Source organism: Oncorhynchus masou, chromosome 1, assembly GCF_036934945.1.
Source record: "Oncorhynchus masou masou isolate Uvic2021 chromosome 1, UVic_Omas_1.1, whole genome shotgun sequence".
In the NCBI taxonomy this organism is placed as follows: Eukaryota; Metazoa; Chordata; class Actinopteri; order Salmoniformes; family Salmonidae; genus Oncorhynchus; species Oncorhynchus masou.
In genome coordinates this window covers 70,684,168-70,828,346 of record NC_088212.1, presented here as the reverse complement: position 1 = coordinate 70,828,346, position 144,179 = coordinate 70,684,168, and the positions used below count along the sequence as shown (strand labels likewise).

The 144,179-nt window shown below is 43.2% G+C and overlaps 4 protein-coding genes and 1 long non-coding RNA gene across 8 annotated transcripts in view; 4 read left to right on the top strand and 1 right to left on the bottom strand.

Moving 5' to 3' along the window:
* The window catches only part of LOC135549982 (genetic suppressor element 1-like), a 446,019-nt gene extending 443,153 nt beyond the window's left edge, over window positions 1–2,866 (top strand). The window contains 2 exon segments of the mRNA XM_064980399.1: window positions 464–567; window positions 1,061–2,866. Of these exon segments, the coding sequence (XP_064836471.1) occupies window positions 464–567; window positions 1,061–1,201 (245 nt within the window). The 3' untranslated portion in view covers window positions 1,202–2,866.
* A 29,208-nt stretch (window positions 2,867–32,074) lies between these two features.
* On the bottom strand, window positions 32,075–34,586 carry LOC135549961 (ER membrane protein complex subunit 8-like). Its single transcript, XM_064980369.1, has 5 exons — window positions 34,074–34,586; window positions 33,712–33,788; window positions 33,547–33,616; window positions 33,349–33,443; window positions 32,075–32,890 (listed from the first exon to the last, which is right to left on the bottom strand). The coding sequence occupies exons 1-5, from the start codon at window positions 34,290–34,292 to the stop codon at window positions 32,731–32,733; spliced, it is 621 nt and encodes a 206-aa protein (XP_064836441.1). The 5' UTR covers window positions 34,293–34,586; the 3' UTR covers window positions 32,075–32,730.
* Window positions 34,587–36,270: 1,684 nt separating this feature from the next.
* LOC135549946 (cytochrome c oxidase subunit 4 isoform 1, mitochondrial) lies at window positions 36,271–49,347 on the top strand. The gene is made up of 5 exons (XM_064980352.1): window positions 36,271–36,362; window positions 44,860–44,936; window positions 45,294–45,458; window positions 47,701–47,832; window positions 49,029–49,347. Exons 2-5 carry the CDS (start codon window positions 44,861–44,863, stop codon window positions 49,163–49,165), a joined length of 510 nt encoding a protein of 169 aa, XP_064836424.1. The 5' UTR covers window positions 36,271–36,362; window position 44,860; the 3' UTR covers window positions 49,166–49,347.
* Window positions 49,348–49,815: 468 nt separating this feature from the next.
* LOC135549926 (interferon regulatory factor 8-like) lies at window positions 49,816–102,914 on the top strand. 4 transcript variants are annotated; one of them, XM_064980331.1, is made up of 14 exons: window positions 49,816–50,104; window positions 54,254–54,287; window positions 55,074–55,156; window positions 55,744–55,793; window positions 67,547–67,639; window positions 67,735–67,906; window positions 97,256–97,429; window positions 98,141–98,324; window positions 99,122–99,222; window positions 99,460–99,568; window positions 100,199–100,246; window positions 100,359–100,763; window positions 100,956–101,071; window positions 101,569–102,914. In XM_064980331.1, the coding sequence occupies exons 1-14, from the start codon at window positions 50,084–50,086 to the stop codon at window positions 101,764–101,766; spliced, it is 1,788 nt and encodes a 595-aa protein (XP_064836403.1). In that variant the 5' UTR covers window positions 49,816–50,083; the 3' UTR covers window positions 101,767–102,914. The 4 variants fall into 4 exon arrangements, with proteins under 4 accessions (XP_064836403.1, XP_064836405.1, XP_064836412.1 ...); XM_064980333.1 differs by having other exon boundaries at window positions 99,119–99,213; XM_064980340.1 differs by having other exon boundaries at window positions 49,817–50,104; window positions 67,565–67,639; window positions 99,119–99,222.
* LOC135549955 (uncharacterized) lies at window positions 73,149–86,877 on the top strand. The gene is made up of 4 exons (XR_010457047.1): window positions 73,149–73,329; window positions 73,589–73,753; window positions 73,920–74,000; window positions 86,788–86,877. It is a non-coding gene; the product is annotated as an uncharacterized LOC135549955 (long non-coding RNA).
* Window positions 102,915–144,179: the final 41,265 nt, after the last annotated feature.

Here is a 144,179-nt window from a genome sequence, read left to right as displayed (position 1 = left end):
GAATGATTCATGTATGGTTGAAATCTGGAGACCAATGAACATTTATGACTTTGGTTAAGAGTAGTTGTAGCGTATTCCCAACACTAGAGGGTAGTATTTATCCTTTTCTACTCCTCTCTGTTGGTCCAACAAATAGGATGTAAACAGTCAAACATACATACACACACTATCTGTAATGAGTTGTGTTGTGAGTTGTGTGCTGTATGCTGCTTGCCTGTGGCAGTATGGTCTGTTGTAGCTCAAGCTGTGTGCTGTTCTCTGATTATTGGTACATGGGGAGACAGACAGGCAGGGAGTGTTAGCGTGGATGCTAATGAGAACCCAGGTCACATCCCTCAGGCTCATCGTTATTATCTTCTCCTTCCTCTCTCCCTCTCCTCCTCTGCCTCCATCCTCTCCTCCTCCTTCTCCACTCCCCTCCTTCTCTTCCCCTGCCTTCCCCTGTCCTCCCTTCATCTTCCAGAGCAAGGTGTGGAGCGCCAGGTGCTGCAGAGCCAGTGTCGGAGACTGGAGAACCAGCACTACAACCTGAGCCTGACAGCAGAGCAGCTCTCCCACAGCATGGGGGTAAGACCCTGTCTGCTACATCTATCATCACTGAGCTTCCTTTAAATCGTTTGGAGAAAATATTATTTCTATTTTAATCAGCTATGTTCAATTGTAGTCTTCATACTGTACAATAATATTAAATAATGCCACAGAATTCTAAGTAAATGTGTGTGTGTGTGTGTGTGTGTGTGTGTGTGTGTGTGTGTGTGTGTGTGTGTGTGTGTGTGTGTGTGTGTGTGTGTGTGTGTGTGTGTGTGTGTGTGTGTGTGTGTGTGTGTGTGTGCGTGTGTGGGAGTGTGTGGGAGGCTGCAGGCTGCCATCTGCAGGCAGCATGTGGTAAATCCACAGGTTTAGCGTTTTTGTTACTTTCTCTTTATTGAGTTGTAAAATTTTGTTAATGTGGTTTTATTGACTCTACTCCTCCTCCCTCTCTCGCTCTCCCTTTCTCTCTCTCTCTCTCTCTCTCTCTCTCTCTCTCTCTCTCTCTCTCTCCCTTCTTCTCTCTTTATAGGAGTTGATGTCTCAGAGACAGAAGCTGGCGGTAGAGAGGGAGAAGTTACAGGCCGAGTTGGAGCACTTCAGGAAGTGTCTGACGCTGCCGCAGCCCCACTGGGCCAGGGGAGGTCACTATAAGGGTTACCCCCCCAGGTGACAGCTCCACTGACCCCCAGGCCCGGCCCCCTCCCTCCCCGCCCAAACAGAGTTTATTTTTATGACCCAGCCTGGATCTGGACCCAGATGGACAGCTCCACAGGAGAGAGGGATGGACAGGTCCACAGGAGAGAGGGATGGACAGCTCCACAGGAGAGAGGGATGGACAGGTCCACAGGAGAGAGGGATGGACAGCTCCACAGGAGAGAGGGATGGACAGGTCCACAGGAGAGAGGGATGGACAGGTCCACATGAGAGAGGGATGGACAGCTCCACAGGAGAGAGGGATGGACAGCTCCACAGGAGAGAGGGATGGACAGGTCCACAGGAGAGAGGGATGGACAGGTCCACAGGAGAGAGGGATGGACAGCTCCACAGGAGAGAGGGATGGACAGGTCCACAGGAGAGAGGGATGGACAGCTCCACAGGAGAGAGGGATGGACAGGTCCACAGGAGAGAGGGATGGACAGCTCCACAGGAGAGAGGGATGGACAGCTCCACAGGAGAGAGGGATAAAGGATTAACTGATAGATGGATGGGGCAGCAGGGCCAAGCAGTGAAGCACTGACTGGGGCTGCTGCCAGCCTGCCAGGGATGGTGCCACCAGCCAGTGGTCTGTGCTGACCCTGGGGTCAGAGGCTGCAACAGGCACGACACACATGGGGCAAAGCTCTAGGACGGTATGGTCAACACACACACAAACATACAAAGAGGCACACACTCACACCACTCTCTTCAGCAGGCACCAGTTACTCGCTTACATTGCTGTCCCAGACCCATCCTAGGCTCCCCTCACAGCCACGCCCACACAGACAATCCTGCAATCGGAGAGCAGCTCAGCCCTGGAATGGGTGTGGTCACCTGACAGAGCGCCATCTACCACCAATCCAATGCCCCTACCTCTGGCCAATCGGACAGAACTGACCCTCCCAGCATCTCTCCTGGTGGCAGGTCAGGCCAGCTTTCAAACTTGAAATGCACTTAAAGAGAAAGACCTGAAGAACTACCTGGTGGTACTGTGTTACGACAAAGAACTGTTCAAATTAGGGAAGAACTTACAAAATGCACATTTTGGCATGAATAAAGGAAATGTTTTATTTCGAGATGAGAATAAGAATTTAAAAGGTGCTTCAGCCTTGTATTGTAAATACTATTATGACGAAAAATAATTTTGTATGTTTTTATTACTTTAATCATTGTTCTTTTAAGAAGATGAAAATAAGCCTGCCATTTGTTTTATATGTTCATGCTTTTTTGGGTGAAACAGAAAGCTTTGCTTTTAGTGTTTGTTCTGCTTCTGGTCAGGACTGCCCTGTTCAGAGGTGTAGATTGAAGGAGAAAAGGAGAGAGAGAACATGCTCCTCTTCTCATCTTCCCCTTTGACCAGGCCATGTGTGCTGCCGTAGCAGCAGCCTGAGCTCCAGCCACAGCCCTCCCTCCCCTGGCCTCCAGGCCCCGTAAGGCTCACTGAGATGGGGGTAAGACCTAACTCCAGGCCCCACAGGCCTCCCAGATCCATGCACTCCATCAGAACACCAGCCCCACACAGAACCCCTCCTGTCAGGAACAGCATGTTTTACCAATCCTCTGTGTGAGTAGTTACCCATGGGAAAGAGTGAGTGACAGCTACAGTTACAATGTCATCCTTTATTTCTTTATTTCTCTCTCTCCCCTCTCTCTCTCTCTCCTCTCTCTCTCACACATATATATATATATATATATATATATATATATATATATATATATATATATATATATATATATATTCCCCTTCAACCCTAGTCCAGGGATGAGCCCTTAGTAGAACTGTTGTCTGATAACTAGACCCATCTCTCTGGGCCTTATCATTAAGCACAAGGGACACAACACCCATTATAATGAGACATTCATATCATCACTAAACCCAGAAAGAGGAAACAATGCAGACAGTACCATGTGACAATGCACCGAGGGAGATCTTGTGAGATTCTTCTCCTTTGTGTTTGCCATAAAAGGAAATAGTGCCAAAAAGTAGCCCTCCCTCTCACAAAATATCATGAGGCTTTTTTAAACCTCAAAATAGAGTAATTAAGCTCACTCCCTGAATTTAACTGGCCAACCCACTTATTATAAATGTCAAAGCCCTTGCCAACAATTGGATAATGGACAATTTTTTTCTCCACTTGAGGGCCCTTAAATCCAAAGTCAATGAAAGGTTCTCTTTTGCCAAGTATATGAATCATTGTCCTGCTCTGCACTGTGCATCTATAGTGTGTGTTTTCATGCCTACATCAGTCCACCTCGCTGCTGGCCATAGCTGTCTCCTGTGCCTCAGTAACCCTGTTCCCCAGTCTCTCTATTCCCCTACCTTCCTTCTGTGGGAGTGTCTGGCCGGTAGTTTTGTAAAATAAAACGTTTAGCCTTACAAGAGGACCTCCGGCAGCATAGATCGCAATGCAGCGTGGGTATTGTAGTGCTCAGTCAGACTTGACAAGGCTTTGAGTATGTAGTCCTAAAGGGGTTCTGTTTGAACCCCAGTCTGATGCTGTGGATGTGAGATGACAGGGAGGGGAGGGTGGCTGCAGGTCTGGTCCCTACATCCCTCTTTGTTCCACTCCTGGTGAGCTTTCAGAGGAACACCTAGTTAGGGAGGCGGAAGCATGTTTACAGACCAGAGCAGAGCTACAATAGGAGCACCACCTGTCAATCAGACAGCAAGCGCTACCACTGAGTTAAGCAGCCAATGAGTTAGCGGGAGGACCCTAGGCCTTTCCCCAGAGCCTCATTACTCTACCATGCACACGCAATAGCCCCCTGACTCTATGGAGGATGTCTAGACTCTAGATGCTGTGAAACTCTGATTTTAAAATGTACTTGTTTGAATTAATTGTAATGTAATATATTATTTGTTGAATGTAGTAATTAGGTATTTATGAATATATTGCTGTAATTTCAGACAAAAAATAAAATAAAATATTTGAAAAATGTACTTGAATAGTCAAGTCTTCTCTTGGCACCATTTCTTCCTGCAGGTTCACCATCTATTTTCAGTGTCTGAGTAAAATTCGAACATTGATGTTTGTTTAAGAGTGAGAGTGAGAGTGCATCTGATAAGAGATGGGGGTTATCAATTAAGTGTTTCTACTACATTGGATTTACCATCTGTTTATTATGAGGCAGGCAAAAACTGACATAGACACATATAGTGAAATCATCAAATCAAATGTCAAAACTTAATTATGTGATTACTGATCATAATATGTGATGGTTATAATGATAGTTAGAACATACATGTGATGGTTATAATGATAGTTAGAACATATATGTGATGGTTATAATGATAGAACATACATGTGATGGTTATAATGATAGTTAGAACATATATGTGATGGTTATAATGATAGTTAGAACATACATGTGATGGTTATTATGATAGTTAGAACATACATGTGATGGTTATAATGATATAACATACATGTGATGGTTATAATGATAGTTAGAGCATACATGTGATGGTTATAATGATAGAACATACATGTGACGGTTATAATGATAGTTAGAACATACATGTGATGGTTATAATGATAGTTAGAACATATATGTGATGGTTATAATGATAGTTAGAACATACATGTGATGGTTATAATGATAGAACATACATGTGACGGTTATAATGATAGTTAGAACATACATGTGATGGTTATAATGATAGTTAGAACATATATGTGATGGTTATAATGATAGTTAGAACATATATGTGATGGTTATAATGATAGTTAGAACATACATGTGATGGTTATAATGATATAACATACATGTGATGGTTATAATGATAGTTAGAACATACATGTGATGGTTATAATGATAGTTAGAACATACATGTGATGTTATAATGATATAACATACATGTGATGGTTATAATGATAGTTAGAACATACATGTGATGGTTATAATGATACTTAGAACATACATGTGATGTTTATAATGATAGTTAGAACATACATGTGATGTTTATAATGATAGTTAGAACATACATGTGATGGTCATAATGATAGTTAGAACATACATGTGATGGTTATAATGATAGAACATACATGTGATGGTTATAATGATAGTTAGAACATATATGTGATGGTTATGATGATAGAACATACATGTGATGGTTATAATAATAGAACATACATGTGATGTTTATAATGATAGAACATACATGTGATGGTTATAATGATAGTTAGAACATACATGTGATGGTTATAATGATAGTTAGAACATACATGTGATGGTTATGATGATAGAACATACATGTGATGGTTATAATGATAGAACATACATGTGATGGTTATAATGATAGGTAGAACATACATGTGATGGTTATAATGATAGTTAGAACATACATGTGATGGTTATAATGATAAAACATACATGTGATGGTTATACATTACATTTTACATTTAAGTCATTTAGCAGACGCTCTTATCCAGAGCGACTTACAAATTGGTGAATTCACCTTCTGACATCCAGTGGAACAGCCACTTTACAATAGTGCATCTAAATCATTAAGGGGGGGGGTGGTGAGAAGGATTACTTATCCTATCCTAGGTATTCCTTGAAGAGGTGGGGTTTCAGGTGTCTCCGGAAGGTGGTGATTGACTCCGCTGTCCTGGCGTCGTGAGGGAGTTTGTTCCACCATTGGGGGGCCAGAGCAGCGAACAGTTTTGACTGGGCTGAGCGGGAACTGTACTTCCTCAATGGTAGGGAGGCGAGCAGGCCAGAGGTGGATGAACGCAGTGCCCTTGCTTGGGTGTAGGGCCTGATCAGAGCCTGGAGGTACTGCGGTGCCGTTCCCCTCACAGCTCCGTAGGCAAGCACCATGGTCTTGTAGCGGATGCGAGCTTCAACTGGAAGCCAGTGGAGAGAGCGGAGGAGCGGGGTGACGTGAGAGAACTTGGGAAGGTTGAACACCAGACGGGCTGCGGCGTTCTGGATGAGTTGTAGGGGTTTAATGGCACAGGCAGGGAGCCCAGCCAACAGCGAGTTGCAGTAATCCAGACGGGAGATGACAAGTGCCTGGATTAGGACCTGCGCCGCTTCCTGTGTGAGGCAGGGTCGTACTCTGCGGATGTTGTAGAGCATGAACCTACAGGAACGGGCCACCGCCATGATGTTGGTTGAGAACGACAGGGTGTTGTCCAGGATCACGCCAAGGTTCTTAGCGCTCTGGGAGGAGGACACAATGGAGTTGTCAACCGTGATGGCGAGATCATGGAACGGGCAGTCCTTCCCCGGGAGGAAGAGCAGCTCCGTCTTGCCGAGGTTCAGCTTGAGGTGGTGATCCGTCATCCACACTGATATGTCTGCCAGACATGCAGAGATGCGATTCGCCACCTGGTCATCAGAAGGGGGATAGGAGAGGATTAATTGTGTGTCGTCTGCATAGCAATGATAGGAGAGACCATGTGAGGCTATGACAGAGCCAAGTGACTTGGTGTATAGCGAGAATAGGAGAGGGCCTAGAACAGAGCCCTGGGGGACACCAGTGGTGAGAGCGCGTGGCGAGGAGACAGATTCTCGCCACGCCACCTGGTAGGAGCGACCTGTCAGGTAGGACGCAATCCAAGCGTGGGCCGCGCCGGAGATGCCCAACTCGGAGAGGGTGGAGAGGAGGATCTGATGGTTCACAGTATCGAAGGCAGCCGATAGGTCTAGAAGGATGAGAGCAGAGGAGAGAGAGTTAGCTTTAGCAGTGCGGAGCGCCTCCGTGATGCAGAGAAGAGCAGTCTCAGTTGAATGACTAGTCTTGAAACCTGACTGATTTGGATCAAGAAGGTCATTCTGAGAGAGATAGCGGGAGAGCTGGCCAAGGACGGCACGTTCAAGAGTTTTGGAGAGAAAAGAAAGAAGGGATACTGGTCTGTAGTTGTTGACATCGGAGGGATCGAGTGTAGGTTTTTTCAGAAGGGGTGCAACTCTCGCTCTCTTGAAGACGGAAGGGACGTAGCCAGCGGTCAGGGATGAGTTGATGAGCGAGGTGAGGTAAGGGAGAAGGTCCCCGGAAATGGTCTGGAGAAGAGAGGAGGGGATAGGGTCGAGCGGGCAGGTTGTTGGGCGGCCGGCCGTCACAAGAAGCGAGATTTCATCTGGAGAGAGAGGGGAGAAAGAGGTCAGAGCACAGGGTAGGGCAGTGTGAGCAGAACCAGCGGTGTCGTTTGACTTAGCAAACGAGGATCGGATGTCGTCGACCTTCTTTTCAAAATGGTTGACGAAGTCATCTGCAGAGAGGGAGGAGGGGGGGGAGGAGGATTCAGGAGGGAGGAGAAGGTGGCAAAGAGCTTCCTAGGGTTAGAGGCAGATGCTTGGAATTTAGAGTGGTAGAAAGTGGCTTTAGCAGCAGAGACAGAGGAGGAAAATGTAGAGAGGAGGGAGTGAAAGGATGCCAGGTCCGCAGGGAGGCGAGTTTTCCTCCATTTCCGCTCGGCTGCCCGGAGCTCTGTTCTGTGAGCTCGCAATGAGTCATCGAGCCACGGAGCGGGAGGGGAGGACCGAGCCGGCCTGGAGGATAGGGGACATAGAGAGTCAAAGGATGCAGAAAGGGAAGAGAGGAGGGTTGAGGAGGCAGAATCAGGAGAAAGGTTGGAGAAGGTATGAGCAGAGGGAAGAGATGATAGGATGGAAGAGGAAAGAGTAGCGGGGGAGAGAGAGCGAAGGTTGGGACGGCGCGATACCATCCGAGTAGGGGCAGTGTGGGAAGTGTTGGATGAGAGCGAGAGGGAAAAGGATACAAGGTAGTGGTCGGAGACTTGGAGGGGAGTTGCAGTGAGGTTAGTGGAAGAACAGCATCTAGTAAAGATGAGGTCGAGCGTATTGCCTGCCTTGTGAGTAGGGGGGAAGGTGAGAGGGTGAGGTCAAAAGAGGAGAGGAGTGGAAAGAAGGAGGCAGAGAGGAATGAGTCAAAGGTAGACGTGGGGAGGTTAAAGTCGCCCAGGACTGTGAGAGGTGAGCCGTCCTCAGGAAAGGAGCTTATCAAGGCATCAAGCTCATTGATGAACTCTCCGAGGGAACCTGGAGGGCGATAAATGATAAGGATGTTAAGCTTGAAAGGGCTGGTAACTGTGACAGCATGGAATTCAAAGGAGGCGATAGATAGATGGGTAAGGGGAGAGAGAGAGAATGACCACTTGGGAGAGATGAGGATCCCGGTGCCACCACCCCGCTGACCAGAAGCTCTCGGGTGTGCGAGAACACGTGGGCGGACGAAGAGAGAGCAGTAGGAGTAGCAGTGTTATCTGTGGTGATCCATGTTTCCGTCAGTGCCAGGAAGTCGAGGGACTGGAGGGAGGCATAGGCTGAGATGAACTCTGCCTTGTTGGCCGCAGATCGGCAGTTCCAGAGGCTACCGGAGACCAGGAACTCCACGTGGGTCGTGCGCGCTGGGACCACCAGATTAGGGTGGCCGCGGCCACGCGGTGTGGAGCGTTTGTATGGTCTGTGCAGAGAGGAGAGAACAGGGATAGATAGACACATAGTTAACAGGGTACAGAAGAGGCTACGCTAATGCAAAGGAGATTGGAATGACAAGTGGACTACACGTCTCGAATGTTCAGAAAGTTAAGCTTACGTAGCAAGAATCTTATTGACTAAAATGATTGAAATGATACAGTACTGCTGGAGTAGGCTAGCTGGTAGTGGCTGCGATGTTGACACTACACTAATCAAGTCGTTCCGTCGAGTGTAATAGTTTCTACAGTGCTGCTATTCGGGGGCTAGCTGGCTAGCTAGCAGGTTAATTGCGTTACGTTACTTTAAAAGAACGACAATAGCTGGCTAGCTAACCTAGAAAATCGCTCTAGGCTACACAATTGTCTTAGATACAAAGACGGCTATGTTATAATGATAGTTAGAACATACATGTGATGGTTATAATGATATAACATATATGTGATGGTTATAATGATAGTTAGAACATACATGTGATGGTTATGATGATAGAACATACATGTGATGGTTATAATGATAGAACATACATGTGATGGTTATAATGATAGAACATACATGTGATGGTTATAATGATAGTTAGAGCATACATGTGATGGTTATAATGGTAGAACATACATGTGATGGTTATAATGATAGTTAGAACATACATGTGATGACTATAATGATATAACATACATGTGATGGTTATTATGATAGTTAGAACATACATGTGCTGGTTATAATGATAGAACATACTTGTGATGGTTATAAAATGACAGTGTAGGTACATATTGTTACAGTACTTAACCACAAGTGTTACCATTACATAGCATATCATTCTATAGTTTTATAAAATGGTTAGTTCTGGCCTGGCATTATGATTAGTTCAAACTAAAAGGTGTTTTCCATTCATGCTATATGCCTGCCCAGGGGCTGTGACAGGCCCTGCGTTAGGTGCAGCCTTTCAATATCCCATTTAGCAGACGCTTTTGTCCAAAGCGACTTACAAGTCGGCTGGGGCCACTACTTTTACATATGGGTGGCCCCAGCGGGAATCGAACCCACGACGCTTGGCGTTGCAAGCGCCATGCTCTACCGACTGAGCCACACAGGACCCAGATGGGACATTAAACAGATGTCCTGACTGTGGTCATTAAAATTCCATGGCACTTATTGTAACTGTAAGTGATTTAACCTTTGTTTCATGAATAACTTATTATACCCGTCAATTTCTAATTGTTTTATACTGTATTTCACTCCTCACCTCTACACCATTAAAGCTGATGTCTGGTGAGTATTCTGGCACAAATGGTTGCACCCATAGTTGTGTACGACTAGAGATTGGGGCGGCAGGGTAGCCTAGTGGTTAGAGCGTTGGACTAGTAACCGGAAGGTTGTGAGTTCAAACCCCCGAGCCGACAAGGTACAAATCTGTCGTTCTGCCCCTGAACAGGCAGTTAACCCACTGTTCCCAGGCTGTCATTGAAAAATAAGAATGTGTTCTTAACTGACTTGCCTGGTTAAATAAAGGTAAAAATTAACTTGTAAGTCGCTCTGGATAAGAGCGTCTGCTAAATGACTTAAATGTAAATGTAAAATGATTCATCCAGGTCATTTAGCAACATTACGTTACAACTCTGGTTGTTTTGCTCTGCTCTCTGCCGGACTCCTCTTATCCTGTTGGTTCTCATACCCCCTCACTTTCTTTCTGTATTCTCGGACCTTACCAGCTGCCTTACACAGGCTCCAAAATGCATCATTATTTTCCACAGGAAGTTCTTTACACTTGTCCTCAAATTTCTCATCTGGACAAGTCAACAGTTCCATCAATAATCGTCTTGTTTTACCAAAACTTCCTTGGCCCTTCAGTTCACTCTTTATCTCACCATGGATGTATGCACTTGTTGCCCAAACTCTAGGATTAAAATGTGATTGAGCAGTTGTCAAGCCATCCTTATTTATTTTACACCTTGCTGGAACAGAGGTAATTATGGGATTGTCAGCGGTAAAGAATGCTGTGAATTTTTCACGCTCCTTAACTTTTTTGATAAGTTTTGGCGACTCCATTGTTTTGCCTTTTCCAAGAAAGCTCTCTGTTAGTGTGTCCTCCCCCTTTAGGAGTAAAACACAGAAGTTGGGCTCTGGATAGTATGTGCCTAGAGCAAAGTGATTTGCTGTCTCAACTCGAATCGCTTTGTCAACCTGGCTTGACCTCTTAAAAGACCCGTCCGGAAACTCATAGCCTGTTGACATCACCGTTGGGGGGATGCCAGAGTGAGTGTTAGAGTGCTTTCTGACTATCTCTAAATAAGAGCTGTACACATGGTTAAAGCTTACAGTATCAGCGTCAATAAAACTGAAATAGATCAGAGCGTCAGGATCCTCTCCTCTCAACTCTCTAACAAGCTGTTTAGTTTCTTCATGATCTTTTAGATATTCTCTGATATCCGTATATGGTATACCTTTTATTTTATTTTTACTGTCTCCATATTTAATGTCACCATTGAGTCCCCAGGTAAATGAAATCTAAACTTCAATACCGTATTCTCCTTCATGTTCATCAGCATTGTCAGCTGCTGCCTGAGCGCAGGAGAATCTTTGCCATTGAGGCCAATGATGATGGCCACATCTTTCAGGTGCTCCTCATCTTCCTCCTTAAATCCTGTATCCTCCAACAACTTCAGTAACCTTTGAACCTGTGACTGGATTTGGTCCAGTAGTCGGTTGTTGTCAGGTAGTGGGACCCACATGGGCACATTGATCAGAAACTTGATCTTTTGATCCTGGTTCTGCTTCTGGGTTTGTCAGGAGAAACAACAAAAACAAACCATGTAAGGTTAAAAAATGATAATACTTTTGGTTAAAGGTGTCACGACTCCTCTTCCTGTTCGTGTGGCGCTCGGTGGTCGTCGTCGCCGGCCTACTAGCTGCCACTGATTCTTTCCTCCCCCTCCTTATGTGTTTATTGATTACACCTGTTTCGAGTTTGTTGTAATTATTGGGCTTTATTAGTCAGCCGGCCCGCCCGTTTCTTTGTTCCCTGTGTCTGGGGCATTTTTGTTGTGAGCACCCAGTGTTTAGTGGGGTGGCCGTGGTTCACCATGTGCATTAAAAGAGCACTATATTGAACTCTCTGTTTTCCTGCGTCTGACTTCACACTCACGACACCCAGTACCTTACAAAAGGTCACTGTTAGAAATGTGCAGTATCCCTTGGAGAGGACTGATTTAAACTCTGAAGATCATTGACCTCTCACTGTATTTCATATATTTGATCCCTGATGTTTTTCTATTACAATGACACTGTTGTTGGCTCACCTGACTGGACCCCTGGTTGAGCTCGTTCCTTCCATCTTGGTCCCCTCTTTTATCCTTCATCTTATTAGGCCCTGGCTGCCCTGGTTGTGGGGTGTTGTTCGACCTCTTGGCACCAGTGGGCACCATTTGCAGCTCAGTATTCTCCGATCTGCAGAACAAAACGGAAATAAATCATGGTTAAAAAAAAAATTATAACAAGTTATAACATAGCTACCAGTAATAGGAAAACATACTTTGAGAGGACTGTGTCACCCCCATCACCCAAATATTTCCTCCAAAACATCCTTCATGAGTCATTTTCTCCCTACCGTATTATGCGTTCGCTGGTGTCTGGGTTGTTGACATAAGACTGTCTGATGGGCTGCTTCATAATAGAGTCTGAGGGGAGAAACAGGCTATTCAGGGACAGAGCATTTTGGGAAAGAGGTAGAGTTAGTTAGATTGAATGTGTAGTGATAAACCATTCTCTTCTAACCTTGTGTTACATTACTAGCTGGGCTGCCTACAGGTTCATCAGATGCCATCCCCAAACAGCAGGAGAACATTGAGGAGCGTGGCTGGGTTACCGGAACCGTCATAGGAGACGTCTCTGGGGATCTTTCTTCTGATCTTTCTCTTGATCTTTCTCTCTGTTGTCTGTTGTTACCCTCCATGATGTCTCAGACAGACCTACTGTATGAGAGCACAAGACTCAGAGGAGGAAAGGATCTATTTCAAATCAAATGATATGTGCAATACATCTCCATTTCATAATTCTTCTTAATTTGCTAAATAATTGTAAATAGTAATATTTTTTTGCACTGTCCTGTTACCGAGAATGGATTCTCATTTCATTACTGGCTATTGACATTTTATAAATCCAACCATACTTCATTGATACTTGAATGTTGATAGAGAATATACTAGAGCTTAGCATAGCATACTACATTTGATGAAGATATCGATCAACGCATTCACTATTTCCTTGTTTCTTAGTGAAACAAAATAATTCAGATGAAGGTTTTTCCTAATGCCTCTAAAGACGGAGATGAGATTAGGCCTATCTAAAAATACATATCTGTTGATGTTCTCAGCAATCTACCCCAGTAGTTTCACTGTGGGACTTGTGTTGTGTTGCAGGTCACCAACATTCCTCCACCATGTTGAATATTTCATTAGAGACCCATCTTCCTTTTCGGATATGTTCACAAGAAAACACCTGCATCACTGCTGTGGTTTGTTATTTATTGTACAGCATGAGGAAGCATTGTTGTGAGCACATTTTGGATAACTATGGTTCCAAATATTATTTGTGGAACTAAAAAAGTTGACTATCATTTGGGGGTGATATACTAATACTTTATTTTAATACGGACAGCAATAAGGGACTACTTAAATTTTTTTTAAATTAAACATTTTTAAATACAGATATCAGAAAGGGATTATTTTCAGAAACAATTAGATTGGCAACCTTTCACTAATGGCAGATTAGTTGAACTAGTGTAAATTAACAAACCAATCAACCGATCAGATTTTACTCCTTGAACAGCACAAATAAGAATTTGTTCTTAACTGACTTGCCTAGTTAAATAAAGGTAAAAATTAAAAAATATATATTTAAAAAATACAGACATCATGATATGTACAGTGCATTCAGAAAGCATTCAGACCACTTCACTTTTCCACATTCTGTTACATTACAGCCTTATTCTAAAATGGATTAAATACAGAAATATTCTCATCAATCTACACACAATACCACATAATGACAAGGCGAAAATGTATTAAATATAAAAAACAGACATACCTTATTTACTTAAGCATCCAGACCCTTTGCTCGAAATTGAGCTCAGGTGCATCCTGTTTCCAATGATCATCCTTGAGATGTTTCCACAACTTGATTGGATTCCACTTGTGGTAAATTCAATTGATTGGACATGATTTGGAAAGACACACGACTGTCTATATAAGGTCCCACAGTTGGCAGTGCATGTCAGAGCAATAACCAAGCCATGAGGTCAAAGTAATTGTCCGTAGAGCTCCGAGACAGGATTTTGTCGAGGCACAGATTTAGGGAAGAGTACCAATACATTTCTGCAGCATTGAAGGTCCCCAAGAACAGTGGTCTCCATCATACTTCAATTACAGAAGTTTGGAAGCACCAAGACCCTTCCTAGAGCTGGCCGCCTGGCCAAATGGAGCAATCGGGGGAGAAGGGTCTTGGTCAGGGAGGTGACCAAGATCCCGATGGTCACTCTGACAGAACTCCAGAGTTCCTCTGTGGAAATAGGAGAACCTTCCAGAAGGGAAACCATCTCTGCGGCACTCCACTAATCAGGCCTTTATGGTAGAGTGGCCAGATGTAAGCCACTCATCAGTAAAAGGCACATGACAGCCTGCTTGGAGTTTGACCAAAAGGCACCTAAAGGACTCTCAGACCAGATTCTCTGGTCTGATGAAACCAAAATCGAACTCTTGGCCAGAATGCCAAGCGTCACATCTGGAGGAAACCTAGCACCATACCTACGGTGAAGCATGGTGGTGGCGGCATCATGCTGCGGGGAAGTTTTTCAGCAGCAGGGACTGGGATACTAGTCCGAATCGAGGGGAAAATGAACGGAGCAAAGTACATAGAGATCCTTGATGAAAACCTGCTCAAGAGCGCTCAGGACCTCAAACTGGGCCGAAGGTTCACCTTCCAACAGGACAACGGCCCTGAACACACAGCCAAAACAAGGCAGGAGTGGCTTCGGCACAAGTCTCTGAATGTCCTTGAGGCCCAGCCAGAGCCCGGACTTGAACCCTTTCTTACATCTCTGGAGAGACCTGAAAATAGCTGTGCAGCAACGCTCCCCATCCAACCCAACGGAACTTGAGAGGATCTGTAGAGAAGAATGGGAAACTCCCCAAATACAGGTGTGCCAAGCTTGAAGCGTCATACTCAAGAAGACTTGAGGCGGCGGTTTAACAAAGTACTGAGTAAACGGTCTGAGTACATATGTAAATGTGATATTTCCGTTATTTATTTTTAATACATTTGCACACAAAAAAACAACTGTTTTTGCTTTGTCATTATGGGGTATTATTCTAAAATGGATTAAATGGGTTTTTTCTCTCATCAATCTACACACAGTAAAAAAATGTTTTTATCAATTTAGAATAAGGATGTAATGTAACAAAATGTGGAAAAGTCAAGGGGTCTGAATACTTTCTGAATGCACTGTATCTGTTTTTCCATTTAGAAATAAAAGCATTTTATGTATCTAGCCCCTCTTATGAAACTACTATATTTTAGTTATAACATTTTCATGAATCTTCAAAAAATGTTAGAATTTTTCCACTTTGTCATTACAGAATGTTTAGTGTAGCTCATTGACAAAAAAATGGCAATCAAATCCATTTTAATCCCACTTTGTAACGCAATCAAATTTGAATAAATCCAAGGGGGTTATAGACTTTCTAGAGGCACTGTATATCCAAAATTTTAAATGTAGTTTCACTGTCAAAATTCACAGTGCTTGACTTGTGTAGGAGCTCACCAGAGCTGAGTACCGGCACTTAACATTTTCTACTGCTTGAGCTCAAATACAAATAAGTTTCAAACATACACATCATACCAACTTTAAAGGGATATTTTCATCAAATACAAATTAACATTATTTTCCACCTACTGGTACCTTGGCTGTTGTCGATTCAACAAGGCAGTGTTTAGATATTCCCGTAGATACTTAGTCTTATATTTAGTTTTGTTAATATTACTGTTAACACTTATGCCGCTGTAAAAACACTAACATTTTATTAACATTGCATTTTCCCCATTGCATAGCAAGGTAGTTGAGTTGATCATTTACAGTAAAGGTAATTTAAAGGCAATTTACACTTGAGTCTTGTACTGAATCCCCACCCTAGTCCTTTAGTGTCAATAGAATTACATAACAAAAATACTTTGCTAAGTTGTCATATAGGCCTATATTCCCTGTTTCTGATAGTCAATCCTGTCAATTTAGACAAATACATAAATATACAATAAAACTTGAAACAAAGTCTTACCCACTAATCGTCTTCTGATCACTCCACTGTCTTCACATGACTTTTTTAAATGTATGCTTCAATGAGTGGTCCTTTGAGGCAGAAGCTCTGTATGTGAGCTGTGAAGTTATCTGCATATTCTGCTCCTTTTGTAATAGGTGGAGGGAAGCATCTGAGAGGGAGAGGCATACTGTATAGCCTTCCCTGCAGTCATCTGTCATGGTAATTTCCTGTATTACTAAATAAGGAGAGTTTACAAACCACACACAAGTCATAGTTATACTTAAACTTTATATTTTAATAATATGAGCTTCACCATAGCCCTGTGACTCTCAGATCAATTCAGTGTCTACAAATAAATTCTGAGAGTCCTTACAATAGAATACTTCATCTTTTATAGCCAAGATACACCCTTCTCAACTCAGAATGATGAACCACAGATCTTAGAAACTTCACAAAGGGCCCTTTACTTGAAAGAGGAGTATCCCATAGCCAGATAGCATTAGCTATAAATTATCGTTCAGTTTGCTCTCTAAGACGAGGTTCTACTTCTCGTTCATTGTACTTCCTATTACGAAAACATTACCTCATCCAATGGCATATATCAATTGTCCATTCTAGATACTCCCATCTCAAATTACAACCCACCCCTGGACAAGCTCCCTGAGAGGAGTGAGCCTCTAGGTCATATACTATGAAAGACAAGTTTCAACATCAGAGGGGACATATAATGGTTCCAGACACTGCCATACTCCTCCCCCCAATGGGAAAAGGAGGGAGTGACTGGAGTACAGGCATTGTGGAGCCCTTCACATGGTTTAACAGATATTCACTCACATATGAAGACAAGCCTGACCTCTCCCCTCTCTGGGCCCCAAGTGACTTTTTCCACATAAGCATATTAGGAAAGAAAATAAAACATCTTATTTATCAATATTACCTAACTAATTCTGATTCAGCTGCGACACATCTCATGTTCATTTTTGGAAAACAGAATATAGCAAGTTGGTGGCCATGAATCATGTCAAGATAAACTTTATGATACACACACACACACACACAATAATGTGTTACACAGTAGCCTGTCTTCATATGTAACTGTAGTACATGCATTTGTGGAAAGAATTACAGTAAAGTGTGACTGGTTATTTTAATGAATACATTTAGTTTTGATGAGGCAGTAGTGTAGGCCTACAGATATCTCTATAGCCAGGTTTGGCACACCCTGACCTGTTTCACCTGTCTTTGTGCTGGAACCATACTATACTTTCTGAACAGAAACGTCATCAGAGTTTCAGAACATTCAGGGCTCTGCCCTGAAAACCTGGGGCTGACTCACCGCGAGGGGGAAGGGTGAAGTAATATGACCTTTATAATAAAGCATTACATGAGGGGAGGTTATCGCATATAGCCATAATGGTCCAAGAAGCATAGCAATAATGGCCCGGAAGCATAGCCAGAATGGCCCGGAAGCGTAGCCATAATGGCCCGGAAGCGTAGCCAGAATGGCCCCGGAAGCATAGCCACAATGGTCTCGTCCGGGATGGTCCCGGATACATAGTCATTGCTATGCTTCTGGGACCATTCAGGCTACCCACTTAAATATTAACCCCTATATAGGCTATAATCTGACAATAGTGCCTAATAGAAATTAATGGTAAATAATATTGTGTCATTTTGGAGTCACTTTCATTGTAAATAAGAATAGAATATGATTCTGAACATTTCTATATTAATGTGGATGCTACTATGATTATGGACAATCATGAATGAATTGTGAATAAATATGAGTGAGAAAGCTACAGAGGCATACATATCATGATCAGAGGTTAGCATGTTTTGAGGGTATGATCTTTGACCCTCTAACTTTTTCACTCATCATTATTCACGATTAATTCATGATTATCCGTATTCATGGTAGCTTCCACATTACCATAGAAGTGTTCAGAAACATATTATATTCTTATTTACAATAAATGTAACTTTACAATAAAAGTGATATTATTTACCATTCATTTCTATTGAGCACAACATCTGAAACAAATACATCCAACAAGTTAATAGTCACAAGCTTGATGTAGTCATTGTGTGCTAGGAATATGGGACCAAATACTACATTTAAAACACTATAAGGGCCCCATGCAGACTTTCCTACTCACGCCTTTTCTACGCACTTCTCAGTAGTTGGTATTCAGACATATCCCCTAAAACACTCCCACTTGCTGGCCAACAGATTTTCTTGTTGCGTTTTCATTCAATAGGATTTTAATTTATCTAAAGCTATTCCTTTAAATTGGTGTACCTCTTAAACTGACAGTCCCTGAAATCAGGCATTAGAATTACTTCAAAAAATGTGTATATGTTTACATTACTGATACTGTAATTTAATTATGCCAATGTGTTTTCATTAATTGAAAACCCTTAATCTATTTTATGAGAATTTGTAAGATTCTTGTTTGCATAAAATAGACGGAGACCAGCCATTTCAATAATAGGTTACAGAATTGATTCTCGGAGCGCGCTGCCACTTTACCATGAGCAACAGTTTATATACAATAACACGACGTAATTTCATTGCTTAACAGAATCTCCTCCTCTCGACCGGGACAAAGTGAGGTTAATAGTTCATTCTAACTTACTAACACACACACAGGTCACACAACATAACTGAATTAACTTTTGACCCCCCAACATTATCGATCACCACTTAGCTGACAGTTCTAATTAACAGAAAGCCTAGGAATGCACTCACTTCCTTATCTAAAAACCCCAGAGCTCAGTTTCGTCGGTTCAACCGTAGGTTAACTACCTTATCTGTTTACTTAATCCACAACCCATTATTTTCTTCCTAATTGGAATGGTGTTCATTAACCTTAATTACTCCTTGTCCATGTCTCACAATCCCTTCTTATGAACTCATATTGATAATCAGATATAATAAAACAGAGTTTAAGTTTTACTTAGTTACAGTTCTATTTAAAACGATTTGTTCAGTCATTTAATCATAGTTTTCCCAACAATTACTTATTTTATTGATTTCCCTCCGTTTTATAAGTGAGGAGACAGACCTCCCTCTTGTGGTCGGCTGCATCATCACATCAATTTATATTCATTCACTGCGAAAAAAAAGGTGTAAAGTACTTTAACAACAAATTAGTATTTACAATGACGGCTTATCAAAAGGCAAAAGGCCTCCTGCTGGGATGGGGGCTGGGATTAAAAATAAAAAAATATATAAATATAGGACAAAACACACATCACGACAAGAGAGACAACAAAACACTCCATAAAGAGAGACCTAAGACAACAACATAACATGGCGGCAACACATGACAACACAGCATGGTAGCGACACAACATGACAACAACATGGTAGCAACACAACATGGTAGCAGCACAAAACATGATACAAACATTATTGGGAAAAGTCAACAGCACAAAAGACAAGAAGATAGAGACAACAATACATCACAAAGCAGCCACAACTCTCAGTAAGAGTGTCCATGATTGAGTCTTTGAATGAAGAGATTGAGAAAACTGTCCATTTTGAGTGTTTGTTGCAGCTCGTTCCAGTCGCTAGCTGCAGTGAACTGAAAAGAGGAGTGACCCAGGGATGTGTGTGCTTTGGAGACCTTTACAGAATGTGACTGCCAGAACGGGTGTTGTATGTGGAGGATGAGGGCTGCAGTAGATATCTCAGATAGGGGGGAGTGAGGTCTAAGAGTGTTTTATAAATAAGCATCAACCAGTGGGTCTTGCGATGGGTATACAGAAATGACCAGTTTACATTATAGAGTATAGAGTGCAGTGATGTGTCCTATAAGGAGCATTGGGGGCAAATCTGATGGCCGAATGGTAAAAAACATCTAGCCGCTCGAGAGCACCCTTACCTGCCGATCCATAAATTATGTCTCCGTAATCTAGCATAGGTAGGATGGTCATCTGAATCAGGGTTAGTTTGGCAGCTGGGGTGAAAGAGGAGCAATTACGATAGAGGAAACCAAGCCTAGATTTAACTTTAGCCATACTCCCAAGCACTTGTATGAGGTGACTACCTCAAGCTCTAAACCCTCAGAGGTAGTAATCACACCCGTGGGGAGAGGGGCATTCTTCTTACCAAACCACATTACCTTTGTTTTGGAGGTGTTCCGAACAAGGTTAAGGGTAGAGAAAGCTTGTTAACACAAACTCCGGGGAGGGGCCAGCTGAGTATAATACTGTATCATCTGCATATAAATGGATGAGAGAGCTTCCTACTGCCTGAGATACGTTGTTGATGTAAATTGAGAAGAGCATGGGGCCTAGGATCGAGCCTTGAGGTACTCCCTTGGTGACAGGCAGTGGCTGAGATAGCAGATTCTCTGACTTTATACACTGCACTCTCCTCAGAGACACCAATACTCCTTAGCCGGCTCACAAGAATGGAATGATCTACCGTATAAAAAGCTTTGGCGAAGTCAAAAAATTGCAGCACAACATTGCTTATAATCAAGGGCAATGGTAACATCATTGGGGACCTTTAAGGTTGCAGTGACACATCCATAACCTGAGCGGAAACCAGATTGCATACCAGAGAGAATACTATAGACGTCAAGAAAGCCAGTCAGTTGATTATTGACCAATTTTTCCAACACTTTTGATAAAAAGAGAAAAATAGAAATAGGTCAGTTAGAATCAGCTTGATCTCCCCCTTTAAATAAAGGACAATCCGTGACTGCCTTCCAAGCAATGGGAACCTCCCCAGAAAGGAGAGACAGGTTAAAAAGGTCGGAGATAGACTTGGCGATGATAAGGGCAGCAACATTAAAGAAGAAGGTCTAAACCATCTGACCCAGATGTTTTTGGGGGGTCAAGTTTCAGGAGCTCCTTTAGCACCTTGGACTCAGTGAGAAACTGCATGGAGAAACTTTGTAGATGGGCAGGGGGAAAAGAGGGAGAACCATCGGGGATAGACGCATTAGAAGGGGTGGGAGATGAGGAAATGTTGGACGGGCAAGGAGGCATGGTGGAGTCAAATAGGACTCCTGACTTAATGAAGTGTTATTCAAAGAGCTCAGCCATGTACTTCTTGTCAATACCAACCACATCATCAACATTAAGGGACATGGGCAGCTGTGAGGAGGAGGGTTTATTCTCCAGGTCTTTAATCGTTTTCCAGAACTTACATTTACATTTACATTTAAGTCATTTAGCAGACGCTCTTATCCAGAGCGACTTACAAATTGGTGAATTCACCTTCTGACATCCAGTGGAACAGCCACTTTACAATAGTGCATCTAAATCATTAAGGGGGGGTGAGAAGGATTACTTATCCTATCCTAGGTATTCCTTGAAGAGGTGGGGTTTCAGGTGTCTCCGGAAGGTGGTGATTGACTCCGCTGTCCTGGCGTCGTGAGGGAGTTTGTTCCACCATTGGGGGGCCAGAGCAGCGAACAGTTTTGACTGGGCTGAGCGGGAACTGTACTTCCTCAATGGTAGGGAGGCGAGCAGGCCAGAGGTGGATGAACGCAGTGCCCTTGCTTGGGTGTAGGGCCTGATCAGAGCCTGGAGGTACTGCGGTGCCGTTCCCCTCACAGCTCCGTAGGCAAGCACCATGGTCTTGTAGCGGATGCGAGCTTCAACTGGAAGCCAGTGGAGAGAGCGGAGGAGCGGGGTGACGTGAGAGAACTTGGGAAGGTTGAACACCAGACGGGCTGCGGCGTTCTGGATGAGTTGTAGAACGTCTTGGGGTTATACCCACAGAGAGAGAATTGTTCCTTAAAGTAACTAACTTTGGCCTTCCGGATAGCCTGAGTGCACTTATTTCTCATTTGCCTGAACGAGAGCCAGTCAGCCTGATTTATTTTTTCACCTTTATTTAACCAGGTAGGCCAGGTGAGAGCAAGTTCTCATTTACAACTGTGACCTGGCCAATATAAAGCAAAGCAGTGTGACACAAACAACAACACAGAGTTACACATGGAATAAAGAAACCTACAGTCAATAACACAATAGAAAAAGTCTATATACAGTGTGATTATAACATGCTGACCAGTCAAGGACACATCGCGTGCGCGAGCATTGCAAAATGCATTTTGAAATCCATGTTATTCAATTATTGCACCCACACTGCTCATGCGCGCCAAAGAGCATCTGCATTGCCAAAGGCCAAAATAGAACTCCTGTCTATTTCTGACGCAGATCGCCCTGCTAGTCCTGCCTCTCCCATCTCCTCATTGGTTACACCCACATGCTATCTCCTCATTGGTTATACCCATGTGAGTGATTCAAAGACGAACTATTTTGCCAGTTGTTGTGGTAATACTATGAAAGTGTAGAAAATTCAAAGAAATTTCAAAGATGAAAAAGCCTGGAAGGAGGAGAGATGACTAGAAATTATTCTGTTGACCATTTTATGTGTGGATTAATTGTCGGAGTAGAGGGCCTTGTGCATTTCAGGTAAAATAACAACTCATTGTTTATATCTCAGGACAAATTAGCTAGCGACAGCAAGCTAGCTAAATAGGACAAATTAGCTAGCAAGTGCAGGCTAACTATCTAAATTGCCATACATGTTTAATGCTTTTCGACCTGTCCCCAAATGAATGCCATTGGTTCAGAGTTTGTTTTGATATTTTAACCTGTGTCGTAATTGCATTTTGTGTAGGGGGACAAAATACATTTATGCACGATGGCGCACACGCGCAGCCAGTTTGGGTTCCGTGTAACATTGACATTATTGTTAACAGCATTAAAACCTGATGGGGCTATGGGAAATACTGCCCCCTTTGGATGAATTGTGTGCCCAAAGTAAACTAAAACAAAAACTGTCAAAAATTGCTAATATATGCATATAATACACTATGAACCATATTCCTTTTCCTATCGCTTCCTCAAGGTGTCAACAGTCTTCAGACATAGTTTCAGCCTTTTATTTTCAAAAATTAGCCAGAACGATGAGTCACATGAGTTTTGCTCACGCAACAGAGTCTGGATAGCTATTGCTTTTCCCTCTCCTACTGTGAAAGACATTTGCGGTTGATATATTATCCATTATATATTTTAAAAACAACCTGAGGATTGATTATAAAAAACGTTTGACATGTTTCTGTGGAAATTATGGAAACTATTTGGAATTTTTGTCTGCGTTGTCATGACCGCTCTTTCCTGTGGATTTCTGAACATAACGTGCCAAACAAACGGAGGTATTTTGGATATACAAATAATCTTTATGGAACAAAAGGAACATTTGTTGTGTAACTGGGAGTCTCATGAGTGAAAACAACCGAAGATCATCAAAGGTAAACGATTAATTTGATTGCTTTTCTGATTTTCGTGACCAAGCTACCTGATGCTAAGTGTACTTAATGTTTTGTCGTGCGATCAATAAACTTACACAAACGCTTGGATTGCTTTCGCTTCAAAGCATAATTTCAAAATCTGACACGACAGGTGGATTAACAAAAGGCTAAGCTGTGTTTTCCTATATTGCACTTGTGATGTTATGAATATAAATATTTTTAGTAATATTTATTGTATGTAGCGCTATGCTATTCAGCGGTTGTTGATGACTCTTATCCTGTTAGTGGGATTGCAGCCATAACTTAATATGAACCATTTTCCCCAAACTATTTTCAGTCTGAATAGAACACCATATAATCCTTTTAAATTGTAAAAAAAATACTAAGAGAATGTAGCAAAACTAACCACAATTAAGACCAAAAATCGGGGGGGGGGGGGAGCCATCTAACTAGTTAGCTACACTCCAGGCTCCCATGTGTTTCCATCAGATCCATGGGGATGGGACATGGCTAACTAGCTAACGTTACTGCACCACTGATCTGTATTTACGGACTAGAACTGGACCTGGGCCGCAGCCTCTCCTCTCCAAAGCAAGATGGAGCAGACTTAGGCCCAGCTATATTAAAAATTTGCACCAGCTGCAAAGTAAAATAACGGAATCACAGAATCCAGACATTAAAACAGAATTCAACAAAATTCAAAAATGCATTGAACTTAGTAGGGAATGTTATAGAACATTAATTAGCCCAAGTTTATCATAAGGCATGAACAGAATGCATCAGTGATTTGTATTTCCTGTAACTTTTCTATTAAAAAAGGATTTTTTTTGTGAAAACCTGAAAAAATGTGAAACCTGAAAAACAAAATGAAAATTTGAATAAAATCGGATGGAATCAGGCAAAAAATATACTTCCTATGACATCGGGTGCTGTAGGTGTCATGGAAGACAGGTAGTTTGCCCCCTGGTGAGGCATTGTGCAGACTCTGGAGAGCATTGCGATTGAGGGCGGTGCAGTTGCCGTACCAGGTTGTGATACAGCTCGACAGGATGCTCTCCATTGTGCATCTGTAAAAGTTTGTCAGGGTTTTGGGTGACAAGCCAGATTTCTTCAGACTCCTGAGGTTGAAGAGACACTGTTGCGCCTTCTTCACCACACTGTCTGTGTGGGTGGACCATTTCTGTCTGTCTGTGTTGTGTACGCCGAGGAACTTATAACTTTCCACTGTCTCCACTGCTGTCCCTTCGATGTGGATAAAGGGATGCTCCCTCTGCTGTTTGCTGAAGTCCACGATCATCTCCTTTGTTTTGTTGACGTTGAGTGTGCGGTTGTTTTACTGACACCACACTCTGAGTGCACTCACCTCCTCCTTAATGGCTGTCTCGTTGTTGTTGGTAATCAAGCCCACTACTGTTGTGTCATCTGCAAACTTGATGATTGAGTTGGAGGTGCGCATGGTCACGCAGTCTAAGGGTGAACAAGGAGTACAGACGGGGGCTGAGCACGCACCCTTGTGGGGCCCCAGTGTTGAGGATCAGCGAAGTGGAGATGTTGTTTCCTACCTTCACCACCTGGAGGCGACCCATCAGAAAGTCCAGGACCCAATTGCACAGGGTGGGGTTGAGACCCAGGGCCTCCAGCTTGATGATGAGCTTGGAGGGTACTATGTTGTTGAATGCTGAGCTGTAGGTATTCCTCTTGTCCAGATGGTACAGGGCAGTGAGCAGTGCGATGGCAATTGCGTCGTCTGTGGACCTGTTGTGGCAGTATGCAAACTGAAGTGGGTCTAGGGTGGCCGGTAACCTGGAGGTGATACGATCCTTGACCAGTCTCTTAAAGCAGTTCATGATGACAGAAGTGCGTGCTAGGGATGTTGTCTGGGCCAGCAGCCTTGCGAGGGTTAACACGTTTAAATGTTTTACTCACGTCGGCCACTGTACCAGCATTCCGCTTGTTTGATTGCCTTGCGGCGGGAATAACTACACTGTTTATATTCAGCCATATTCCCCAACCTCTTTCCATGGTTAAATGCGGTGGTTTGCGCTTTCAGTTTGTGCGAGTGCCGTCATCCATCCACGGTTTCTGGTTAGGGTAGGTTTTAATAGTCACAGTGGGTACATCTCCAATGCACTTCTTTATAAACTCGCTCACAGAGTCCGCGTATAGGTCAATGTTGTTTTCTGAGGCTGACTGGGACATATTCCAGTCCGGGTGATCAAAACAATCTTGAAGCATGGCTTCCGATTGGTCAGACCAGTGTTGAATGTTTCTAGTAACTGGTACATCCTGTTTTGAGTTTCTGCCTATAAGACGGTAGGAACAATATGGCATCGTGGTCAGATTTGCCGAAGGGAGGGCGGGGGATGACTTTGTGTGCATCGCGGAAGTTAGAGTAGCAGTGATCCAGTGTATTACCCCTGTGTGTAGTGTATTCAATATGCTGATAGAATTTAGGTAGCCTTGTTCTCAAATTCGCTTTTTTTTAAATCACCAGCTACAATAATCAGGATATATGGTTTCCAGTTTACATAGAATCCAGTGAAGTTCCTTTAGAGCTGTCTTGGTGTCTGCTTGAGGGGGAATGTACACAACTGTGACTATAACTGATGAGAATTCTCTTGGGGGGTAAAATGGCCGACATTTGATTGTAAGGAATTCTAAGTCAGGTGAGCAGAAGGACTTGAGTTCCTTTGTGTTGTTATAATTACACCATGAGTTGTTAATCATGAAGCATACCCTCCCGTCCTTCCTCTTCCCAGAGAGGTGTTTATATCTGTCTGCGTGATGCATGGAGAAGCCCGGTGGCCGGACCGATTCCGACAACATATCCCGAGAGAGCCATGTTTCCGTGAAAAAGAGAATGTTTCAATCTCTGATGTCTCTCTGGAAGGCAACCCTTGCTTGAATTTCATCTACCGTGTCAAGAGACTGGACATTGGCGAGTAGTATACTCGGGAGCGGTGGTCGGTGTGCACGTCTACGGAGCCTGACCAGGAGGCTGCTCAATCTGCCCCTTCTGTGGCGCCGTTGTTTTGGGTCGGCTTCTGGGATTAGATCCATTGTCCTGGGTGGTGGTCCAAACAGAGGATCCGCTTTCGGGAAAGTTGTATTCCTGGTCGTAATATTGACGTCGCTCTCCAATAGTTCTTCCAGGCTGTATGTAATAAGACATATGTCAGAGGAGAAATTGCAAGATTATGTTAATACTTTTATTACATGAAATGGTTGTTTTATTCAACATAATAGAGTATTTTGTTAACTATTCTGTGTGTGTTCTACTGAGGATGGGCCTCTGGGAGATAACACTGACAGGAGATTTACAATGTCTTTTGGGTGATAAAACCTAAAGAGCATTCCAGAGCATGAGTTAATGTTTCTGTCCTATACCGTACCAGGGAGAGATGGTTCCAGTTTGGAGTCGGAGGGCCAGACACTGGTCTCTATACAGTGAAAACTGTTGACACAGCAGATACTGTCTGCTATGTATAATAGGTATCTTTCATACAGATCTGAACCTTGTGACCCATTCCATATATATGTTGATCGTCATGTAGGTTGAAAGGGATGTATCTTGGCTATAAAAGAACTTTGTACTTTTGTCTTGGCGCTTTCAACGAATCATCAAAGAGACGGTGAATTGTTGACAAGCCATCGCTATTGCAAAGCTCTCACTATTAAAGATTTGCCTTAAGTATAATTCTGACTTGTGTGATAAGTTTGTCTCTCCTCTTTTGATAGTAAAGAAATGAACCACCACACATAAGATTTCCTGGGGTAGCAATGTGAGAAGTAATACATAAAAAAACTAAATACTGAATAGTTTCCTAAGAACTCGAAGTGAGGCGACCATCTCTGTCAGTGCCATCTTGCAACTTTGAGGTTTGAGGTGGAGATCAAAGGAATGCAGGTGTGGTGGAGGTGTGTCTAAAGATACTCTGTATTCTACACTGTTTTTTAAAACGCAATTCCCTCATAATTCCACCCCCATTATGCATGACAAAACTAATAAGGTAGAGCAACTTGTTGGTTCCAAGTGGAACAGCATCTACTTTATTTTTTTCTGACAGAAATAATACCATTCTCAATGCACTGTAATTTACAACTTGATAAGAGCTAGGTAAATGAGTAATCTGTTTGGATAATGGGAATGTAATTATAAATGACAATTGTTTAGAATCTCTTACCTTATGATTGCTGGAGACAGAATGAAGTTTATGAAATGCTGGCAGAGATGACATTTGGAGACCCAAGTTATAGGCTTCTGTAACCAAGCACAAATGACAATGTAGTGCCAAACCTACCAAGTTGATTTATGATTTCTAGAATGTTGTAATTATATATTTGTCTAATCTTCAAATATTTTATAGATTGAACATTTGAATATGGCAACATTCAGGATGAATCAAACCACTGTATTTTTTATTCACCAATATATTTAGTATGTAAAGGCTCTCTTAACATATTTTTTATGATTATTTATGAATACTTTCCTAACACTAAATAATATACAATATTAGAACAAAAATGTTATTGACAAATTGGGGTTGAAAAAGAGATGAAAATGTGTGTATTGACATGGCTTTCTTTCATTGATCCCTAATATTCTGAACCGTTCTGTCCATACATTCTGTTAAGTCTCTAAAATTCAAATTAAAGTTGAGCTGACAGCCATTTGCACTGTTTTGCTATGTCTGTAGTCAATAATCTAGCAAGAGGGCAATGTTTTAATAATCTTGCCATGACCTTTGACTTACCTGGAATTGTTTATTTTATGTCTGAAGAAAAAAACACTTTTCAACCCACATGATCTAGTACACAGCAAAAGTATAATAAAACATACATATTTTTTTTGGGGGGGGGGAATAAAGTATTTCTGTCTGTAATAAAGCCCCTTTGTGCTGAAAAAAAGAATACCGGTTGGCTGGGCATGGCTCACAAGTGGGTGGGCCTATGCCCTCCAAGGCCCACCCAATGCTGCACCCCTGCCCAATCATGTGAAATCCATAGTATATTTAGATCCACCTGCTCTAGATAAATTCAGTGATTGCTTTGCCATGTCTGCTATGAAGCAGTCCAGCTGGATACATGTTTTACTAAGGACTGCTCCATTGACATGACGCAGTCAGTAAGTAAAAGTGAAGATAACTTCATAGAAAATTACTCAGGAAGAGTGAAAGTCACCCAGTAAAATACTACTTCAGTAAAAGTCTAAATGTATTTGGTTTTAAATATACTTAAGTATCAAAAGTAGATGTAATTGCTAAAACATACTTAAGTATTGAAAGTAAAAGTATAAATCATTTCAAATTCCCTATATTAAACAAACCAGATGGCACGATTTGTTTTATTTATTTACGGATAACCAGGAGCACACTCCAACACAGACATCATTTACAAACAAAGCATTTGTGTTTAGTGAGTCTGCCAGTTCAGAGGCAGTAGGGATGTCCAGGGATGTTCTCTTGATAAGTGCGTGAACTGGACCATTTTCCTGTCATACGAGCCATTCAAAATGTAACGAGTACTTTTGAGTTTCAGGGAAAGTGTGTAGAGTAAAAAAGTACATTATTTTCTTTAGGAATGTAGTGAAGTAAAAGTACAAGTTGTCAAAAATATAAATAGTAAAGTAAAGTACAGATAACCCCAAAAACGACTTAAGTAGTACTTTAAAGTATTTTTACTTAACTGACTTGCCTAGTTAAATAAAGGTTAAATAAAATACAAATAATTAAATACAAAAAAAATGTTGTGCTATAATGGCAAATGACTTTATTCCTTTTTGTCTACAGATATGCTCTATAATTCCCTCATAATTCCACAGCCTTTATACCCTAGGAAACCATGAATAAGGTCAAGTGAACCTGCCCTTTCCTAGTGGAAAAAGCATATACTTAATTTTTTCCCCATAGAAATTACAGCATTCTCCATGCACTGTAATTCATCAACTGATAAGAGCTATTGTTAATATCTAGGTAAATGAGTAATCCGTTTGGTGAAAGGGATGGTAACTAGACATAGCAATTTTTTAAATATGATTTTCCCTTATGATCCCTGGAGACTAATGTGAAACCAGTCATGTGGAAGCAAACAGAAAATCATATAAACACTAACAGTTAAATAGGCTACAAATAGCTGTGCCGTTATTCAGAATTGCAATTGTGTGCCTTCACAATTTAAGTGGATGAAATTTGGAGACCCAAGCTATATGCTTCTGTCGCCTCTTCACTGTTGATGTTGAGACTGGTGTTTTGCGGGTACTATTTAATGAAGCTGCCAGATGAGGACTTGTGAGGCGTCTTTTTCTCAAACTCAAACCTCTTGCTCAGTTGTTTACCAGGGCCTCCCACTCCTCTTTCTATTCTGGTTAGAGACAGTTTGCGCTGTTCTGTGAGTGAGGGGAATTGTACACAGCGTTGTACGAGATCTTCAGGTTCTTGGCAATTTCTCACAGGGAATAACCTTCATTTCTCAGAACAAGAATAGACTGACGAGTTTCAAAAGAAAGTTACATGTTTATGGCCATTTCGAGCCTGTAATCGAACCCACAAATGCTGATGTTCCAGATACTCAACTAGTCTAAAGGCCAGTTTTATTGCTTCTTTAATCAGAACAACAGTTTTCAGCTGTGCTAACATAATTGAAAAAGGGTTTTCTAATGATCAATTAGACTTTTAAAATTATAAACTTGGATAAGCTAACACAACGTGCCATTGGAACATAGGAGTGATGGTTGCTGATAATGGGCCTCTGTACGCCTATGAAGATATTCCATAAAATATATTAAGTTTCCAGCTACAATAGTCATTTACAAAATTAATAATGTCTACACTTTATTTCTTATTGTTTGATGCTATTTTAATGGACAAAAAAAGTGCTTTTGTTTCAAAAACAAAGACATTTCGAAGTGACCCCAAACTTTTGAACGGTAGTGTATATACCTGGGCTTTTCTCCATTTTATTTTACAATTTGTACCATGTTAAATATTGGCTAATATCAGGACCCACCATCAGTAATACCCACATACATTTATAACTGTCACGTTAGTGTTCGTTCTCTTCAATTTGTAGCTGACATTTTGCATCATTCCGTTTACCTGTCTTTCCTGTCACGCCTGTGTAGTTATTCCTGAGGGTCGCTAGCATTAGTGGATCATGTAAAGGTAATGTTGTGCAATAGTGTGGGACATGTAGCCTATTTGAATAATTATGGAACTCAGACCCCACATACACATTGTCATACAGTTCCATGATTGGTGAGGTTACGGGTAGATTAATAGAACTGTTGTTCAATCCTTATTATCCGCTTTTTTCCACCTTCCAATATTTAATGGTTTGAACTCGAATTTGACAACCTTCAGGATGAATCAACCTGCTCTCCAAACCTGTTTTTTTTAATGACTCATACATACTTTCTTAACCCTAAAATGTATCTCAAATATCAGTGCATTTTATAGTCTACCAGTTGGTGCTGAAACAGAGATGAATATCCATATATTTAGATATCTTTCTTTCATTGATCCTATATTCTGAGCCCTGTCTCGCTATGTTTCCTAGTCTGTCTACAAAAATCTAATTAAAGGCACACCATATTTAAAGGGATGGCTTAAGATAAATGTACTATAAATCCTATTGAATGAAAACTCTGTTGGCCAGCAAGTGAGAATGTTTTTAACGTTGAATTCAATGTAATCAGCTCATGTAAGGGAACCACCTCAAATGTTCTACTGCTTGAGCTCCTGTTCCGCTTATAAAATATTAGCTCTAAAGTATTGTGGAGCTCCTGCACCTAAATGTAAATAGTAGCGGCACCAAAAATGAGAACCGACACCTATTTCAATCCTAGCTCTGGATAATTTAGACTACTAACTACTGAGAAGTACTTAGGAAAGGTGTGTGTAAGAAAGGCGTACATTTCCTGTCGGAATTGGGCCCTATGGTAGTAGTTCCATCATATTCTCTGATAGGTTATGGAAAGTTCTTTGGGGTAGGGACTCTTTCAGGAATCATTTTTTTACCACAGCATTTGTCATGGCCCCTTACTTCTACCAGAGATGGTTTAGAATAAACTGTTCTATACCGTCCCAGCTTCTATATCTTGTCTTGATGGACCCTCAGATGGGAATGTATTTTCTGGACTCCCAAGTGGCACAGCTGTCTAAGACATTGCATTGCAGTGCTTGAGGCATCATTACCGACCCAGGTTCGATCCCAGGCTGTGTCACAACCAGCTGTGGACCGGGTGTCCCATAAGGTGGCGCACAATTGTCCGGGTTCTGGGAGGGTTTGGCTGGGGAGGTTTTACTTGGTTCATTACACTCTAGCGACTCCTTGTGGTGGGCCAGGTGCCTGCGGTTGTCAGTTGAATGGTGTTTTCTCCAACACATTGGTTAAGCAGGCGGGTGTTAAGAAGCGCAGTTTGGCGGGTCATGTTACGGAGGACACATGACTCGACCTTTGCCTCTCCCAAGCCAGTTGGGGAGTTGCAGCAATGAGACAAGATTGAAAAAGGGTGTGCTGTCTCAACTCAAAGTGATGGAACACTGCTTCCTAAATTGAACACCCAACTCATTCAGATCTATGGATTCATCAAGTATGTAGGGCAGCGCTAGAGTAAGGGAGTGCTTTTAGAAAAAGCCATACAAAACATGCACAACATCTGAAAAGTTACATTTTATTTGTACATTCAGTCCAAATGTTTTTTTCAAAAAGGTTTAATATATCAAAACCTCAAATTATTTTATTTAGGCTTTTATATCTTAATCCAACCCAAAATATATAATTCATGAATCAACAATAATAATATGGACATTTAGCAAATGCTTTAATCCCAAGTGACTTACTTTATTTGCTGAAATAAATAAACTGTAAAGAATAATCAGATCATCCTTTAACAAATAAATACTAAGCTATCTCTTATAAGAACAGGAGTGAAACAGTTCTGAGAATATAGACATTAAGGTAGTGAAATAAAAAACATAACATCTCTTGTTGATTACAATTCTGTAATATGTCAATAAATCAAATCTCAGAACAATAATTTGTCTATCATCTCTGAAACACTACTATTTCTAAAGAACCTAGAATAAAGTATTCAATATAAGTCTAAATAAATGATATTCATGTTTCCCTACCATTTCAGAATTTCGCATACATCTTCATTAACTATTAGCATAAAAAAATCGTACTCAAAAAATGAGAAAGAAAATTAACACGTTGCATTGAATGACACCTAGGTGTTGATCACCTTGATCCTCCCTACTACGGGAACAAAGATCCCAATGGTACCTGTGTCCTGCTAGCCCATGAAAATAGACTGACCAGTGCTCTGAAAGCTCTCTTCCCTGTGAGAGCAATTCACTGGGAACAAAGCCTTAGCATTCAGCATTCCTGCACTACAGTAGTATTAGCACGTCCAACGCCGTTTTGGCCGCAATGTCTTTGTCTGGTGCAGTGCAGTCACTCAGCTGGGAGGCTTAGCACAGGTGCAGGACAGACTTGTTGATCTCAGGGTTGGTCCAGTCATTCCTGAGGTCGTCTAGGTGATTGTCGAAGTCGATCAGGCTCTCGTAGGACCTGCCCTCCAGCAGAGCCGACGTGATCTTCTGAGCCTCACACCAGTCCTCAAAGCTGTCCCTGGAACACACACAAACCAACACTCCAGAACCTCAGCTCCACATTCGGGAATCACAAATCAAATCGTATTTGTTACATGCACCGAATATAACTGGTGTAAACTTCACCTTGAAATGCTTGCTAACTAACCCTTCCCAATAATGCAGTTTAAAAATAAAATAGTAACACAAGAGGAATAAAATACACAAGAATGGAGCTATATACAGGGAGTACAAGTACCAGATCAATGTGCAGGGGTATGAGGTATTTGAGGTAGATATGTACATGAAGGCAGGGTAAAGTAACTAGGCATCAGGATAGATAAGAGTAAAATAAATATCTACCACACTGGGTTCTATTTCACTAACAGATATTGGCATAGTATACCATGTCGTTGCAAATCTTTTTGGATAAATGGCTGTTCAGTAGCTGTGATATCTATCCCACATGACATATTTGGTCAGCTCAGGAACACTTACACATTACAGTCCCTGCATTTCCACTTGTTTTCATGGTGGTCATAGATGGCTAATATGGGCTCATAGCAGCCCATGGTGAATCTGGTGCTGTCCACCTGAGGAACACAACATTATTAGAGATACAGTGGTCAGTGTAGATCTTATGTGTGAATTCAGTAATGTGGCAGTTCTGATACTGGACAGCTAATAGAGGATTACCATAATCATTGCTGCTTCGCTGAAGTTCTCTGCAATCCTGGCCCCAACTTTTTCAGCAACCTGGTTAGGTCTGTGGGAGTCAAAAGAAGACAGAGTACATTGTGTATCATATCAACACAAGTCTCCACAGAGCTTGAAAGGGATCCTGTATCAAAATCTTGTTACCTGAAGTCCTTTGTGCGCTCGTTGGCCTGGTAATACCCAGCTATGGCATATTTGTTCTCTTTACACCACGTGTCAATCTGGATGTGGGGAAAGAAAAAATATATTCGCTTGTTTGACTAGCTGACTAAACTCAACACCATTGTGAAGGACGTTTCTGATAAACTTCACCAATGTACAAGTTGAAACATCAGAAACTTCTTTCACCATGATGTTGAGTTTAGCTTGACAAGTCAGCAGGACTGACAGCTGTTAATGCACTTCTACTTCAACAGGCCCAGTAACTTGCAGTGGTGAACATGCAGTGGTGTTCATTTTTGAAATATGACATGTGAATAGAAGATGAAGACGATCAATTCACTCACCAATGTAAGTGCCACTTCCAGCATAGGTGCCAATGCAAGTGTGCCGTGGAATAGTGGTATACAATCCACACAGAGGATTGGAGTGGAGTGGCTGTCTTTTTTCTTCTCCTTCTGTTTCTCAGCAACCAGTAATCCGTTCACGGCGCAATGGGGATATTTAGCAGCATGCAAAAGCATCTTGCAATAAGCCTGAGTTGTCAATTTAATACTCATTCTCATGTCGAGATAAACACTAAACTAGCTAATTGTACAAGGATGGTCTGGAGACTGCTAGCTTGACAGCTAGCCAACGGATATCATACCCGATACAACATAGAGACAGTGACCGCTCTGCTAGGTTGACTACGGTAATCGAGTCTCTTATAACTAGCTACCTACATAAAGGTAACTTTTCGTGAATGTTACAGTGCATTAATGTTGTATGTTGGTCACGACGTTAACGTTATATCCTACTACAAATGAACGCTGCTTGGCTTCTTTCTGGTGGTTTGCACCGGCACCATATTACACACACCGCTGTGAAATAGGCAAGAATAACTAAGTACTTCCGGGTCACGGATTTTTGGAATAATTCATAATAAAAATCCAGCCCTGTAGAATGAATAACTTGGGCGAAAATTATGGAAAATGTGCACAATTATCGATACATTGTATACTACTTATCATACAAGGAATAATTAAAAGTAATTATATACGACATGTAATTTATTTGTTGACGTTTGTTTTTTAAAGCCCAAATGGTCATCAAGTGAGTACTCATTTATTGCACATTATAAAAGTATCTGTACATTGTGTCACAGTAAAAGGGGATTCCACTCTACTCAGGAGCACTTCTAGTTTACAAATCCAGAGTTTACACCCAGAGCATCACTGCTGATTTTGTGGACTTTAAAGAGTGGCCCATCAATTTAAATCCAATGTCCAATATGAAAAATCTGTTTTATTTAAGTTGATGGGCCACCCTATAAGGCCCAACCAAATGAGCAGCGACACTCCTCTGGGTGTAAACTCTATGGATTTGGAAACTTTGAGTGCTCCTAAGTAGAAAAGATTGTGTACTAAAGAAAAACATACTGAACAGTGTTCAATATGAATGGGTTAATTAAGAATGGTATTTACAAGTGTTTTCAAAAGTTGATTATTATAATTATTATATTAATATTGTTATTACTATTAGTATCTATAGTAGCATTATAAACCATGTTTTGTTACTGTTCTTACCATGATAACTATTTAGTCATCACTAGTTTTGTCACAATCTCTTCATTCAAAGACTCTTACTGACAGTGGTGGCTGCTTTAAGTGATGTATCTACCTTCTTGCTGTTGTCTGTGCCCAATAATGTTTGTACCCTGTTTTGTGCTGCTGCCATGTTTTTATCATGTTGTGTTGCTACTGTAACAGTAGAATTTTAAACCGTTCTCTCAGCCATACCCGGGCGCGAACCAGGGACCCTCTGCACACATCAACAACAGTCACCCTCGAAGCATCGTTACCCATCGCTCCGTTACACTACCATGCTATGTTGTTGTCTTAGGTCTCTCTTTATGTAGTGTTTTGTTGTCTGTCTTCTTGTAACGTGTATTTTGTCCTATATTTTTAAATGTAATTTATTTTTAATCCCAGCACCCGTGACCAGCAGGAGGCCTTTTGTATTTTGGTAGGCCGTCATTGCAAATAAGAATTGGCTCTTAACTGATTTGCCTAGTTAAATAAAGGTTAAATAAAATTAATTTGAATGCTATAATATTATTTGTGCTATAATGGCGATTAACTGTATTGCTTTTTCACAAAATTCGAAGTCTGCTAACATGTCCTCATAAAATGTTACGAATTTCGACCATTTGTATAACTTTTCACCATCTTCATTGCGAAACTTTTATTGTAAAGTAAAATCACTGAGGTCACGGCCTTGTTCTTGCTAGGTCTTGCTTATTCTTGCTGGCGTGACGAAGGTAGCGCACACCAGGGATGAATCCCACACCATATGGCAGGCCACAAACACCATTTTGGTTCATCTCAGGGCACACCGCGTGACAGGAAGAATGCCAATGCTGCGCAACATGGTAGCAAATGAACACTAGTTTTCTACGTTAATTTCGTAAAAGTTCGAATTCAATTGCACAGCTAAATGAATCACCACATACACATTATTTTACAAATATATTTTAATATGTATATAATAGTGTGACTACATTTGCACCGACCACAGTTTCCCTCACCAGCTACGTATTTCCGGTTAATCACACTTCCTTTATGGTGTTTGGTGCGTCGGCGAAAGGAGAAAAAGTAAGAGATGGCGGGTGAATTTGCTAAATTATTAGACGTTTGATATTCAGCTATCGTAGAACATATCTATATATATTAATTAAGACAAACATGCTACATGTCTGGTGTGTTATCTGAAATTGATTTGTCAATGTTTCCGAACGAGTCGAGTGAAGAGATTGACATTGACATTGAAAAGAGGCAGACAAGACAAGGGGCAAATATGCAATGGTTGGCTAGGCTAGCATCCTAGCTAACGTTAGTTAAGGTGCACTTTTCCTGTATGTAGTATAATGTTTTGTGGGTATTCCTCCTCATAGTCATTTGTAATGTTACCGTGGAGGTTAGTCCGGAGCAGGAATATTACACAAGGAATTACATGTTGGGTGTCTGCTATGTATTTGACCTTGTGTCAGTTAGCGATGATTAGCATCGTCAGCTTGCGTGTGAGCCTTCCTGCTACTAACGTTTGAACCAATGATGTGTATAAACCCCGGATGCCTGACGGGGCGCTGTATTGAGATCACTGTGTAGTCATCTTGGTGGTACTCAATTGTAAAACAGATTTTTGGATGCAATAGAAATGCATTTATTAATTTCGCCATTCGTTTTTGACACGTTAATTCTATTAGACACCTTCATGCGTACGTTTACATTGAGAGCGAAGCAAACAATTTCCTAATATTATATTTGTTTAGTACTAATGTTACTGTCCAACAACAAATATACTTAAATACATAACATTTTGTCTCTCAATGACCAATACATAGGTTGCAGTCCAAACACTTAAAAGGCACACTATTCCCTCAGCCCTCAAATATCAAGTGAACACTTTCAATGGCCTATCATGATGTCTGACGAGTATACACTTGCAGGGTGAGGAAGGAATGATTTTTAAATTGGGATTTTTTTCTTCTTCTGTACGGCTATTAAGACTATACAAATGGTAACAGCTCTATCAAATTGATATATGGCACCTCACCTAGATTTGAGTTAAAGAGAGGAATTAGAAAAGGTTGTCTTATCTCACGTACCTGTTTTTATTAATCACCCAACTTCATACAAATTCTTTCAATAATAGTCCTGTACAAGGTATTTCCATAGCTGGTAAATAAATTATTATAAGCCAGCTGGCTGACAATAATACACCTTTTCTGAAAGATGCTAACCAAATTCCCATATCGATCAATGTGATACAATCCTTTTCCAAAGCTTCTGGTCTATATCTTAACATAAATAAATGTGAACTCATGGCTGTCAGATTGTGTGACACCTTCATGTTATGGTATTCCAGTAAAAGATGAACTTACATATTTAGGCATAAACATTACAAAGGATCAGAAGTCGAGGCTTACTAAATTTTAAGCTTCTTGTTTAAAAAAACAGAAGAAGCTTAATCAATGGCTACAGAGGGACGTATCTTTAAAAGGAAGTGTCCTAATAACCAAGGCTGAAGGTATCTCTAGACAAGCATATGACGCTCTATCTCGACGGTAAAATAAGCAAGGAGATAGACCAGATGCTTTTCAACTTTGTGGAGAAACCATACCCATTAAATTAGGAAAACTGTTGTAATGAACACTTATGAGAATGGTGGGCTGAATTTTTGACTTTACTACCTTAAATAATAATTTTAAGATCATTTGGATAAAACAATTCCTAAGAAGTTCTATGTGGAATTGTATTCCTCATCATGTCTTCTCTTCTTTTGGTGGCCATAACTTCATGTTGGTTTGCAATTATAATATTGACAAAGTTCCAGTGAAACTTTAAGGAAAACATCAACTCAAATTGTTCCTTTTGTAATGACCACCCAGAAACAGTGTTGCATCTTTTTTTGGTATTGTATTCATGTAAGAAAACTGTGGAAAGACATAAGTAGATCTATAATTGACACATTTATGAAGATCTTACACTATTGTGGAGAGATGTACTGCTTGGGTTCTTTACCTATGATAGAAATAAGCTGAAACATTTTTATGTAATTAATTTCATCATTTTTTTGGCCAAGTTTCATATTCACAAATGGAAATTTACAAGCAAACACCACGTTCTATTACCTTACAAAAATAAATTGAACTGTATTTTAACAAAATTAAAATACAAAAAAGCTGTATTGTACCCCCTAGCTCAATTGTCCTTTTGTATATTATTGATATTTACTTTTCTTTCCACAAGTACTTCCTGTATTGATTTGTTGTTCATAAAAAATAAAATGATTTTTTATTTTATTTAATATTTTTATTTTATTAACAACAAATCAATACATAAAGCACATGAGGGAACACAAGCATACATAGATTAAACAATGGACAATCGAGCTAGGGGGTACAATATCACATTACAATTACACAAGGACCTTAAGGGACATGCCTATACTTACAATTCTAACAGCTTTTTTGTTAGTAGAGCATATAACCGTCTTAAAACAGTTACATTTCTTTTTGTAGGGTACGAAAACAAATTTTCGGGCAAGGGTGGTCCATTTAAAAATCATTATTTATGATTGTATTTGGTGAATAATGATTTTTAAATGTACCGCCCTTGCCCGAAAATTCGTCACTCGTTCATCCTGCGATGATTGTTTTCAGCCACCGGTAGTTTGTGGGTGCTTTATATGCGCTTTATATGTCAATTATGATTGCATGTTCACTTATATTAACTATATAATTTTATATACGCCTACTGTATGGTAGCTAGCAAATTAATTAGCTAACTAATGTTAGCCTGCCTAGCTGGAACTTCTGATAAAGGAACATTTCTACAATTTCCAAAAGCTAACCAAACAAAAACATCATTACTTTTACGAGACGTGTTTGTGCCGTCATGTGCATTAGTAGCACAATTTCTAACCTTTTTACAATCATTTTTACTTACACTTGTATGTTCACTTCTCCATTCATGTTTTTAAGTTTTGGCTGACTTTTCTTAGCGGAGGGGCTTACGTTGCGGTTGTACATCCGCTAAGAAAAGTCCGCCAAAAATGAATAACCAATGGAGAAGTTAACATACAAGTGTAAGTAAAAATGATTGTAAAAAGGTTAGAAATTGTGCTACTACTGCACAAACACGTCACATAAAAGTGCATATCTTTTTGTTTGGTTAGCTTTTGGAAATTGCCAGCTACATTTACATTTAAGTCATTTAGCAGACGCTCTTATCCAGAGCGACTTACAAATTGGTGAATTCACCTTCTGACATCAGTGGAACAGCCACTTTACAATAGTTCATTTAAGGGGGGGGGGGGGTGAGAAGGATTGCTTTATCCTATCCTAGGTATTCCTTGAAGAGGTGGGGTTTCAGGTGTCTCCGGAAGGTGGTGATTGACTCCGCTGTCCTGGCGTCGTGAGGGAGTTTGTTCCACCATTGGGGGGCCAGAGCAGCGAACAGTTTTGACTGGGCTGAGCGGGAACTGTACTTCCTCAGTGGTAGGGGGGCGAGCAGGCCAGAGGTGGATGAACGCAGTGCCCTTGTTTGGGTGTAGGGCCTGATCAGAGCCTGGAGGTACTGGGGTGCCGTTCCCCTCACAGCTCCGTAGGCAAGCACCATGGTCTTGTAGCGGATGCGAGCTTCAACTGGAAGCCAGTGGAGAGAGCGGAGGAGCGGGGTGACGTGAGAGAACTTGGGAAGGTTGAACACCAGACGGGCTGCGGCGTTCTGGATGAGTTGTAGGGGTTTAATGGCACAGGCAGGGAGCCCAGCCAACAGCGAGTTGCAGTAATCCAGACGGGAGATGACAAGTGCCTGGATTAGGACCTGCGCCGCTTCCTGTGTGAGGCAGGGTCGTACTCTGCGGATGTTGTAGAGCATGAACCTACAGGAACGGGCCACCGCCTTGATGTTAGTTGAGAACGACAGGGTGTTGTCCAGGATCACGCCAAGGTTCTTAGCGCTCTGGGAGGAGGACACAATGGAGTTGTCAACCGTGATGGCGAGATCATGGAACGGGCAGTCCTTCCCCGGGAGGAAGAGCAGCTCCGTCTTGCCGAGGTTCAGCTTGAGGTGGTGATCCGTCATCCACACTGATATGTCTGCCAGACATGCAGAGATGCGATTCGCCACCTGGTCATCAGAAGGGGGAAAGGAGAAGATTAATTGTGTGTCGTCTGCATAGCAATGATAGGAGAGACCATGTGAGGTTATGACAGAGCCAAGTGACTTGGTGTATAGCGAGAATAGGAGAGGGCCTAGAACAGAGCCCTGGGGGACACCAGTGGTGAGAGCGCGTGGCGAGGAGACAGATTCTCGCCACGCCACCTGGTAGGAGCGACCTGTCAGGTAGGACGCAATCCAAGCGTGGGCCGCACCGGAGATGCCCAACTCGGAGAGGGTGGAGAGGAGGATCTGATGGTTCACAGTGTCGAAGGCAGCCGATAGGTCTAGAAGGATGAGAGCAGAGGAGAGAGAGTTAGCTTTAGCAGTGCGGAGCGCCTCCGTGATACAGAGAAGAGCAGTCTCAGTTGAATGACTAGTCTTGAAACCTGACTGATTTGGATCAAGAAGGTCATTCTGAGAGATAGCGGGAGAGCTGGCCAAGGACGGCACGTTCAAGAGTTTTGGAGAGAAAAGAAAGAAGGGATACTGGTCTGTAGTTGTTGACATCGGAGGGATCGAGTGTAGGTTTTTTCAGAAGGGGTGCAACTCTCGCTCTCTTGTAGAAGGGACGTAGCCAGCGGTCAGGGATGAGTTGATGAGCGAGGTGAGGTAAGGGAGAAGGTCTCCGGAAATGGTCTGGAGAAGAGAGGAGGGGATAGGGTCAAGCGGGCAGGTTGTTGGGCGGCCGGCCGTCACAAGAAGCGAGATTTCATCTGGAGAGAGAGGGGAGAAAGAGGTCAGAGCACAGGGTAGGGCAGTGTGATCAGAACCAGCGGTGTCGTTTGACTTAGCAAACGAGGATCGGATGTCGTCGACCTTCTTTTCAAAATGGTTGACGAAGTCATCTGCAGAGAGGGAGGAGGGGGGGGGGAGGAGGATTCAGGAGGGAGGAGAAGGTGGCAAAGAGCTTCCTAGGGTTAGAGGCAGATGCTTGGAATTTAGAGTGGAAGAAAGTGGCTTTAGCAGCAGAGACAGAGGAGGAAAATGTAGAGAGGAGGGAGTGAAAGGATGCCAGGTCCGCAGGGAGGCGAGGGAGGCGAGTTTTCCTCCATTTCCGCTCGGCTGCCCGGAGCACTGTTCTGTGAGCTCGCAATGAGTCGTCGAGCCACGGAGCGGGAGGGGAGGACCGAGCCGGCCTGGAGGATAGGGGACATAGAGAGTCAAAGGATGCAGAAAGGGAAGAGAGGAGGGTTGAGGAGGCAGAATCAGGAGATAGGTTGGAGAAGGTATGAGCAGAGGGAAGAGATGATAGGATGGAAGAGGAGAGAGTAGCGGGGGAGAGAGAGCGAAGGTTGGGACGGCGCGATACCATCCGAGTAGGGGCAGTGTGGGAAGTGTTGGATGAGAGCGAGAGGGAAAAGGATACAAGGTAGTGGTCGGAGACTTGGAGGGGAGTTGCAATGAGGTTAGTGGAAGAACAGCATCTAGTAAAGATGAGGTCGAGCGTATTGCCTGCCTTGTGAGTAGGGGGGGAAGGTGATAGGGTGAGGTCGAAAGAGGAGAGGAGTGGAAAGAAGGAGGCAGAGAGGAATGAGTCAAAGGTAGACGTGGGGAGGTTAAAGTCGCCCAGGACTGTGAGAGGTGAGCCGTCCTCAGGAAAGGAGCTTATCAAGGCATCAAGCTCATTGATGAATTCTCCGAGGGAACCTGGAGGGCGATAAATAATAAGGATGTTAAGCTTGAAAGGGCTGGTAACTGTGACAGCATGGAATTCAAAGGAGGCGATAGACAGATGGGTAAGGGGAGAAAGAGAGAATGACCACTTGGGAGAGATGAGGATCCCGGTGCCACCACCCCGCTGACCAGAAGCTCTCGGGGTGTGCGAGAACACGTTTGCGGACGAAGAGGGAGCAGTAGGAGTAGCAGTGTTGTCTGTGGTGATCCATGTTTCCGTCAGTGCCAAGAAGTCGAGGGACTGGAGGGAGGCATAGCCTGAGATGAACTCTGCCTTGTTGGCCGCAGATCGGCAGTTCCAGAGGCTACCGGAGACCTGGAACTCCACGTGGGTCGTGCGCGCTGGGACCACCAGATTAGGGTGGCCGCGGCCACGCGGTGTGGAGCGTTTGTATGGTCTGTGCAGAGAGGAGAGAACAGGGATAGATAGACACATAGTTGACAGGCTACAGAAGAGGCTACGCTAATGCAAAGGAGATTGGAATGACAAGTGGACTACACTTATCGAATGTTCAGAACGTTAAGCTTACGTAGCAAGAATCTTATTGGCTAAAATGATTGAAATGATACAGTACTGCTGGAGTAGGCTAGCTGGCAGTGGCTACGTTGTTGACACTACACTAATCAAGTCGTTCCGTCGAGTGTAATAGTTTCTACAGTGCTGCTATTCGGGGGCTAGCTGGCTAGCTAGCAGTGTTGATTACGTAACGTTACGTTAAAAGAACGACAATAGCTGGCTAGCTAACCTAGAAAATCGCTCCAGACTACACAATTGTCTTAGATACAAAGACGGCTATGTAGCTAGCTAGCTACGATCAAACAAATCAAACCGTTGTACTGTAATGAAGTGAAATGAAAATGTGATACTACCTGTGGAGCGAGGCGGAATGTTGACCGGGTTGTTGAAGTTCAAATCGGAAGACGTTGGCTAGCTGTTGGCTAGCTAGCTAGCAGTAACTCCTACGTTAAGGACGACAAGTAGCTGGCTAGCTAACCTCGGTAAATTAAGATAATCACTCTAAGTCTACACACTCTAAACTACACAATTACCTTGGATACGAAGACAGCAAAGACAACTATGTATCTAGCTAACACTACACTAATCGAGTCGTTGAGTGTAATAGTTTCTACAGTGCTAGTGGACGTTAGCTAGCTGCTGGGCAGATACGTTAGGACGACGAAATACGATAATTACGCAATTATCTTTGATACAAAGACTGCTATGTAGCTAGCTAAGAAGAAGTTGCTAAGATTAGACAAATCAAACCGTTGTACTATAATGAAATGTAATGAAAATGTAATGAAAAGTTATACTACCTGCGGACCGAAGCGTAAATGCGACCGCTCGCTCCAACCCGGAACCGGAAGTACTTGCTAGGCAAGCTAACGTTAGTTAGCTAATTAATTTGCTAGCTACCATACAGTAGGTGTGTATGAGTACTTATATAGTTAATATAAGTAGACATACTCATAATTGACTAGTGCATATAAAGCTACCGGTGGCTGAAAACACAATCATTGCAGGATGAACGAGTGACGATATCCGGGCAAAGGTGGTCGATTTAAAAATCATTCCTTGCCCTGCAAGTGTATACTCGTCGGACATCATGATACGTCTCCACTTAATATTTGAGGGGATAGTGTGTGTCTTTTACATCTGCGTTGCTTGCTGTGTGGGGTTTTAAGCTTGGTTTCTATATAGCACTTTGACATCGGCTGATGTAAAAAGGGCTTTATAAATACATTTGATTTGAAGTGTTTGGACTGCAGCCATAGAATCAGCAATACGTCATTGGTTTAAACCAGTACCTGGGCTTGATGTGATGATCAGATCCCTCAATTCAAAGTCCCATTAGCCAGTTCTGCAAATGTTATGTCAAAATGTTCGGTACTCAACAATATATGTAGTTTCATAGAGAAACTATTGTCATTACTGTCGTTACACATGGTTTGTACTTCCAAAAAAGGTCAAAGTAAAATAACTTTTGTTTACCTTTTTTTGAAAGTGCGTGCCATGCATAACATCAGTAATAACGATAGTAGTTCTGCGAAACTACATTTTGATGAGTCCAGAATGCATTTTGACATAACATTTGCAGAGCCGGCTAATGGGACTTTGAACTGAAGGATCCTGGGCGTCGGAGGAAATCTCATCATATTCATCCCCTCCACAAACCCAGGTCCCAGTTCAGTTTACGTTTGCCTAGTTTGAATATAACTCAATATTTTCAACATAGACGCTCGCCATCTATTAGCCTGTTTGTTACCATTGAAACGTCCTTTGCAGATGGATGGCTAAATCGAAATATGGCAAGCTATATTTAGTTTGCTAGGCAACTTTTTAGCATAGACATTTTAGCTGGGTAACTTTATCTAGGTTAACGTAGCCAGCTAGTTGTTCCTCTTTTTTGACAGTTCTGTTAACTAGATTTTATTTGTTACAAAAACTGGTTGCTAGTTATGTGTGCTTGAGCAGTGACCATAACTAGTTGCTAAATGTCAGATTAGGGATGTGTGCAGTTTCATAAATTCTTGTTGAACAGTTGCTATTTTTCTATAAATTTAATTGACTAAGAATAAAACTAACCACACTATTTTACAAAGATCTAATGGCTAGCCTAAGGCTATAGTTTCATGTCATCAGAATAACTTCTTTGTGATTCGTTGGTCAGTAATGTTTTGTTACAGTAGTAACTAGCTATATTCATTTTTCATCAAGGGTTTTCTCATGCATGTTATTTTCTTTCAGAATGCTGGCCACCAGAGCCCTTAGCCTTGTTGGCAAACGTGCCATTTCCACATCAATCTGTGTACGTGGGGGACATGGTGAGTGACTGTTGGCAGCACACACCACATACTTGACCTTCATGGTATGGACCTTTAAAACAATCCTCTGTACCTACCACTAAAACGTTGGCACACAAACAAATGTAAACAATGGATAAAATACACCACCACCAGCATGGTTTGGAGATGTACAGTAATCAGACAATACCAGCTTATTGTAGAATAAGATATTTAAGTTTTTTTAGGTAAACTGAAAAGGCAGTTATGCGGCTCCCAAAGGCACACAGTATGTATTCGCGTATTCACATATTTGCTATGCAGGTCCCATGCAGGTTTGAATACATGTATTGGTTGTGTGTGTCAGTCCTATGTAGTAACATGGTGAGTTTCCTGCAGGTGTTGCCAAGGTAGACGACTACGCTCTCCCAGCCTACTTTGACAGGCGGGAGAACCCCCTCCCAGACGTCCAGTTTGTGACAGAGCTGAGTGCAGTGCAGAAGTCCTTAAAGGAGAAGGAGAAGGGCTCCTGGGCCACACTCTCCAATGAGGAGAAGATTGCATGTAAGTGGTTTTTACCTTTGTTGTTGAATACTTGACATTTGTCAGTTTTGTTGCTTACTCAAAACAAGACAAGTATTGTTTGCCTATCTGTTCTGTTAATAGGGATATTTTTTTTAACCAGGTAGGCTAGTTGAGAACAAGTTCTCATTTGCAACTGCGACCTGGCCAAGATAAAGCATAGCAGTGTGACACAGACAACAACACAGAGTTACACGATTCACCAATACGCGTCAGTCCCCGGTTCAAATGTTTAAGATGTGAGTGCATCTGTCCGTGGGAGCACAAACCGATCCTATGTAGCATGCATCGGTAAGAACCAATGAAAATGTTACAAATCGCCAGTTCACTAATGTTTATTATGCTATTTTTGTTGCCTTATTCTGAAAATACCTAATTTGTTTGAATTGATGCGTCCTCTCCTTCAGCCTATCAAACTTCTTTTCATGTATCTGCATGTGATATTGATCTACAAGTCAGATAACTGTGCAGTGCAGGAGACGCAGCTGCTCGCGCCAACGAGAGCTAGGGCTACCATATCCCTGTTCTAATATTCGTAGGCAACATCTGCACAGCACCTTCAGCATTACGATGTTTTTAAACTGGCTTTCGCAATATTAAATAGGTTTTATTGAGGGACAACCGATGTCATTTAGCTAGGCTTCCGTCCAATTGGTGACAGATTGTCATGCGAATATTCTCAAATCTGCATAAAAACAATATGCACATTTTCTTAAATTTTTACATTAAATTGACTTGTTGAGGATTAAAGGCGGTTCAATTCCCATGTACCGAATAGAAAATACAAGTTAAGTGGGTTTCCACTGCATCTCTACTGATGGTTTTCTCACAAAAAATGTTGCGTTATATAGCACGTGTGCCCACTCTGGTATTGGCACGTGCGCTGTAGCCATCAGGTCACAGACACAGTGTGGGTATAGCCTACATTAGATTATTATGGACAAAAGAAGGATTATTCTTGGTACGGCAGCCAAGAGTCAACGATCATGTCACCAGAATAAGACCTTTTATTTATTGGAAAAGAGCATCACGCTCATCACCTGCACTTTCACCACCCTGTGAAGTTCATCAGAACTTATTTCACCTGTATCCTAATAAACTGCTAGTTTTCCTAATGTGGGAGGATCACACGTCATCGCGTGACTCCAAGTTTACTTCGATATGATGGTTATTATATCAATATTTGTTCATTAAAGCGTTTTCACTGACATGTCAAGCATAATTAGTTTACAGACACTAAAGGATCCCACCTTGTCTAGCGTGTTTTGTTGACATTTGGAAAGTTTACTGACAAATTTTCCATCAGGAATTGCATACATTTTTTGGGGTTCCAACAGGTACTTTACTTGCATTAACAGGTTGGATGGAAACCTGGTTTGTGTTACCAAATGCGCTGTATAAAATAATTTTACTGGTGGAGCTCTGTGGGCTACCGGAGTGGACATAACTCACATCTTGCTGATTGCACATCTAACTGCTGATTTGGGTTTTTTCGATTGCCAGGTTCACCGTACAAAATATTTTTGTTAGTTCTGTTTGGATTTGGTCATTTTTACATGAACAGGGTAAAGGTGTAATTTCATAACAAGGACCGCAATCATTTTCTCCAGCCGCACTGGTCAGAATGGGAGAATAGATCACCTCTGGTTCCAAATGGTCAAAACCATTCACTTTTGAGGCAGGTAAAATCCAAAGCTGTGTTTATATTAATTGGCTATGTATGTCAAAGCTAATTTCTTAAGATAAATATATACATTTTACTAGCTCAATGTATATGACAAGTTATAGCAGTGTGGGGACAAAACATAAATTGCGCCCCTAATCTGCTAGTGGTAGATGCTCAGTCTGCCCTATGGATCAACTCACACATTACATTACACACACACACGGCAGAAATACTTTTCTATCATACAGCAACGACAAGCCATGGTTCATTCGCTCAGAGAAGTCAGCTCAGACAGATCCAACTCAGCTCCTGAGCTCCATCACTATCAGATATTAATTTAGAATGGAAAATTAATGCGTTCATGCCATCATTGTTAATCGCATTGATTCATTCCACTAATTAAATTGAATTGCGTCAAATCGTTTCAAACTAAAAATATCATTCCTGTATCGGAGCCCATGTATCTAGATGCATATTGAATCGTGCTTGTAAGGAGAGAGGCTAGGCTGTGTTAAATTGTTATTTAACCAAGGTCTTGCATTTTCTCTTTACCAACAGTGTACCGTATTAGCTTCAAGCAGAGCTTCGCAGAGATGAACGAGGGCACAAAGGAGTGGAAATCGGTTATCGCAGGAATGTTCTTCTTTATTGGCATGACAGGACTGGTTGTCCTATGGCAGAGGAAGTTTGGTATGTCTTCTAATAAGAAAAGGAATGGGAACATTTATTGTGGAGGGAGTCTGTGATCATTCATTCAGTTGTAATATCCTGAAAAAATATCAATGCAACAATTTCAAAGATATGACTGAGTTACAGTTCAAATAAGGAAATTAGTCAATTGAAATAAATAACTTGGGCCCTAATCTATGGATTTCGCATGACTGGGTAGGGGTGCAGCCATGGGTGGGCCTTGGAGGGCATAGGCCCACTCACTGGGGACCCAGGCCCAGCCAATCAGAATGAGTTTTTCCCAAGAAAAGAGCTTTATTCCAGACAGAATTACTCCTCAGCATCCCCACCCACCCTCAGACGATCCTGCAGGTGAAGAAGCCGCATGTGAAGGTCCTGGGCTGGCGTGGTAACACATGGTCTGTGGTTGTGAGGCCGGTTGGACGTACTGACAAATTCTCGAAAACAACGTTGGAGGCAGCTTATGGTGGATAAATTAACATTCCATTCTCTAGCAACAGCTCTGTTGGACCTTCCTACAGTCAGCATGCCAATTGCAGGCTCCCTCAACTTGAGACATCTGTGGCATTATGTTGTGACACAACTGCGCATTTTAGTGGCCTTTTATTGTCCCCCAGCAAAAGGTGCACCTGTTTAATGATCATGCTCTTTGATCAGCTTCTTGATATGCCACACCTGTCGGGTGGAGGGATGATCTTGGCAAAGGAGAAATACTCACTAATAGGGCTGTTAACAAATTTATGCACAAGATTTGAGCAAAAAAATATTTTTGTACAACATTTCTGGGATATTTTATTTCAGCTCATGAAACATGGAACCAAACTTTTTACATGCTGTGTTTATATTTTTGTTTGGTGTACATTGAGGTTCATGGTTTTTCCACCCACCTGTTAAAAGCCATAAGTCAGCATTCTTTCTCAATGAGATAGATATACAAGATGTTATTTATGACATAACTCAAATATTGTATTTGGCCATCAGTGCCCCTTCAAATAAATAGGTTACGTGTCTTCTCTCCTATTGTATTGCCTCAACCATAATTGTTATAACAGACAAGCAACCAGGTTGCTTTTGTAAAACAATGTTCTCCTTAATGATTACCTTGGTAGATAAATGTTCAATACAGACTATTAAAGAATATATGTTCATGGGTGAATTTTGAGGCAGAGCCTAACAAGCTGTCTGTCTCGCTGCAGTGTACGGACCTGTCCCCCCCACCTTTGAGTCAGAATGGAAAGAGAAGGAGGTGCAGAGGATGCTGGACATGAGGATCAACCCGGTGGAGGGCTTCTCAGCCAAATGGGACTATGAGAACAAGGAATGGAAGAAGTAAACCAACCATCCAGAGGACCACATTACATACCATGACACCAACAAACGTACAAACATACCAATTACTTGTCTGTATTTATCTATTGTCCACATTACCTCAGTCAATACGTTTTGGAAGGTCTCTTCCTCTTAAGGTCATCATGTATTATAGAGCAAAATAAAAGTTCCTATGTTTACCCAATAGTATGTCTCCCCTTTGCTGTTATATCTACCATGTGGTGGAGGGTTAAATGCCACTGGAGGAGTAGGCCCTACATGTCAATAATATGTAGGGCTTACTAGTACACGGAACAGCATAAACAGCATAGGTGTGATATATATCCACATCCATGGATTTTCCCTATTTTGAAACCTGGCAAGCCTTTTCCCGCCTCTTATCTAATTGTGTGAATATCGTACTAGCACCATGTTTTTAGTTGACATTTTTAAGGAAACCACGCTGTAGTCCTGGATTAGGCTATGGCAGGCATGTGGGGGTTTACATGAATTAAAAAGCATAGGCTATTCGATACTTCAAATGCATTTATTTAGGACATAGTACAAATAAGTAGTACTGGATGAATTGATGATAATCCTTAACGGGTCTAATGTCACGAAACCCGCGCGGACTGGGCTGCATTACGATCCCATGTACCAATGATATCTTTTCTAGGGGGAAACCCGGAAGAGGATTATGGAGCGAAGGTTATACAGAGCAACATTATGGCGATTGTCTTGTGAAGCAATGTAGACAAAGCGGTTAAAATACACCCATGTTGTTGAACTACAGGGGAGCAAAGTGGTCTCACAAGTGACGGACCGACCATTTCGCAATCACTCGCACCCCTTCGTGTTATTTTCCAATATTTTACGTTGTTGCATTGAGACGTAAATACTCAGCTGTATTTTAAATACTTCATTTTTGTCGTCTGCGAGAGACATGGGAAATGGAATGAACAAGGTAGGGGCCTTTGTGTTATTGTTATTAATGTATATTTTCTGTTCAATGGCTTGATTGTTATTTTGTAGCAAGGCACTTCCTCAGAGGGGCGTAAACGTTGCACATAGATATGCGCGGAATATATGATGTCATGGTATTTACATCAGTCATCTACATGTCTATCTGCAACACTGAACGTCCATATAGTCCCCTGAATAAAACCAAAGGGTAGGCTACTCATCACACACTGTCACTTAATAAAATAACGTGAAAACTCATACAGGTTTGGGTTTTGGGTATCAAATGGAGAAAAACACATAGACCTACTATTTTGACTGTTTTAAAGCCCTTATTGTTATCTGTCAATAGTTGGGTGTTTAAATGTTTTGTATATACAGTACCAGTCAAAGTTTGAACACGTATTCATTCAAGGGCTTTTCTTTATTTTAATAGTGAAGACACCAAAACTGAAATAACACATGGAATCATGTAGTAATTAAAAAAGTGTTAAACAAATCTAAATATTTTAAATTCTTCAAAGTAGTCACCCTTTGCCTTGATGACAGCTTTATACACTCTTGGCATTCGCTCAATCAGCTTCATGAGGTAGTCACCTGGAATGCATTTCAATTAACAGGTGTGCCTTGTTAATTTGTGGAATTTCTTTCCTTAATGCGTTTGTGCCAATCAGTTGTGTTGTGACAAGGTAGGGGTGGTATACAGAAGATAGCCCTATTTGGCAAATGACCAAGTCCATATTATGGCAGGAACAGCTTAAATAAGCAAAGAGAAACGACAATCCATCATTACTTTAAGACATGAAGGTCAGTCAATGCAGAACATTTTATAAGTGCAGTCTCAAAAACCATCAAGCCCTGTGATGAAACTGGCCCTTGTGAAGACCGCCACAGGAAAGGAAGACCCAGAGTTACCTCTGCTGCAGAGGATAAGTTCATTAGAGTTACGAGCCTCCAGATAAATGGTTCACAGAGTTCAAGTAACAGACACATCTCAACATCCACTGTTCAGAGGAGACTGTGTTGAATCAGGCCCTCATGGTCGAATTGCTGCAAAGAAACCACTACTCAAGGACACCAATAATAAGAAGATAATTGCTTGGTCAAGAAACTCAAGCAATGGACATTGGACCTGTGGAAATCTTTTCCTTTGGTCTGATGAGTCCAAATTTGAGATTTTTGTTTCCAACCGCTGTGTCTTTGTGAGACAGAGTAGGTGAATGGATAATCTCTGCATGTGTGGTTCCCACAATGATGCATGGAGGAGGAGGTGTGATGGTGTGGGAGTGCTTTGCTGGTGTCATTGTCAGTGATTTATTTAGAAATCAAGGCACACTTAACCAGCATGGCTACCACAGCATTCTGCAGTGATACGCCATTACATCTGGTTTACACTTAGTGGGGCTATCGTTTGTTTTTCAACAGGACAATGACCCAACACACCTCCAGGCTGTGTAAGGGCTATTTGACCAATAATTAGAGTGATGGAGTGCTGCATTAGATGACCTGGCCTCCACAATCACCCAACCTCAACCCAATTGATATGGTTTGGGATGAGTTGGACCTCAGAGTGAAGGAAAAGCAGCCAACAAGTACTTAGTGTAACTTTAGACCGTCCCTTCGCCCATACCCGGGCGCGAACCAGGGACCCTCTGCACACATCAACAACTGACACCCACGAAGCATCATTACCCATCGCTCCACAAAAGCCGCGACCCTTGCAGAGCAAGGGGAACTAGCACTTCAAGGTCTCAGAGCAAGTGACGTCACCGATTGAAACGCTATTTAGCACGCACCGCTAACTAAGCTAGCCGTTTCACATCCGTTACATTAGCATATGTGGGAATTCCTTCAAGACTGTTGGAAAAGCATTCCAGGTGAAGCTGGTTGAGAGAATGCCAAGAGTGTGCAAAGGATGGCTACTTTGAAGAATCTAAAATCAAAAATATGTTTTTTTAAACACTTTTTTTGGTTACTACATGATTCCATATGTGTTACTACATAGTTTTGATGTCTTCACTATTATTCTACGATGTAGAAAATACACTGCTCAAAAAAATAAAGGGAACACTTAAACAACACAATGTAACTCCAAGTCAATCACACTTCTGTGAAATCAAACTGTCCACTTAGGAAGCAACACTGATTGACAATAAATTGCACATGCTGTTGCGCAAATGGAATAGACAACAGGTGAAAATTATAGGCAATTAGCAAGACACCCCCAATAAAGGAGTGGTTCTGCAGGTGATAACCACAGACCACTTCTCAGTTCCTATGCTTCCTGGCTGATGTTTTGGTCACTTTTGAATGCTGGCAGTGCTTTCACTCTAGTGGAAGCATGAGACGTAGTCTACAACCCACACAAGTGGCTCAGGTAGTGCAGCTCATCCAGGATGGCACATCAATGCGAGCTGTGGCAAGAAGGTTTGCTGTGTCTGTCAGCGTAGTGTCCAGAGCATGGAGGCGCTACCAGGAGACAGGCCAGTACATCAGGAGATGTGGAGGAGGCTGTAGAAGGGCAACAACCCAGCAGCAGGACCGCTACCTCCGCCTTTGTGCAAGGAGGAGCAGGAGGAGCACTGCCAGAGCCCTGCAAAATGACCTCCAGCAGACCACAAATGTGCATGTGTCTGCTCAAATGGTCAGAAACAGACTCCATGAGGGTGGTATGAGGGCCCGACGTCCACAGGTGGGGGTTGTGCTTACAGCCCAACACCGTGCAGGATGTTTGGCATTTGCCAGAGAACACCAAGATTGGCAAATTTGCCACTGGCGCCCTGTGCTCTTCACAGATGAAAGCAGGTTCACACTGAGCAAATGTGACAGACATGATAGTCTGGAGACACCGTGGAGAACGATCTGCTGCCTGCAACATCCTGCAGCATGACCGGTTTGGCGGTGGGTCAGTCATGGTGTGGGGTGGCATTTCTTTGGGGGGGCCTCCATGTGCTCGCCAGAGGTAGCCTGACTGCCATTAGGTACCGAGATGAGATCCTCAGACCCCTTGTGAGAATATATGCTGGTGCGGTTGGCCCTGGGTTCCTCCTAATGCAAGACAATGCTAGACCTCATGTGGCTGGAGTGTGTCAGCAGTTCCTGCAAGAGGAAGGCATTGATGCTATGGACTGGCCCGCCCATTCCCCAGACCTGAATCCAATTAAGCACATCTGGGACATCATGTCTTGCTCCATCCTCCAACGCCACGTTGCACCACAGACTGTCCAGGAGTTGGCGGATGCTTCAGTCCAGGTCTGGGAGGAGATCCCTCAGGAGACCATCCGCCACCTCATCAGGAGCATGCGCAGGCGTTGTCGAGAGGTCATACAGGCACGTGGAGGCCACACACACTACTGAGCCTCATTTTGACTTGTTTTAAGGACATTACATCAAAGTTGGATCAGCCTGGTTTTCCACTTTAATTTTGAGTGTGACTCCAAATCCAGACCTCCATGGGTTGATAAATTTGATTTCAATTGATAATTTTTGTGTGATTTTGTTGTCAGCACATTCAACTATGTAAAGAAAAAAATATTTTATAAGAATATTTCATTCATTCAGATCTAGGATGTGTTATTTTAGTGTTCCCTTTATTTTTTTGAGCAGTGTAGTACAAATAAAGAAAAATCCTGGAATGAGTAGGTGTGTCCAAACTTTTGACTGGTACTGTATATATTACACGTCTTCGTGTCCCGTTAACGGTGATGGGAGTGTCCAGAAGCACCTCTGGGCACCACTGTAATTCCACCCTGACTGAAGCTCTAAGCTTTTCTGAATTTCAGAGGACACTAACATCATAGGCAGGCATATACTTTTTATTTTGACGTCTTAAATAATGCAGGAGTCTTGTAATGATCGGATCGCTACAGCTTTATTGCACAGCTTTGTGTCAACATGGCCTTAACCATCAGAGTTGATTCAGTGCTCCTCACTCCCAGTCATGCCAGGCAATACTATTTATTACAGACCCTATAAGGCTTGATTTAGCTATGAAAATGGTTCCTGTTTGTTTTCTAAATTGGGAAAATACTGTTTGACCAAACTGGGCACCTGTACGTCCTACGACCATAGATAAGGAGCATCACTAAGGTTAAGGCCATGCTCATTGTGAATATCTAACTAGCGAAATGTCTCTCTGTTTTCCTATTTGCAGGTTGTCGATGGGCTCTACCTGGGAAAGATCAGAGGTGAGAACAGGATTCTGTTGAAATCCATTCAGTTGTTTTTTTATTTTGCACAGTCAGGCATCCCACCCAAGAGACAACACTCACTAATTCCCTAGGTGAGGCACCAGCAGCAGCTTGCTTGAATCCAGGGCAGCTTTCAAAGAGACAGGCATTTTCTTCTGTTATTGATGCACACAAGCTTTACTTTCTCTGTCCTTCTGTTGTTATAATGTTGTTGATACGTTACCTGTAAGGTACGGTCAAATCTTACAAGGGAAGAGCTAACAAGAATATCTAGTGAGTGGACTATAGTTATGTATAGATGAAAATAGAGTAGCAGAAGGTTATACGTGTACTGTAGCTCAATGAACTAAGGCATGGCCTGAATTAAGGCTTCTGCATGCATCATACTGTATCCATCAGTAGAATATGGCACATTTACTCCCTCTGGTAGTGTTGGTGATTTATCTGCTCCTCAGCCAAGGGGGTTTCTGCCCTACCAGCTTAATGTGACATCTACCCTGCTATAATTTTAGCCATACTGATGATGGCTTCACTAGATGGTCCAAGTACTGCTCACACACTGAAAATAGCTTTAAGTGTCAAGGCCAAATGATTGCTACCCAAATTACAGCCACACAGTCACAGATGCTGCTTCTGTTCAAGCCACTCCTGGGTTTTAAACACTTCAAATGATGCATTTCCTCTCTCTCCTTATGGCATTGCTTTGTCTACTGAGGGTCTCATAGAAATTCACTGAGAAGAATCACTGATCAACATTTTCTCCCTCCCTTCGTCTTTTGCCAGACTCGGAGAACAGAGAAAGTTTGTCCCACAACAACATCACCCACATCCTGTCTGTGTATAACAATGCTAAACCGGTGCTGGAGGTGAGTGGAGCTCATACTCAGTCAGTGAATATGGGATGTTGTCTCAAATTCTAGAGAGACGTCTAATAACTTTTTGGGTCAGTATTCAGTTCCTTGATTTGATTCATGGGAATTGTGTCGTGTAATGAAATCCATACAGTATGACGTAATTTTGTAGAAGTGTAAAACAGATTTTGTAGTAAATAGTTGAAGCCTGCTGGGGGTAGTGTTGTCTCAGTTTAATACATACCAGTGACATTGGGCTGAAGAACTTCAGACAAAGCTTTAACTATTCAATAAAGCACTTCACTCTTGAAGCATCATATTTTAGTTTTATTTTACCTATGTGGTTCATTTATAAAACTCAGTTGAGTATGTGTATGTATTTACTTGACTCCAAAAGCAATGTGCAGTTGATTACCACACACCTTATCTACTAATTACTGTTTCAAACAATAGAAAACATTACAAGAATGCTAATTGGCAGAAAGTGAATTATATACCACTGATAAACTGTACTGTGACCACATGTAGATGGTATGTGTTGTGTGCAGAACAAAACTGACCCTTGTGTTGTGTTTGTACTCCTATCTGTTTACCTCTCACAGGACATGACCTACCTGTGTATCCACGCAGCTGATGTGTCTAGCCAGAACCTGTGAGTTACCTTACACAAACACCATTCATTGTCAAACAAATCCACCAACACAAGCCACTCCGTTGTGTACCATCGTCAGAGGTCCCTCTTTTCTTCCTGTGAACAAGACATGACTCGTGTCATATTGTTTCAACAACATCAGTTGAACGTAACTCTTCAGTTTGTGTCTCCAGGGTGACACGCAGGCAGGAAAAGTAGATTTGTCACTTTGTCTTTGAAACGACTGAAATAAGCCTGGAAGTCTTTTAAAGGTTCATACAGTATGTATCAGGTAGAGATAAACAAGGTACCTACATTATCAAGTCAGAGACCAAAACAGTAAAAAAAAACACTAAGACCTGATAATCTAAAGGACTCTGAGAGAAAGACATCTCAGTTTGACTTGTCTGGCTTTGCTATCAGAGCAGGAAAGAGTGTGGAGATGGTGCAGTATTTTAAATGGCTGTAGTTTTATATAGGCCCCATCACCACTGTGTGAAATGAGCTAGATAGACTGCTGCTTCACGTGTGTTATCAAGTCCCCCTCTGTCGTTATAGCAGCAGACCAAAACATTTACTTCTCTGTCTCTAAGCTGCTCTCATGTTTGGTGGGTCTCCATTGGCATACTACCATTTAGTATAAATACTGTTATAAAAGAAGTTGCAGAAATGTAACAGTTGAAAATAAAGAATAATCAGGGGTTGGAACCGAAATCATTTGCCAATCATTTCGTTCTGAACAGAACCACTATTTATTTTGTTCCGTTCCACTGTTCCGACCAGCAAAATGAAGTTCTGAACCGGTTCGAATCGCAAAAAAGTACCAGTTTATATCGTTCCTTTCTGTTTCTTTTTTAACCTGTGAAATCTTCCTTTTTTTACATTTTGCTCATTATATTACTTCACCAATCAGTACAGATAGAGGAGGCAAGCTAGTTGTTTACATGCATGATGGACAGACAAGTGTAGCCTATTGCGCAAGATGTGACTGAAATGTTAGGAGTGGGGAGACAACGAGAGTGGGTTAAGGAGCAGGCTTAAAGCACTAGGCATCTTGTTATGATATGAATTAGGTCCACAGAGTTATACAGTAACTATGCCTATAATATTCTTAACTAGCATTGAAAAAGTTAATACATTTTTCTTTAGCTAATGAAAAATATCTCTCGTCAGTACAGTAGCCTATGCTTCGGAAGGGGAAGAGGCAGGTAATTAAACAGGCACACCGGCAAAGATTTTTAGCTTGCAGGCAGCCGCTGGAATAGGTTTCTGAGTGACAGAGTGTGGGCTTTGCATTGGCGCTTTGTTGCATTTTTTGTGGAACTAGAAAAAATGCCTGGAATGTAAAATAACATTATTAACCGGTTTTCCTTGCTTTTAAAATAACGCTTCTGTTCCGGAACGGTATGGATCACTTTCATTCCCGGTTCCATTTCTGTTCCTTGAAAAATGTCTTATTTTCCGGTTTCCGTTCTGTTCCTTGAACCGGTTCCAACCCCTGAAAATGATAAATCAAATGCTGTAACAGTGTGAGACGAGAATCATTTCAGTAGTAAGGGACTCCGACTCTAGTGTTGTGGTGGTCATTGGAGGCAGGCCTTTCATGTCACTTGATTACACATTGTGGCTATTTGAAAAGAAAAGTAGTGTCAGAGTCCCCCTAGCTACACATGGTAACCCTGTGATGTCTCTCCAAGTGACTTGACAGCTGAGGGTAGAGTCCCTGTAGCACTGAGAGCGTTCTCCTCAGCTCTGCTCTGCTCTGTGTGGTTGTCCTTCCTTCCACCCATGCCATTATCACTTTCACATTCAGTCTTTAGTAGAGTTGAATATTTTCCCCGGATTTAAAAAATGTTCCATCCCGAGAATAAATCACTTTTCTCTCAGGCATCACGTATTTCCCGCCAAAACCGGAAGTGTCGTTCCAAAGCATATAAAACATATACACTGAGTGTACCAAACATTAGGAACACCTTCCTAATATTGAGTTGCTCCCCCTTTTGCCCTCAAAACAGCCTCAATTCATCGGAGCATGGACTCCACAAGGTGTCGAAAGCGTTCCACAGGGATGCTGGCACATGTTGACTCCAATGCTTTCCAAAGTTGACTGGATGTCCATTTGGTAGTGGACCATTCTTGATACACACGGAATATTGTTGAGTGTGAAAACTACCAGCAGCGTTGCACTTCTTGACATTCTCAAGCCAGTGCACCTGGCACCGACTACCATACCCCATTCAAAGGCACTTAAATCTGTTGTCTTGTCCATTCACCCTATGAATGGCACACATACACAATCCATGTCTCCTCCCCTTCATGTACACTGATTTGAAGTGGATTTAACCTCTTGGAACTCCCCATCCCGGATCCGGGATCGTGACTAAAGCCTCAGGCTCATTAGCATAACGCAACGTTAACGATTTCTGAATATCGCAAATAAAATGAAAATAATGCGTCTGCTCTCAAGCTTAGCCTTTTCTTAACAACACTGTCATCTCAGATTTTCAAAATATGCTTTTGAACCATAGAAATTGACTAATTTGTGTAAGAGTATGCAAAGCTAGCATAGCATTTTGAGTAGCATTTAGCACGCAACATTTTCACAAAAACCAGATAACCAAATATATAAAATCATTTACCTTTGAAGAGCTTCTGATGTTTTCAATGAGGAGACTCTCAGTTACATACCAAATGCGCAGTTTTTCCTGAAAGCGTCTGTGTGTAGGAGAAATCGTTCCGTTTTCTACATTGCGTCTGGCTACCGAAACGAACCGAAAATTCAGTCACCTACAACGTAAAACTTTTTCTGGATTAACTACATAATATCGACCGAAACATGGCAAACGTTGTTTGGAATCAATCCTCAAGGTGTTTTTTCACATATCTCTTCATTGATATGCAGTTCGTGGAAGCTTGCTTTCCTCTCTGTATCCCATGGAAAAATACTGGCAGCTGTCTTTTGCGCACCAATTTCGGCGCAGGACACCGGGCGGACACCTGGTAAATGTGGTCTCTTATGGTCAATCTTCCAATAATCTGCCTACAAATACGTCACAATGCTGCAGACACCTTGGGGAAACGACAGAAAGGGCAGGCTCATTCCTCTCGCATTCACAGCCATATAAGGAGACAATGGAAAACAGAGCCTCAAAAATCCTGCTAATTTCCTGGATGCCGTCTCATCTTGGTTTTGCCTGAAGCTCACGTTCTAGGGCACGCACAGAAAATATATTGGTAGTTCTGGACACGTCAGAGTGTTTTCTTTCGAAAGCTATCAATTATATGCATAGTCGAGCATCTTTTTGTGACAAAATATCTTGTTTAAAACGGGAACGTTTTTCATCCAAAAATGAAATAGCGCCCCCAGAGCATCAACAGGTTAACAAGCGACATCATTAAGGGATGATAGCTTTCACCTGGTCAGTATGTCATAGAAAGAGCAATGTTTTGTACGCTGGGTAAGTACAGTTGAAGTCGGAAGTTTCCATACACCGTAGCCAAATACATTTAAACTCAGTTTTTCACTGTTCCTGACATTTAATCCTAGTAAAAATTCCTCATCTTAGGTCATTTAGGATCACCACTTTATTTTAAGAATGTGAAATGTCAGAATAATAGTAGAGAGAATGATTTATTTCAGTTTTTATTTCTTTCATCACATTCCCAGTGGGTCAGAAGTTTACATACATTCAATTAGTATTTGGTAGCATTGCCTTTAAATTGTTTAACTTGGGTCAAACGTTTCGGATAGCCTTCCACATGCTTCCCACAATAAGTTGGGTGGATTTTGGCCCATTCGTCCTGACAGAGCTGGTGTAACTGAGTCAGGTTTGTTGGCCTCCTTGCTCACACACGCTTTTTCAGTTCTGCCCACAGATTTTCTATAGGATTGAGGTCGGGGCTTTGTGATGGCCACTCCAATACCTTTGTTGTTCTTAAGCCATTTTGCCACAACTTTGGAAGTATGCTTGGGGTCATTGTCCATTTGGAAGATCCATTTGCAACCAAGCTTTAACTTCCTGACTGATGTCTTGAGATGTTGCTTCAATATATCCACATCATTTCCCTTCCTCATGATGCCATCTATTTTGTGAAGTGCACCAGTCCCTCCTGCAGCAAAGCACCCCCACAACATGATCCTGCCACCCCCGTGCTTCACGGTTGGGATGGTGTTCTTCGGCTTGCAAGCCTCCCCCTTATTCCTCCAAACATAACAATGGTCATTATGGCCAAACAGTTCTATTTTTGATTCAGCAGACCAGAGGACATTTCTCCAAAAAGTACGATCTTTATCCCCATGTGCAGTTGCAAACCGTAGTCTGGTGGTTTTGTGGTGGTTTTGGAGCAGTGGCTTCTTCCTTGCTGAGCGGCCTTTCAGGTTATGTCAATATAGGACTCGTTTTCCTGTGGACATAGACACTTTTGTACCTGTTTCCTCCAGCATCTTCACAAGGTCCTTTGCTGTTGTTCTGGGATTGATTTGCACTTTTCGCACCAAAGTACATTAATCTCTAGGAGACAGAGCGTGTCTCCTTCCTGAGCAGTATGGCGGCTGCGTGGTCCCATGGTGTTTATACTTGCGTACTATTGTTTGTACAGATGAACGTGGTACCTTCAGGTGTTTGGAAATTGCTCCCAAGGATGAACCAGACCTGTGGAGGTCTACAATTTTTTTTCTGAGGTCTTGACTGATTTCTTTTGATTTTCCCATGATGTCAAGTAAAGAGGCACAGAGTTTGAAGGTAGGCATTGAAATACATCCACATGTACACCTCTATTTGACTCAAATTATATCAATTAGCCTATCAGAAGCTTCTAAAGCCATGACATTTATTTTCTGGAATTTTCCAAGCTGTTAAAAGGCACAGTCAACTTAGTGTATGTGAACTTCTGACCCACTGAAATTGTGATAGATTATTTAACTTATAATTCACTCTGTCTGTAAACAATTGTTGGAATAATTACCTGTGTCATGCACATAGTAGATGTCCTAACCGACATGCCAAAACTATAGTTTGTTAACAATAAATTTGTGGAGTGGTTGAAAAATGAGATTTATTGACTCCAACCAAAGTGTATGTAAACTTCCGACTTCAACTGTATGTCTGGATTTGATTAGAGCTTTGATTGGCATGAAAATTCAAGCCTGAAGCCTGATGAGCCATACATTAAAGACATTTTATGAGCCTAAGCCCAAAAAAGCACAAATGATTGTGTCATTTGACCTGCACCATCTGTTGAGTTTGTTCTGTGTCCACTGTCCATGTTAATTATGGCTCATTACATTAGTATTGTAGACACGCTGTGTAGCGCAGTAAGTATAACTACCAGGGTGGAATATCCTACCCTGCTTTTCATACCTGGACAGAAACACCCTGTCTGCCAGTCAGTCAGAAAAAGACAGACACTAGTGTTAAAGACATGCTCCGTAACTTTGGCGACTAGTAAGTATTTTTTTTAACCTCCCGTAAACAGAGCATAACTCAGTCAGTCTGTCAATCACTTGTCTTCTCAGAGGAAAATAAGAAGGAGAGAGATGATGATGAGGGTGGTTGGAGGTTGCGGATGAGGGGAGGAGGGGATGTTGTTGGGTTGGGGGGCCTCTGACCCCCCTGTCGCAACCAACTGGTCTGCAGGCAGCAGGAAGGAAGCCTTGCTGTGACATCCTGCTGTGCCTCGGTCACCAGGCCTATTATAGTCCCTCTCTGTCACAATCCCTAGGCTGGGAAAACAGGGCTAACGGTCTCCCTACTGGTTTCAACACGTCCCCCTGTTCCCCGCTTTTAGAGACCAGGCCAGGGACCGACATGGCTAGGGGCCCTAGGGGCTAGGACTGGGGGCCTCTCTCCTGATGAGTCTCTGAGGGTATGTCATTATTGTGGTAGGATGCTGACCTGACCCCCACTTCATGTTGTTTTATTAAAAACTCAAGAAACAAGAATTAGAATTAGATTCAGGTGGACATGTCCTATATCTTCAGTTACCAGATATCACAAACTAAAGCACTACAGAGTCTTTGTTTGGATTCAACCATACAATTTGCCACTGTCCTTCATTTGTGATTATAATATGGGTGATTGAATGCTAATCAGCCCTGAATGCTGGTTGGCTGACAGCCGTGGTGTATCAGATCGTATACCATGGGTATGACAAAACATGTCTTTTTACTGCTCTAATTACATTGGTAACCAGTTTATAATAGCAATAAGGCACCTCAGGGGTTTGTGATATATGGCCAATATACCAGGGTTAAGGGCTGTGTCCAGGCACTCTGTGTTGAGTCGTGCATACAAACAACCCTTAGCTGTGGTATATGGCCAATATACCAGGGTTAAGGGCTATATTCAGGCACTCTGTGTTGAGTCGTGCATACGAACAACCCTTAGCTGTGGTATATGGCCAATATACCAGGGTTAAGGGCTATATTCAGGCACTCTGTGTTGAGTCGTGCATATGAACAACCCTTAGCTGTGGTATATGGCCAATATACCAGGGTTAAGGGCTGTGTCCAGGCACTCTGTGTTGAGTCGTGCATACGAACAACCCTTAGCTGTGGTATATGGCCAATATACCAGGGTTAAGGGCTGTATCCAGGCACTCCACGATGGGTTGTGCATAAGAACAGCCCTTAGCCATGGAATATTGGCTATATACCACTCTTCCTCGTGGCTTATTGCATAAATATACACTGAGTATACCAAACACCCCTCCCCTCCCTTATTGCAGTTCTTGACACAAACTGGTGTGCCTGGCACCTACAACCATATCTGTTTCAAAGGCGCTAAAATATTTTGTCTTGCCTATTCACTCTGAATGGCACACAGACACAATCCGTGTCTCAAGGCTTAATTTTTCTTTAGCCTGTCTCCGCCCCTTCATCTACAGTGATTGAAACGGATTTAATAAGGGTTCATAGCTTTCACCTGGATTCACCGGGGCAGTCTGTCATGGAAAGAGCAGGTGTTCTTAATGTTTTGTATACTCAGTGTAAGATCCTAATTGTTTTTGTTTTCATTTGGAGTTCAGCCTCTCAAAACACAAAACAATCACCACATAATACATTTCTGCACATTAAACAAGATAGCCGGAAACCTCTGGACCAGAAATATTTTGAAAAGTGCTGAGGAGACTTCCTTCAGCAAAAGTTTGACTCCAAATGAGAAGGAGGGAACGTGCAATCCATCTATTTTAGCCCCTGGCTGTTGAGTTGGTTGGGTAACCAAGCAGCCTTTGCTGTTATAGGACAATGCTCCCCACCATATGACTCTCCTATTGCACAACACTTCACTACTATTTCCTAATAGTGTTTGGAGTGGTAGTCATAGACCAACACCAAAAAACAGTTTAGGGTAGACTGAAGGAGAATGTTAGTTGGGGTATATGCTGTATTGATCTACATTACAGTTTAGGGTAGACAGGAAGGAGAATGTTAATTGGGGTATATGCTGTATTGATCTACATTACAGTTTAGGGTAGACAGGAAGGAGAATGTTAATTGGGGTATATGCTGTATTGATCTACATTACAGTTTAGGGTAGACAGGAAGGAGAATGTTAATTGGGGTATATGCTGTATTGATCTACGTTACAGTTTAGGGTAGACAGGAAGGAGAATGTTAATTGGGGTATATGCTGTATTGATCTACATGAAAAGATGATCTCTAAAGATGGAATGATAGTGGTTGTAAAGTCTGGGAGGGGAAGCAGCATAGGAGTCCCCTATACTCTCATTACCTCACAGTCCTACAAAGGTGCATGAATTGACAAACCAACGGGTTGTGTGAGAGAGATTAAGACTTTCTTGGATGACAATGGAAGTTGAATAGAAAATAGTTCAAGGTTCTCCTGGTAGTGTCCAGTGGAGAGTTCTACTAAACAAGACAAGATCACTTCCACCACCATCTTGAGAGTAAGCTACCCATCCCTTCCCCCTCCATAACATCGTTATGCGTCTTTTCCTACTAGCACTGACTTTGCTGATAACCACTTTGTTCAGGGAAAATGTACTTGCTACGATTGTGATGTGTTGTTGTCTCACCTACAGTAGCTATCTTAAGATGAATGCACTTATGTAAGTCACTCCGGATAAGACCGTCTGCTAAATGACTAGTCTGTAAAATATGTCCTGGGACTTCCCAGTGGTGTGATGTTTGGACACAGATACTTGGGTATAAGACAGGACAGGTATCTATCTGGACATCATGACTAAGATGAAACGGATTGAAGGAACTTGTGCTGTGCAGAGATGACAGATGACTTTTACACCTTAGTTTCACTTCTTCCTGTTCATTCTCATATCCCATAAAATGTGACCTGAAATCTATTTATAGATCTGGTCTCACCTACGGCTGTCGCGGTCATGACATTTTGTCAGCCGGTGATTGTCAAGCAAATAACTGCCAGTTTCACGGTAATTGACCATTAATTAACATGAACACATTCAGCTTCTCCTGGCTTCCACACATTGCCACCGATGCAAATCTTTGGTACATCTACATTTAAAAAAGTTGAATATATCCATGTAAGAGCCTACATCATCACAATAAATCTGTTCGACCGGTCTAAATAAACATGATATGAAGAAAATGTAGTCTATTTCAGAAGAACAGAATAGCACACTCTGAGTTGTCCTTGTGTTAGGCCCTGATCTGGCTATGCCATATGGCTGTAGAACTGTACACTAGTTCATTAAGCAGACAAGATTTGCTTAGAATTCTGTGACATTATTTTATATGATTGTATAGAATGAAGAATACAATTGAACATAGCTGAATAAAATAGAAAGGATATTTTCTCCAAACATTTTAAAGGAGTGTGCATATGCAGCTATTCTGCGTGGAGCGCTTAACAAAGAAACAGGTACTCCTAAAATACTTAATTTCAAGTTATTTATGTATCTTTGGTTGTGATACAAACATCGGGCTATATCTTCTGAGTTTTAATACAATAAGGCTGCATGATGTGACTATAATGATGTTTTGAAAAAAGTTGCATGAAAGGCATGAGCTCTGCTTTGTTTTTTTGCAAAGGCTGTACACACTTTGACAAGGTCTTGATAATGCCTCGAATTTTCCAATGGCATCCCCTTTGTGTGGCTGTAATGTCACGTAAAAAAAAATCTATGTATTTTGCGACCAGTGGCCATTGGGCTCTTGGGCTGAATATAATTATTATAATTCCCTTCTCCCATTTGCACGCTCTGAAGCACCTCTCACTCACATGGCTCTCCATCATGTGATGGGTCTTTCTCACAGGCTACAAGTGAAGACAGACACATCGGGGAGGCAACTGTGTGCGTCCTTATCCAGTTCAGAGGAAGAACTGTCCACATTTACTTTTCGTCAGCCAACAAGTTGAGTAGGCCTAATGAACAGCGAAAGCACTATCCTATGTCAATCTACTTTCCCCCATAGTACAAAAGTCTACATATTCTGTGCGAGAAATAAATATTCCAAATATAGTGTAGGACAGTTGTGGGATGTGATAGATTCCAAATTAATCCAACCACTAGCATCAAAACAACTTTTTTAAGCAATGAGCCTGAAGCAACAGATCAGAACATTTAGCTTAAAATGTTGATAAACTATTATGATATTTCTTCACATTATAAGTGCAGCAATGTGCACACTGTAGTAAGCTATAAGCACAAATCTTCCATTAGCAGGAAAACACAATTCTCAAAAGTGACCGCAAAGGCAATTATGAATGTAATGCTTTTATTATACAGTGGGGAGAACAAATATTTTATACACTGCTGATTTTGCAGGTTTTCCTACTTACAAAGCATGTAGAGGTCTGTCATTTTTATCATAGGTACACTTCAACTGTGAGAGACGGAATCCAAAACAAAAATCGAGAAAATCACATTGTATGATTTTTAAGTAATTAATTTGCATTTTATTGCATGACATAAGTATTTGACCACCTACCAACCAGTAAGAATTCTTGCTCTCACAGACCTGTTAGTTTTTCTTTAAGAAGCCCTACTGTTCTCCACTCATTACCTGTATTAACTGCACCTGGTTGAACTCGTTACCTGTATAAAAGACCCCTGTCCACACACTCAATCAAACGGACTCCAACCTCTACACAATGGCCAAGACCAGAGAGGGTGTAAGGACATCAGGGATAAAATTGTAGACCTGCACAAGGCTGGGATGGGCTACAGGACAATAGGTAAGCAGCTTGGCGAGAAGGCAACAACTGTTGGCGCAATTATTAGAAAATGGAAGAAGTTCAAGATGACGGTCAATCACCCTCGGTCTGGGGCTCCATTCAAGATCTCACCTCGTGGGGCATCATGATCATGAGGAAGGTGAGGGATCAGCCCAGAATTACACAGCAGAACCTGGTCAATGACCTGAAGAGAGCTGGGACCACAGTCTCAAAGAAAACCATTAGTAACACACTACGCCATCATGGATTAAAATCCTGCAGCGCACGCAAGGTCCCCCTGCTCAAGCTAGCGCATGTTCAGGCCCGTCTGAAGTTTGCCAATGACCATCTGGATGATCCAGAGGAGGAATGGGAGAAGGTCATGTGGTCTGATGAGACAAAAAATGAGCTTTTTGGTCTGAACTCCACTCGCCGTGTGTTTGGAGGAAGAAGAAGGACGAGTACAACCCCAAGAACACCATCCCAACCGTGAAGCATGGAGGTGGAAACATCATTCTTTGGGGATGCTTTTCTGCAAAGGGGACATGACGACTGCACCGTATTGAGGGGAGGATGGATGGGGCCATGTATCGCGAGATCTTTGCCAACAACCTCCTTCCCGCAGTAAGAGCATTGAAGATGGGTCTTGGCTGGGTCTTCCAGCATGATAACAATACAAAACACACAGACAGGGCAACTAAGGAGTGGCTCCGTAAGAAGCATCTCAAGGTCCTGGAGTGGCCTAGCCAGTCTCCAGACCTGAACCCAATAGAAAATCTTTGGAGGGAGCTGAAAGTCCGTATTGCCCAGTGACAGCCCCGAAACCTGAAGGATCTGGAGAAGGTCTGTATGGAGGAGTGGGCCAAAATCTCTGCTGCAGTGTATGCAAACCTGGTCAAGAACTACAGGAAACGTATGATCTCTGTAATTGCAAACAAAGGTTTCTGTACCGAATATTAAGTTCTGCTTTTCTGATGTATCAAATACTTATGTCATGCAATAAAATGCAAATTAATTACTTAAAAATCTTACAATGTGATTTTCTGGATTTTTGTTTTAGATTCCGTCTCTCATAGTTGAAGTGTACTTATGATAAGAATTACAGACCTCTACATGCTTTGTAAGTAGGAAAACCTGCAAAATCAGCAGTGTATCAAATACTTTTTCTCCCCACTGTAAATGTGCATTTTTATGGTGAAAATTATCTTCCCCATACTTGAAACTCACATGCTTCATATGTATGCCAGTTAGTCTCTACTCCCGTTGTAAAACAGATTATTGTGCTCCATTTTGGAGCACAATAATTAGGCTTGGAGAAGCCTAAAAAGTGTATCACTGATTTGGATTGTCTTGTCATAGGTGAGACTAGGGCTGTTAAGATGACCATATTACTGCCACACAAGCAGCCACGAGTCACGATGGCAATCAAATTCCACGTGACCATTTAGCCACATTAATTGGTCACGTGGAATTTGATTGCCATCGTGACTCGTGACCGCTCGTGTGGCAGTAATATGGTCATCTTAACAGCCCTCGTCTCACCTATGACAATCCACATCCTGATATGATCAGTGATACACTTTTTACACTACACGGTTTATTCTGTACTTATAAGGCCAGGTGTTTGTGTCTTTGCAGGTCACAGCATTTCAAAGAGAGCATCAGGTTCATCCACGAATGTCGTCTAAATGGAGGGGCCTGTCTGGTGCACTGGTACGTACACCACCTAACCATAAACCACTAACTTTCTGTTGACCGTACCTGACCCCTCATGACTATGCTCTCCCTGTCCCTGTCCCATAATGCAGCCTGGCCGGTGTGTCCCGTAGTACTACCATGGTGGTGGCCTACCTGATGACAATCACCACCTACAGCTGGGAGGAGTGTCTGTCAGCTGTCAAGGCTGTGCGTTCCTTCGTAGGCCCGAACTATGGCTTCCAACAGCAACTACAGGAGTACCAGATGAACCAAGTCACAGAGGTAGGTACACACACATTGAAACACACACACCCTGTATATCAAATCACATGCCACATGCGCCGAATACAACAAGTGTAGACCGTGAAATGCTTACATACAAGCCCTTAACCAACAGTGCAGATCAAGAAGAAGAACCTATTTACCAAGTAGACTAAAATAAAAACTAAGAATAAAAGGTAACACAAAAAGAATGACAATAACGAGGCTATATACAGGGGGCACCAGTACTGAGTCAGTGTGCAGGGGTACAGGTTAGTTGAGGTAATCTGTACATGTAGGTGGGGGTGAAGTGACTATGCATAGGTAACAAACAAACAGAGAGTAGCAGCAGTGTACAAGGGGGGATGTCCGGTGTACAATGTAAATTGTCCGGTGGCGATTTTTATAAATTGTTCAGCTCTCTAATGGCTTGGGGGTAGAAGCTTTTGAGGAGCCTTTTGGTCCTAGACTTGGTGCTCCGGTCCCGGTGGCCGTGCGGTAGCAGAGAAAACAATCTACAACAATTTTATGGGCTTTCCTCTGACACAGCCTATTATATCGGTCCTGGGTGGCAGAAAGCTTGGCCCCAGTGATGTACTGGGCCGTTTGCACTACCCTCTGTAGCGCCTTACAATCAGATGCAGACAGTTGTCAAACCAGGCAGTTTTGCAACTGGTCAGGATGTTCTCGATGGTGCAGCTGTAGAACTTTTTGAGGATCTGGGGGCCCATGTGTCACGTTTTACCAAGGTGGGTGGAATCAGGTGCAGAGAGCAGGTTTCAGTGATTAGACAGTTTATTCTCCGGCGCACAAAAACGAAGGTCAACCCAACACACAGGGTGAATAATCCAACACAGGACCAAAATAGTCCGGAGAATAAAACACAAGTAATCCACCAAATAACATGAATACAAAAAACAATCCCGCACAAAACAAGGGCGGGACAACCTACTACATATAAGGACACTAATTAGACTAAAATACACACAGGTGAAACTAATAAGACAAAACCAACAGACAAACGAAAAAGGGATCGGTAGTGGCTAGTAGGACGGTGACGATGACCGCCGAGCACCGAGCACCGCCAGAACAGGCAGGGGAGCCAACTTCGGCGGAAGTCGTGACACCATGCCAAGTCTTTCAGTCTTCTGAGGGGGAAAAGGTTTTGTTGTGTCCTCGTCACGACTGTCTTGGTACGTTTGGACCATGATAGTTCGTTGGTGATGTAGAAACCAAGGAACTTGAAACTCTAGACACCCTCCACTACAGCCCCGTCAATGTTAATGGGGGCCTGTTCGGCCTGCTTTTTACTGTAGTCCACGATCAGCTCCTTTGTCTTGCTCACATCGAGGGAGAGGTTGTAGTTCTCTGACCTCCTCCCTATAGGCCGTCTCACCGTTGTTGGTGATCAGGCCTACCACTGTTATGTCGTCAGCAAACTTAATGATGGTGTTGGAGTCGTGTTTGGTCATGCAGTCGTGGGTGAACAGGGAATACAAGGAGGGGACTAATTACACACCCCTGAGGCGCCCCAGTGTTGAGGATCAGCGTGACAGATGTATTGTTGCCTACTCTTACCACCTGGGGGGGCCCCTTAATGCTCCAGGGGCGCTGTACAATGGTGACCCAGTCCATGACCCTACTCCCTGCGGGTGTCTCACGGGGAGTTGGGATATGCAACAAAAAAACAGGACAAATATAAGCACCCCCCAAATTGTTGTTATTATTCTACAGCTTCCCCCAATTCAATGTGGGCAGAAAAACACCCTGTAACACAGCTCAAGTGTAATATTTAGACTTGAATAGTTCATGTAAACAATTTCAGTGAGTAAGAAGAATGCCGGTTAAGGCCCACCTTTTCTCTAACACCCACTCGGAAGCCAAACTGTTAGCTTACTCCCACTCATAGTACAGAGGTAACAGGAATGTGTCATCATTCAGCCGCTATCAGTTAATGATGCAGCCGTTTTTTACAAGGCCACTCCTGCCCTGTCAGGTTCATACTTTTGGTTTACTTTCACTTCTGTAGATGGAGGTGGGTCTCTGACAGTATACCTGGAGCCCATCCTTCCTGGTTGCCTGTCTCAACTTTATATGGCCTACCAGGGATCTTCCTCAACTCATCATACTGCTCATTAGCAATCTGGGAGATGATCTTTGTGATGGCTGATGGCTTGCTCTGGACTTGCTGTTATGACCGAGGTGGGTTATGAACCCTCAATGTATCTAGGCAAACAGAAGACCACTAGATCGTGTGTAAACTGTTACTATGTGACTTTCATCTGGGCCACCAGAAATACACAAGTTAATTAATTAGAAGTGCCACCATCATGCATATGAACCGTGACTTCACTGTCATGTCACTAGACCTACACTAAAGTGTGTGCTGGTTTCAAAGTGAGTATCTGTGTTGTCAGTTTATTTATACCCATCTGCAAATTATTCACACAAGATGTAGTGGGGTGAGAAAATGGCTTTCCTGTTGTGGGGCAGCTATTTCCACACACATCAGACTTCAAACCTGTGAAATTATGTGTGACACACACACACACACACACATATTTCTAGACCATTCTGCAAAAAGAGCTGTGTATGGAGGTTGCTGAGAAGGGCTTTGTTTCTCTAGCTGATGACATGCACCCAGCCAGTGGTACTCAGTACGTGTGTGTTGTATACAGAAGGGGAACTGGAGGGGCTTGCTGAAATTGCATTAGCCTGGTACTAACCATCACGTGACTGTAATTACTGTCAGAAGCTTGCAACATGTCTTCACTGAAGAAAAAAACATTTATTTTCTTATTGTTTGGTTGAGTTGGCAGTGATTTTGAGGATCAAAGGGGAAATTGAATTCCTTTCTTCATGTTTTTCCCACGACTGTGTCTTAGAGAGAATTTGCTTTTGTCATCCCAATAGTTTTATCTATAGTGTTATACTGTATATAGAGGTGATCAATTGTATATTTTTTTTAAATTTCACAACACTTTGCCTAAAACACTGATACAACTAAGGCATGTCTGTTGTTAAAAATTATTATAAATGCATTATTATGTGGGTGTTGTGCGTAAGGTAGGGTTCAGTAAGTGTGATAGTGTCTTAGGGGTTGTGTCCAGGTCACTGTTCCTTCGTTGGACTTTGACTTACTTTAAATGGATTCAAAGCAGGGAGATGTTTTCAAACAAACAAAACTGAAATTTACATAATTTGTTCCAATTTTGAGTAATCCTTTTCTCATGAATAGTTGATCTGGAAGTGAAAACTGGTAAAGGAATGGTGGAGTGTCTGACTCAAAGCTGGGTTTGGGACTCAAGTCTCTCATCTGTCCTTATCGTGTGTAGTTTAACTGTTCATTGTACCTACCTGTGTAATTTTGTAACACAGTCCATTTTCTTGTAAAGAGGTTTGAGTATGTTGTATGGCTGGTTATGGATGGTGGTAATGTGTGGGAGTCGCTGTGACACCTGACGGTTGTGTGGGAGGAAACATACACAGTGACACACCTGATGTCACGACTTCCACCGAAGGTGGCTCCTCTCCCTGTTCGGGTGGCGCTCGGCCGTCGTCGTCGCCGGCCTACTAGCTGCCACCGATCCATTTTTCCTTTTCGTTTGTGTCTGTCTGTATTGTTTACACCTGTGTCTGATTAGTTGATTTGGGTGGGTATATTTACCTCCGCTGCCTGCTAGTCTTTGTGGGGATTGTTCTCTGTGGTTATGTTCTGCACCACAGGGTTTCTTTTCTCACGGCAGTTGTGCCATTTAGGTATTGAGTTTAGGACTCGAGGTTTCTCCTCCGTGTGTAGCGTTTATTTCCCTGTGTGTGTGGCAACCTCGTTTGGGCGTGTTTCACTCCCATGTTGTAGTTGTGTTTTGGACTACTCATTAAACTATTTTGCCACTGGGAATTCCTTGCTCTCCTGCTCCTGATTCCTGCACCTCCCTCCGTCAGGAGGCACGTAACACCTGAACACAACTCTTCTCTTTTACCAGACATGGGAACTGTCTTGGTTCATCTGGAACTCCTGCATATATCTTGTATATAACATTAAAATGATACTGTATTTCATGATTACCCAACTAATGTAAATAATGTACCACAAGTTTGTTAACCTTTACACTACTGTAATAAATTATAGGTCATTTATAAGAAAATTACTAAATAAATACACATTGCAATCTTTTGTTAAACTATCACATTGGTGGCTATGCATTGATACTTGTAGCCACCCACCACTCCATCCAACACCTGTCTACCAGAAGCCCATGATGTGATGTTCAACACCTGTCTACCAGAAGCCCATGATGTGATGTTCAACACCTGTCTACCAGAAGCCCATGATGTGATGTTCAACACCTGTCTACCAGAAGCCCATGATGTGATGTTCAACACCTGTCTACCAGAAGCCCATGATGTGATGTTCAACACCTGTCTACCAGAAGCCCATGATGTGATGTTCAACACCTGTCTACCAGAAGCCAATGATATGATGTTCAACACCTGTCTACCAGAAGCCCATGATGTGATGTTCAACACCTGTCTACCAGAAGCCCATGATGTGATGTTCAACACCTGTCTACCAGAAGCCCATGATGTGATGTTCAACACCTGTCTACCAGAAGCCCGTGATGTGATGTTCAACACCTGTCTACCAGAAGCCCCTGATGTGAAGTTCAACAGATGTCTACCAGAAGCCCCTGATATGAAGTTCAACAGATGTCTACCAGAAGCCCCTGATATGATGTTCAACAGATGTCTACCAGAAGCCCATGATATGCTGTTCCGTTGTTTAAAATGTCAGCCATGTCTTCCCACAGCACAGCTGAGAACTGCACTGATCAATCCCACTGTCCTGTGTGGAAGTCTGACCCAAAAGAGCATAAACTGCACTATACTCGGCTGGTCTTACAAGGACATCCATGTTTGATGTGTTCGGTGAGGGGTAGCAATGTTCATGTCGGAACAGTAATATGTCCAACTGTGTTGTTGTTTTAATTTCTCACTGCATTCCCAAAATGTTCATAAATTATGTCTATAGATCCAGTGTGGAGCACATCTATGCTGCATAACCTTGATTAGTGAACACACAGGTGGAAAAAGAATATGACAACTGAAGCGAAACGAAACTGAATGTTTAGGTTCACACTAGTGTGAACATTTTATTTGTCTCTTTATAATCTACAGTTCCCTCTTTGTATTCATATTGCGTTACTGAAATGGAACATAATTCCATATATTACTTTCAGAGACACTTTCAGTTCGTCCTATTTTGCAATATATATGGTGTTACACAACAAATGATTAGATGGTTATTTCCTGAATTCCCTCCAGAAACCGCAGATCTGGATGGTGTGTTGGACTTGTTGACCTAATGGTTAGAGCTTTACTGTAAGGACAAGATGGAGCATGTCCCACAGGCTGTGGTTCCACTGTGGTAAAAGGAGGGCTGGGTAATGTTCAATTAATGTATGGTGTGTTACACTTACAGAATCACCAGGACTGACATAGAAATAGAACACATGAATAGAAGGAATGAAAAACAATATCGGTCAAATACAATTTCTTGTGTATTTGTATTTATTATGGATCCCCATTAGCTGCTACCAAGGCAGCTAATGAAGATGGCGCCGGAGGGCTGCCGTCTTATCGGCTCTTAAACAACCATGCAATTTTTTAATGCGTTGTTCTTTACTTGTTTTGTACATAAAGCTGCTGCTACCTTCTCCTATGACCGAAAAGAGCTTCTTGACATCAAAACTGGGATTACTCACCTAAAATTGGACGAGGAGTTTTTCTTCAATGAGTCGGACGCGAGGGATATACAACGGACACCCGACCAGGCCCAGATCCCCGTGATTCGCTGGAAAAGGAAACGTAGGTTTCGCGGAAAGAGATCAGGATGGCGAGTGGCTAATCTGCCCTTGCCTTCCATTCTGCTAGCTAGCTAACGTTCAATCGCTGGAAAATAAATTAGATGAACTGAAAGCACATATATCCTACCAACAGGACATTAAAAACTGTAATATCTTATGTTTCACAGAGTCGTGGCTGAACGCCGACATTAAGAACATACTGCTGGCGGGTTATACACTCTATTGGCAGGACAGAACCGCAGCCTCTGGTAAGACATGGGGCAGGGGCCTGTGCATATTCATAAACAATAGCTGGTGCATGATATCTAAGGAAGTCTCAGGGTTTTGCTCGCCTGAGGTAGAGTATCTCATGATAAGCTGTAGACTACACTATCTACCTCGAGAGATTTCATCTGTATTTTTCGTAGCTATCTACAGACCGAGGCTGGCACTCAAACCGCACTCAATTAGCTGTATTCTGCCAAAAAGCAAAGAGGAAAAGCTCATCCAGAGGCTGCGCTTCTAGTGGCCGGGGACTTTAATGCAGGGAAACTTAAATCAGTTGTACCTAATTTCTATCCGCATGTTAAATGTGCAACCAGAGGGAAAAAAATCTAGACCACCTTTACTCCACACACAGAGACGCGTACAAAGCTCTCCCTCACCCTCCGTTTGGCAAATCTGACCATAACTCTATCCTCTTGATTCCTGCTTATAAGTTAAAATTAAAACAGGAAGCACCAGTGACTCTGTCAATAAAAAAGTGGTCAGATGAGCCAGTTATGACCAGTATTTGGCTGAGATGAACACACTGAGCAAAACGTGTGAATTTGAAAATCTGAAAGACTCACTAGTGAAAGAAAGGATAGTCTGTGGCATACTTGATAAAGGACTCAAGGAGAGATTGCTGCGTGATCAAGATTTAACTTTGGATAAAGCAGTGAATATGTGTCGAGCAGCTGAAACCACCAGAGCACAAGCTAAAGAGCTGCGCAGGGATGAGACATCAGTGCATGCAATAAAAAGAGGAGCAACACACACAAGGCCTTACAAAACAAAAACAAGCAAAAGAGAGAAATCAAAACACTACATGTGGAAAATGTGGATTTATTCACAAGCCAAAAAAATGCCCTGCACATGGCAAATTATGTAACAACTGTGGGAAAAATCGAGGAGAATTCTTTGATTATTCTTTGGAAATATGCAATGCAGTATATGCTGAATGGATTGTGCCATTGAAGGTGAATGAAACTATAATACCATTCAAGCTTGAAACTGGAGCACAGGTAAACCTGTCTCTGAATGACTACAAAACACCGAAGGTGAAGAGCAAAATACACCCGGTGAAAATGAAGGTTACTGGTTATACTGGGGAGAACGTACCAGTCAAAGGAAAACAGTTCAGAGCACAGCTGCTGATTGTGGAAAAGAGTGTACAGCCTATTCTAGGAATCAATGCATGTGAAAAGCTCAATTTGTTGAAAAGAGTATATGTAGTGGCAGACTGAAAATGACCAAGAATCGCTACTGGGTGAGTATGAGGATGTGTTTGAGGGTCTTGGATGTTTACCAGGAGAACACAAAATATGTACTGATGGCAAAATTACTCCAGTTGTGCATGCATGCAGAAAAGTTCCATTTGCACTGAGGGAAAAGCTCAAAGAGTAACTCTTTGACGTGGATCTCATGGAAAAGATAGACGTCATCACAATAATGGATGAACCTACAGACTGGGTTAAGCTCAATGGTTATTGTGGGGGAAAAGAACGGCGATCTCAGGATATGTCCAGACCCGAGAGATCTCAACAAAGCAATCAAGAGAGAGCATTTCAAGTTGCCAATCAGAGAAGAGATAATGTCGCAGTTTGTTGGAGCAAAGTGGTTCAGTAAGCTTGATGCCTCATCATGATTCTGGCAAATGAAGCTAGATGATGCAAGCTCAAGGCTATGCACATTCAACACACCTGAGGGCAGGTACAGATTTCTTCATCTACCATATGGGATTCTCTCAGCACCAGAGGTCTATCACAAGACAATCCACATGATCTTCGTGCGCATCCCAGGAGTGGAGACTATGATGGATGACATCATCATCTGGGGGTCCACAAAAGAAGAACACGATGTGAGAATGAGACAAGTGCTGGACCTGACACGGAAAGTCAACCTAAAACTAAACATGGACAAATCCGAGTTTAGTGTGAAAACACTTACCTTCGTGGGAGACGTACTTTCAGAGGATGGAGTCAAACCAGACCCAAGGAAAACATCAGCCATCAACAACATGGAGCGCCCAAAGCACAAAGGCGATGTGAGAAGCTTCATGGGCATGATCACCTACCTTGCAAAGTTAATACCTCAACTGTCAGCACAGTCCGCTCCACTCAGATGTCTTCTAGAACAGAAAAATGAATAGAAATGGTCCCATGAACAGGAAAACTGCTTCAAAAACCTAAAGAAGACAATCACAGAAGAGCCAGTGCTCAGGTTCTATGATCCAGAGAAAAGCACAAGGATTTCTGCAGACGCGTCACAGTTTGGCCTGGGAGCAGTTCTTCTGCAACAGCATGACGACACATGGCAATCCATCGCTTATGCGTCCAGAGCCTTGACATGCGCAGAGACAAGGTATGCACAAATAGAGAAAGAACTACAGGAGAGCACATACGCTTGCGAAAGGTTTCACCAACACATCTACGGATGAGATTTTGAAGTAGAAACCGACCACAAAACATTGGTGTCAATCATGTCTAAGCCACTGAATGATTGTCCAATGAGAATCCAGAGAATGTTGATCAGACTGCAAAAATATGATATGAAGATGATCTATACCCCGGGAAAGTTCATGTTCGCCGCCGACACTCTTTCTCGAGCAGTCGACAAGAAGGAGAGCTTCGACACACAGAAAAACACAGATTCAGGCCTACGTCGACATGATTGTAGCATCACTTCCTGTGTCTTCTGAGAGAATTGAGCAGATCAAAAGAGATCACAGCTGACCAGACAATGACAGAGTCGAAAGAAACAACACCGATAGGATTGCGCACACAGAAAAACAATTGTCCAAGGAGAATACAGGATTATTGGATGTGGAAAGCAGAGCTCACCATTGGGGATGACATAGTGTTCAAAGGCAACAAAATTGTCATTCCCATGACACTACGCAAAGAAATGCTACAGAAAATACACGAGGGCCACTTGGGTAAGGAAAAATGCAAACGAGCACGAGAAGTAATGTACTGGCCAAGAATGAACCAGGAAATCAACCAGACCACAAATGCCATAAACACATGCTAATGCCTCATCCAGTACCCAATAGACCTTACTACAAAGTTGGAGTTGATCTTTTTGACTGCAATGGCAAAAGTCACATTGTTGTTACCGGCGACTACTCAAACTACCCTCAAGTAGCAACACTGCCAACTACCTCCAGCAAAGCTGTAATCACCTACCTGAAATCAGTCTTTGCAAGACATGCGTCTGAACTGTACTCGGACAATGGCCCGCAGTTCTCAAGTTCTGAATTCCGATTGTTCGCTAACGACTGGGCATTCCGACACAACACCTCCAGCCTCAACTACTCGAGATCCAACGGCTTAGCAGAGAGTTCAGTCAAAATTGTCAAAGGTCTGATGAAAAAGGCACACAATGTAAAGGAGGATTTCTTTAAAAATCTGATGATCTACCGCAGCGCACCGCTGCAGAACGTACTTTCACCTGCCCAAATGTTAATGGGACGTTGCATCAGAACCAACCTACCCATCCATGAGGACTTGCTAACAGTCAGAGGTGCTCACAAAGTCAAACTCGCGAAGTAAAAACAGAAAGACAAAACAGCGACACGACAAAAGTGCAAGACCTGAACTGAAACCTGGAGATCATGTACGACTCAGAGACATCACTACAGGAACCTGGATGCAGCAAGGGTGTGTGCACCGCGATCCTATGAGATCCAAACTAAGCATGGATAACAACTGAGACGAAACAGAGGGGATCTAAGGCTTCAGCCATTCACTCAAGGGACTGAGGATCACCTGGAGGATACTGCTGAAGCGTCAAATGCCTTTTAGAAATGGACAATTCAGTCAGAACACCCTGACTGACAATGAACGCTGTCAAACTGTTTCAGGAAGCACTTCAGCAGAACAACCAAAAAGGAATATCAGAGCCCCTGAAAGGCTTATTGAGAATTCCTATAAAAAAAATACAAAAAAGGGGCATGTGAAAAGAAATAGAGCCACAATAGAGTAGTGTTGGACAGACTATATTTAGTTGAAAAAGATTATATTTAAAAAAAAATTGGTGGGAAAGAAATGTGTGTTATTGAAAATGGCATGTTATGCAGGTTGAGTAAACAAATGTGATGTGTAGTTACATTGAAAAGTAGTTTTATTTTAAAGGTAAGAAGATGTGTTGTTATGTTTCAATAACATTTAGGCTATGTTACCCAGCAGGCTATGCAGGTGGTTGAAGAATGCCTTGCATAGCTAAACATGGAGTTTTCTAGCTGAAGTATATGTTCATTAAAAGTAGTTAAACCTATGCCCCGGTTTGTCATTATATAAGGAACAAACATAACACACTCCAATTTGCATACCGCACCAACAAATCAACAGATGATGCAATCTCTATTGCACTCTACACTGCCCTTTCCCACCTGGATAAAAGGAACACCTATGTGAGAATGCTATTCATTCACTACAGCTCAGCGTTCAACACCATAGTGCCCTCAAAGCTCATCACTAAGCTAAGGACCCTGGGACTAAACGCCTCCCTCTGCAATTGGATCTTGGACTTCCTGATGGGCCACCCCCCAGGTGGTAAGGGTAGGTAACAACACATCCGCCACACTGATCCTCAACATGGGGAACCCTCAGTGGTACATGCTCAGTCCCCTCCTATACTCCCTGTTCACTCATGACTGCACGGCCAGGCACGACTCCAACACCATCATTAAGTTTGCCGATGACACAACAGTGGTAGGCCAGATCACTGACAACGATGAGACAGCCTATAGGGAGGAGGTCAGGGACCTGACCGTGTGGTGCAAGGACAACAATCATTCCATCAACATGATCAAGACAAAGAAGATGATTGTGGACTACATGACCGAGCATGCCCCCATTCTCAATGACGGGGCTTTAGTGGAGCAGGTTGAGAGTTCCTTGGCACCCACATCACCAACAAACTAACGTGGTCCAAGCACACCAAGACAGTCGTGAAGACGGCACGACAAAACCTATTCCTCCTCAGGAGACTGAAAAGATTTGACATGGGTCCTCAGATCCTCAAAAGGTTTGACAGCTGCACCATCGAGAGCATCCTGACGGGTTGCATCACTGCCTGGTATGGCAACTGCTCGGCCTCCGACCGCAAGGCACTACAGAGGGTAGTGTGTCCGGCCCAGTACATCACTGGGGGCCAAGTTTCCTGCCATCCAGGACCTAGGCTTTACGGAAGAGCTGGGCTTTACGGAAGAGTGGCCAGAAAAAAGCCATTGCTTAAAGAAAAAATAAGCAAACACATTTGGTGTTCTCCAAAAGGCATCTGGGAGACTCCCCAAACATATGCAAGAAAGTACTCTGGTCAGATGAGACTAAAATTGAGTTTTTTGGCCATCAAGGAAAACGCAATGTCTGGCACAAACCCAAAACCTCTCATCACGCCGAGAACGTCATCGGCAGGGACTGGGAAACTGGTCAGAATTGAAGGAATGATGGATGGTGCTAAATACAGGGAAATTCGTGAGGGATACCGGTTTGTCTTCCAGAGATTTGAGACTGGGATGGGAGTTCACCGTCCAGCAGGACAATGACCCTAAGCATACTGCTAAAGCAACACTCAAGTAGTTTAAGGGGAACATTTAAATGTCGTGGAATGGCCTATGTAACTGATGTGAAATGGCTAGCAAGTTAGCGGGGTGCACGCTAATAGCGTTTCAATTGGTGACGTCACTCGCTCTGAGATCTTGAAGTAGTTGTTCCCTGTGCTCTGCAAGGGCCGTGGCTTTTGTGGAGCAATGGGTAACGATGCTTTGTGGGTGTCAGTTGTTGATGTGTGCAGAGGGTCCCTGGTTCGAGGTCAGGTAGGGGCGAGGAGAGGGACGGAAGCAAAAGTGTTTACCTAGTCAAAGCCCAGACCTCAATCCAATTGAGAATCTGTGGTATGACTTAAAGATGGCTGTACACCAGCTGGAACCCATCCAACTTGAAGGAGCTGGAGCAGTTTTGCCTTGGGCAAAAATCACAGTGGCTAGATGTGCCAAGCTTATAGAGACATATCCCAAGAGACTTGCAGCTGTAATTGTTGCAGGAGGAGCTGAACACTTACGCAATGTGGCCGCCTACGGCGATTCTTCAACAGAAATGCGTAAAACAAGGTGTCACAATGCTGTAGACACCTTGGGGAATACATAGAAAGTGTAAGCTCGTTGATGGTACATTCACAGCTGAATAGGGAGTCATTGGAACGCAGCGCTTTCAAAACCTGGGGCACTTCCGGATTGGATTTTTCTCAGGCTTTTGCCTGCAACATCAGCTCTGTTATACTCACAGACAATATCTTTACAGTTTTGGAAACGGTAGAGTGTTTTCTATCGAAAGCTGTCAATTATATGCATATTCTAGCATCTTTTCCTGACAAAATATCCCATTTAAAATGGGAAGTTTTTTTTTACAAAAATGAAAATACTGCCCCCTAGTACCAAGAGGATTAACCTTTCCCGTACGGCATGATGAGGTACTCATGGTGCCAGAAGTGGTGCTAAATGCCGTCTTCCACTCATCCCCCGCTCAGATACGCACCAGGTTGTAAGAGGTCCAATTTTGTGAAGAAGCGCGCCCCGTGCAATGACTCTGTCATACTGGCTTTGAGAAGTAGCGAGTAACTGTATTTTACCGTGATCTGATTTAAACCTCGATAGTCAATACACGGGCGTAAACCTCCATCCTTCTTCACAAAAAAGAAACTCGAAGAGACAGGTGAAGTGGAAGGCCAAATGTATCCCTGCCCCAGAGATTCGGTGACATATGTTTCCATAGCTGCCGTCTCCTCCTGTGACAGAGGATACACGTGACTCCTGGGAAGTGCAGCGTCTACCAGGAGATTTATCGCACAATCCCCCTGTCGATGGGGTGGTAATTGAGTTGCCTTGTTTTTACAGAAGGCGAGTGCCAAATCGGCATATTCGGAGGGAATGTGCATGGTGGAGACCTGGTTTGGACTCTCTACCGTAGTTGCACCTAAGGAAACACCTACACACCTCCCTGAGCACTGACGGGACCATCCCTTGAGAGCCCTCTGTTCCCACGAAATAGTGGGGTCTTGAGAGGCCAACCAGGGAATGCCCAACACAACAGGAAACGCAGGAGAGTCGATCAGGAAGAGACTAATTCTCTCCTCATGATCCTCCTGCGTTATCATACAGAGTGGAGCTGTGACCTCCCTAATTAGCCCTGACCCCAAAGGACGACTATCTAAGGCATGTACAAGGAAGGGAACATCAGCAGGAACAATAGGGATCCCTAATCTAAGTGCGAAGGAACGGTCAATAAAGTTCCCAGCTACGCCTAAATCTACTAGCACCTTATGCTGGGAACCCGGGGAAAGCTCAGGAAATTCTATATACAACCACGTGTGCAACAGGGAGCTCTGAGTGAGTCACCTGGGATGATCCACCAGTGCTCCGCCTGCTACCTCGACCCCTGGCGAACCTCCCCAGCACCGACCAGCAGTGTGCCCTCTGCGGCCAAAGGTGGTGCAGGGAATGGTCCCCCCTCCGGTCCCCCTCATAGCAGCACCTCCCAGCTCCATCGGTGTTGGATTAGAGGTGCTGGGGGATGGAACTGACGGACCCCGATCCGGAAGTCCGCAGAGGCCAACAGGTTATGCAGCCAGATGGATAGATCCACCTGCTGGTCAAGGGTGGTGTCCCTGCAGGCTAGCTCCCTATGAACGTCCTCGCGTAAACTACACCTGTAGTGGTCGATCAGGGCCCGCTCATTCCATTCCGCACCGGCGGCCAGAGTTCTAAAGTCCAGAGCGAACTCTTGAGTGCTCCTCATCCCCTGTCTGAGATGATACAAGCGTTCCCCCGCCACTCTCCCTTCAGGTGAATGATCGAAAACCGCCCGGAAGTGGGTGAAATCCTCGTAATTGTCCAACGTCAGGCCTTCCCTTCTCCAGATGGCGTTAGCCCATTCCAGTGCTTTACCAGTCAGACAAGAGATGAGGGCGCTCACTCTCTCACATCCCGAAGGGGCCGGCTGAACGGCTGCCAGGTAGAGCTCCAGCTGGAGTAGGATACCCTGGCACCCGGCAGCCGTTCCATCATACGCTCCCGGGAGCGAGAGCCGAATCCCACTGGATCCTGATGAAGGAGGGGTGGACATCAGTGTAGGTTGTTGTGGTAGCTGGGGTGATGATGATGGGTTAACCGGAAAACCCCCTTTCTCCCATCGGTCCATGGTTTGCAGCACGCGATCCACGGCTGTACCGAGACTCTGTAACATAGTCGCGTGCTGCTGGACTCGCTCCTCCACTGGGAGAGGAGGGCTGGTTGCACCTGCTAACTCCATTATATGGTGCGTGATTCTGTCAACGATTAGGTGAATGGATTAGTCAGGTGCAGGACACAGGTATGAGTAATAATCAGAGAATTTACTCAATAATTAAGCAATGTTCCAACTAGGAAAATCACAAATATCCAGAGCCAAAATAATGAAACCACATGACAATGACAACCACGCACAAAACAGAAAGGGAAGCCAGAGGGTTAACCTCTAGCGTCGAGCAATCCCGTATCCGGGAGCGTAATCATAGCCTCAAGCTCATTAGCATAACGCAACATTAACTATTCATGAAAATTGCAAATGAAATTAAATAAATATATTGGCTCACAAGCTTAGCCTTTTGTTAACAACATTGTCATCTCAGATTTTCAAAATATGCTTTTCAACCATAGCTACACAATCATTTGTGTAAGAGTATTGATAGCTAGCATAGCATTAAGCCTAGCATTCAGCAGGCAACATTTTCACAAAAACAAGAAAAGCATTCAAATAAAATAATTTACCTTTGAAGAACTTCGGATGTTTTCAGGAGACTCTCATTTAGATAGCAAATGTTCAGTTTTTCCAAAAAGATTATTTGTGTAGGAGAAATTGCTCCGTTTTGTTCATCACGTTTGGCTAAGAAAAAAAAACGAAAATTCAGTCATTACAACGCCAAACTTTTTTCCAAATTAACTCCATAATATCGACAGAAACATGGCACACGTTGTTTAGAATCAATCCTCAAGGTGTTTTTCACATATCTATTCGATGATAAATCATTCGTGGCAGTTGCCTTTCTCCTCTGAACCTAATGGAAAAGTGGACGCAGCTGGAGATTGCCCAATAATTTAGACGGAGGACACCAAGCGGACACCTGATAAATGTAGTCTCTTATGGTCAATCCTCCAATGATATGCCAACAAATATGTCACAATGCTGCAGACACCTTGGGGAAACGACAGAAAGTGTAGGCTCATTCCTGGCACATTCACAGCCATATAAGGAGACATTGGAACACAGCGCATTCAAAATCTGGGGCATTTCCTGTATGAAATTTCATCTTGGTTTCGCCTGTAGCATTAGTTCTGGGGCACTCACAGACAATATCTTAGCAGTTTTGGAAACGTCAGAGTGTTTTCTTTCCAAAGCTGTCAATTATATGCATAGTCGAGCATCTTTTCGTGACAAAATATCTTGTTTAAAACGGGAACGTTTTTTTATCCAAAAATTAAAAGAGCGCCCCCTATATCGAAGAAGTTAAATAAGGAACATTTGATTATGGAATGGAAACCAGGTGTGTAATAATAAAGACAAACAAAAATTAAACATGGATCGGTGGTGACTAGAATGCTGGTGACGTCGACCGCCGAACGCTGCCCGAACAAGGAGAGGGACCAACTTCGGCGGAAGTCGTGACACCATTTTTAAAACATTACAATACATTCACAGACTGTGTGCCCTCAGGCCCCTACTCCACCACTACCACGTATTTACAGTACAAAATCCATGTGTACGTGTGCATATAGTGCGTATGCTAAAAAAGTATTTAGTCAGCCACCAATTGTGCAAGTTCTCCCACTTAAAAAGATGAGAGAGGTACTTTTCATCATGGGTACACTTCAACTATGACAGACAAAATGAGAAAAAAAATCCATAAAATCACATTGTAGGATTTTTAATTAATTTATTTGCAAATTATGGTGGAAAATAAATATTGTGATATTGCATATTATTAATATTATCTCTCTGTGTACATCCAATGGCCAGCTGTGCTGCACTGTTCTGAACCGATTGCAATTTTCCTAAGTCCTTTTTTGTAAAGTGTACTTTTCTACAAGCTTCAATGGAATTGGGTCACTTACACAGTCACTACAATCGAGGTTGGTCCTAGATCTGTTTTTGCTTGAGAGCCCGTAGCTAATGTGTGAGCAGGAACGTCAGAGGAGGAGTGACGGAAGTGGAGGCAGGTTCCTGGTAAAGGTCTGATTCAGAGCTAGCTTTCCCCACCCCTTCCTCAGCTCTCACTGGTCCCTATGTGGGCCCACTGACCGCTGGGCTAAAGACCTGGGACTTCTGCCAGGGGTTTCCCACCCAACCCCTGCTGCCTCCTCGAGGCCCTCTCACCAGGACTAATCCCTGTCTACCGTTAAACCCCCCAGACACTGGGCCATTTTAGAGGACATTGTCTATGTAAATATATGATACTTTCAGTCCTCATAGGTCACATCTCATCTTGAGATCAGCATGTGTAACTTGAATTTTCACAAGTTACACATGCAATGACATCAATGCATGATTTACGTGCAGATTTCAAGTTGGGATCAAGCCCAGAAGCAATGTTGTTAAAGCCAGAGTGAGTGTGTTGGGGCACAGCTGTTGGACCTCTTATGGCTCTTTGAGCTGCTGAGAAAAGTCCCTTGTTTTCAGGAATGTCTGCTGTCCGTTTGCCAACCACACACAGAGATTGATCTAGAGATAAATTGCTTAGATTGTAGCTAACTCTATCACCGTCTACTGGGAAGGAAAAGAAACCAAGTGAAGGTGTGGTAATAGAAAAATAACTTCTCACCCACACACTCTGCTCTGACGCCCGAACACTCTGATCTTACGCCCGAACACTCTGCTCTTACGCCCGAACACTCTGCTCTGACGCCAGAACACTCTGCTCTGACGCCAGAACACTCTGCTCTGACGCCAGAACACTCTGCTCGGACGCCAGAACACTCTGCTCTGACGCCAGAACACACTGCTCTGACGCCAGAACACTCTGCTCTGACGCCAGAACACTCTGCTCTGACGCCAGAACACTCTGCTCTGACGCCAGAACACTCTGCTCTGACGCCAGAACACACTGCTCTGACGCCAGAACACACTGCTCTGACGCCAGAACACTCTGCTCGGACGCCAGAACACTCTGCTCTGACGCCAGAACACTCTGCTCTGACGCCCGAACACTCTGCTCTGACGCCCGAACACTCTGCTCTGACTCCAGAACACTCTGCTCTGACTCCAGAACACTCTGCTCTGACTCCAGAACACCGCTCTGACTCCAGAACACTCTTATCTGATGCCAGAACACCGCTCTGACTCCAGAACACTCTGCTCTGACTCCAGAACACCGCTCTGACGCCCGACCACTCTGCTCTGACTCCAGAACACTCTGCTCTGACTCCAGAACACTTTGCTCTGACTCCAGAACACTCTGCTCTGACTCCAGAACACTCTGCTCTGATGCCCGAACACTCTGCTCTGACTCCAGAACACTCTGCTCTGACTCCAGAACCCTCTGCTCTGACGATGCTGTCTGTGTGAGTGGACCAATTCAGTTTGTCTGTGATGTGTATGCCGAGGAACTTAAAACTTACTACCCTCTCCACTACTGTTCCATCGATGTGGATAGGGGGGTGTTCCCTCTGCTGTTTCCTGAAGTCCACAATCATCTCCTTAGTTTTGTTGACGTTGAGTGTGAGGTTATTGTCCTGACACCACACTCTGAGGGCCCTCAACTCCTCCCTGTAGGCCGTCTCGTCATTGTTGGTAATCAAGCCTACCACTGTTGTGTCGTCCGCAAACTTGATGATTGAGTTGGAGGCGTGCGTTGCCGCGCAGTCATGGGTGAACAGGGAGTACAGGAGAGGGCTCAGAACGCACCCTTGTGGGGCCCCAGTGTTGAGGATCAGCGGGGTGGAGATGTTGTTGCCTACCCTCACCACCTGGGGGCGGCCCGTCAGGAAGTCCAGTACCCAGTTGCACAGGGCGGGGTTGAGACCCAGGGTCTCGAGCTTGATGACGAGCTTGGAGGGTACTATGGTGTTAAATGCCGAGCTGTAGTCGATGAACAGCATTCTCACATAGGTATTCCTCTTGTCCAGATGGGTTAGGGCAGTGTGCAGTGTGGTTGAGATTGCGTCGTCTGTGGACCTATTTGGGCGGTAAGCAAATTGGAGTGGGTCTAGGGTGTCAGGTAGGGTGGAGGTGATATGGTCCTTGACTAGTCTCTCAAAGCACTTCATGATGACGGAAGTGAGTGCTACGGGGCGGTAGTCGTTTAGCTCAGTTACCTTAGCTTTCTTGGGAACAGGAACAATGGTGGCCCTCTTGAAGCATGTGGGAACAGCAGACTGGTATAGGGATTGATTGAATATGTCCGTAAACACACCAGCCAGCTGGTCTGCGCATGCTCTGAGGGCGCGGCTGGGGATGCCGTCTGGGCCTGCAGCCTTGCGAGGGTTAACACGTTTAAATGATTTACTCACCTCGGCTGCAGTGAAGGAGAGACCACATGTTTCCGTTGCAGGCCGTGTCAGTGGCACTGTATTGTCCTCAAAGCGGGCAAAAAAGTTATTTAGTCTGCCTGGGAGCAAGACATCCTGGTCCGTGACTGAGCTGGATTTATTCTTATAGTCCGTGATTGACTGTAGACCCTGCCACATACCCTTGGGGGACCATAGAACACTAATTGATCTGAACCATCAAACATGGTCTATTCTGTCTGTCTTCTCTCCAGTACCGGGCGTGGCTGCAGGCCAGTTTCCGCCACAGTCCCTTCAAGGACCAGGAGCAGGTGGGAGTGCTGCTGAACCAGTACATAGAGCGGCAGCAGCAGGAGAACCAGAGGAGAGGAGGGGACCAGGGCTGGATGAACCAGGTCTCCAGTGTCTATCCTCTACCCTACAATGCCTACAACGGCTCTGGGGGAAATAGATGAGCCAAGGGGCCGCGAGTCTCCCTGGTCCCACCAACCTCCAGCTCCCAATCCCTAGGCACTTAGATCTGAAAGGATCTGATGGGTGTAAGTAGGGCCAGGGCTTTCTCTTGCCCAAGACATTCTCCAGAACCTAGTCCTCCTAAGCAATATGGGAATAGCTCCACCCTGCCCTCTGATAGACTAGGTGGCATTGTCACCTTATTGCGTGTAACTATTTAGTACTTGCAGGTCCCAAGTGCATAGGGGTATTGTCTAACTGACTCTCTCACCACTGCACTACCACCCATGTCCCTCGCCACTAAACTGACCTTAGTACAGCCTGATCAGGAGCTCTGATGGTCACTGAAGCCTTAGTCCAAACACCTCCACACCTCAACACCTTGACCTTACAGCCACATACTACCATGAGGCTTCACCTGTCCTATAACGTCGCCTCAACTTATCTCTAAACCCAACATGTCAACTTTTAAGGCCAAACAGATAAAGAAGTGTAGGACCAGCATTTTATTTTTTTAATCATCTGCCTAAGACCTATAACGAGGACCTGGTTAGGTCACATGATCAGGAAAAAGTCCTACACCTAACATTACATTATAATGAATTATTATTAATATGTTTATCAATATGTTATTACATGGTACCATGATTACATCATGTTAAATGCAGTCCGCTGGTTAGATGGAAGATCTGATTGGTGTTGAGGGTTGAATGGACATATGAATGAACATAAGATGCTCTCCGCCCTAATTTAAACTGATTCAGCTACTGTATACCTGCATGTGATAAAGCTTTAAATAACAGCAGCTTTGCCATAGAAAATGAATGCCTCATTCCAGCGAGTAAAATGAAGGATCATCACAGCCCAATGTCATAATATGGGGTCTTCCTAAAAATCTATCTATCGGAAGTTCTAAATATTATTTTAGTTTTAGGGAGTTTTTAAGATCTTTGTTAAATGTTTAGTGGTACAAATGATGTTGTATCATAGTGTATGTATATGCTTTATTAATATTCAAATGTACACTTTCATTGTTTGCCAAAAAATATATGCTAATAAATACTATTATGAAGCCAAAGCAGCATATTGAGACTGAAACAACCTTTCAGCAATTGTATAAGGCTGGCTACAAACCGAAGTATTATCAAATCTTAACTAAACTAATGTTTGTGTGTGTATGTGCAGAGATAGAGAGAGCTTGTGCTTGAAAGTGTATGGTACCAGAGAATCAGCTCTTTGACCAACAGGCTCTGCAACAGCTTCTATCCCCATGTCATAATATTGCTAAATAGCCATAAGACTGCTAAATTGTTAATTGTTACCCGGACAATCCACGCTGACTCTATCTTGCACTAATTCTATGCACACTCACATGACTATACATACACACTCTCTCACACTCACACTACACTGACACTCTCACACACAATCCTCACTGTAATAACCAAAAAAGTGTTAAACAAATCAAAACATATTTTATATTTCCACCGGTCTGATGTCATTTGCTCGTATTTCTTGGCCCAAGCAAGTATCTTCTTCTTATTGATGTCCTTCAGTCTCCTCTGACCAGTTGTTACTTAGGGGCGGCAGGGTAACCTAGTGGTTAGAGCGTTGCACTAGTGACCGGAAGGTTGCAAGTTCAAACCCCCGAGCTGACAAGGTACAAATCTGTCATCCTAGGCCGTCATTGAAAATAAGAATTTGTTCTTAACTGACTTGCCTGGTTATATAAAGGTAAAATAAAAATATAAAAAATAAACAAACTTGAACTCTATGAAACATTTATTTGGGCTGCAATTTCTGAGGCTGGTAACTCTAATTAACTTATCCTTATCCTTAACTCTGGGTATTCCTATGGACCTGGTCTTCTACCAAATAGGGCTACCTTCTGTATACTACCCCCACCACATGATCTATTGAGAGTATACACTGTTCTATCTTCAGAATCACAATATCATATTGGAACTATACTGTAAAAGTAACTAACCAAAAATATATTTTAAGAGGGTGCTTGATGCTGCTGTGAACAATCACAAGTATATTTTTGTTGATGAAGCGCACTTCAACCTGGCCAAAACTCGTCTCCGTGGGCAGAACATCGGCCAACTGGCGAACATTCCAAGTGCCTGGGCAACGTGGAGGAAACAGCTATCTCTGAAGATGTTGTGGTCGGACATCAGCCAACTGGCAACCATCCAAGTGCCTGGACAACGTGGAGGAAACAGCTATCTCTGAAGATGTTGTGGTCGGACATCAGCCAACTGGCGACCATCCAAGTGCCTGGACAACGTGGAGGAAACAGCTATCTCTGAAGATGTTGTGGTCGGACATCAGCCAACTGGCGACCATCCAAGTGCCTGGACAACGTGGAGGAAACAGCTATCTCTGAAGATGTTGTGGTCGGACATCAGCCAACTGGCGACCATCCAAGTGCCTGGACAACGTGGAGGAAACAACTATCTCTGAAGATGTTGTGGTCGGACATCGGCCATTACATGCACAGCTCATTGTGTTTCTCAATCAAATTGAGCGGGCCTGTCATGGTGAAGCGTCATTGTGTGGGACAATGCTAGGTTCCACCATGCAGAGGTGGTTCTGGCATGGTTTCGGGCCCATCCCCAATTCATGATGCTATATCTGCCCCATACGCTCTATTCTTTCAACCCTATTGAGGATTTTCAGGGTTGAAAATCCTCAATAGGATTGAAGGTCGAAGCTGTACGATCGCCATCCCCATGAGCTTGCCACCCTCCTTCTGGCCATGGATGAGGCATGTTATGACATCAATGACGACCAAATGTCAAGCTTGGATTCGCCATGCCAAAAGCTTTTTCCCGTGGTGCATGAACAATGGGGACATTCACTGTGATGTGGATGAATTTATGGCCAAATGCTCAAGACAGTCTTGATACAAATTAATGCGTGCTAAATGTTGTTTTATTTTCATCAATTTCTTACATTTTATTACTGACAGTACACCTATATTGCATTTTTTTTAAATCTTGCATGAATGGTTGTAGAGGATATCTTCATTGATCACACCTTTGATTACACATTGGATAGATATTATGGAAATTATAGATTTTCTATCCATTTTGTTGGGTAATTTAAGTGTATTGCCTAATGTGAAAACTGTAATCTACTGTAATTTACTGAACTGTAGCATATTACTTTCATCACTTCTAAGGGTGATTCGAAACATGTAATCTTGCATTGTTTGGTATTGGATTAACTGGTAGTTAAAACGACCAGATTGAAACAATATCAATGTTGTGTTTTGGGGATTAAACCAATGTTCTCATTACATTTCACAAATGTATATATTGAATCAATGGTTGGTTGTGCAGTGAGAGATGTTAACATTCCAAATGAATGCACAATGACAGGTTTTGAATGAAAGACTGACTGCTTTACAAGTGTGACCAGTTTTGAGTTTTGTACTAAGAGTTTTGAAAATGTACCACATACTTGTGAAAATAGTACCAAAACGCTAAATCTATATATATTAAATACAAAACTGAAATGTCATAATTGTATACCTCTCCACCCCCCTGAGTTGGTGGAAGCACCTTTGACAGAAATTACAGCTGTGAGTTTGTTGGGATAGGTCTCTACCAACTTTGCACACCGACATTTGGCAATATTTGACCATTCTTCTTTGCAAAACTGTTCAAGCTCTTTCAAGTTCCTTGGGGAGTGCTAATGGACAGCAATCTTCAGGTCATGCTGCAAAGTTTCGATTGTATTTAGGTCAGGGCTCTGACTGGGCCACTCAAGGAAATGTTCCTTTATATTCCTTAGCCACTCCACTGTAGCTTTGGCTGTGCTTCGGGTTGTTGTCATGCTGAAAGGTGAACTTCACTCCCAGTTTCAGCTTTATTGCAGAGGGTAGCAGGTTTTCCTCAAGGACTTTTCTGTTTGCTCTGTTAATTTTACCTTCTATCCTGATCAGTCCCTGACGACGAGAAACATCCCCATAACATGATGCTGCCACCACCATGCTTCACATTAGGGATAGTGTTCTTTGGGTGATGTGCCATGTAGGGTTTGCACCAAACATAAAGCTTTACATTTAGGCCAAATAGTTTCATTTTCATTTTGTCAGGCCACAAACATTTTGACCACATGGTTATAGAATCTTTCAGGTGCTTCAAGGGGTATTCAAGGCATTTTAAATATTTTTATACACATCCCCTGATCTGTGCCTTTCCACAACTTTGTCCCAGAGTTCTTTTGAAAGCTCCCTGGTGCTTATGGTTGAGTGTTTGCTTTGCAATTCACTACCCAGCAGAGGGAACCTACAGGAAAGAGGTCAGAGACCTGGCCGTGTGTTGCCAGGACAACAACCTCTCCCTCAACGTAATCAAGACAAAGGAGATGATTGTGGACTACAGGAAAAGGAGGACCGAGCACGCCCCCATTCTCATCGACAGGGCTGCAGTGGAGCAGGTTGAGCGCTTCAAGTTCCTTGGTGTCCACATCACCAACAAACCAACATTGTCCAAGCACACAAAGACAGTCGTGAAGAGGGCACGACAAAACCTATTCCCCCTCAGGAGAAGGAAAAGATTTGTCTTGGGTCCTCAGATCCTCAAAAGGTTCTACAGCTGCACCATCAAAAGTGTCCTGACAGGTTGCATCAATGCCTGGTATGACAGCTGCTCGGCCTCCGACTGCAAGGCACTACAGAGGGTAGTGTGTACGGCCCAGTACATCACTGGTGCCAAGCTTACTGCCATCCAGGACCTCTATACCAGGCTGTGTCAGAGGAAGGCCCTAAAAATTGTCAAAGACTCCAGCCACCCTAGTCATAGACTGTTCTCTCTGCTACCGCATGGCAAGCGGTACTGGAGCGCCAAGTCTAGGTCCAAGAGACTTCTAAACAGCTGCTACCCCGAATCCATAAGACTCCTGAAAATCTAATCAAATGGCTCCCCAGACTATTTGCATTGCCCCCCTCTTACGCTGCTGCTACTCTCTGTTATTATTATCTATGCATAGTCACTTTAATAACTCTACCTACATGTACATATTACCTCAATTAACTCAACTAACCGGTGCCCCCGCACATTAACTCTGTACCAGAACCCACTGTATATAGCCTCACTATTGTTATTTCTTTAATTATTTGTTACTTTTTGTGGTATTTATCTTAACTGCATTGTTGGTTAATTAAGGGCTTGTAATTAAGCATTTCACTGTAAGGTCTACCTACACCTGTTGAAAACGGTGCATGTGACAAATACAATTTGATTTGAACTGCTGAATTTATCCTGAAATCATGCGAATCACTCCAATTTAACACAGATGGAGGCCAATAAACTGAGTGTGTGATTTTGAAGGTGATTGGTTACACCTGAGGTAATTCAGGATTGTTATCACTTATCTAACCAAGCTTTTCAGTCCAATTTTATTTAAATAGATTTAATAAAAAATTCCAGAATATTTTTTTCACTTGGTAGTTGTGGGGTAGGATATGTAAATCAATGGGGGAAAATTACATTTTAATTTCAGTCTGAGCCGAAAATGTTGAAAGGGGGAGTAGACTTTCTATATCTACCTCAAATCACTGCACATTGACCTGGTACATACAGTATATATTTACATTTTAGATTTAGCATACGCTCTAATCCAGAGCAATTTACAGGAGAGTGCATAAATACTGGCCCCCCTTGGGAATCGAACCCACAACCCCGGTGTTGCAAGTGACCTGCTCTACCAACTGAGCTACACAGGACCTGTAAGCAAGTATGTGGACACTCCTTCAAATGAGTGGATTCGGCTATTTCAGCCACACCTGTTGCTGACAGATGTATAAAATTGAGCACACAGCCATGCAATCTCCATACACAAACATTGGCCTTACTGAAGGGCTCAGTGACTTTCAATGTGGCACCATCATGGGATACCAACTTTCAAACAAGTCAGTTCTTCAAATTTCTGCACTGCTAGAGCTGCCCCGGTCAACTGTAAGTGCTGTTATTGTGAAGTGGAAACATCTAGGAACAACAAAGGCTCAGCCACGAGGTGGTAGACCATGCAAACTCACAGGAGAGGATTGCCGAGTGCTGAAGCACATAGCACATAACAATCATGTGTCCTCAGTTGCAACACTCATTACAGAGTTCCAAACTGCCTCTGGAAGCAACATCAGCACAATAACTGTTTGTCTGGAGCTTTATGAAATGGGTTTCCATGGCCGAGCAGCCGCACACAAGCTTAATAAGATCCCCATGCACTATGCCAAGCGTCGGCTGGAGTGGTGTAAAGCTCGCCGCCATTAGACTCTGTAGCAGTCTCGTTCTCTGGAGTGATGACAGAAACAGAAAAATCTGGATTTGGCAGATGCCAGAAGAACGCTACCTGCCCCAATGCTTAGTGCCAACTGTAAAGTTTGGTGGAGGAGGAATAATGGTCTGGGGCTGTTTTTCATTGCTTGGTCTAGGCCCATTAGTTCCAGTGAAGAAATATCTTAACAATACAGCATATAATGACATTCTAGTGATTCTGTGTTTCCAACTTTGTGGCAACAGTTTGGGGAAGGCCCTTTCCTGTTTCAGCATGGCAATGCCCCTGTGCTCAAAGCGAGGTCCATATAGAAATGGTTTGTCGAGATCGGTGTGGAAGAACTTGACTGGCCTGCCAAGAGCCCTGTCCTCAACTCCATCAAAACCTTTTGGGAGGAATTGACTGCAAGCTAGGCCTAATCGCCAAACATCAGTGCCCAGTCTCACTAATGTCCCCCGCAGCAATGTTCCAACATCTAGTGGAAAGCCTTCCCGGAAGAGTGGAGGCAGCACATGGGGGAACCACTCCATATTAATGCCCATGATTTTGGAATGAGATGTTCGACGATCAGCTGTCCACATACTTTTGGTCATGTATCATTGGGAAGGCCATCATTGGGAAGGCCACGTAAATAAGAATTTCACGATTCAGTCTATACCTACTGTATTCAGCACATGTGACAAATAAAATGTTATTTGTGTATGTGTTAGGGAAAGACCCAGAGATGGAGGGTTGGTCAGAGACAGAGTGCCTTGGCAGTGCCACCCCAGACTGGCATGGACACAGTAGTAACAATGAGTGTTCTGTTCCCCTCAGTGAGAAGTCCTTCTTTGACCCAGAGACCATGCCACCCCCAGCTTCCCCAAACAGTCCCCCCTATACAGACTCCACCCCCGCCATACAGGTGAGGCCAGACCACGACATGGCTCAAATCCTCAAAACGCACCCTGGACATGTGACCTTACCTTCACCACAACTGCTTTTCTCAGTTTCGAAATGATACATACAAAGGCTGTCTGAATACAGTACTGAGGATGGGGCACAACAAGTTTAACCCTCTCCGCCAACATTCAGTCCTGCAGTATCTGTTGAAACCACTGAACCATTCCTGTGTAGTTTTAATATTAGTCAGATGAAATCAGCTCTCTACTGTAGGGCAGGCTATTTTTAGCATATACACTGAGTTTACAAAACATTAGGAACGCCTTCCTATTACTGAGTTGCATTCCCTTTGCCCTCAGAACAACCTCAATTCGTCGGGGCATGGACTACAAGGTGTCAAAAGTGCTGCACAGGGATGCTGGCCCATGTTGACTCCAATGCTTCCCACAGTTCTCTGGATGTCCTTTGGGTGGTGAACCATTCTTTTTTTATAAGATTTTATAAACAATACAAAACATACACACAAATGACAACATCATACAAACAATAACTCCATCCCACCTGGCTAGACCCACGAGCACAGACCCCCATCTCCAGGGCTCACGTCATTTTCCGCCACATGGCCTGAAACTGCACCATTTTGTTTCTCTCCCACGCACTTTCAATATTTAGATAATAAATCATTCCATTTTTCCATTGTGTTTATGATGGCGAATTGATTGATTTCCAAGTTTTTTGTATCCATTTTTTCAAGATGAGTGATGAGAAGAGAATCGTCCATCTCACTACACCCCCATATGCAATGTCTTGAAATATGCAGACAGAATATATTCAAATTAAATTTACATTGCAATACTTCTGACAGCCAACTTTCTAGCTCCATCTACAACTTCCGGACTTCATAAAAAGCATTGATTATTAAGTCATTATTTGTTTAACACTGAAGAAATGATTCTGCCGTTGTACTGTATAATTTGTGAATTTTGTCTCTTGCATAATAAATTCTATACATTATCTTACATTGGATTAAGCATACCCTTTTGTTAGCTGTAATTTCATTAGTTATGCTAACATTCCATCTTTTGCCAACATCAGTTTTTTAAAGTCTTGGTTTCAATAGTTTATATTTTTTTCTAAGAGATTGTCAGTTGGATATGCTCTCTGCAAGGTTTTGTATATCTTCCCGATCATATGAACATCCCTTTTCTGACAAATAAGATTCCCTCAAGGTTGCTGTGATGTCCAAACGTTTTCAAATATACATTTTGTGAGATCTAACTTTTAAGTTGCATGTACAGTGGGGCAAAAAAAGTATTTAGTCAGCCACCAATTGTGCAAGTTCTCCCACTTAAAAATATTAGAGAGGCCTGTAATTTTCATCATAGGTACACTTCAACTATGACAGACAAAATGAGAAAAAAAAATCCAGAAAATCACATTATGGAGGGAAATAAGTATTTGGTCAATAACAAAAGTTTATCTCCATACTTTGTTATATACCCTTTGTTGGCAATGACAGAGGTCAAACATTTTCTTTAAGTCTTCACAAGGTTTTCACACACTGTTGCTGGTATTTTGGCCCATTCCTCCATGCAGATCTCCTCTAGAGCAGTGATGTTTTGGGGCTGTTGCTGGGCAACACGGACTTTCAACTCCCTCCAAGAAGATTTTCTATGGGGTTGAGATCTGGAGACTGGCTAGGCCACTCCACAACCTTTAAATGCTTCTTACGAAGCCACTCCTTCGTTGCCCGGGCGGTGTGTTTGGGATCATTGTCATGCTGAAAGACCCAGCCACGTTTCATCTACAATGCCCTTGCTGATGGAAGGAGGTTTTCACACAAAATCTCACGATACATGGCCCCATTCATTCTTTCCTTTACACGGATCAGTCATCCTGGACCCTTTGCAGAAAAACAGCCCCAAAGCATGATGTTTCCACCCCCATGCTTCACAGTAGGTATGACGGTCTTTGTATGGTGTTCTGTACATCTTTTGCCTGCCCATTCACCCTTTGAATGGCACACATACACAATCCATATCTCAAGGCTTAAAAATCCTTCTTCAACCTGTCTCCTCCCCTTCATCTATACTGATTGAAGTGGATTTAACAGGTGACATCATAATTGGGTCATAGCTTTCACCTGGTCAGTCTATGTCATGGAAAGAGCAGGTGTTCCTAATGTTTTGTGTATAGTCCTTTCAGTATAAGGGCTATGAATACGCATGTTGGCATTAGAGACTTTGTCTTCTTTTTTTACACTCTTATTCCCACAAAATAAAAACTAATTCACATGGTAACATGATAAACACTTTATAATTGCATCTATTTCAGAGTACATATCTGTCCAACATAGCCAACATGAAAGTCACTCTGCCTACACCTACAGTATGTTTGAATGCAGCCTCGGCTGTAGTCAAACCTGCACCAGTGGGGTGAGGAAGGAACAATACCTGTTGGACCGACCTTTACAGTAAAATGTCATTTTATGACACGGTGAAATTCCCTTTATCCTTTACTAATTATTATCCAGGATTGTTCAATACCCCGCCGTCTGTAGCCAACTGTGGCATAGACCCTACTACGATATCTCCTGTCAGATGATTTCTTGTAAATGCCCATGCTTCCAAGAATAAGACTTCCGAATTGGTTTATCTATAAGTATTTCCTAAACCCGATTGGATACAAGTGAAACGCATCTGTCCAATCAGCTTGCAGTCAATGCTTCATTCATCTGAAAGAAGAGATTAAACTGTTATGCGAGTAAAGATTTATTCTATTGACTCTGAGACATCGACTTGGTGTTAGGGTTTAATAGTCTTTAATAAGCTATTTGAAGGATATCACAAGGATATCCAAAGGACTTATCAATACAAAAATAAAAGGTAAGGTTTAGTTGTCTTTGTTTAAACTCTTCAAGAGTGGTCCCTTGTTAGCTATATAACAATATAGTTGTTTTGAAATAATAAACCAATATGATCTTGTTTTACTTTTTACTCTCTCTCTCTTGAAATAAAATCCTAATTATCACAAACAAGTATCAAATTAAAACAAACGTTCAGCCCATACAGTGACATGTCTTGTGAATGTTTATGACAGATGTCAGTAAGCCCGGGCGGTCGGAGGCTGAAACAGTGGCTCGTTGAGCAGATCCAGAGCGGCCAGTACCCGGGGCTGCTCTGGGAGGACGACAGCCGCACTATGTTCCGCATCCCCTGGAAACATGCTGGGAAGCAGGATTACAACCAGGAGGTCGACGCCTCTATCTTCAAGGTAGGTTCATTGGCATACATTTCAAACGAGGATTTTGTTGATAGCGGTAGATTTGAGAGCATATTTAGATGACCGATATGTTTAGCCTTCCGCACCACTTATGGAGAGACATATAGCACAAACTTTTTTTTCGCACCTACAAATAAAGCAGGTGTGCATTACGTTTTGTTGGTTTTACTACAACATTCTCACCACCTGTAACGCGCATAATTAGGCTACACATGAATTGTTTAGTATGCGCCTACAAATAAAGCAGGTGTGCATTACGTTTTGTTGGTTTTACTACAACATTCTCACCACCTGTAACGCGCATAAATAGGCTTGGAGCCAGCTAAATTAGAGCCCATGGCCATAAGAAGTCAAGCAGAGAGAGATTACATTGAAAATCTAATATCTTTGTGTAATTATAACTAAATAGTTAACAAATAATTTAAACCAGAACCTGTCCAGTTTCATGTCATTACAATTCAACCTTTTGTTTCATGTATCCTACCTGTATTTATCATGTGATTAATTGTATTCTGCCTATCAAAGTAGTTGAGTTCTAATTACTTCTATGCATGGCTTCATCATGGACTTTTCTAATCTCTTTCGTTCAGTTCCAGACCTTTTTCAATATAACAAGTTGTTGACAGCACCAGCAGGTATGTGTTGTGTTTGGATGTATGTTACTATTGCTCTCGTTCTAATGCACCTGCTCCCTCCCTGCAGGCCTGGGCGGTGTTTAAGGGGAAGTTTAAGGAGGGGGAGAAGGCTGAGCCTGCTACATGGAAGACCAGGCTGCGGTGTGCCCTCAATAAGAGCCCCGACTTCGAGGAGGTGGGAGACAGGTCCCAGCTGGACATATCTGAGCCCTACAAGGTGTATCGCATTGTCCCCGAGGAGGAGCAGAAGAGTGAGTTCATATATACACTATGGAGACATTAGAATAATGAACATTATAAACACCTGCATTGAATGGATGTAGAGTCAAATTGCGCCCATGCAGGGCCTCCCGGGTGGCGCAGTGGTTAAGGGCGCTGTACTGCAGCGCCAGCTGTGCCACCAGAGACTCTGGGTTCGCGCCCAGGCTCTGTCGCAACTGGCCGCGTCCGGGAGGTCCGTGGGACGACGCACAAATGGCCTAGCGTCGTCCGGGTTAGGGAGGGCTTGGTCAGTAGGAATATCCTTGTCTCATCGCACACCAGCGACTCCTGTGGCAGGCCGGGCGCAGTGCACGCTAACCAAGGTTGCCAGGTGCACAGTGTTTCCTCCGACACATTGGTGCGGCTGGCTTCCGGGTTGGATGCACGCTGTGTTAAGAAGCAGTGCTGTCATCAGGTTGGGTTGTGTATCGGAGGACGCATGACTTTCAAACTTCGTCTCTCCCGAGCCCGTACGGGAGTTGTAGTGATGAGACAAGATAGTAGCTACTAAAACAATTGGATACCACGAAATTGGGGAGAAAAAGGGGTAAAAAAAAAACATTTAAAAAAAATCATTGCGTCCATGTCCAAATGATCTATTAAAAGTCACTAATGTTTCAGCAGCAGGACGTTGTCTTGATCAGAGTTGAAAACATAGACACCTGGACAAAGACAGCTTGCTGCTGAGACTTGATTTACATTTGACCATCAGCCTTTTCCGTAGTAAATATAAAATATAGCTGTGACAATAATACTTACAACCATGCTGTCCCCTCTGCTCCAGCAGGTAAAAGTGCAGCAGCAGCTTTGACATCTAGCCCTGGTGATATTACTGACATGGACTGCAGCTCTGCACACCTGGAGGAGCTCATCAAAGAGGTGAAGCAGGTATGCTTTTCTTTTTCCCATCCATTGCTTCCCTTCCTCTCTCTGTCTATATTTCTCACCAACTTCACTCTCTCTGTTTTCTTGTTTTACTGTCGCTCAAGTTCTCTCCTTTTCTGGCTCTATCCTCCACTATCAACTATCTTACCTCTTCTGTTTCTAAATATGTGTGATTATATGTATGTATGTTGATGTATGGTTATTAGAGACTAATTGCATGGTGTGTCATTCCATTGTCAGTCTTCCAGTGATGAGTACCTTGGCATCGTCAAGAGGAGCCACTCTCCCCAGGAGGATGGCTGTAGGATGCAGCCCAGCCCAGAGTACTGGTCCCAGGACAGCGCCAGTGGTAGGGGTCTTTCTCCACTCAGTCAACGGTTCTTTACTTTAGCAGTGTCATATAATCTAGTGGTGTCTCCAACATGCAGTGGTGTCATGTCCATTTAAACACTTTCATACAGTGGCAACTGGAACACTGAAACTTGCATGTTTATGACTCCTGTATCAAAGGGCCGTTATTGTGGTATGTTCTACGGTTGAGGCTACGGCTCCTCCTTTGTGAGAGTTGCCATTTATTAATTAAAAAATAACTGCATATATAGCGACGCAAAACTCTGCGACACTACCTTGCAGTTATGGCTTCTCACACAAGCTTGTTTACATGATTCTAGAATTCTAGAGGGGGAAGGATTTGCTAATTTCCTTTAGCACTTTGCTGACTAAGGTGTTTTTTTCTTGGTCACACCGCTTGTGAGTCTGTTGTGCTTGACGGGCTATATTTTTTGATGAAATGACAAATCATGACATGATAGAGGGGTCAGATGTTTTTCACGGTCACTCAAGATCATTGCATCTTAATGAGCATATTGCATATGTAAGAGGAAGGTAACATTTGAATTTCATGATAGATATAATATAAAATGATTTTAAAAATCTATACCACAGTCAGTTATATTTTTTACATTTTATTACCCTGCAGTCTTCCAGGGGCATCAAGATCCCTCGCCGATGGGTTCTTTCAATGCCGGTATGTTTCCTCAGTATTTCTAAATACAGATGTATTTGTTTGCATTCCTCTGCGAGACTTAATAGAAGACAATGCGGTGGCTTCCTCAACACTTCCCTCCCTCTGTTTCCAGCCTTTTCCCAGATGATCATTAACTTCTTCTATGGTGGGAAGCTGATGGACAGCGTGGTGACATCTCATGCTGATGGCTGTCGTATCTCTCCGGGTCAGCCTCCCTTGGTCCAGCACAGGTCCCCCTACGGTCTCCCAGACAGCCTGCAGAACGTCCGTTTCCCTCCTGCTGAACTCATCGAGGTTGAGCGCCAACGCCATGTCACTCGCAAACTCCTGGGCCACCTGGAGAGGGGTGTGCTGGTCCGTGCCAACCGCGAGGGCATCTTCATCAAGAGGCTGTGCCAGAGTCGTGTGTTCTGGAGCGGGCAGGGGGGATTGGGCCCCCACTACAGCCCTGGGGGGCCATGCAAACTGGAGAGAGACGCTGTCGTCAAGATTTTTGACACAGGAAGATTCTTCGAAGGTGAGGAGGAAGAAACTCATGTTGTTTTTTGATTTAGGATTTTGTGCTCTGAAGAGGACAGCAATTAATGTACTCTTGACTGACAGACATATACTCTTTGGAGTACATGCCTTTACTCATCAGTGTGCAGTTATGATGAAGCAGTCACTGTCTGTGTAATAAACTCTTCTCTGTCTGCTTTGTTTGTCCCAGCTCTCCAGCTGTACCAGGAGGGCCAGATTCCCGCCCCTGACCCCATGGTGACCCTGTGTTTCGGGGAGGAGCTTCACGACCTCAGCACAGCCAAGAGCAAACTTATCATCGTCCAGGTAGCAGAGATTATATCCCCTGGATCACTGAAACATGTGGTATCCCCCCTGCACAGTCCCAGAATGTGTTTGTGTAAATAGAGGTAACTTTAGTCTTTAAGGTGATTTGGTCAAAAGGGCACCACTACACTCTTAGAAAAAAGGGTTTCAAAGGGGATCTTTGGGCTCTCCCCAAACCTTTTTGCTTCCAGGTAGAACCCTCTGTAGAAAAAGGTTCTACATGGAACCTGCAACTAGAAATGGTTCTTCAAAGGGTTCAGTCAAAGAAAGAAGACAGTCAAAGAACCCTTTAAGGTTTTAGATTAGCACCTTTTTTCTAAGAGTGTACCATAAAAATACAGACTGGGCTAACAGTTACCTCTCTTCTCTCCCTGTCTGGTTGTGTTCAGATCACTCCAGTCTACTGTCAAAAGCTGGCAGACTGAGCTTACAGTTGCCCCTCTCCTTCTCTCCCTTTCCCCTCCTCTTCTTCTTTCTCTGTCTGTGCTCGGCCACAGGTCACTCCAGTGAACTGCCAGCAGCTGTTGGATGCAGTGAGCATGCGTCGTTCCCAGTACAGCAGTACTAACCTGGAGATCCAGTCAGACGAGCTGCAGGCCGGGGAGCAGATGGCCCGGATCTACCAGGACCTGTGTAGCTACACCGCCCCCCAGAGGGCAGCCTGCTACAGGGACAACATGCCCATCACTGCCTGAACAGAGCACCTTCCTTCACTCCCCCTCATTGATATAACAAGAAAGGACTGACATGACATATGGTGAAATGTGTCACTAACATACACTTCAGCCTCTCACACCTTTTAGCCCTTGCTTACAGCAATGCTTTTCAATTCTTCAGAGCCAATGAGCAAGGGCATACTTTGATGAATGGAGAAAGAGATGGGATAGAGGATCAGAACAAAGGCAACACTTGCAAGGTGTGAACTGATAGGACCCAACGCTATGCAGCTTGGGTGTTACAGAGACACTGTGTGTCAAGAAAGGGAAGTACTATACAACCGTATTACAAATGGTGCTGTAAAGGTATTAAAGGGTTTACTCATCAAATGTACCACCCCAGTAAGTATACCACATATACCAACCCAGAAATAAAACACAGTACAAATTTAATTAATACAATTCTGAAGAAAGAGGGGTTTTAACTATTCTGTCTTGTAAACCTACTATCATCAAGGTTATCACTATTCATTTTTAACAACATGGTGAGTTTACTACAGCAGTAAATTTGATTGAATAAAACCTGAAGTATTGAATGTTATATTAGAATTTGTGTCTATCAATTGACTAGCTTTTGTTTGTCAGATTTCTCACCTGCTTTTAATGTATTTTTTATGATGGAAAATGTGATTGATATTCAATCCAATAGTCCATACTAGTCATCATGTCAAAGTGTATATACATTTATTCATGTTAAATCAAGGGCCACTATAGCAGGACATTTAGCTAGCAGTACACCAGATTACTTATTTTCTGTATATGTATAACCTCCTTAAAACTTTTATATTTTTTCAATTTGTACTGTAAAAATGTTTTTCTTATACTGTATGAGAGATTTGAACAGCAACATGATTGCTTGGATTGTATTTGATATAGATAGGTTTTACTATCCTATTCTGCCCACTGTTTTACTCTCTGAGTTCATTTTTCAAACTTTGAAATTAATATCAAACTTTTCAGTGAATCTGTTCATTTGGCTTGTATTTTATTTATGAGCTGTTATACAACAATATCTATGAAGTCACTTACTGAACATATCTTTGATTGAGTCTTTGATGATGGCTTGAAAACCACAGCTAAAACTATTCAGCACACAATAAACCAGAATAAATTGTAAAATTACATAATTTTCCTGTGTGTGTATTTCATTGAATACTTTGAAAGACGCAGGCGGCCTAAAACAATCATTTTTCCAGAGGTGTACCCATACTAGCCACCATAGACTCTCAGTTCCATGGCAGTAGCGCCCGTCACCATACATCCCACAAGTGAAATCACGTGTGTCTGAGGGAGGGAATGAGTTTACTAGTGATGGAACAACAGCCAACATTTTCAGAAACCATAGAGAGGACGGACCATAGATGAGGGAAACTAGTGTCTAGGACATCCCCAGTGAGTAAGACATGGCTGATGAGGGCAGAAGAAGAGAGACAAAGGTCTTTGTGATCTCCCCATTCCCTCTGTGGGGGATTTATTGTTCATCTCATTGCTGGTAACTTCTAGAGAATGGGCTATTCTCCCATCTCAAATCATGAGAAACTGCTAAATTACAGAAGAACAACCTACACAAACATGCCCACTTTACACCCACACAGATTAGAGTTCTCAGGTCACTCAGCAGTTATTTATTTGAAATTCAGCTACAAAACATTGCTAACAAGCCTCACATGCACAGTCTCATCACAAATAGTCTAGGTATTATATTTCACTTGACTTGTGCCTGATTAACACTACAGGGCTGACAAGAACTGTACTGGGCTGGCTCGGATACATGTTTTTTTTTTTGTGTGTGTGTGTGTGTGTGTGTGTGTGTGTGTGTGTGTGTGTGTGTGTGTGTGTGTGTGTGTGTGTGTGTGTGTGTGTGTGTGTGTGCGTTGTTGTCCAGAGACATGTAGAGGTGTTACACATCTGTCAGAACCCCTCCACAGGGTTTCAACAAGCAGGAACTGACTGCAAGCCATCAGAAACTTTCACAGGAAACCAAGTCTACCCCCCAAATAAGATCTGTCTGAGACTAGGCTAATTTAACCCCCTGTGTCTCTAATATTCAGAAGAATAGAATTGGGTCTATTGCCTCTACTTATGTGATCTGAGCAGGACAAACTCTAGGCCTAATAACTCAGACTTACTGGTCAGATCAAGTGGTCAGGAAAAACTGCTGTCCCTAGTTATAATGAGAAAAGTTGGTTATGGGGGTGTTGGAGTGCACTTATGCACGAAGCACAAGCTTCGATTTTCTGTCTATAGTTGCATTGTCTGCAGTGTGGTGCCTCTTGTTGCAACACTGCCTTGTGGCGTCTGAGGTTTCCCACAATAAATGATCATAAAAAAGCAAGACTCACATTCAACATCAGCGGCTGTGGTGGTAGCATACAGACACTAGAGTAGTAATTGAATGTAATGGTCTCGACGCATGCATTATGCCAGATATAGAGACACTGACATACACTTCAGCCTCTCACGAACTAACTAGAACCATCAAAGAAATGAAAGATTAAATAAAGAGGAAATACTATTCTCCAAAGTATTTCCTTGAAAATCTGCTTTTTCTCTTTCTGGTTTTGTGGCTGGATTTGTTGCTGACTTCTCTTGGAATGTGAAAATGTCTCTGAACTGGGCTGTATAGTCAGCAATGACCCCCCCCCCTCCTCTTCCCTCACAATGTTTTGGTCTGTGAATCCCCTCATCTTGTTTCATCACATTCACCATTGACACTCGAAAACACAGGAAATAAAAATATGCCCTTTTTCCTATGTGAGCCCAGTTGTATGTAAAAGCAGAACATGAAAGTAGGATTGTCTGTACTGCTATGTTTTTCATTTATTTAATTTGATGTGAAACAAGAATTGCATTCATTCAGTTATACGTAATATGAGACTCCGAAACATCATTATTGTTTGTCTTTCTTTGGAGAAAGACAACATTTACAGGAAACAATGCATGATAAAGTCATGTGTGGAGTCATATCTAGTGGCAAACACTTTGTTTTCTTCTCTCACTTGTGTTCAATATTATACATGTTTGTATATTCTTACTATCTTCTGTATATGTATTTCACTTTCTAAACTGTATTGAGATGTATTTTGAATACTGTATTGTGACTACTGTTAGTAAGTTACTGTATCAGTGCTGATGTTTGGATGATACTGTATCATGTGAATCCTGCAGGCAACAGAAGGATGTGGAGAAAGACTGTGTGAATTTCCATAAATAAGGGACATACAGTAAACACAAACCAGATTAAAGATTGACAGTTGTTGTTGATGATGCTTTAGCTGCCCCACCCAAATAGATGATGACTTAAAGTTCAAAGGTCTTGGTGAGATCTACAGGTGCATTCCCACTTAACCTTTTTAATAAATGGTCTTTTCTACTGCTTGTTTCAATTATATCATTATTTTGTTCAATTGTTATGTGATTATTTTGTTTATATAGCACTCCTTTAAAGCCCTCCTTTATAAACTTCCTACATACATTACTTCATTTTTTTTAACTTCCAGATGTACAGGTATCAGACCCAGTCTCAGGGAAGGCTAAATCTGGAGATCTATTCCATCTCTACTGATTTAGGTAAATCTGAGTTTTAGTTTTTTTGCACATTACTTGTGGAATGATCTCCAAGGCTCTCTAAAGGAGGATGAATTGGTGCCTTTGGGGCATTTCAACAGGATGATTGTGGGACCTTTTTACTGAAGAATGATTCTATGATTGTGTTTTGCTTTTTGTGTATTGATGTTTATTTATTTAACCTTTATTTAATTAGGCAAGTCAGTTAAGAACAAATGATTATTTACAACAATGGCCTAACCCTAATGACGCTGGGCAAATTGTGCGCCGCCCTATGGAACTCCGGATCACGGCCGGTTGTGATACAGCCTGGAATCAAACCAGTGTCTGTAGTTATGCCTCTAGCACTTAGATACAGTGTCTTAGACCACTGCGCCACTCGGGAGTATATTGATGTGTATTGATTTGTATACAAGGCTCATCAGTGAAAGAGAGGCTGGTCTCATCATCACTTCCTGTTACAATAAAGGTTAGAAAAAACATTTGACAAAGTAAATACCAAGTGAGAAGCAGAAGCATAACCAAGACATACACAAAACAACAGAATGTATTATTATGCTAGAACCTGTGATTTCCTAAGAAAAGGATCTTTATTATGCAATCAGAGTGAGCTGGGAGTCTCTTGTGTCTCTGGGGAGGAGTGGGGTTAGAGACATGCATGTGTGAGATGAGAATAGTCAACAAGAGAGGAACTGGGAGAGCAGCGAGAACACTGAGGGGTGGAGAGACAGGTGGAGAGGGAACCCACTTCCTGGAACCTGGAGGATAGACACCTGACCGCACCCACCCACACAAACACACACACACCCACATGCATGCACACAAACCACAAACACACACACACACATTGGCCGGCAGTCCAGGGTTGTTTCCTCTAATCAGTATCGGTTCACTTAGGTCCCTCTGACCCCAAACCCACCACCAAGCCCCTCCGGGAGAGGTCCCTGCAAGACGGAGGAGCCACAAGTTTTGGGGGTCAATGCGTCCTTTATCTCACACCTACATTTTATGAATGAGTTACAGTTCATATTAGGACATCAGTCAATTTAAATAAATTCATTAGGTCGTAATCTATGGATTTCAAATGACAGGGAATAAAGATATGCATCTGTTGGTCACACATAGCTTTTTTTAAAGGTCGGGACGTGGCTCTGAAAACCAGTCAGTATCTGGAGTGAACACCATTTGCCTCGCAGCGCGACACGTCTCCTCCTTCGAGTTGATCAGGCTGTTGATTGTGGCCTGTGGAATGTTGTCCCACTTCTCTTCAATGGCTGTGCAAAGGTGCAGGATATTGGAGGGAACTGGAACACATACAGTACTAGTCAAAAGTTTGGACACACCTACTCATTCACAGGCTTTTCTTTATTTTTACTAATGTGTAAAAATGGAGTTAAACAAATCCAAATATATTTTATATTTGATATTCTTCAAAGTAGCCACCATTTGCCTTGATGACAGCTTTGCACACTCTTGGCATTCTTTCAAACAGCTTCACCTGGAATGCTTTTTCAACAATCTTGAAGGAGTTCTCAGATATGCTGGCACTTGTTGGCTGCTTTTCCTTCACTCTGTAGTCCAACTCATCCCAAACCATCTCAATTGGGTTGAGGTTGGGTGAGTGTGGAGGCCAGGTCATCTGATGCAGCATTCCATCACTCTAATTATTGGTGAAATAGGACCTTACACAAACTGGAGGTGTGTCTCACAAAGACAGTTGGAACCAAAAATCACACATTTGGACTCAGACCAAAGGATAGATTTCCACTGGTCTAATGTCCATTTCTCGTGTTTCTTGGCCCAAGCAAGTATCTTCTTCTTATTGATGTCCTTTAGTAGTGGTTTCTTTGCAGCAATTTGACCGTGAAGGCTTGATTCATCACCTCTGAACAGTTGATGTTGAGATGTGTCTGTTACTTGAACTCTGTGAAGCATTTATTTGGGCTGCAATCTGAGCAGCAGGGTCTTCTTATCCTGTGGAGATCCTCATGAGAGCCAGTTTCATCATAGCGCTTGACGTATTTTGTGATTGCACTTGAAGAAACGTTCAAAGTTATTGAAATGTTCGGCATTGACTGACCTTCATGTCTTAAAGTAATGATGGACTGTTGTTTCTCTTTGCTTATTTGAGCATGTCATAATATGGACCAAATATGGCTATCTTCTGATTGGCTGAAAAGCATTCAGAAGGAAAGAAATTCCACAAATTAACTTTTAACAAGGCACACCTGTTAATTGAAATGCATTCCTCATGAAGCTGGTTGAGAGAATGCCAAGAGTGTGCAAAGCTGTCATCAAACAAAGGGTGGCTACTATGAAGAATCTCAAATGTAAAATATATTTTGATTCCATGTGTTATTTTATAGTTGTAATGTCTTCACTATTATTCTACAATTTAAAAAATAGTAAAAATTAAGGAAAACGCTTGAATGAGTAGGTGTGTCCAAACTTTTGACTGGTACTGTACTTCGATCCAGAGCATCCCAAACATGCTCAATGGTTGACATGTCTGGTGTGTATGCATGGAAGAACTGGGACAGGAAGAACTGGGACAGATGAGCTTCCCTGAGACGGTTTATGAGAGTTTGTGCAGAAATTCTTTGGTTGTGCAAACAGCTGTCTGAGTGGCTGGTGTCAGACAATCCTGCAGGTGATGAAGCCGGATGTGGAGGTCCTGGGGTTGGCGTGGTTACACGTGGTCTTCAATTCAGCCACAAGGGCATTTCAAATCAAATCAAATTTTATTTGTCACATACACATGGTTAGCAGATGTTAATGCGAGTGTAGCGAAATGCTTGTGCTTCCAGTTCCGACAATGCAGTAATAACCAACAAGTAATCTAACTAACAATTCCAAAACTAATTTCTTATACACAGTGTAAGGGGATAAAGAATATGTACATAAAGTTATGAATGAGTGATGGTGCCGAGCAGCATAGGCAAGATACAGTAGAAGGTATCGAGTACAGTATATACAGTGCCTTGCGAAAGTATTCGGCCCCCTTTAACTTTGCGACCTTTTGCCACATTTCAGGCTTCAAACATAAAGATATAAAACTGTATTTTTTTGTGAAGAATCAACAACAAGTGGGACACAATCATGAAGTGGAACAACATTTATTGGATATTTCAAACTTTTTTAACAAATCAAAAACTGAAAAATTGGGCGTGCAAAATTATTCAGCCCCCTAAAGTTAATACTTTGTAGCGCCACCTTTTGCTGCGATTACAGCTGTAAGTCGCTTGGGGTATGTCTCTATCAGTTTTGCACATCGAGAGACTGAAATTTTTTCACATTCCTCCTTGCAAAACAGCTCGAGCTCAGTGAGGTTGGATGGAGAGCATTTGTGAACAGCAGTTTTCAGTTCTTTCCACAGATTCTCGATTGGATTCAGGTCTGGACTTTGACTTGGCCATTCTAACACCTGGATATGTTTATTTTTGAACCATTCCATTGTAGATTTTGCTTTATGTTTTGGATCATTGTCTTGTTGGAAGACAAATCTCCGTCCCAGTCTCAGGTCTTTTGCAGACTCCATCAGGTTTTCTTCCAGAATGGTCCTGTATTTGGCTCCATCCATCTTCCCTGTCCCTGCTGAAGAAAAGCAGGCCCAAACCATGATGCTGCCACCACCATGTTTGACAGTGGGGATGTTGTGGTCAGGGTGATGAGCTGTGTTGCTTTTACGCCAAACATAACGTTTTGCATTGTTGCCAAAAAGTGCAATTTTGGTTTCATCTGACCAGAGCACCTTCTTCCACATGTTTGGTGTGTCTCCCAGGTGGCTTGTGGCAAACTTAAACGACACTTTTTATGGATATCTTTAAGAAATGGCTTTCTTCTTGCCACTCTTCTATAAAGGCCAGATTTGTGCAATATACGACTGATTGTTGTCCTATGGACAGAGTCTCCCACCTCAGCTGTAGATCTCTGCAGTTCATCCAGAGTGATCATGGGCCTCTTGGCTGCATCTCTGATCAGTCTTCTCCTTGTATGAGCTGAAAGTTTAGAGGGACGGCCAGGTCTTGGTAGATTTGCAGTGGAGTCTGATACTCCTTCCATTTCAATATTATCGCTTGCACAGTGCTCCTTGGGATGTTTAAAGCTTGGGAAATCTTTTTGTATCCAAATCCGGCTTTAAACTTCTTCACAACAGTATATCGGACCTGCCTGGTGTGTTCCTTGTTCTTCATGATGCTCTCTGTGGTTTTAACGGTGCATTTATACGGAGACTTGATTACACACAGGTGGATTGTATTTATCATCATTAGTCATTTAGGTCAACATTGGATCATTCTGAGATCCTCACTGAACTTCTGGAAAGAGTTTGCTGCACTGAAAGTAAAGGTGCTGAATAATTTTGCACGCCCAATTTTTCAGTTTTTGATTTGTTAAAAAAGTTTGAAATATCCAATAAATGTCGTTCCACTTCATGATTGTGTCCCACTTGTTGTTGATTCTTCACAAAAAAATACAGTTTTATATCTTTATGTTTGAAGCCTGAAATGTGGCAAAAGGTCGCAAAGTTCAAGGGGGCCGAATACTTTCGCAAGGCACTGTACATATGAGATGAGTATGTAAACAAAGTGGCATAGCTAAAGTGGCTAGTGAAACATGTATTACATAAGGGTGCAGTAGATGATAGAGTACAGTATATACGTATACATATGAGATGAATAATGTAGGGTATGTAAACATTATATTAGGTAGCATTGTTTAAAGTGGCTAGTGATATATTTTACATCCTTTCCCATCAATTCCCATTATTGAAGTGGCTGGAGTTGAGTCAGTGTGTTGGCAGCAGCCACTCAATGTTAGTGGTTGCTGTTTAACAGTCTGATGGCCTTGAGATAGAAGCTGTTTTTCAGTCTCTCGGTCCCAGCTTTGATGCACCTGTACTGACCTCGCCTTCTGGATGATAGCGGGGTGAACAGGCAGTGGCTCGGGTGGGTGTTGTCCTTGATGATCTTTGTGGCCTTCCTGTAACATTGGGTGGTGTAGGTGTCCTGGAGGGCAGGTAGTTTGCCCCCGGTGATACGTTGTGCAAACCTCACTACCCTCTGGAGAGCCTTACGGTTGTGGGCGGAGCAGTTGCCGTATGCTCTCGATTGTGCATCTGTAGAAGTTTGTGAGTGCATTTGGTGACAAGCCAAATTTTTTCAGCCTCCTGCGGTTGAAGCGGCGCTGCTGCGCCTTCTTCACGATGCTGTCTGTGTGAGTGGACCAATTCAGTTTGTCTGTGATGTGTATGCCGAGGAACTTAAAACTTACTACCCTCTCCACTACTGTTCCATCGATGTGGATAGGGGGGTGTTCCCTCTGCTGTTTCCTGAAGTCCACAATCATCTCCTTAGTTTTGTTGACGTTGAGTGTGAGGTTATTGTCCTGACACCACACTCCGAGGGCCCTCACCTCCTCCCTGTAGGCCGTCTCGTCATTGTTGGTAATCAAGCCTACCACTGTTGTGTTGTCCACAAACTTGATGATTGAGTTGGAGGCGTGCGTTGCCGCGCAGTCGTGGGTGAACAGGGAGTACAGGAGAGGGCTCAGAACGCACCCTTGTGGGGCCCCAGTGTTGAGGATCAGCGGGGGTGGAGATGTTGTTGCCTACCCTCACCACCTGGGGGCGGCCCGTCAGGAAATCCAGTACCCAGTTGCACAGGGCGGGGTCGAGACCCAGGGTCTCGAGCTTGATGACAAGCTTGGAGGGTACTATGGTGTTAAATGCCGAGCTGTAGTCAATGAACAGCATTCTCACATAGGTATTCCTCTTGTCCAGATGGGTTAGGGCAGTGTGCAGTGTGGTTGAGATTGCGTCGTCTGTGGACCTATTTGGGCGGTAAGCAAATTGGAGTGGGTCTAGGGTGTCAGGTAGGGTGGAGGTGATATGGTCCTTGACTAGTCTCTCAAAGCACTTCATGATGACGGAAGTGAGTGCTACGGGGCGGTAGTCGTTTAGCTCAGTTACCTTAGCTTTCTTGGGAACAGGAACAATGGTGGCCCTCGAAGCATGTGGGAACAGCAGACTGGTATAGGGATTGATTGAATATGTCCGTAAACACACCAGCCAGCTGGTCTGCGCATGCTCTGAGGGCGCGACTGGGGATGTCGTCTGGGCCTGCAGGCTTGCGAGGGTTAACACGTTTAAATGTTTTACTCACCTCGGCTGCAGTGAAGGAGAGACCGCATGTTTCCGTTGCAGGCTGTGTCAGTGGCACTGTATTGTCCTCAAAGCGGGCAAAAACGTTATTTAGTCTGCCTGGGAGCGAGACATCCTGGTCCGTGACTGAGCTGGATTTATTCTTATAGTCCGTGATTGACTGTAGACCCTGCCACATACCTCTTGTGTCTGAGCCGTTGAATTGAGATTCTACTTTGTCTCTATACTGACGCTTAGCTTGTTTGATAGCCTTACAGAGGGAATAGCTGCACTGTTTGTATTCAGTCATATTACCAGTCACCTTGCCCTGATTAAAAGCAGTGGTTCGCGCTTTCAGTTTCACGCGAATGCTGCCATCAATCCACGGTTTCTGGTTAGGGAATGTTTTAATCGTTGCTATGGGAACGACATCTTCAACGCACGTTCTAATGAACTCGCACATCGAATCAGCGTATTCGTCAATGTTGTTGCATGACGCAATACAAAACATGTCCAAGTCCACGTGATGGAAGCAGTCTTGGAGTGTGGAATCAGCTTGGTCGGACCAGCGTTGGACAGACCTCAGCGTGGGAGCTTCTTGTTTCAGTTTCTGTCTGTAGGCAGGGATCAGCAAAATGGAGTCGTGGTCAGCTTTTCCGAAAGGGGGGCAGGGCAGGGCCTTATATGCGTCGCGGAAGTTAGAATAACAGTGATCCAAGGTTTTGCCAGCCCTGGTGGCGCAATCAATATGCTGATACATTTTAGGGAGTCTTGTTTTCAGATTAGCCTTGTTAAAATCCCCAGCTACAATGAATGCAGCCTCAGGATGTATGGATTCCAGTTTGCAAAGAGTCAAATAAAGTTCGTTCAGAGCCATCGATGTGTCTGCTTGGGGGGGAATATATACGGCTGTGATTATAATTGAAGAGAATTCTCTTGGTAGATAATGCGGTCTGCATTTGATTGTGAGGAATTCTAAATCAGGTGAACAGAAGGATTTGAGTTCCTGTATGTTTCTGTGATCACACCACGTCTCGTTAGCCATAAGGCATACGCCCCCGCCCCTCTTCTTACCAGAAAGGTGTTTGTTTCTGTCGGCGCGGTGCGTGGAGAAACCCGCTGGCTGCACCGCCACCGAGAGTGTCTCTCCAGTGAGCCATGTTTCCGTGAAGCAAAGAACGTTACAGTCTCTGATGTCCCTCTGGAATGCTACCCTTGCTCGGATTTCATCAACCTTATTGTCAAGAGACTGGACATTGGCGAGAAGAATGCTAGGAAGTGGGGCACGATGTGCCCATCTACGTAGTCTGACCAGAAGACCGCCTCGTTTCCCTCTTTTACGAAGTCGTTTTTTTGGGTCGCCGGCTGGGATCCATTCCGTTGTCCTGGTTGAAAGGCAAAACACAGGATCCGCTTCGCGAAAGTCATATTCTTGGTCGTACTGATGGTGAGTTGACGCTGATCTTATATTCAGTAGTTCTTCTCGACTGTATGTAATGAAACCGAAGATGACCTGGGGTACTAATGTAAGAAATAACACGTAAAAAAAAAAAAAAAACTGCATAGTTTCCTAGGAACGCGAAGCGAGGCGGCCATCTCTGTCGGCGCCGGAAGTCCCAAGGTCGGGCACTGATGTTGGGAAATTAGGCCTGGCTGGCAGTTGGCGTTCCAATTCATCCCAAAGGTGTTTGATGGGGTTGAGGTCAGGGCTCTGTGCAGGCCAGTCAAGTTCTTCCACACCGATTTTGTCAAACCATTTCTGTATGGACCTCGCTTTGTGCGCCGGGGCATTGTCATGCTGAAACAGGAAAGGGCCTTCCCAAACTGTTGCTACAAAGTTGGAAGCACAGAATTGTTTAGAATGTCATTGTATGCTGTAGCGTTAATATTCCCTCTACTGGAACTAAGGGGCCTAGCCCGAACCACAAAAAACACCCCCAGACCATTATTCCTCCTCCACCAAACTGTACAGTTGGCACTATCCATTGGGGCAGGTAGCGGTCTTATGCCATCTGTCAAATCCAGAATCGTCGGTCCGTCTGCCAGATGGTGAAGTGTGATTCATCACTCCAGATAACGTGTTTCATCTGCTCCAGAATCCAATGGCGGCAAGTTTACACCACTCCAGCCAACGCTTGGCATTGCGCATGGTGATCTGCTATAAGCCAGTGGGTCTGAGCCCATGAGTAACCAGCCTCTACAGGGGGCTGTACCCATAGGAAGTTTATTAGCCAGCTTTAATGTCAGAAATAATGAGTTAGATAAGACCAGTTGAAAACACATACTGTGCGTGTCTTGAACATCCTTTAATATGAGTGAGAAATGTATACAGTCGGCTGTCTAAAGGTATTAATTGTATTTATTTTGTTTGAACCTTTTTTTAACTGAAAAGCCCTAAAGGTATACAGTACATATAACACACTGTATCCATCTCCTACTAGCTAACATGCACGTACAGATCCCAGTTTAAAGTCCAACATAAAATACATAGAGCTCTCACTGTGAAAAGTCAGTTGAGAGTTGCAGCATCTGGTGTTCCTGTCCGGAGGAGTGATCTGTGACCTCCTCATCTGGCCTGGACAGGAAGAGCAAGTGGACCGGAGAGAATCCGACTGAGCAGTATGCAACTTCCCTAAAGAAAAGAGGAAGAAGACACAGGGCATTGGAGCCAGAGACAGACAGTGGTCAAGGAGTCAAAGACCCTGGCTGGAGCACATAGATTATACTCATATAGAAAATACTATACATAGAAGTGAAAGGGGAAATTGTGTGTCGGGGAGGTGTCTGTACACATCGAGAGGACATTGATGAACAGGAATTGTTCTCCATTGAAATATAGACAACTTTTAAATAGTTATTTTTTTAACTTGAGTCCTAGGTTGACCCTTTTCTCTTCTGTTCGCATTCAGGTGAATTCGGATGAAACAAAACTTACAGTGTCAGCAGGGTAATAGTGGGTGGGTGGTGGTGATGTAGAGTGGGGTGGGGTGCCAGTCCCAAGGGAGAGTATGGGGGCTGCCACAGTGATCACAGGGTCACAGTACAGGGGATTTCTGCTCCAACCTGCCGCTCTGACCCAGGCCATCTCAAACGGCTCAGTGCTCACTGGATTGTGTGTGTGTGTGTGTGTGTGTGTGTGTGTGTGTGTGTGTGTGTGTGTGTGTGTGTGTGTGTGTGTGTGTGTGTGTGTGTGTGTGTGTGTGTCAGGGGACAGGATGTGGTTGGCCAGCTCAAAGACAGGTGACAGTCATAGGGTTCCGATAGGTGAAAGACACAGAAAAGCACCTGAGATGAGAATAGCGGAAGTATACCGTACCTGTCAAAAGTTTGGACACACCTACTCATTCAAGGGGTTTTCTTTATTTTTACTATTTTCTACATTGTAGAATAATAGTAAAGACATCAAAACTATGAAATAACATATATGGAATCATGTAGTAACCAAAATGTTTTTAAACAAATCAAAATATATTTTATATTTGAGATTCTTCAAAGTAGCCACCCTTTGCCTTGATGACAGCTTTGCACACATTCGCTCAACCAGCTTCATGAGGTAGTCACCTGGAATGCATTTCAGTTAACAGGTTAATTTGTGGAATTTCTTACTTTCTGAATGTGTTTGAGCTAATCAGTTGTGTTGTGTCAAGGTAGGGGAGGTATACAGAAGATAGTCCATATTATGGCAAGAACAGCTCAAATAAGCAAAGAGAAATGACAGTCCATCATTACTTTAAGACATGAAGGTCAGTCAATCAGTCGCTAAAACCATCAAGCTCTATAATGAAACTGGCTCTCATGAGGATCGCCTCAGGAAAGGAAGACCCAGAGTTTCCTTTGCTGCAGAGGATAAGTTCATTAGAGTTACCAGTCTCAGAAATTGCAGCCCAAATAAATGCTTCACAGAGTTCAAGTAACAGACACATCTCAACATCAACTGTTCAGACGAGACTGTGTGAATCAGGCCTTCATGGTCGAATTGCTAAAAGACACCAATAAGAAGAAGAGACTTGCTTGAGCCCTGAAACACGAGCAATGAACATTAGACTAGTGGAAATCTGTCCTTTGGTCTAATGAGTGCAAATTTGAGATTTTTGGTTCCAACCTCCATGTCTTTGTGAGACGCAGAGAAGGTGAACGGATGATCTCTGCATGTATGGTTCCCACAGTGAAGCATGGAGGAGGAGGTGTGATGGTGTGTGGGTGTCTTGCTGGTGACGCTGTCTGTGATTTATTTTGAATTCAAGGCACACTTAACCAGCATGGCTACCACAGCATTCTGCAGCGATACGCCATCCCATCTGGTTTGGGACTATCATTTGTTTTTCAACAGGACAATGACCCAACACACCTCCAGGTTGTGTAAGGGATATTTTACCAATAATTAGAGTGATGGAGTGCTGCATCAGATCACCTAGCCTCCACAATCACCTAACCTCAACCCAATTGAGATTGTTTGGGATGAGTTGGACCGCAGAGTGAAGGGAAAGCAGCCAACAAGTACTTAGTATATGTGGGAACTCCTTCAAGACTGTTGCAAAAACATTCCAGCTGGTTAGGGAATGCCAAGATTATGCAAAGCTGTCATCAAGGCAAATGGTGGCTACTTTGAAGAATCTCAAATCTGAAATATATTTTAATTTGTTTAACACTTTTTTGCTTACTACATGATTCCATATGTGTTATTTCATAGTTTTGATGTCTTCACTATTTTCTACAATGTAGAAAACAGTAAAATCCCTTGAATGAGTATGTGCGTCCAAACTTTTGACTGGTACTGTATATGATATGTATATTGCTCTCATAGCTTGTAGTCCTAAAAAACATAAATGAGTTGACTCTGGTTTGTTCATCCATTCCTATGGGGAAAATTAATAGGGAAGGAATAGAGTTTAGGGTTAAAATCCAAAAAATAAGGTCTGAGGTTAACACAGGCGTAGGAGATCTTATACATTTTGTTCAATGACATAATGCCAGTCAGTTAACATAAATGCTTTTTTTTATTACATAAATGCTTCAAAATTCACAGAATGTGACATTAGCTGATGAAGATGATCTCATAGAGCAAAATATATACCATTTCCTAAACCTGTGTTTACCACAGACCTTATTTTCTGCGTTTATCAAAAACCCCTACAAAAACGCCATTCATTTTCCCATAGGTTTTGTCCAACGAACCAGGGCAGAGTTAGTGCCTACAAAAAGAGGCCATTCAAATTTCCCTCTATAGAATAGGTTGTAAATAAGCAGTATTACGATGTGTGAATCACAAGTGTCTTGGTGACTGAGGTCACAGCTTTGTGAAGGAATTAAAAGCTAGTTGGTAACAAGGAGGTGGAAATAACTTCCTGCAGACCTGCACTAAAAGACTTAAAGACTTTAGCACATTTAGCACAATTCCAAGAAATCTAAAACATAAAGCAAACATTTATGTGCATAAGTTATGCACATTATACCCTCTGAAACTAATGTTGATATATATGTTTTCTTCAAAATGGAATGATCAAACCCTGTCATATATGATAGAGGAACAAGATTGTTGGAGGTGAAACCACCACGTCAGACCCCAGATATGTTACCGTGATTACACAACCTCTTACTGAGGAAAAACCGCCTGCCCAGGCCACAGGTGCTGCTGGGATGGATATTAATAAAAGTCGGTCTATAACGGTTGGAGTGCAGCTGGACGTGTGTGTGGTCCAACCTCAGCTACAGGGCTACAGGGTTGTCTGTTGACTGCGGAATGCCTGTGTGTAGGACACGCTTCCCTCTCTGAGGTCGACCGGAACCTGAACATGAGCCACCTATTATGTAAACACATTTGAACAAAGGTTGTATATCTTGCAATCTGTAATATCCTGATGTACTTTGATTGAAAAGTAAGAATTGGTTGGATATAATGTAAACACATCACTAGCTAATTAATGCTTGCAAAATATTCTGTTGTCGATGTAAATACATTTTGGCTACTATTTAGTATGAAGGACAATTTTCTGTAATCAACGATCATTACGAGAAAATAAAAAAGGGACCTGGGAACTTTTCTGATAAGAATGAAAGAATAACATGATAACCATCTGGAAGGTTTTCATGCTAACAAGATCTTGACAGCCACCATTCAGCCTGCCACCCATGAAGAATATCAACATCATGGTTCACAAACGTAACAAACACTGAGCTAAAATAATCTCCCAGTAAACACAGTCTCATCGACAGCCTGGCAGGGTAACATGCAGTCATTTGCATGGTTATAAACAGCAGCCAGGTGAGCGAGGAAAGTGTATTTCTGTCTGCTCATTTGCATGTAAGTCTAACATGCACCACACTGGGACTTGAGGGGAAGGTAACACAGAGCTGTAGAGCTCACTGAAGCACATCCCCTATGGCTGGCTAACCATGCTAGTGAAGGCTACACTAGCTGTAGAGGATAAACATTGTTATGTAACCAAGAAGAACCAAGAAGAACTACCATAATGCTATGGGGAATCTTTCAAAGATACGAAACAAGCTAAGGATAGCTTGTGAAAGAGGAAAACAAGTGAATGGGGTACAGTACAAATGCTATTTCCATACACCTTGGTAAAGCCTAAGTGACCTTGGTAATTCTCTGCCCTATTCAACTCTGTAATAAACCGCGAGCCAGTCCAGCGAATCCACCATCAGAGTTTATGTTACCACATCACCCTCTAGTGGTGCTACTCAGGACTACTCCTTATTGAGTCCAGACATGAAACACAAAGGGCCGGTTTCCCAGACACATATTAGGACGAGTCTTTGACTAAAAAGCTAACACAGTGGAGGATTTCCATTGAACATGCTTTTCAGTCCAGAATTAGGCTTAATCTGTGTGCAGGAAACCTCCCGGAAATGTACAGTAGTCCTCGGTAATGTACTTTGTTGCAATGACAAATGAAATATTGTGTGAGACAAATCATGTGACTGAAATGAAAATAACCATTGCACAGCATTAGCCATGGTTATTTACCTATGTTGAAATACGGAGGGATTTTCTGCTTTCACTTCTGTTTTTTACTTCCATGTTTTCAAGTTGCATATTTACAGAGCAAATGTGTTAATATCAGAAAATGATTGCTATTTCATTACCTGCAAAATGTATGAATAATGGGTCAAGTATGGAAACTTTAAAGATGTAACTCGTGGATGTCTATTATGTATCATTTACTGAATTAAATTAATACATTTACTGAATAAATAACACTATTACTTAGTTAATGAAAATCAAATTCAGAATATTATGTAAGTTATTTAATAGTAACAGTATTTGAGAGAGAAAAGGTTTTAGTAGATCAAATCTCCTGTTAATCTTCCTATCGCTAGTTCGTTCAGACCTGGACGCAGCTGCAGTATGCCGTCCATGATAACTTTGCTCCTGACACAAACCACACAATACATTACATTCCCTGATTTCCCAAAATGATTCCTTCAGAACAAACAGATGCTATCTTTTCACTTATTTGTTATCTGTTTAACAAAGTTGATTATTTTCTTTTCCATGAAAACAGTCAGAGTGAGCAGCACCCGATACACTTGTGACCAATGCAAGAGTTTCTTGAAGAGGAACAATTATTCAGTAGTTTACTCAAAAGCGTTATTTATATCCCAAAACATACAGGATTAGTGGCATAGAGTCAAACTAAAATACAACTCCGTATTTGAAGAGTTTATTTCCAAAACACTATATCCACCAATTTTTCTGATGTTTTAATTCACAGATTTTAGATGTGCTATATATCCATTTTATCCTGTATATTTGACTCTGATATGTGCTTGTCTCATGTACTGTAGCTATCTTAAGAGGAATGAATTAACTGTAAGTTGCTCTGGATAACAGCATCTGCTAAATTACTAAAATGACAAATGTAAATGTTTTACATAACGATCTCATATTACTTTATTGAATATATATATATTTATTTATTAATATTGATGTCACAAATGTATAATTTGTACAGTTCTTAATACATTTTTAAAACGTATTTCTTCCATTTGACTGTGTACACCTAGCAGTACTATTTATTTCTCTGAGAGTCAGGCAGATATACAGCGTTTTGCAAAAAAACCATGATTATTTGTCACTGTAAAATTATCGATTTTAAACAAATACATGTCTGTCATTGAACAACCCCATACCATGATTAGATAGTAAAAAAAAACAAAAAAACAATCTCTTTCGTAATTCATTTGATAACTCAATAATAAACCCTAAGCTCATGTATCAAGTTCACTAATATAATGATGGAACAGTTTAGTAGATTGACGGGCAGTTTCCCTTAAACCTTCAAATCAGAACTGTCAAATCAGAACTGCACACGTTTGCATATTTCCACCAATATAGCTGTGGCATGTATCTGGGCATTCCCTACTGTACAGTCCCCTGTCTGTCAGTCTCTCGCTCTCTGTAATTCCAAGAACTACTGTAATCACACAGGAAACACAAACAGGAAAATGTGTCTTATAAGGTTGGGGTGCGTGGAGGTAAAAGGGGGTGTAGTGGGGTGTAGCAGGAGCAGGCGGGGGTGGTCAGAGTGAACAGGCCACAGGAGGTGTCTCCTGCCAAACTTCTCATAGGGTCTCCTTCGTGCCTACACGATGTGAAGTCTCATACTCGCATTGGACATTGGTAGCTTGTAAGTAAGCATTTCACAGTAAGGTCTACACCTGTTGTATTCGGCGCATATAACAAATACAATTTGATTCGATTTGCAGCATTCCCATATGTTACGGATACAGTTATCCTGTGTGTGTGTGTATCCTGTGTGTGTGTTTCTTTTCTCTCCTTCTCCCCTCACAGGTGAAAATCATCACTCCCCAATCAGTCAACAATCAATCATCAATCAGAAGACACAGCTCCTCCTATTTCCTAACCTATCACAGTTCCTTCCCCATGGTTTAAAAACCCCATCATTTGTTTGTTCTAGAGCTCAATCTCTCTGTTAATGCCATGTCTGTAGGTCTCTGTGTTTCACTCTCGCTTTGTGGCTTAACCTCTCTTTTGTTTAAGCACCTCATAGCACTTTGTCATCACCTGTGAGTATTGTTTTTGGTTATGGTGTTTGTTTGTTGCTGGTGGGAAAAGGGGGAAACCAAGACAAGTCGCCCATGGGCATACACTACCCGTAGGTGAACTTTGTTAAATACACTAGTTAGAACTGGGTGGACCACCCACTGTATTTTTGGTTAGTTAGCTGTGGTTAAAGTAGGCTAGTCTAGCTTAGGGGTGTTTTTGAATACTTATTGTTTCTTTCCTTGGGTCCAGCTCAGCCCCTTTTTCCTGCTCCCCCCATTACCGTGTGTTTATAAATAAACCTGGAGTTTGACGGTAGATTTCTGTTGTCGTGGTTATTTCGTTCACACTTTTACTTTGTCACAATAATAATTTGCATGAGTTATGTTACGGGTCTCATTACCATCCCCCCTAGACTGTCGGGCCAAAAGGGATTCGTAAAATTACTTCAATTTACATTTCTTCCCACCTAGTCTCTAAGGGCTTAAGGTGTCTTTGGCCCTACCTAGGACTCCCTCAGCTCTCTGGCATCTTCCATTATCTTTGGTTCCATTAAAGCACCATGCAACCAGAGGGGATGGAAACCCAGGGGGAGACATATACTGTACAGGCTAGGTGGACTGCTTTGCATGCCTCTTCAGAGTGTGTTTACAACGGCATGTGTTTAGAAACCCTCTCTCAGACTGTCACCCTGGACACGACAGGGGAAACACAACAAGGCTTTCCCATACAGAGACTTTCCACATCCAGCCTAATGACCAACTCTCACTTACTCATCAACAACACACAATTACTCACTGGGCCACCAAATTGAAGACTTGGCAGACTTGAGGGAGGAGGAAGTAAAGTAAGAGAATGTGCATGTATGAGGGAGAGAGGATTGCATGCCTGGGTCCAGAGCATCTGTCTTGGTCTTCAGGCCACATTGGGCAACTGTAGTGACCTATGATGTCATTGTCTTTTACCTTTATGTTACTAGGTAAGTTGACTCAGAACACATTCTCATTTACAGCAACAACCTGGGGAATAGTTACAGGGGAGAGGAGTGTGGATGAATGAGCCAATTGTAAGCTGGGGATGATTAGATGACAGTATGAGGGCCAGATTGGGAATTTAGCCAGGACACCAGGGTTAACACCCCTACTCTTACAATAAGTGCCATGGGATCTTTAATGACCACAGAGAGCCAGGACAGCCATTTAACATCCCATCTGAAAGACAGCACCCTACATAAGGTAATGTCCCTAATCACTGCCCTGAGGTAATGGGATATTTTTTTAGACCAGTGGAAAGTGTGCCTCCTACTGGCCCTCCAACACCACTTCCAGCAGCATCTGGTTTCCCATCCAGGGTCTGACCAGGACCAACCCTGCTTAGCTTCAGAGGCAAGCCAGCAGTGGGATGCAGTGTGGTATGCTGCTGGCAAATTGGATCTAATGGGGTACAACAGGTTCCCATGATATACATCCACAATACAAGTCTAATAAAAACGTATTGATGTTACATTTTGTGTCAAAGATGGGCATTGGTGCCCACAGAGATAATGTTGTTTGGAAAATAAAAAAATCCTGTTGACTGAATATCTCAACTGTAGTATGACGCTCAGCCATGAGAGGGAGCTAGTTGGCACTGGGATGAATGCTCATACCTTGACACCAGGACACATTGACCATATGCCAACATGGCTTGCGAAGAAGGCAGAACGTTGAATCCTGAACATAAATCTTAGAAATATCATAATATCATTGAGGAAAAACAAATGTTTAGTGCTTTGTGGTCATAAGTCCTATTCCTCTTTTTGTGAAATAGAGTGAAATAGTGAAAGTTATTTTCCAGTTTTATTTGAGTGTGAGAGTTCCCTCAGCTTTTGGGGCTGTGAGAGTGTGATTTTCGCATTTTAAGGTTTTGGTCAAACCCAACAAGATTATCAAAGGGGTAGGTGTGTGTGTGTGTCCACCTTTGCCCCGACTCTAAAGGACATCGCTCTCAAACGCAGCCCCAACACTTCACACAGGAGGAACAGATCAATAGACACCCCGCCCAGACCAGCAAGGCACTCTCCCAGACCAGCAAGACACTCTCCCAGACCAGCAAGACACTCTCCCAGACCTGCAAGACACTCTCCCAGACCAGCAAGACACTTTCCTAGACCAGCAAGACACTCTCCCAGACCAGCAAGACACTCTCCCAGACCAGCAAGACACTCTCCAAGACCAGCAATGCACTCTCCCAGACCAGCAAGACACTCTCCCAGACCAGCAAGACACTCTCCCAGACCTGCAAGACACTCTCCCAGACCAGCAAGACACTCTCCCAGACCAGCAAGACACTCTCCCAGACCTGCAAGCCACTCTCCCAGACCTGCAAGACACTCTCCCAGACCAGCAAGGCACTCTCCCAGACCAGCAAGGCACTCTCCCAGACCAGCAATGCACTCTCCCAGACCAGCAAGACACTCTCCCAGACCTGCAAGACACTCTCCCAGACCAGCAAGACACTCTCCCAGACCAGCAAGACACTCTCCCAGACCTGCAAGACACTCTCCCAGACCAGCAAGACACTCTCCCAGACCAGCAAGACACTCTCCCAGACCAGCAAGACACTCTCCCAGACCAGCAAGACACTCTCCCAGACCCGCAAGACACTCTCCCAGACCAGCAAGACACTCTCCCAGACCTGCGGGACCCCCCCTGGACCTTCACATAGAGGACCCACCCAAAAGGACTTACATCCAGACCACAGCACCCCCAACCAATCAACACCCCCACATCAACCATGCCCACACCCCATTTAGGCCCCCTCAGATCAGACCTACGCCCCTCCTGCCCACCCCATCCACCCCACCACCGCAAAGAGGGCCTCGACAGGAAGTCACACATACGCCCAGGTAGTGAGCGGGCAAACAGGCCCAACCCCCACTCTTACACTAGCCCAAGCCAATGGCATGTACCAGATGCTCAGCAGGCTCTGCTCACACTTACTGGCCTGAGGCCAAACCACGACCAACAACATTGGACACTTTATGGAACACAAAGCCTTCACTATTTTATCCTGGAATATTGAAGGCCTGAGGTCATCTGCCTTTGGCCTAAAGAGCAGGAACCTGGACTTCACCAAAGAAATCGTTAATACAGACATTGTCATCCTGCAAGAAACCTTGTATAGAGGAGGCGGACCCACTAGTTGCCCTCTAGGTTACAGAGAGCTGGTAGTCCCATCCACCAAACTACCAGGTGTGAAACAGGGAAGGGACTCTGGGGGTATGCTAATTTGGTATAGAGCAGACCTTACTCACTCCATTAAATTAATCAAAACAGGAACATTTTAAATGTCCTCCTGTGTGCTACCTATATCCCCCCACTAGAATCCCCATACTTTAATGAAGACAGCTTCTCCATCCTGGAGGAAATCAATCATTTCCAGGCCCAGGGACATGGACTAGTCTGTGGCGACCTAAATGCCAGAACCAGACAAGAATCTGACACCCTCAGCACACAGGGGGACAAACACCTGCCTGCAGGTGTCAGCATTCCCTCCCCCATATGCCCCCTAGGCACAACTATGACAACATAACCAACAAAAACTCCTGCAGCTCTGTCGCACGCTGGGTATGTACATAGTCAATGGAAGGCTTTGAGGGGACTCCTATGGTAGGTACACCTATAGCTAATCTCTAGGCAGTGGTACTGCAGACTACTTTATCACTGACCTCAACCCAGAGTCTCTCAGAGTGTTCACAGTCAGCCCACTGACACCCCTATCAGACCACAGCAAAATCACAGTCTACTTGAACAGAGCAATAATCAATCATGAGGCATCAAAGCCAAAGGAACTGAGTAACATTACGAAATGCTATAGATGGAAGGAATGCAGTTTGGAAACCTACCAAAAAACAATTAGGCAACAACAAATTCAACCCCTTAAGACAATTTCCTGGGTAAAATGTTCCACTGTAATAGTGAAGGTGTAAAATTGGCAGTAGAAAATCTTAACCGTATATTTGACCTCTCACCATCCCTATCAAATCTAAAAATCTCAAATAGAAAAACCAAAAATCTAAGAAAGAAATTGAGAAACCTGTCCAACCAAAAACATAGAGACCCGGAAAACCTGAGTCTACGCCTTCACTATGGTGAATCACTAAAACAATTCAGAAATACACTACAGAAAAGAAGGAACAGCACATTCAAAATCAGCTCAATGTAATTGAAGAATCCATAGACTCTAACCACTTCTGGGAAAATTGGAAAACACTAAACAAACAACAACACGAATAATTATCTATCCAAAATGGAGATGTATGGGTAAACCACTTCTCCAATTTAAAGAGCAAAAACATATACATGATCAAATAAAAATCTTAGAATCAACTCTTAAAGACTACCAGAACCCACTGGATTCTCCAATTACCTTGAATGAGCGACAGGACAAAATTAAAACCCTCCAACCCAAAAAGGCATGTGGTGTTGATGGTGACAATTGGCTATACTAAAACTCTTTAACATCATCCTTAGCTCTGGCATCTTCCCCAATATTTGGAACCAAGGACTGATCATCCAAATCCACAAAAGTGGAGACAAATTTGACCCCAATAACTACCGTGGGATATCGTCAACAGTAACCTTGGGAAAATCCTCTGCATTATCATTAACAGCAGACTCGTACATTTCCTCAATGAAAACAATGTACTGAGCAATGTACTGAGCAAATGTCAAATTGACTTTTTACCAAATTACCGTACAACAGACCATGTATTCACCCTGCACACCCTAATTGACAACCAAACAAACCAAAACAAAGGCAAAGTCTTCTCATGCTTTGTTGATTTAAAAAAGCCTTCGACTCAATTTAGCATGAGGGTCTGCTATACAAATTGATGGAAAGTGGTGTTGGGGGTAAAACATACGACATTATAAAATTCATGTACACAAAAACAAGACCTGGGCCCTGACAGTAAATCAAAATAATGGTGTTCCAAAAAGGTCCAGTCGCCAGGACCACAAATCCAAATTCCATCAAGACACTGTTGCCCTAGAGCACACAAAAAAACGATACATACCTTGGCCTAAACATCAGCGCCACAGGTAACTCCACAAAGCTGTGAACGATCTGAAAGACAAGACAAGAAGAGCATTTTATGCCATCAAAAGGAACATAAAATTCAACATACCAATTAGGATCTGGCTAAAAATACTTGAATCAGTCATAGAGCCCATTGCCCTTTATGGTTGTGAGGTCTGGGGTCCACTTACCAACCAAGACTTCACAAAATGGGACAAACACCAAATTGAGACTCTGCATGCAGAATTCTGCAAAAATATCCTCTGTGTACAACGAAAAACACTAAATACCGATACCCACTTATTATCAAAATCCAGAAAAGAGCTGTTAAATTCTACAACCACCTAAAAGGAAGCGATTCCCAAACCTTCCATAACAAAGCCATCACCTACAGAGATGAACCTGGAGAAGAGCCCCTAAGCAAGCTGGTCCTGGGGCTCTGTTCACAAACACAAACACACCCTACAGAGCCCCAGGACAGCAGCACAATTAGACCCAACCAAATCATGAGAATACAAAAAGACAATTACTTGACACAATTACTTGACACATTACTTGACACATTACTTGACACATTGTATATTATCTACCTAACTTGCTTTGGCAATGTTAACACATGTTTCCCATGCCAATAAAGCCCCTTGAATTGAATTGAGAGGGAGGGAGAGAGAGAGAGAGAAAGAGAAAGAGGGGGAGAGAGAGACGGGGAGGTTAAAGATAGGGCTGAAGAGCAGAGAGAGAGAGAGAGAGAGAGAGAGAGAGAGAGAAAGAGAGAGGGGGAGAGAGAGACGGGGAGGTTAAAGATAGGGCTGAAGAGCAGAGAGAGAGAGAGAGAGAGAGAGAGAGAGAGGGAGATGAAAGATAGGGCTGAGAGAGAGAGAGGGAGATGAAAGATAGGGCTGAAGAGCGAGAGAGAGAGAGAGAGAGAGAGAGAGAGAGAGAGAGAGAGAAGGGGGGGGAGAGAGAGACAGGGAGGTTAAAGATAGGGCTGAAGAGGAGAGAGAGAGAGAGAGAGAGGGAGATGAAAGATAGGGCTGAAGAGGGAGAGAGAGAGAGAGAGAGAGAGGGAGATGAAAGATAGGGCTGAAGAGCGAGAGAGAGAGAGAGAGAGGGAGATGAAAGATAGGGCTGAAGAGGGAGAGAGAGAGAGAGAGAGAGAGAGAGAGGGAGATGAAGATAGGGCTGAAGAGGGAGAGAGAGAGAGAGAGAGAGAGAGAGAGAGAGAGAGAGAGAGAGAGAGAGAGAGAGGGAGATGAAAGATAGGGCTGAAGAGGGAGAGAGACCTTCCTAAAGTGGTTGGGATTAAAGAAAACCAATCACCAGAGTAAATTCCTCTGTGGTGCCATTTCCCTCCTCAGCTCTTTCTGCAGTAAAGAGATACATAGAGAGGGACAGTGAGGTGTATAGTGAGGTGTATACACAGAAGCCACGGCTTCAATATTGATTGAATATTCATTCTACTATAGTTAGCTAACGCACTTTTTTGAAATTGTATTTATTTCACCTTTATTTAACCAGGTAGGCCAGTTGAGAACAAGTTCTCATTTACAACTGCGATCTGGCCAAGATAAAACTTCTGTACATCGTGCTGTAACGTACAATTTACCTTATTTTAGCAGCCAAAAAACGTAATACTTCCAGGTCAACTGTAATATGAATACCATTGTGAAGCACAACTTCTCCCCTTTCCAGGAAAATTAATGACGAGAAACCTAATTCGTGATAGATATCCAGTGTGGGGAAACAGCTTTTGTTTCACACAATTTGTCCAACTTAAAATGTAAGTAAACACGATAAAGAGTTTATATAATGTGTCATGACATACCTATTTGAAGGTCTGTGTCCAATTTGAATGTTTTTTTAGGGCGGTGCTGAAGTTATCTTCTGAAGTTAACAGCGGCTGTCGCGGTTTTTTGAGAGTCATGTTGGCTGAAAGTGATGATGCAAAAAAGGAATGCATTCAGTTGTACAATTGACTAGATATCGTCCCTGTCCCTGTCCCTGTCCCTGTCCCTTTCTTGTTTTTAAACTGTGAGAGCAGCGCTATACCTGGTGGAGAGAGGCTGTAATCCTTTGCATCATGCGTGCTGTATGTTATGTCATGACATGTCACAATTTAACGTACAGCGTCAGAGGTCCGTTTTTCCACTTTTCTCCAATACTATTGGGCCATTACCATGTCAATCAATGCTTGAATAGAAACGTAGTTCACACCCCAGATTTTGATGCCAACACAGTCGCTACGGTCTCATTAGTTTTCATTGCAGCCTCGTTTGAATGCCGCGGTTTTGGTACAGAATGGGGTTAGACAACAGTACAGTGTCTATGTGTGTTGGGGTCATTGAGAGTGCACACATGTGGTGCACCAATATGTTTGTTTACTGACCATTCTAAGTGTGTGATAGTGTGTTTGTGATGGAAGCGGACAGGTACAGTAAATGAGGCTTGACTGTACAGTACATCAGTCATGTGTAGGTGTTCCATGACAGTAATGAGTGTGAGATAGTATGTATATAGCATCACCTGCAGTGTCCTGGTATCCTACTACAGGAGATAGAGGACAGCTGTGTGTGAAGATTAACTCTCTGTCCCATCGTTCTATCCTAGCCCACTGAGCTCCCTCCCTCCCTCTCTCCCTCTCTCTCTCTCTCTCTCTCTCTCTCTCTCTCTCTCGCCCTTCAGCCTATCTTTAACCTCTTTCTCTCTCTCTCTCTCGCTCTTCAGCCCTATCTTTAACCTCTTTCTCTCTCTCTCTCTCTCTCTCTCGCTCTTCAGCCCTATCTTTAACCTCCCTCCCTCCATCCCTCTCTCTCTCTCGCTCTTCAGCCCTATCTTTAACCTCCCTCCCCCTCCCTCCCTCCCTCCTCCCTCCCTCCCTCCCTCCCTCCCTCCCTCCCCCTCTCTCCCTCCCTCCCTCCCTCCCTCCCTTCCTCCCTCCCTCCCCCCTCCCTCCCTCCCTCCCTCCCTCCCTCCCTCCCTCCCTCCCTCCCTCCCTCCCTCCCTCCCTCCCTCCCTCCCCTCCCTCCCTCCCTCCCTCCCTCCCCCTCCCTCCCTCCCTCCCTCCCTCCCTCCCTCCCTCCCTCCCTCCCTCCCTCCCTCCCTCTCTCCCTCCCTCCCTCCCTCTCTCCCTCCCTCCCTCCCTCCCTCCCCCCCCTCCCTCCCTCCCCCCCCCCCCTCCCTCCCTCCCTCCCTCCCTCCCTCCCTCCCCCTCCCTCCCTCCCTCCCTCCCTCCCTCCCTCCCTCCCTCCCTCCCTCCCTCCCTCCCTCCCTTCCTCTCCCAGAACCTCTTCATCTCTTCCTGAATTCAGGAATAAACTTGTGCAGAGCAGCAGAGAGGCCTGGTCCTTGTTCATGTTCCTCCACTGTGTGAATTACTGTTTCCCGTCTGCAGCTGAACCAGGGAACAGGTCTGAACGACCATCCATCAGCCACTGTGTCTGCAACTCTGCGTCCTCCTGAACAATGTGTGACCCTCTCCTAACCCTAACGCTGGGCACACAGAGCGGTCAGGAGAGGGTGACTTCCACACCGTGTTTCCAGCCTACACCGGAAACCCAGTAACGCAGCACAGGAAATCATGAAATGAAAGTGAAATAGTTCCACAGAGGTAGTTTAATATGGTGACCTGGGAGAGTTGATGGCAACAGTGATGGGATAAAACTCAACAGCTATAGAGCATTATGTTAACCTCAAGGACATTCAAAAGACTTCATTCGAGGTCAAATCAATCTCAACCAGTACCTGACATCATGTTGCCAGTTGGATGGATGATTAACTAGTCTGAGTAGTGTCTGTCTGGTCTGTTGGCTGAAGAGGCTGGCTGGGTGACAGAGGTACTGATGCCCTCTCTCTACAACCTGTCCTGGAACCATCCCCTCACTCTACCCCCCCTGCCTCTCCATATATCTATAAATCAACTCTAACAGACCACACACACACACAGTCACAAATGCATGCACGCAGGCACACAATAATAGACACAGACATATTTGAGCGATTTCTTGTAACTTTGACGTTCTCTTTCTCTGTTTTTTTCCTTTTATGGGCTCAAAGAAAATGTATTCAAAACATCTCTTTGCAAAGTAAGCAAAGGATTTTAGGTAACAGTACTGTAGTGTGTGTGTCATGTATATGTATAACATTGAGGGTGTGCAAGAGGGAGGGAGGGAGGGAGGAGGGGAAGAGAGAAAGAGAGAGAGAGAGAGAGGGGAGAGAGATAGATAGAGAGGGGGAGAGAGATAGCTAGAGAGGGGGAGAGAGAGAGAGAGATAGTGAGAGGGGGGAGAGAGAGAGAGAGGGGGAGAGAGAGGAGGAGAAGTAGAGACAGAGGGGGAGGAGAGACAGCCAAGCACAGAGGGGGAGGTAGAGACAGACAGAGAGGGGGAGGTAGAGACAGAGAGTAGAGACAGAGAGGGGGAGGTAGAGACAGAGAGGTAGAGACAGAGAGGGGGAGGTAAAGACAGAGAGACAGAGGGAAGGTAGAGACTGAGGGGGGGTAGAGACAGAGAGGGGGAGAGACAGAGAGGGGGAGGTAGAGACAGAGAGGGGGAGGTAGAGACAGAGGGGGAGGTAGAGAAAGAGAGGGGGTAGAGACAGAGAGGGGGAGGGAGACAGGTAGAGACAGAGAGTGGGAGGTAGAGACAGAGAGGGGAGAGACAGAGTAGAGGAGGTGAGAAAAGACAGAGAGGGGGAGGTAGAGACAGAGGGGGAGGTAGAGACAGAGAGTGGGAAGTAGAGACAGAGGGGGAGGTAGAGACAGAGAGTGGGAAGTAGAGACAGAGAGGGGAGGTAAAGACAGAGAGGGGGAAGTAGAGACAGAGAGTGGGAGGTAGAGACAGAGAGGTAGGGAGGTAGAGACAGAGAGACAGGGGAGGTAGAGACAGAGAGGGGGAGGTAGAGACAGAGAGGGGAGGTAGAGACAGAGAGAGACAGAGAGGTAGAGACAGAGAGGGGGAGGTAGAGACAGAGAGGGGAGGTAGAGACAGAGGGGGAAGTAGAGGAGAGGGGGTAGAGACAGAGAGGTAGGGGAGGGGGAGGTAGAGACAGGTAGAGACAGAGAGTGGGAGGTAGAGACAGAGATAGAGACAGAGAGGGGGAGGTAGAGACAGAGAGGGGGAGAGACAGAAAGAGACAGAGAGGGGGAGGGGAATTAGAGACAGTGAGAGAGGGGAAGTAGAGACAGAGAGAGGGAGGTAGAGACAGTGAGGGGGGAGAGACAGAGAGGGGGAGGTAGAGACAGTGAGGGGAGGTAGAGACAGAGAGTGGGAAGTAGAGACAGAGAGGGGGAGGTAGAGACAGAGAGTGGGAGGTAGAGAGAGGTGGGAAGTAGAGACAGAGAGGGGAGGTAGAGACAGAGAGGGAGGTAGAGACAGAGAGTGGGAGGTAGAGACAGAGGGGGAGGTAGAGACAGAGAGGAGGGAAGTAGAGACAGAGAGGGAGACAGAGAGGGGGAGGTAGAGACAGAGAGGGGGAGGTAGAGACAGTGAGGGGGAGGTAGAGACAGAGAGTGGGAAGTAGAGACAGAGAGGGGGAGGTAGAGACAGAGAGTGGGAGGTAGAGACAGAGAGGGGGAGGTAGAGACAGAGAGGGGGAGGTAGAGACAGAGAGGGGGAAGGTAGAGAGGGGAGGTAGAGACAGAGAGGGGGAAGTAGAGACAGAGAGGGGGAGGTAGAGACAGAGAGGGAGGTAGAGACAGAGGGGGAGTGGAGACAGAGAGGGGGAGAGACAGAGAGGGAGTAGTAGAGACAGAGAGGGGGAGGAAGAGACAGAGGGGGGTAGAGACAGTGAGGGGGAGTAGAGACAGAGAGGACAGGAGGTAGAGACAGAGAGGGGGGGGAGGTAGAGACAGAGTAGAGACAGGAGGGAGGTAGAGACAGAGGGGGAGGTAGAGACAGAGAGGGGGGGGAGGTAGAGACAGAGAGGGGAGGTAGAGGAGGTAGAGACAGTGAGGTAGAGGAAGTAGTAGAGACAGAGAGGGGGAGGTAGAGAGTAGAGACAGAGAGGGGGAGGTAGAGACAGAGAGGGGGAGGGAGACAGAGAGGGGGAGGTAGAGAGACAGAGGGGAGAGTGGGAAGTAGAGAGAGGGGGAGAGACAGGGGGAGGTAGAGACAGAGGGGGAGGTAGAGACAGAAGGGGGAGTAGAGACAAAGAGTAGAGGGGAGGTAGAGACAGAGAGTGGGAGGTAGAGACAGAGAGGGGGAGGTAGGGGAGACAGAGGGGAGGTAGAGACAGAGAGGTAGAGACAGAGGGGAGGTAGAGACAGAGAGGGGGAGGTAGAGGAGAGGGGGTAGAGACAGAGAGGGGGAGGTAGAGACAGAGAGGGGAGAGTAGAGGAGGTAGAGACAGAGAGGTAGAGACAGAGAGTGGGAGGTAGAGACAGAGGGGGAGGTAGAGACAGAGGTAGAGCGGGAAGTAGAGACAGAGAGGTAGAGACAGAGAGGGGAGGTAGAGACAGAGAGGGGAGGTAGAGACAGAGAGTGGGAGGTAGAGACAGAGAGGTAGAGGGAGGTAGAGACAGAGAGGGGGGGAAGTAGAGACAGAGAGGGGGAGGTAGAGACAGAGAGGGGGAGGTAGAGACAGAGAGTGGGAGGTAGAGACAGAGAGTGGGAGGTAGAGACAGAGAGGGGGAGGTAGAGACAGAGGGGGAAGTAGAGACAGAGGGGGAGGTAGAGACAGAGAGGGGGAGGTAGAGACAGAGAGGGGGAGGTAGAGACAGAGAGGGGGAGGTAGAGACAGAGAGGGAGGGGGAGGTAGAGACAGAGAGAGGTAGAGGGGAGGTAGAGACAGAGAGGGGGAGGTAGAGACAGAGAGGGGAGGTAGAGACAGAGAGGGGGAGGTAGAGACAGAGAGTGGGAGGGAGAGAGTGGGAGGTAGAGAGAGGTAGAGGAGGGGGGTAGAGACAGAGAGGGGGAGGTAGAGACAGAGAGTGGGAGGTAGTGACAGAGAGGTTGAGGAGGTAAAGGAGGTAGAGGAGGTAAAGGCTAGAAGTGACCCGATGGTTATTGTATGTAGTGACAGCGACCTCCTGGCCTTGACAACCCCTTAGAGACAACCCCTGACCTTAACCGGGTACAACCCAGCCATAAGAGAGCTGTTTCGAAAGGTGTGTATGTTTGTGTGTGTGTGTGTGTGTGCGTGTGTGTCAACTTTAGATATCAGATCACGTGATCTAGCTGCTATGTACCCATACCAAGCTGTTTTCCAAATCAACAAACTCAATCTCTACATTTCTCTCTGAGCAACATAGACACACCATATGTTATTGCTGAAAGAACTGTAGTATGACAGAGTGCCCCCCCCCCCCATATCTAGAACAGCTGTGTTTGGAGCTGGGGGCTTAATTATGTACCTTGTGTCTGCTCAGCTCATGAAAATTGCAATCATTTCTCTGTCCTCATCTCCTTGTCTGAGCTCTCCTTGACACACACACACAGAGACACGGTGTGACAGTATATTATGTCAGACATAGCTGCTCTGCCAGATTGCTTTGCATTTAATTCCTGTAGTTTTTAAATACGGCACATTAACCAATGGTGTTGACACAGAGTTCCCTGGAGTCTGATATTATTTTACCCTCAACCCCAGTTATGATGGAGAATACTCAGTTGTACCACAGCCGTCAGTGATGAATTCTCTCCCAATTCTGAATTTGTGGCTTTGATTTACTACACAATGGTGAGCACATTGAGTCTGTGTGTGAGTGTTTGTCTTAGCATAGCCTATAACACATGCACACACATTCACACACATACACAGGGGTGTAAAGTGATTCCCTCTCTCTTTAGGCCCATGTCAACAGATGGGGTCTCTCTCAGTGTGGTGGGACTAGCTGAACCTGACAGGGTGATATAAGGGAGGAGGGAATAAAACAGCCAGGTTCAGAGAGTGGTGTGTGTTGTGTGTGAGAGAGAGAGATTTGACTGAATTAGCCCAGAGCCACAGTCTTGCTAAATGCTCTTAACCCCTCACATGGTGCTGGTTCACATGAGAAAGGGGAGGGGCCGGGGCAGACCGGGTGTCTGGGGGATGGAGGGGGGAGGCAGTCTGACCCACGATGGATGGACAGGACAGAGGAGAAAGGGGAGGGCAGAGGGCGATGACTGGGAGGCAGGGGGGTCTTCCTGCTCTTCTACCAGGCTGAAACAATCCCCCGTATTCTCCCAGGACTGCGCAACAGTGAGTATCTCACAGACATCGTCCTATGCTGACCACCATCTGATAACAAGAGTGGTAACATGATATTGTTGAGTATTGCAACAGAGGATTCCTCTTATTCCAGTGTAAATCATTAGTGACAGACAACATACATTACCATACACATTATCCCAAGAGATTAATCATACTCATCTTTACAAGATCAAATAATGAAATAGACGACTCCTCTTTCTGATGGGATAGTGTACTGAGAGGTTGAGAAAGGGCAGAATCCCCCAGTGTCCAGGTATCACAGCCTGGCATCAGCTTGTTGAGAGCCTCATCCCCACAAACTGCTCTTTTATTACAGGAAATGACCACTGCAACGAGCGTCAATCCGTCTCTTATACAGATTGAACAGAATGACGCAGGGGAGGCCAAAACAATGTGGGCTGGGAATTTAGAGCACTGAAGCCCCTCTCTCTCTCTCTGAAGCCCCTGTTTGTGTGTGTGTGTGTGTGTGTGTGTGTGTGTGTGTGTGTGTGTGTGTGTGTGTGTGTGTGTGTGTGTGTGTGTGTGTGTGTGTGTGTGTGTGTGTGTGTGTGTGTGTGTGTGTGTGTGTGTGTGTGTGTGAGGCAGGTTCTTTAGCATTTAGTGAACTGACGCTATTAAAATGGTTTGATTCACAAGTAATAATGGAATAAGGTGATTTGTGGTTGGTAGGGAGCAAAATGCCTCGGGTCTCATAGTCCTGGTCATCTCTCTGTCCATGAACTGATTAAAGGCCCAATGCAGCTGGGTTTAAAAAAATCTCAATATCAAATCATTTCTGGGTAACAATTAAGTACCTTATGATTGTGATTGTTTTCAATTAGAATGGTCAAAAAGAAACAAAAATAACTTCGCATATAGCAATTCCTCAAGTAAGAGTTTTGCTGGGACAGTCTGGGAGTGGGGGAAGGCAAACTGAAACCTAGCTGTTATCGGCAGAGAGGTTTGGAACTCTCTTTCTTGTTAATTTACCACCTGGTAAGTCTTTTCAAACAATTCTTGCACTAAAAGGGCATTATCAGCATTTTTACAATTTCACCATATTATTCAATCCTCATAGTGCAGGAACAGATATAAAACATAAGAAATCACGTTTTTACTACACTGGGCCTTTAATACCTTAGAATAGATTCACTGTGTGCATCACACCCCATAACGGTTATTTAGGAAACTCCAATGCTGTGTTACCATGAGGTACATTTTTAGGAGTTTGGTGATGACTCCTTTGCAAATGGACACTTAACATTGGAGGTGGATGTGATGAGATATCCCCCCATACAGAATGTAAACCTTTTTTAGTTTTACTAAGAATTGCTAAATGTAGTCCATTTACGAGACCAGCATTATGCAATGCAACATTAACACAGAAAGACAGGACTCATTGTGTATTTCATTGAGTTACTCAACAGCACTCTGCTTCAGTGTATACCCTGCTGTCCATGACAACAGCACTCTGCTTCAATGTATACTCTGCTGTCCATGACAACAGCACTCTGCTTCAGTGTATACTATGCTGTCCATGACAACAGCACTCTGCTTCAGTGTACACCCTGCTGCCCATGACAACAGCACTCTGCTTCAGTGTATACTCTGCTTTCCATGACAACAGCATTCTGCTTCAGTGTATACTATGCTGTCCATGACAACAGCTTTCTGCTTCAGTGTATACCCTGCTGTCCATGACAACAGCATTCTGCTTCAGTGTATACCCTGCTGTCCATGACAACAGCACTCTGCTTCAGTGTATACCCTGCTGTCCATGACAACAGCATTCTGCTTCAGTGTATACTATGCTGTCCATGACAACAGCACTCTGCTTCAGTGTATACTATGCTGTCCATGACAACAGCACTCTGCTTCAGTGTATACTCTGCTTTCCATGACAACAGCACTCTGCTTCAGTGTGTACTCTGCTGTCCATGACAACAGCACTCTGCTTCAGTGTATACTATGCTGTCCATGACAACAGCACTCTGCTTCAGTGTACACCCTGCTGCCCATGACAACATCACTCTGCTTCAGTGTATACTCTGCTGTCCATGACAACAACATTCTGCTTCAGTGTATACTATGCTGTCCATGACAACAGCACTCTGCTTCAGTGTATACCCTGCTGTCCATGACAACAGCATTCTGCTTCAGTGTATACTATGCTGTCCATGACAACAGCACTCTGCTTCAGTGTATACTATGCTGTCCATGACAACAGCACTCTGCTTCAGTGTATACTCTGATGTCCATGACAACAGCACTCTGCTTCAGTGTATACTCTGCTGTCCATGACAACAGCACTCTGCTTCAGTGTATACTATGCTGTCCATGACAACAGCACTCTGCTTCAGTGTACACCCTGCTGCCCATGACAACAGCACTCTGCTTCAGTGTATACTCTGCTTTCCATGACAACAGCATTCTGCTTCAGTGTATACTATGCTGTCCATGACAACAGCATTCTGCTTCAGTGTATACTATGCTGTCCATGACAACAGCACTCTGCTTCAGTGTATACTCTGATGTCCATGACAACAGCACTCTGCTTCAGTGTATACTATGCTGTCCATGACAACAGCACTCTGCTTCAGTGTATACTATGCTGTCCATGACAACAGCACTCTGTTTCAGTGTATACTCTGCTGTCCATGACAACAGCACTCTGCTTCAGTGTATACTCTGCTGTCCATGACTATTCTATTTGGCATTAAATAGCGGATGAGGTTAAAGAAATGTTTACTCACACGCCTCCCAGTTGCTGGCAGCTGTCCAGTGGACTGTGTCCTAGGCGAGCCCCTGGTCTGGGCCCGGCCGAGCCTGGATCCTCTATCGCTGATTACAATGCTGTCAGAGGAAGACAGATGAACAGAACCACTGGGACTTACTATGTTTAGCCACAGAGTGCTGGGCTGTATTCTCCTCTTCTATGGACAGAGAGAGAGAAAGAGAGAGAGAGACTGAGAGAGAGAGACTAAGAGAGAGAGACTGGGAGAGAGAGACTGAGAGAGAGACAGAGAGAGAGACTGAGAGAGAGAATGAGTACACTGCATAAAGATGTGGAGAAAGTCACGTAAGTCATACAAAATTATTCTTGGAACATCAAGTCAACTACAGAACTGTTACTTTACTATTCTTTATTTTGTAACCGCTTGAGCACACACAACACACACACACACACACACACACACACACACACACACACACACACACACACACACACACACACACACACACACACACACACACACACACACACACACACACACACACAACACACGCACACAACACACAACACACACACACACACGACCCCTACAGATACAGACACACAGCGTTAACAGGGACACCAGTGAATAATGACCCCTTGTCTGCTTGTCCACAGTGATAGTCTCTCTCGTGTCTTCACTCCATGTCACAGACACTGTCATCTGTCACTAGAGAAGAAGACAAAGCAACATTTATACTGGCCTCCCTCCATCATTCCCCTCATCCTCCTCTCCTCCTCCCGTCCTCCCCCTCCCAGGGCAGTGTTGGTTTAACCCTGATGGGCAGCAGGCAGGCAGGGTGGGTGGACGCCACACAGGCACTATAATGTGATTTATGGTCAGTTCTCAGTCTGGGGAGGAGATGACCACTCTGATCTGACCTACCGTGTTATCATCACTATGGCTGTATGGGACTGGATTGGATAGGCTGCCACATCAAGAAGCACACTACACTTAGAGTCTACAGTCTGCACACACAGCATATTGAGAGATCACGCTTACTCACCTCTCAGACACTAAGGGCGACAAGGTCACAATACTTGGAGCACAATTCATTAGGACAAAACTTCCCCTTTTTACGAAATTCAGGTTCTTCCAGATTTACAATAAACAGCATGAAAACTCAGCAAAATCTCTATCTGCAGCGTTTCCAACTGGAGACGTGCGCATACACTGTCTATAGAGCAATGCAAACTATCTCCAGCAGAGGGGGCCCTTACCAATGCAATCAGACAGAAGACAGACAGTAAGAGGACCTGGTAGACCTGCACCACACCACTCATCACATTCTCTTACTAGAGCGCTGGGTCTCAACTGGTTTTGCCTCAGGACCCAAATTGAACCAGGTTGTCTCAGTCGCGACACAATATTTTAATCGTAAAAAATAAAAATAGACCAAATACAATCAGGAAAACTGTTTTTGATGCTATATTGATTGTACATATGACAATTATTTGACAAGGGAACAACAATCCCACCTCTTTCAATGTCAATAATAAAATGTTGCCCATATTCTTGATGAAGAATGTTAAACTCACTGGTTTGCATTGTTGCTAATACCTTTATATTGAAAATAATGTGTTTGAAACAATTTTTCAATGAGATTCAATTATCAAACAATTATTTAACAACAACAAGTTCATTATAATTTCTACACACTTTCTATCTGGTTTAAGTCATTTAAGTTTAAACTGGAGTTTTTTCTCTCTAGTAAAAAAAATATATAAATATGTATTTTTTATCTTGTTGTTTTTTAACTCAGACACCAGCGACCCATTCCAAACCTCTCGCGACCCAAAATTGGGTCTCGACCCACCAGTTGAAAATAGCTGGAGTAGAGGACTGAGTTAGAAAACCGTTATATTCTATGCGTAATAGAATATGGATAACTATGGTTTAGGTGGCTCACAGGACAAGAAAGCTTACAGACCACTGGAACAAAGAACAATGGCTACTAAAATTATTATTATGTTACACAAATAGCTGCAAAGATCCTGTTTTATACAGCCTCATTGGAGACATACTGTACACCTGGTGCTTTAAGTTCAAACCAGAATAAAGATTTTTTTAAATTCACAGAGTTCTTCATTGAACATCTTTGAAAACAAAAATGCAGTTGGGATCTGGGCAATATAAACAGGGATCTATTTCTGTAGCTGTGACACACAGTGGTTTCTCTGGAAAAGGAACACCAAGAGTAACATCCCAACAAAGGAGGCCACACAGGCACTGGTGGTTAGGACGACTGGGAATGTCATCCCTTCCCTCTAGACCCATACACACTGGGAGGGAGAGTGGGATGGAGGGATAGAGGAAAGAGGGAGAGATGGAGAGGGATGGTTGAGGGAAGGAGAGTGATGGAGGGGAGAGAGGCAGAGAGAGTTCAAATAGAAAAATAGAGACGCGGGAGAAAGAAAGAAAGAAAGAAAGAAAGAAGGAGTTAGCGAGAGAGAGGGATAGAGAGAGAAAGAGAGAGAGAGTTATGGAGGTGAAGGAGACAGCACGGAAAAGATAGAGGGGGAGAGATAGAAGAGCAGAGGAGGGTGAGATAGAGGGGGAGAGATAGAGGAGCAGAGGAGGGAAAGATAGAGGGGGAGAGATAGAGGAGCAGAGGAGGGAGAGATAGAGGGGGAGAGATAGAAGAGCAGAGGAGGGTGAGATAGAGGGGGAGAGATAGAGGAGCAGAGGAGGGGGAGATAGAGGGGGAGAGATAGAGGAGCAGAGGAGGGAGAGATAGAGTGGGAGAGATAGAAGAGCAGAGGAGGGTGAGATAGAGGGGGAGAGATAGAGGAGCAGAGGAGGGAGAGATAGAGGGGGAGAGATAGAGGAGCAGAGGAGGGAGAGATAGAGGGGGAGAGATAGAGGAGCAGAGGAGGGAGAGATAGAGGGGGAGAGATAGAAGAGCAGAGGAGGGGGAGATAGAGGGGGAGAGATAGAGGAGCAGAGGAGGGAGAGATAGAGGGGGAGAGATAGAAGAGCGAGAGATAGAGGGATGATAGGACAGGGAGTGCGTCAGATCATCCCAGTAAAGTCACCCTGACATGCAGAGAGAGACCAGATAGAACTCTCCCCCTCATAAACTCAGCAACCAGAGCTCAGTTTAACCTGGCAAAATGTCCCTGTACAAGTGAATGTGAACTACAGTACTTTTACCCAAAAGTGTCTGCAAGCAGAGAGACATTGCAAAGAGATAAAAGCAGGGTGTACTTTAAAAAAAAGCTTTTCAGCTGTCATTCATCCATTTATGGACATATCAAATAACATGCACACTGACATGTTTGGGCGTAGGGCTTCATCAGTCAGTGGGGGTAGGGACATAGCCACCAAGCAGCCTGGATCAGACAGGAGACAGAGGGAGGCCAGACAAGACCAGCTCTCCCCTCTCCTCCCAGACAAACCCTAGTCCACCCAATTTACCCCATCAATCAAAGGATTAGGCACCAAACACTCCCATCCCCCTCTCTTAATCCAACCAACAACATACACGCGCACACACACGTGAACATGGACACACACATGCATGCATGCACAAACATCACTGATTCTACCTCAATCTACTTCCTCCCATTTCCAGTCTACCCTTCCAAGCCCTGTTTAGGATGGGTCACTATCAGCATAGCAATCTCTGATGTGTTTGGAGATGCTCTGCCTCATGTGCGGGTCACAGTAGTCATGCTCAACAGATGTGACTGATGCTAAACATAGTGTTCTTTATGAGAAATGACCGTCTCAGATACAGACTCACTGGTGTCTTAGCAACACAATGTATCTGTGGGCAGCGATTTTGTGTGTGTGCAGCGTGTGTGTGGACTTCGATCCAACCAATCGCTGTTGTACCTCTGATGATATCTGTTGATAGTCATGTAGAACTGGTGTACAGATAAATATTCAGTTTGCTAGTTTGTTTTTGGACAGTGTTCTCGATGCAGCGTTCACACAATGAAGCAGTACCAACACACATGGGGCGGTGCGTGACAGGACATCGTCATCCTCCTCACCACCTACGTAGTTGTGTGGGAGCAGGAAGATAAATGAGAGATGACTCATGTAAAGTGTGTGTGGGGGTGGGAACGGGCTGGGGAGGGTCTTCGGTCCTCAGGGCATGTATCGTCTAGTTGAGTGTGTGTGCATGTGTCTCATAGTCCAGTGGTTCCCAACCAAGGGTACTAGGACTCCTGGGGGTACTTGGCCAATCCACAGGTGGTAATTGAGTAGACACATGAGACCGTAAGGCTACTGGTCAAATGCACATGAGGGGGTACGTCAGGGGTACTCTGGGCAGAGTAAAATTCAGTTGGTGGGACAGGAACAGAATAAGGTTGGGAACCACTGACCTAGTCTATGCCAGTCAGTAGATTGCACTGTTCTGTTCTGCTTGTCTCTAGACTCCTGCCTTCTGTTTTATAATTGGGTTCTTTACAAAGGACCAGTCCCTTACATTACAACTGTATCAAAGTACATTACAGCTGTATCATCACAACTGTAACATTACAACTGTATCATTACAACTGTATCAAAGCACATTACAACTGTATCATTACAACTGTATCATTACAACTGTAACATTACAACTGTATCAAAGTACATTACAACTGTATCATTAAAACTGTATCATTACAACTGTGTCATTATAACTGTATCAAAGTATATTACAACTGTATCATTACAACTGTATCATTACAACTGTATCAAAGTACATTACAACTGTATCATTACAACTGTACCATTACAACTGTATCATTACAACTGTATCAAAGTACATTACAACTGTATCATTACAACTGTATCAAAGTACATTACAACGGTATCATCACAACTGTATCATTACAACTGTAACATTACAACTGTAACATTACATCTGTATCATTACAACTGTAACATTACATCTGTATCATTACGACTGTATTATTACAACTGTTTCATTACAACTGTATCATTACAACTGTATCATTATAACTGTATCATTATAACTGTATCAAAGTACATTGCAACTGTATCATTACAACTGTATCATTACAACTGTAACATTACAACTGTATCAAAGTACATTACAACTGTATCACTACAACTGTATCATTACAACTGTATCATTACAACTGTATTATTACAACTGTATCAAAGTACATTACAACTGTATCATTACAACTGTATCATTACAACTGCATCAAAGTACATTGCAACTGTATCATTACAACTGTATCAAAGTATATTACAACTGTATCATTACAACTGTATAAAAGTACATTATAACTGTATCATTACAACGGTATCATTACAACTGTATCATTACAGCTGTATCATTACAACTGTATCAAAGAACATTACAACTGTATCATTACAACTGTATCAAAGTACATTACAACTGTGTCATTACAACTGTATCATTACAGCTGTATCACAGTACATTACAACTGTATCATTACAGCTGTATCATTAAAATCGTATCAAAGTACATTCCAACTGTATCATTACAACTGTATCAAAGTACATTACAACTGTATCATTACAACTGTATCAAAGTACATTACAACTGTATCATTACAACGGTATCATTACAACTGTATCATTACAGCTGTATCATTACAACTGTATCAAAGAACATTACAACTGTATCATTAAAATTGTATCATTACAACTTTATCAAAGTACATTACAACGGTGTCATTACAACTGTATCATTACAGCTGTATCACAGTACATTACAACTGTATCATTACAGCTGTATCATTACAATCGTATCAATGTATATTACAACTGTATCATTACAGTTGTATCAAAGTACATTCCAACTGTATCATTACAACTGTATCAAAGTACATTACAACTGTATCATTACAACTGTATCAAAGTACATTACAACTGTATCATTACAACTGTATCAACGTATATTATAACTGTATCATTACAACTGTATCATTACGACTGTATCAAAGTATATTATAACTGTATCATTACAACTGTATCATTACGACTGTATCAAAGTACATTACAACTGTATCATTACAACTGTATCAAAGTACATTACAACTGTATCATTATAACTGTATCACTACAACTGTATCATTATAACTGTATCATTACAACTGTATCATTACAACTGTGTCATTACGACTGTATCAAAGTACATTACAACTGTATCATTACAACTGTATCAAAGTACATTACGACTGTATCAAAGTACATTATAACTGTATCATTACAACTGTATCATTATAACTGTATCATTACAACTGTATCATTACAACTGTATCATTACAACTGTATCAATGTACATTACAACTGTATCATAATAACTGTATCATTACAACTGTATTATTACAACTGTATCATTACAACTGTATCAAAGTACATTACAACTGTATCATTACAACTGTATCATTACAACTGTATCATTACAACTGTATCATTACAACTGTATCAAAGTACATTACAACTGTATCATTACAACTGTATCATTACAACTGTATCAAAGTACATTACAACTGTATCATTACAACTGTATCATTACAACTGTATCATTACAACTGTATCATTACAACTTTATCATTACAACTGTATCATTACAACTGTATCAAAGTACATTACAACTGTATCATTACAACTTTATCATTACAACTGTATCAAAGTGCATTACAAATGTATCATTACAACTGTATCAAAGTATATTATAACTGTATCATTACAACGGTATCATTACAACTATATCATTACAACTGTATCATTACAACTGTATCATTACAACTGTATCAAAGTATATTATAACTGTATCATTACAACTGTATCATTACAACTGTATCAAAGTACATTATAACTATATCATTACAACTGTATCATTACGACTGTATCAAAGTACATTATAACTGTATCATTACAACTGTATCATTACAACTGTATCAAAGTACATTACAACTGTATCATTACAACTGTATCATTACACCTGTATCAAAGTATATTACAACTGTATCATTACAACTCTGTCAAAGTACATTACAACTGTATCAAACATTTCCAGTAAGGTGTCCTGACCCTCTCGTTGGTGTAACGACACTGGCGATGACTAACAATCTACGATGGAGTCACCAGATCTAAAATAGAAGCACGGCGGCCATTATTCAGGAACGTTAACAATGACAGGATCCCTAAACACTGATGTCATCTCTCAGCGCCACAGCGTGCCATAATTCCACCGTGACGACATTTAGCAATAACACCATCATCCATCAACACCCTATCTGGAGAGAGAGAGCTGCTGTTGTACAGTGTTACAGACTGATACAGACAGCGATAAGGTTCTGTTCCCTGATATCCTGGACAAGATGACTGACACGGGGTGTTCTCTTTTAAAGAGACAGTGGTGGAGGTATTGGCAGGGGTAAAATATGGTAACACATCCCTCCTCCTCCCCTCTCCTCCTCCTCCTCCTCCTCATGCCTCTAGTTTATTTCCATCCCGCTCCGCTCGGGTCGAGTGTGACGCACATTTGAAATGAGAAAATAATCAGCCCTTTTATTACGGTGGTGTCATCAGAAGCAGAACAGCCACAGTAAGTGCCCGTCTAGTTTATCCTGCCTGGCCTGGTGTAGTCTGGCTGACACCAAACTCAACATCTTCATGACTTCAGAGTCTGGCAAGGCTGCTTGATGTTACAGGCACGATGCATCCA

What these genes read in the sequence shown, in the direction of transcription:
- LOC135549926 (XM_064980324.1), top strand. Translation starts at nt 50,084, where the DNA reads ATGGGAAATGGAATGAACAAG. An exon ending in AGATGAACCAAGTCACAGAG is followed by an intron (nt 67,907 to 97,255) that starts GTAGGTACACAC and finishes TGTTTATGACAG; the next exon opens with ATGTCAGTAAGCCCGGGCGG. An exon ending in TCATCAAAGAGGTGAAGCAG is followed by an intron (nt 99,223 to 99,459) that starts GTATGCTTTTCT and finishes TTCCATTGTCAG; the next exon opens with TCTTCCAGTGATGAGTACCT.
- LOC135549946 (XM_064980352.1), top strand. Translation starts at nt 44,861, where the DNA reads ATGCTGGCCACCAGAGCCCTTAGCCTTGTTGGCAAACGTGCCATTTCC. An exon ending in CAATGAGGAGAAGATTGCAT is followed by an intron (nt 45,459 to 47,700) that starts GTAAGTGGTTTT and finishes CTTTACCAACAG; the next exon opens with TGTACCGTATTAGCTTCAAG. An exon ending in CCTATGGCAGAGGAAGTTTG is followed by an intron (nt 47,833 to 49,028) that starts GTATGTCTTCTA and finishes GTCTCGCTGCAG; the next exon opens with TGTACGGACCTGTCCCCCCC.
- LOC135549961 (XM_064980369.1), bottom strand. Translation starts at nt 34,292, where the DNA reads ATGAGAATGAGTATTAAATTGACAACTCAGGCTTATTGCAAGATGCTT. An exon ending in GAGCGCACAAAGGACTTCAG is followed by an intron (nt 33,617 to 33,711) that starts GTAACAAGATTT and finishes TGACTCCCACAG; the next exon opens with ACCTAACCAGGTTGCTGAAA. An exon ending in GCGAAGCAGCAATGATTATG is followed by an intron (nt 33,444 to 33,546) that starts GTAATCCTCTAT and finishes TGTGTTCCTCAG; the next exon opens with GTGGACAGCACCAGATTCAC.